The sequence below is a fragment of the Gymnodraco acuticeps genome, unplaced genomic scaffold, assembly GCF_902827175.1.
Source record: "Gymnodraco acuticeps unplaced genomic scaffold, fGymAcu1.1, whole genome shotgun sequence".
In the NCBI taxonomy this organism is placed as follows: domain Eukaryota; kingdom Metazoa; phylum Chordata; class Actinopteri; order Perciformes; family Bathydraconidae; genus Gymnodraco; species Gymnodraco acuticeps.
Genome location: NW_022992126.1, coordinates 3,780,124 through 3,924,302, shown reverse-complemented (window position 1 = coordinate 3,924,302; position 144,179 = coordinate 3,780,124). Strand labels below are relative to the sequence as shown.

Below are 144,179 nucleotides of genomic sequence, written 5' to 3'. Positions count from 1 at the left end.
TTGAATTATTTTCTACGTCACAGAAGTGGTTCTCCGCCTATATGGCCAACTCTCCACCTATCAGGGGAATGTGGGGTTGGGCCACCACTGGCCATTGCCTCTCGAAAGCGCTGGAGACGCTGTAGTACATATGCCAGGCCTGTAAGTGGCGCTGTAGTCTGCCACAAAAGCAGCGAAGAAGACTTCTCGCTAGGGGTCTAACGGTATCCGTATTCGTCCCGTACCGTCACGGTTCGGACGTCACGGTTCGGCACACGCAGTCACACGACGAATACGTCTTTTTTTTACGAGTGGGGAAAAAGTCTGTCATTCAGGGCAGTATCCACTACACCATTTATAATCCAGGGGGCGGTATTGCGCCTAAAAGCTGTTTGCCAGCCGCCCTTAAACAACAAATTTAAGAACAAGAAGAAACACAACAACAAAACGAACAATACAATAAGAAGAAAAGTTAGTATGGCGATTTCAGATAACACACAGGAGCTAGAACCCACCTGCTTCTTTTAAATCAGCTGTGTGGGAACATTTCGGGTTCCCTGTGGACTACAATAACGATGAAGTGCGCGAGTGGTGGATCGGACGAGGACGGTGTGTCGCCGTTGTTCTACAGTGGTGCGGTATGCTAATAGAAACACACGCCAAACATGCTAAATCATATCAGAAGGCATCACTCAGATTTGCGAATCACCGGAGCCTGGCAAAAGACAACAGCAGTTCAACAGCTGATCCCCGCTGTTTTTAAGAAGCCAATAGACATGAGAGCAGAGAGACCAAAATAAATAACGAAGCTTTTGGCATATGTTTTTCAACGACTTTGCGCTCTTGAAACACTTTGTTATTATTTATGATGTCATATTTTCAAGACATTCTTTTTAGCTTTACAGCTTGATGAAACCTTTTTGTTTGACATCAGCCATTATAGATAATATGGCCATCTGAGTGTACTGTATGGTTGGTTTTTAACTGTTTAATACAGTTAATTATTCAAAAAAGAGTTCTTTATTTTTAAACTGAAACTTGCACTACTGTTCAAACATAAATAACAACAAACCTGGAATAATGCATTTGGGACTTTTTTTTAGCTTTTTCTTGTTGTACCGAACCGTACCGATCCGTGACTTCTGTGAACCGTTACACCCCTACTTCTCGCGCATGGTTGCCCTTCTGTTTATTCTCCGCTGTGGCTCTTTTTCTCCCTCCCAGAGGCAAGCGTTTGCTCCTGCTGCTGTTATTCATTGCAATCCCTCCCTCGCCATAATTCTCTCCGGTTAGTCCACCAGCAGATGACAAACACCCACCTCTCCGCCTCTTCCAAGGGACGAGGGGACCGTGCGGCAGAGTTTCAGTTCGATTTTTTTTCCGCCGGTCAACATGTCCGTTAAAGTTAAAATCTTCCGGACAAAATTTGAAAAGTGCCGGTCAAAGGTCTTCTTTGTTATTTATTGAGCTTTAAAGGTCCCATGTCATGCTTTTCCGGTTATTACCCGTCCCCTTGTGTGTTATGAAGGTTTTTATGCATGTAAACGGTGTGCAGAGTCAAAACCCTCAAAGTACACCCTGTAGCGAGTAAAACTCTTAACACAGAAAATACCTCCCCAAAACGCCTCGTTGAAGATAAGTCATTGGTCATTGTCCATTGTTTACTTCCTGGGTATTGTGACGTAGGAATGGCCAGTAGCCGCGCCCAGAGCTATGACGCGATACGGTCATGCGGTACCCGGAACCAAATGGACCAATCCGTGGAGCCGTTACGTTAAGCCCCCGCTGAATGGTCCAAATTGACCAATCCACAGACTTCCTCACACACTCGGTGCAGGCAGCGCTGTTGATTTCTCCTCCCTGGCTGCAGGCTGATAACAGACAGTTGGGATCGGGGTGAAATTCTCTCTGCAGAGGCATTCTCACAGCGTTTATCAACCTTTTTCTTACTCAATATCAAGCCACACTTATTGTTTTTACTTCGGCTGTGACTTTGGCCCTTTCTCATTTCTCTAACTCCCCTCCTCGACTCCTATCCTCAAGACTTAGTCCCGCCCACAGGAGATGCGAGCCGAGGAGAGAGGAGGGGAAGCAGCAGGCGGTTAGAGAAATGAGAACTCCTCTCCTCTGAGCGGTCATTTTAAAGAGACGTCCATTAATGATGACAGGAGGCACAGCAGCCCTCTGTCTGATGGACAGATGTGTTCATGACGACTAAATATATTTACTTTGATTCATTCACAGTGCGGTATAATGAGACAATAACCGGCTACAGATGCGGACACACACACACATATATGTATATATTTATATAAATATATACAATTTTAGAATCAAACAGAGCACTCTCATAACAACGTAACACTATCAGAGACTGGATATATCCCCCCCCCACACTGGTCGCTACAATGAGGACAATAAATTACGGGCCAAAAGTTTTGAAAGTAAGCAGAGGACACCAAACCAACTGAGACCTGTCTGTCCGCTGCATCTACGCACACACTGTACCACACACACACAGCCTAACAGCCGTTGTGTATTTTATTATGTGAAGCACTAAATGGTTTTAGAAAAATATCGACTCTTTGTTTGTAGATATCTACTAAACTAAAGCAAATAAAGAGAGTAGGCCTGTTATACTGAGTGATATATATTATACACACTGCTCTGCTTTCTGCACGGACCTCACAGCTGTTCTCACTGTAAACATCACATCCGATGAGAGCAGTTCATAAAATAATATCCAGGGGATGCATGCAGAGCTGTCATTGGCTGAGATAAGTCCGGCCGTGCGTCACGACTCTTTGAAACATCTCTGTTCCCGGAAATGCATCCACGAAGGAGCCGTGAAGGACCCATCAGTGTATCCTCGGTTATAGCTCCTCCAGAGCGCCTCCTCGATGCTCGATCCTCGGTCCTCGAAGTGCATTTAGAGCAGGGGTGCCCACACTTCTTTGGCTGGTGAGCTACTTTTGAAATGACCAGCTCACCGAGGTCTACCAACCAAAAATAAAATCCGAAATTGCAAGGGTTGCTGAATAACACATTTTATTTATACATGGGATAACTACAATAGGGCTGCAACAAACGACTCATTTGATAATCGATTAATCTATTGATTAATGAAACGATTAATCGACTATTCGGACTATTACTGTATGCCTTGCACAATTTCTCAAACGCCCTTATTTAGCCATCAACTTTTAGATTTAGCTTGAGGTTGTTTTAGGCATGTGGAAACTAACAAGACAATAAAGATGAATACTTGATTCAAAAATACATATATTATTAAATTAACTTGACAAATTGTTTACAAAACTAACATTGCTTTTATTTAAATTAAATAAATAATATTTCACATCAAAAGAAACAAAAGTGTTTTAACAAAACGTATTAAATAATCTGATGACAGAACTGTAAACAGAATAGCTGAAACTTTAACAAAATAAATAACTCAGTTACCTCTAATCATTAACCCATGTTTATATAATTGAGTTAATTCCGTGTGTTGCTGCTAGCATACATAACACCTGACGTGGAAACGTTACTCGTGGATGGGGGGGCTACAGAGCTACTAGAAAGACAGTCGAACCCGGTGCATTCCTCCGTCTGAATGTGGAGCACTTTTGCTAAATGTTTAGACACATTGCTCGTGTTACCGCCCTTACATACTAAACACTTATTGCACTTTTGGTAACGAGCATTGTCCACCTCAAGACGGGTAACATTTAACCACACCTTGGAGCGCTTCTCTCCGCCATCCCCGCCGTGTGTTGCTGCATTTGCAGCTGAGTGTGTGTAAACTGCCCCGCCCCCTCGCACACAGACGGGGGAGAGATCTCGTCTCGATTGGAAAGGTCGAAAATACACCGACCATAGACGCATTTGTTTGTCTTTTTGCATGTTAGAAACGAGTTGGCGAGATAATGTTTGTGTAGCAATAATACATGACCTTTCTCAACTCGCTACTCGGAGGGAAGTCGCTGTCATATGCCTTGTGAACACTCTGATAATGCCTCTCCACGTTACCTTTCTTTGGCAAAGCGACGCTTGCTTTACAAATAAGACAAATAAACCAAAAAATATTCTTCCTCCCATTCTGGGTGGAAGTTCATTTCATTTCAAACCTTTATTTAGACAGATAAATCCCATTGAGATCATTGATCTCTTTTTCAAGGGAGACCTGCTCAAGTAGTTCCACAAGAAACATAAAAACATAAATAGAACAACAAAAGGACATACAGCATCATTTACATAATTATCCACATAAACAGGTACCAATAGCTTCCGATTGACTAGCATCCAACCGAGCTTTAAAAACATTTAGTGGCACCAGATTGTTCAGTTTCCATTTCATTTGCAGACTATTCCAAGACAGAGGAGCTGCGCATCTAAAAGCTGTCTTCCCTAAGACCGTCCTAGCAGTTGGCACATTTAATAAAACCACAGCATTCGATCTCAGGCAGTAGCCACTTACAATTTCCCGTGAGATCAGGGAGCAGATATAAGATGGAAGTTTCCCTAACATGGCTTTGTATATAAAAATGTACCAGTGACTGAGCCTCCGTACAGTTAGTGAAAGTAAACCAGCCCTTGCATACAGGGTACAGTGATGGGTTAATGCTTTACAGTTTGTCACAAATCTCAGTGCACTGTGATACGCAGCATCTAACTTGACCAGGCAATTGGCAGGTGCATTCATATACATCAAATCACCATAGTCCAGCACAGGTAAAAAGGTCACAGTGACTAGCCTTTTCCTGGCCTCAAGCGAGAAACAGGACTTGTTCCTGTAGAAGAAACCTAGCCTAACCCTCAGCTTTTTAAGCAGGTTATTGACATGAAGTTTAAAAGTGAGACAATCATCAAGCCAGATGCCAAGGTATTTGTAACAGGTAACCACTTCAAGTTTTATTCCTTGCGTAGTTACAATATCTAAAACAGGCTCTGGTGTCTTTTTAGCTTTAGAAAAGAGCATTACTTTGGTTTTCTCAACATTTAAAAGAAGCTTTAGTTCAGAGAGCTGAGTCTGAATAATGTTAAAAACAGCCTGTAATTTAACACCAGCCTCCTTAATGGAGGGACCTGCACAATACATCACGGTATCATCCGCATACAAATGTAAAGTAGCTTCATCCACATTTTCACCTAAACTGTTGATGTAGATGGAGAATAAAAGTGGACCTAAAACAGAACCTTGGGGAACACCATTAGCAATGTTCAACCACTCAGAAGACAGCCCATCAAAGTGAACACATTGGGACCTTTCAGAGAGGTAGTTCACAAACCACCCCACTGCATGGCTGGACATGCCTATACTGGCTAGCCTCTGCTTTAAAATGTGATGATCGACGGTGTCAAACGCTTTTGAAAGGTCAATAAATAGAGCTGCACAACTCTGCTTATTATCTAAAATACTCGCCACATCATTCACCACTTTCATTATGGCAGTGATGGTGCTGTGTTGTTTTCTGAAGCCTGACCGATGTTTAGACAGGATGTCAGTTGTACATAAAAACACCTTTACCTGTTCACTCACTAAGCGTTCAAGAACCTTAGCCAGAACTGACAACTTAGAGATTGGCCTATAGTTATTTAATAAGGTGGCCTCCCCTCCTTTTAGCAAAGGCAGGACATACGCTGACTTGCACAATTGTGGTATGTCTTTAGCTTTTTGCTCGGTCCCTTACTCATTTTGTTGTTTGTCTCTTTAACTTAATTTGAGTTTTCCCGGCACTTGACTGATTTTGTATCGCTTTGCATTCTGGGTTAACAGACTGGAAAGCGATAGGTCGCTTTTTCTGTCAATCAAGTAAACTCCTGAATTAAGTGGCAGGGAGGCCAAGGGAGGAGGGATCAAAACCTGTTTTGTCTATTTTAACGGAGCTGGATTTTTGTTTTTTATGAATGACTCGATCTACCAGCATTGCCACCGGTCGACCGCGGTCGACGTACTGGGCACCTCTGATTTAGAGAAATGAGATGTCCTTCAACATGGCGCGCTGAAATTCATTTCCGGGTCACTACCGGAGGAGTCGAGGAGGGGTATTTGATTAAATGAGAAAGGGCCTGTGTGTGTGCTCAGGATGAGTTTGGCTGTGTATCACTAAACAAGGAAACAACACCTCCACGGAGCTCAGCGCGATTCAAAACGTCCCGACCAATCAGAGCACTCTGTGCTCACAGGGAGGGTGGGGGCTGGAGCTATAGAGTGGCGAAGTCCCTCCCCTTCCGGTGGAGCTCCATGGGACCTTATTTCGGAAAAATGATGTATTGAAGTCAATGGAGAGAGAAAGATTATCTTTTGATCCCGTTTGAATTGTGCCACGAATTACACATATGATGTTTGTCAATTTAAAAGATAATTTTGCAAGTCAAATTTTTTTCAAATGTGTCGTAAAACTGTGAAGTAACACATGTTTGTTTGTGAAACGCTGAATGAACTACATCTCCGGTCTAGCAGAACAACACACGTCACCAAGATGGCCGTCACAACTGTCTTGTCAACAAAAGGATTGACTACCCTCACTACCACCACAATGAAACACGTCCAGAAGAATGTCATGCAGAGCTGCCTTCCTTTGATTCTCTCTGAACTGCCTGGTCTTTTCAATGTTTAATGTCAACCATTTGTGCAGATAGCGTGAAGTAGAAAAGATCGCAGATGCTAATGTAGCATTAGCATTTCTCCCCCGGGCTTAAATTGTGTATTATAGAATGATCACACCGGTGTGACAGTACACGAAATATGACTACTACTCTTACTGTTTAACATGTTGGGTTACTTCATGTTAAGGCTAATAAAAATGACAAGGCTGTAATGCTAACTAACGTGGTAGCTAACTTGATCCAGCCACTCCTGGTCCTTTCATCAGACGGGAAGCGAAAGAACGAGCAAGACCCATTGCTGGTATGATAACAACCTGGTACTAAGCACACAGGCATCTTGTTAAAGTTATCTTATCTTAGCCAGCGCCATATAGATATATTCTATCTATATGGCGCTGATCTTAGCTATCTCTTAGTGGAGGAAAACAGTTATGACATCACTTACGCGACTCTGGGATTTGTAGTCTTTCTAGTTGCGTATTTTTCATACTCTTATATTTCAACAGTTTTACGACAAACTGTGACTTTTTTTACATGGGAATGATTTTTTAGGATTGACAAACATGTGTAATTCATGGCACAATTCAAACGGGATCGAAAGATAAGTTTTCTCTCTCCATTGACTTCAATGCATAATTTTTCCGAAATAAGGTCCCATGGACCGGAAGTAAATGGGCGTGACTTCGCCACAACGAGCCGTTAAAGGCAGAGAGTGAAATTCAGTGAATACACGTAGTTTACAGAGATGCTGTATGAGAAACCAATGTGAGTTTGGAAAATGGCACAATATAAATCTATTCTAGTAGACCTCAACAATGGAATTATGATCAGTGGAAATGGCCATGACATGGGACCTTTAAAACAAATGAATAATGACTCTATATAATCATATATAACAATAAAACACGGAGGACGGAGATCTCTTTTTGTCCCCCTCTTCTCCTCGCTGCAGCCTAGCAGCTGATCTCAGAGCACGCTCCCCTCTCCTGCAGGGGGGCGTGGTCAGCTGCAGCTCACAGAATCAGCCCTCTGCAAAAACAGCGCTGGAAAGAGCAAATAGAGTGAAATGAGGCATGGCTAAAATGCAGGATCTGTTTGGTATTTTGAAAAAAAAAAATTATTTATATAGGTATGGCCCTACAATATATTGTTCAAATATAGCATGAAAGGTCACGTTTAAGTTAAAGCTTAAAGAGACACAAGAAAATCATCGTTTAAGATCAATCCACAGGTTGTTTTGATGACGGTTAGTATGAGACTTACTTGCTCCACATTAGTAAGTGATTTTGTCGGGGTGAGACATAAAGTTGCTGCCTTACCAAAAGGGTCTTCATTTATTTGGTAAGAGATGAAACTCTTCAATAGCTTTTTAATGAGATGCTTCTCCTTTAGAGGGCAATAAGTTCCCATTGGAGACACACACTGGTGCAACATAAAGGGTTTTAAGATCCATAGGTCACCATTTTATTGGGTGTTTAAATGTATCTTTAGAGACTCCATTGTTTCAGGCACTAAAGGAGATTTTTTAAAGAGCTGTAAAAGCCAGAAGTACAATCACTGACCATAAAAAGTACATCTACATTTGATTTTCTTTAAAGCTGGACTAGTTAATCAGCCAACAATATATCGTGGCTGTTGGGTCGTTGCACATATAGTGGTAGCGGTGTATATATTATTGGTAAGTGACACAGAAACTGCTCGAGAAGATTTACGGGTATTTGGAAACAGTGTCACTATTACAGATTTTGTAAACCAGAAAGCCCTGAAAATTCATTATTAAACTGTAATATGCCCTTACTCATTATGTATATCAGCCAAAGCTCTTTTAGAAAACAAATGATTTGTTTTCAGTGTCGGTCAATAGTTGTCATCTGTAGAAAGGCTTAAGATGACTTGAATGAGTTTCAATTTGATCTTTACTTAATGGTCATACCTGATTACGTTTATAATATATATTTTGTGTTGAAGTCGACAGGGTGTGGGCTCAGTGCATTGATTTTTATGTTCACATATTCTTTTCGCAGGAAGACGAGTGGTACGATAGATGTGATTGGTGGAGGAACGGCCACCATCAGCAGGGTTGAAGGCCGACGTAGACACAACCTGGAAGGCAACAATATCCAGGTACACAGAGGCACCGCAGACACTCATTAAAAACAAATGTTCTTTATAATTGTATTTTTGTGGTGAATAAACTACAGTTGAAAGGATCTGCGCTGTGAGTGAGTGTTGACATCCGGTCTGCTGTTTGCAGGTGATCTCTGAAAGTACAGACTCTGAGCCGACTCAGCCGGCTAAGATCCCCCCGTTCTTCCCCCCCGGGGGCCTTCCACCCAACATACCTCCTCCTCCATTCCTCCCTCCACCACCAAACGTCAACTCTGCACCCCCACTCATCCCCCCACCCAGTAAGTTTTTATCAGCTAGTCTTTTGGTGTTTTTATTTATTTCAAGCACACATCTCACCTTACACTATATTTGCTTTTTTATTATTTATTTGAGTGTTTATTCTCTCCTTCTTCCTCCCTCCTAGGGTTGCCCATTAATGTCCCTCCTCCTGGTTTTCCTCCTCCCCCCAGTGGGCCCCCTCCTACAATCATCCCCACTCTGGACAGGTAACACACAAGTACACACCAACACACGCACATTGGAAATAACTCGGCTCTTCTCCAAACAGAGGCTGCAGATTAAGAACATGTTTGTCCTGCTGCATGAATGTAATGATTTATTAAATGATACAGTAAAAAGGAGCTGCGGCGCAAACGGGTTGTTTAGGAATCACTCGTATGAAGGTTTTCATGAATGCAGAATGACCCAACCACAATAAACATGATTTTAAATGCAGGTTTAAACTACACACTGGTTGGACATTGTTTTATTATACATTTTTAATTATGTTTTAGGTATTATCCTGTCATCCTATAAATATTTAGTTTTATAGGATGACGGTATACAGAAATCTCCACAGTGGCAGGAAACGGGCGCTGCTCTGAGACGCATGTTGTCTGTGCAGCCTCCGAGACACATTCTCCACCAAAATACCAACGACATGCTTTTGACTTCATCCTGTGTCACAACAAAAATAGGGCTATGATCAAAGGACAAGAGCACACACACACACACACACACACACACACACACACACACACTCTGTAACATGATGGCTCTCCTCTGTCTCCACAGTCACTCTGGAGGTTATGACGGACGCTCTGTCCCTCCCTACCCGTTCCCTCAAGGTAGGAAGCTTTAGAGTGTTATCCGTCTGTGATTGCCGACTAGATTTCAGTCTCATTTCCAGGGAACGTTTGAAGTAATAACCAAGACTTCGGCTCCCCTCCTCTTTACCTTTTCAGGTGCGTACCCTCCACCCATGGCTGGAAATGTGCCTCCTCCTTGGCCCCCCATGATGGACAACTCCAAGCCCTGGGACTACTATCCCCGTCGAGAAGACAAGAGAGAGAAGGAGAGAGAGCGGCCCCGAGAGAGGACACATGAGCGGGAGAGAGAGAGGGAGCACAGCCCGTCAGCTATGGGCTACACCAGGTGAGAGGGACAGGGGAAAACAAACACAGATTTATCTCTACAGGTCTAGCTATTTGAATCAGAAATGAAAGAAATTGAGTTTATCGTGTCGCCTTAATATCTGCTTATTTGAACCTTGGACATGCTCTTTTCTTGTATGTATATTTTGTAACATCTACTATAGTGACGGATGGCCTGAATTGTGGAGAAAGTGTTAGTTTCATCACACTGTGAGATGTATAGATTTTAAAATAAGTAAAAAGAGATCACTGATATCAGAGTGGTATTCGGTAATGGCAGATATCCGGAGTTTAGGTATCAAAAAATGTATCATCGGACTATATTTTTTATAGCTTTGATTCATTTATGCTATCTGATCACAGAACAGTTAATTTGTTCATTAACTGCAACATCAAAAAGCATATTTGAGTCAGAGAATGGGAATGTTTTGTATGTATGCAAACACAACACAGTAAAGTGAAAGCTCTTGTTCTTTCTATGTCCATAGCGAAGAGGAGCGGTATCGTTACCGTGAGTACCAGGAGCGCGGTTATGCAGGAGAGCGACATCGTGAGCGCTCGAGCCGAGAGAAAGAGGAGGGGCGCCACAGAGAGAGGCGGCACCGAGAGAAAGAGGAGGGGCGCCACAAGTCCTCTCGCAGGTGCGTAAATACACAAACCGCCTCTCTTAGAAAATAAAATAGTGGTTGTCAAATCATAGTTTTGCAACTGTAACAACCATGATGTTTCTTATTTCTTTGGACATGACACCATGTGTGTAGCCACTAAGTGTCATATCTATTCCCTCCTTATATTATCCTAGATCTTTCATATGCCGGCGACTTGTACGCCTAGCCTACAACGGCAGGCTTCTCATTTGTATTCGGTCACTTTTTGACTGCTTTTGTCAACCTCCAAAATAAATAAAAAACCCATTCTTGCAAAAAAAATTCTAAAAGGAATTTGTGTTTAGCAAATGGTCAATTGTGGTTCTCTCAAGTTATATTTTCTATCTCAATCCTGGCTCCCCACAATGAAATGTACATTATCAGCTGCGTTATTGACGTTTAAAATGTGCACTCCGCTCATGGAAACCTCTGCTGCCATTGAGACATTTGTATTTCCCTTCCGGGGAGCCGTCTGACAGGAAAAAGAACTACATTCTTGAAGTATGCAAATATTTGCACACTAGTAGGAAACATGGAAATGAAAGCCGTGTTCGGTTAAAATCGATATGAAAGAGAAAACATTTTAATCTTGATCCTGTTGGCGATAACATTGCAGCCCTGGGTTAGACCTTTTGTTATTTACCTAACGCCACCTGTGTCCCTTTTTGTCCGTCTCCATTTCACTTCGCCTTTTCTTTCCTTCCCTCATTGATCTTCTTGTCTCAATGTATCCCTCGCTCATGCCTAACCTTTTATCTCTCTCTCTCCCTATTGTCTTCCCTCCCTGCCCTTTACTCTCCCTCTGATCTGTTTCCTCTACCCTCCCTCACCTCCTCTGCCCTTTTCCACCCTTCGGTCCTTCTCCTTGGATTAGCAGCAGTAGCAGGAGGAGGCACGACAGCGAGGAGGGCGACAGCCACCGGAGGCACAAACACAAGAAGAGCAAGAGGAGCAAGGAGGGCAAAGACGCCGGCGAGGAGATCACCGCAGACCAAGAGAACCAGCCGGGCATGGAGTAGTGATCCCCTCCTCCTCCCGTCTCCCTCTCTCCCTCCGTCTGTCTGTCTCCTGTCCCGTCTCTCCGGTTGCGTCTTCCCACCAAGAGGAAAAAGGAGAGGATGAGCACAGACCAACAAAACCAGGGAGTGGTGATTGATGCGTCCTGTCACTTCCCTCTCCATCAATCTCAATTCCCCCGCTTCCTGCTGTCGGTCACCTCACCATCACTTCAGGCAGAGAATGGATGGAGCGGAGAGGTGGTGAAGGAAGCATGGTCGTCCTTTTTACATCCGTCTTTCCATCACCAGCCCACCCAATACGGCATCAATGTGTCTCCATCCCCCTCGGAGCACTGCTATGACTGATAGGTCATGCTCAGAGACCTCCGTGTATCGTCAGGACGACCATCAGATTTAGCTCTTCTTTCTTTTCTCTGTTTGTTTGTTTGTTTTTGTCCCGTATGAAGACCTCTATAGAGAGCTGTCACTTTGTTAAGTTCAATTAAAAAAAACTTTTGATAAGATGCTGTTTTGTGACTTTTTTTTTAAGTTCAATAAACCCAATTCAAATTGTTCCAGTAGTGATTTATATACAACTGTAACTGTAAGGAAGACGAGCTGTAAAAGACACTTTTTTCCAAGTGTGAATATTCACAAATAAATTGGGTTGCAATTATGTAAGATTAGAAAAGAGTAGATGTCATTTACTAAATACTCAAAGCAGGCTATTTTCATATGTAATAAAAAATGTCTGCAAAAGATCTTTAACATACTATTATATATATTTTTCGAATTTAGCTTCAAATGTGTCAAATCAGAAACCAGCTGCTATAAAAGTGATTTAATTAAGGAAAGGAAAGTATGTTTTCCACACGTTAAAGATTCTTCGGTACCACTTTACAATAAGACTACCCTTATAAAGGATTCATTAAGGGTTTATAATTAGGTTGTAAACACTTTATTAATCATTAAGAACCAGTTCTAAAATAGTTTTCATACATCAACACAGGCTCACTATTTGGCAAGATGACTAAGCCTTATATTGGCTACTTAGCGAGAATCAACTTGAACAACAGATACCAAGGATGCTGGCTGATGAAGAAGATGAAGTAAGCTAAGTAGCCAATATAAGACTTAGCAGTACAGATACATGTGGGCTCATTTGGCAAGCAATCGGTCACAGTTGCCCTGTTTATCTCATGTCTTATAAAAGCTTATTAATGATTTATAAAGTGTTCACAACCTAATTAACAAAACATTTGAAACTATTCGTAAACCCTTTTATAAGGGTAGTCTTATTGTAAAGTGGTACCGATTCTTCTGTAAATGTTCACATTAAAGCAGTTTACTGTGTATTTTGTGCCATTTCAACACATTCTTAAACGCTCACAGTTCTCTGTTGGGATCAAAGCACAGCCGGGTTACCAGGCGGTGAGGACAAAGTTCAAGTAAACTACAAATTAATGTTTGATTTAAAAATATTGAAGCTAAAGCATTTACTGGGGGGATCTGGACTCACGACCCCTCTATTTCTCTTAGCTACAGCTCATAGTATTACAATGATTTGTTTTTTATGTCTTTTCAATCAAGTGTGTCGGAGAGACAGCTGCGTCTCTTCCAGCCTTCCTTTATATTAACGGTTAGTGGAGATCAGGAACCACTGAGCAGAGAGAGAACAAAAGTGAATCAAAAGTAACCAAAGCCTGTGCAGGAGCAGTGGGCGACTGAAAACTTAAACAAAAATGGCTCTTAATCTCAACACAGAATAAATATTGTTACATTAAATATAAAATGTGAGGAAATACTGCTGGTATTGCTACTTTTTGCTCTTTATCTAATATGAACCGGCTTTTTTTTTTTTTAAATGAATAACATGAACCCTGGAGGTGCGAGGAACAGCTTAAAACAAGTTTGGATTTACTCTTTGAGCCTCTGCTTGCTGTTATGTGATGGGATTTAAATTCTATAACAGGTCAAAAGTCTCCTCTCCCACTGTCCCCTGGGCTGTTTGCTTACATCAGTTCACAAGAAGTGGAGATACATCCAGGGGGGAGACTATAAAGAGAGCAGAGCTGAGAGTGTAAGACGAGGCGCAAAAGGAAAACTTTAGATCAAGAACAAACGAGCCATGTTGAGGATGAAGTGTGTTTCTGTCGCTGTCCTGCTGAGTCTTCTCTCTCTGGGAGACTCTGCTCCTCTGAGCAGCTGTGAGAGTCTGCTGAAACCCATAACTATCAGCAATGAAAATGTAAGTGCACTTCTACTTTGCTTATAGGTTTCATCAGATAATATTAGACAACGATACACATGATCCACATTCTCATAGCTTAACAACCTCTGACTTCATGTTTGAACGGTAATATGTTTTTAGTGATGGAAAACTGGAAGCATAACTTACCTGTGTTTCTTTTTCAAAAATGTCCCAAATTGGGATCAATAAAGTTCTATCTTATCTCTTATCTTGTCTTTTTATGCCATTTTGTGAGAAACAAAATCAATTTAAATTCTGTAACTACATCACAAAAAAAGATACACTAATTTGGTGTCAAAGATTGTTCACTTTAAAACTGTTCAACCACAATCTATATCCTCAATATCCTCAGTTTCCCAATACATTCATAGGAAGTGTCCTGGAAAGAATCATGCAATAGGGTACAAAGTAAAAGAAAACAGAAGTGTCCTTTGAAGAAAACTAGGATCTGTATGTTATGCTGGTCTGTTCTAAAATCTTAAATTTTTGCATTATCAGCTGACCTGCTGCTCAATGACTAAAAGTCACTTTGTAATTATGTAAACACTGTTTCTAATTTCCATGTTATTACTCTATGAATGTTCTTTTCAGAAAAGGATTTGTACATTTTTAGGAAATGTTTCCGACCCGACCTTGAATGTGGACTTGTGATACAAAGCTTTTCCAAACATAAATATTGCATCATTTTGTTCAATAGTTTCAAGAGCATTGTGGGATCTCCAAATGTTTATCTAAAGTTATATTTCACACAATATATCAAACAAAGATATCTCTCCCTTGAGCCCTTAAAAAGTCCCGTCTCTAAATGCTGACTATTCACGACATGTCTTGTGCATCTTTCGTTTTCTTTAGATTATGGGAAAGTGGCTGTACGTCGGGGGGAGTTCGGACCTCCCTGGAAGTCGCTCTCTGGGTCGTCTGTTGTCCAGTGTCTGGCTGGACATCACTGCAACCTCTCAGAGCAACATCCTCAACATCATTCAGACTCAAAGAATGTAAATCCCCACACGGCTGAAGTGTCTTTTGAGAAGTTAGTCCTCTCCAACCTATAGGCTTCCCTCAGGGGTTTATAAAGATACATTCTTGTTATTGACGTAGTTTTGCTTTTGCCACATGGTAGTATTGACAATGTTCAAGTAATAGACACTCAAACGTGCTTCATTGTCAGTTTGCAGACCTTCAGTTTTTTTTGTAACATGTCTGTTTAGCATTTTAATTATATTATGTTTGGAGAGTAACAAAGGTGTTCATGGTCTATAACACATCACAGTCAAGTTTGATTTACGGTAACTCTTGGGTTGATGTTTTTGGCTTTTTCAAAGTTTTTGGTCACTTGAGGGCAGCTGTTACACAACATGTACATATTATCAGCTTAATAAGTTGTTATACATGTCATGGATAGCCTTCATTAGGGTAGTAGAGTAACTTACTAAAGTCTCCGTCATAATATGTTGTTATGATTCAGCCTTTATTTTCCTTTTTTGCAGATATGGAAAATGTTGCAGCTTAGTATTCAATGTGACCTTTGAAAACAGCACGATGGTAATTGGTGAGTGAAGAAGAGCCATAAAGTTTCAGAGATATTATTTAAAGTAAAAACCTTCATTCAAACATGCACATTACCTTTTAATGTATGTGTCCGTTTGTGGGTGTGTGGTTTCTTTCTCTCCAGAACAACCTTTCTACCTGAATGAGGTCTACCTGCCGACTGACTGCTCCGACTGTCTGGTTGTATATGAAGAAGTTAGCTCTGGCAGAGACACTTTCACCAGTCTCATGCTTTTTAGTAAGAATCTCACTTATCATGTCCTGAAACACTAGAGTGACTCTTATTGGACACGGTAAAGCAGCTGACTTGTTTTCTAATGAAATGTTCTTTATTTGCAGGCAAGAGACAGAGTGTCTCACCTGATTTTGTGGAGATGTTTAAGGCACAAGCAGAATGTCTAGAGATGCCGTCGCCCATAATGATAGACACAGATTACGGTGAGAATTGTAACTTTTTATCTCCACACAGTGCCTGCATAATGCCATAGTTGTTTGTTTTGTGACTTGATGTTTATCTACACAGAAATCTGCCCAGACAACATTGCGCCCTCAGAGGGGATCAGCGCCCTCAACTCCTTATTAGAGGCAAAGATTGGACATCGGGTTGCAAAACTCCTGGATGCTTTTTTTGATGCGTTTGTGAACTGATTTTGAATTAGCTTTGTATGAGAAAGTATATATTTTCTTTCCTGATATAGACAAGTATTTCATAAGAATTGAATAAAGTAAGATGGAGGAACTGCCCTGCTTTCTTCTTATTTGTTTGACAGCAACACTAACAATACGACACAATAAGAAAACTATCACACTTAATATTCTACTTGAAAGTAGTCGTGAATATTTTATTCATTTTCTTTAAAGTACAGTAAGTTCTGCATGAAAAACAAATCAAATGGAATTGCATTATTTAAAAATCAGTTAATCAGAGTTAGGCCAGAGATATTGATTAAATGATTGTGTACGGTAACAATGAAACTGCGACTTCAAGTAGTTTAGATTAAAGGTCAACTTTTTTTCCAAGTGAAATATTAACATTAAGTCCCAATAGAAAGTAAAACTCAGTCATTCACGTTGTAGACATGTAGACTCCTCAAAATAAAAAACAAACATTCGGCTCTAGATAGAAAATGGCATTTTTTACTCAGTCACAGATCTGCTATGGGACTGTGCCAGTAGGGGTCACTCCAGCTCCTAATGTCAAACTGAAGCTAACTGCTGATGGATAACAACAACTCAACTCAAATTAGATGAAAGAGTTACATACTGTGACTATTTAGCTCTTTAAACATGGTGAGTGAATGCATTACCAGCAAAACAACATTAAACACTGCCAACAACACACACACACCAGTTTATATGACCCTTTGAGGAACACAAAGGAAATACACTGCTGCTATTTCTAGTTTCAGTAATTATTTGTCTTTGTTAGAGTAAGCACAGGGCATATTCCATTAACCCTAACTTATCAAATGTTTGGATGCCCAACAGACATATTTCACCTCATCCATCTCTCCACCAGATTGCAACACGTGTAAACAACTCCTGACTCCACCTGGAATGGGCGTCTAAACCATAGGCAAGGCAAGTTTATTTATATAGCACTTTTCAACACAAGGCAATTCAAAGTGCTTTACAAAAAATGAAAGACATTAAGAAAATGGCATTTAAAATCAGTCATTAAAAAGAAAAGTTAATAAAATAAACATTAAAAGACAAAATACATGGATACAAATTACAGTGCAGTCTAAGATATGAATAGTTCAATTAAAAGCAGCGGCAAAAAGAAAAGTCTTCAGCCTGGATTTAAAAGTAGTCAGAGTTGCAGCGGACCTGCAGGTTTCTGGGAGTTTGTTCCAGATATTTGGAGCATAATAACTGAACGCTGCTTTACCATGTTTAGTTCTGACTCTGGGGACAGAAAGCTGACCAGTCCCTGAAGACCTGAGAGATCTGGATGGTTCATAATTTAGCAGGAGGTCAGAAATGTATTTTGGGCCTCAACCATTCAAAGCGTTATAAACCAGCAGCAGTATTTTGAAATCTATTCTTTGACACACAGGAAGCCAGTGTAAAGACTTCAGAACAGGAGTGATGTGATCCACTTTCTTAGTGTTAGTGAGGACTCGAGCAGCGGCGTTCTGAATCAGCTGCAGCTTTCTAATAGATTTTTTAGTGAGACCTGTGAAGACACCATTGCAGTAGTCGAGTCTACTGAAGATAAAAGCATGGACAAGTTTTTCCAAATCCTGCTGTGACATTAGTCTTTTAATCCTAGATATATTTTTTAGGTGATAGTAGGCTGATTTAGTAACTGTTTTAATGTGACTGTTGAAACTCAGGTCAGAGTCCTCATGACTACACCTAGATTTCTGGCTTTATCTGTTGTTTTGAACATTGCAGACTGAAGCTCAGCGCTAACTTTTATACATTCTGCCTTGGCTCCAAAAACCATTACCTCAGTTTTATCTTTGTTTAATTGGAGAAAGTTCTGACACATCCAGTCATTGATTTGTTCAATGCACTTACTCAGTGTTTGAATTGGAGCATAGTCTCGTGGTGAAATTGTTACGTAAATGTGTGTGTCATCTGCATAGCTATGGTAACTTATTTTGTTGTTCTTCATTATCTGAGCCAGTGGTAGCATGTAGATGTTAAAGAGAAGAGGCCCCAAGATGGAGCCTTGAGGTACCCCACATGTCATATTTGTCAACTCAGATGTGTATTAGACTGTATTTATAAAGGTTTCAGCTTGAAGCAGACACAAACAGCCTCAAGCTACGACCAGGATCTTTGTTTGATAGATTTGGTTAGACATGATGAAATGTGTCCATGTTGCTGTGGCTGTGCTCAGTCTTCTGTCTGCTGGACAGTCAGCTCCCGTGAGCAGCTGTGAGACTCTCATCCATCCGATTGAAGTCAATGGAAGAGAGCAGGTAAGACAATTTCTAGACACTCTATCACTTTCTTTATGTTACAGCTTTTTTTTAATTAGTGCTTTAATGTAACTATTTCTCATCTTATGGGACAAACTGTCTGTTTTAGTTGCTGGGAAAATGGACGGCCATTGCAGAAGGCACAGACGTCCCTTCAGCCAAATTGCTGACCAATTTGTTCATGGCGAGCGTGAGGCTGGACATCACTGCTGCTAATGAGAGTGATGCCATCAATGTGATGTCAACAAATGTAACTTAAAGCCTAATTTTATTTAAGATCATTTTGGAGCCAAATAAAGAGACTAAACATTCAGTGTGTAATTTCAAATGTCTGTTTATTGAAAGACTTGGCCGCTGCTACACTTTCACAACTCAGATGATCTTGGTGAACAGCACTCTCCCTTTGGGTGAGTAGTATTAAATGTTTTGACTGAACCTGCACAAACACATTTGGACTTTGTGTCCAACATTGCCACATCACTTTGTGTATTTATTGATGTGTTTCTTATGTATCCCCAGCACAACCTTTCCCTCGTTCTGTTGTCAGTCTGAGGACTGGATACCCTGACTGTCTCATTGCCTCCTCGAAGTTCACTATTGGAGGACAAACATACAGAGCACTCCAGCTTCTGAGTATGATTCAAGACACACTGAAAAATAAATGTTTTACTTTCAAAATCATTATACAGATATTTTTAGGTAGGGACAATTGTTTAACTCACCACCATTAACTATGGAATTTAAGTACTGACCATGTAACCACTTAAAGGGCCAGAGGCATGATAAAGTTATTAAAAAGCAATGCTTAGTTAATCCAGATTACACTTGGAGTTCAACAGAATACATACTGTATATGTGCACTGCTGTGACTGGCCCGCCTGCATTGACTAATGCATGAGATACCAATACTTGTAATTCTTGAACGTTCATTATATTTCTTGAAATACTACATGAATTAATTAATGTATTTTTCGCGTGTGAATTAAGTTAAGCAAGAATTCATTACAATTAATGTGACCTTACCAAAAAGAGTTATCAAAATGTATATCTGTGTTTTAATCATAACAAATTGATGTTATTGTAAATGACATTTAGTCAACTGACCCTGAGTAGTACTGTGCGCTCCTTTACATACAGTTCTGTCTCTCAGGCAGGAGGAATACTGTGACTGCTGATGAGCTGAAAGAGTTTATGAGGCAGGCAGAGTGTTTGAACTTACCATCACCCACCATCCTGGACCAAGAGACCGGTATGAACTGTCACACATGTTATCTGGCTTTGAAGCCATTTGTCTTTATTCAACAGTGTGTACTCTGCGGTTGTGCATATGCTTTGTTTCTTAGTTTATATTGTATCTGTGATCATTACACCTGTACTTTTCAATAGTCATACGAACCGGAGCCTTTATTTGTAAAGCCGCTGCAGCAATATTTCACAAGTGGTGTAACTATGCACAAACATAACAAAGTACAGCCAGTATTCAAATACATGTTGTCAAATTAACTAAAACAAACAGGGAAACAAACAGCAGCTACAGTTACATTTATATTAGATCTCATTATTTCACACAAACTTACTATTTTAAAATGACTTAAATATGAGACAGCACAGCATGGACAGTGACACACACAAGTCAATCAATTTTTTGTCTCCTTTTATCCATGGTTAATAAACCATGACATTATCTCTTCCCTGGAATACATGTAATACATTCTAAATTGTCTTCCTCACAGGTTTTTGCCCAGATGACTCTCCCTCCATAGAAGCAGCGACCACACATCTAATCAATTCCATGAATGACATGGGCTCTGAAGTTTCCAAAACATTGGAAAGTATTATGAACAGTGATGCAGATCTTCAGAATATTCTCAACACAAAAAGAAGCAGCGTAGCTGGATTAAAAGAAAACTAACATCCTCAGAAATGTCATGCCATGCATACACGATGAAGAGGCCATCTAAAGAGATGTCAATAAAATGATGATGAAAGAATATGAAGTATGATAGTAGTTTTCTTCTGTCTTTTATACATTTCAGTCATTTATTTATTAAGATTGTTACTTTTTTGAGTAAGTACTTCACAATATTAAGATTTGATTTAGGATCTACAAATTGTTACCAATATTTGAGCTAAGTCAAGACAATCAATCAGGTTAACATTGTAAACATGTTAGACCCACAATTCAGGTGACTTTCAAAAACAACCTGCTCAAAACAGGCGAGTCAGCTAATTTAACATTATTGCACAAACAGATCATAACAAAATAATGACAACTTAATTCACAACTTTACATATAATTAGTAAAGAGAAAAGAAAAATATAAAAGAAAATACAAAAAGATAATTAAAAGGCCAAGCATTTCATGTGCTGTTGCAAAGACTGTTTAATAATCAAACTGTGGTATCATAGTGGAATACAACTTTGGTGAAGCCTCTCAGCACACACACTTAATATCATAAGCCAGAGTCTATATTTCAATCTCAAAACGTTTTGTCATGTGGGCAGCAATAACGTGGAGTAGGAAAAGTGGTAAAGACCATCAGTCAAACCCAGATTTTTAAGGCACACAGAAATCTGAATGTTGGAAATGATGAACTTGATTAATACCAGTTTACTGTGGGGCACGTGGATTTTTTGGTCAATCCAAAGTCGACTTCTATACCTTTAAACTCTTACCCCCTTTTTTGGAGCCATAGCAAACATTTAAACAGGTCAGTTAGGTAACATATTAATGAAACATGCTGTGCAAATTTGACGGACAATACAACTTTGTGCCTAGAAATGCAACACCACTTTGTGTGTGTGTGTGCTCCTCAGGGCCTGTCTTCAATGAATCTACATTATCACTGAAACTAAAACAAACATAGCTGTCCTGACTCTTCTAACATGCAACCATGTATATTTAAGTAGCATTATTCAAAACTAATGTGACAAAGTGGTTTACATATACGAAAACAATGATACAGGAATATAATAGCAAATGCATTGACTTGATATGTTTATACTCCGGGATATGGGATTAGTTTTGTTTCATAAAGATAAAGCAACACTTTCTCAGAATCAAGCAAAACTAAGAGTTTAAGAGAAAATAAACTGAGTCAAGCAAAATCAATTACATTTCAAAAATAAAACTATAAGTTGCAAATAAACTATAAGTATTTTTTCTTTGTTTTAACATATATTTTTGTTTGCAGTTCTCTTTGCTTCTTTCTCAATTATAAGACTTTTGCTCTCGCTGTAGCTCTTCTCGTTTGCGCTCCCTCATTTTTTGTTTTCGATTTTGACACAAACGTCCCAGGTGGGCGGGACTTTCAGGGGTGCGTCCCCATTGGCTACTCAGTTTTTGAGTGACAGCCCAGTCCTCCAGCGATTGTACAGTGCAGCTTTGCTGCAGTAGCTGAACGTGGATAGAACACCCCCAGAATAACCAGCATTTCAATTATTATAATACAAGTGAAAATATGTGTAAGTATTGATCATTTGTGTTGTGTGTGCTGTACTATACGGACTGTTTCTTTATTGTGTTAAGTGAGAAGTAAAGAAAAGCTGTGCTATGAAAGTTAGCTTTTGCTACCTTTAGATCCATAACAATGCAAGCTAAGTAGCCTACAGTTAGCTACATAGCTAGCAGTGAGTGAGCGTTTAGACAACGGCGCACACACTCAAACGGACTCGTGTGCCTGACTCTACCAACATGCTTTCATGATTCTGTTTAGATATGCAAGTATAAGCCATGATAGCTTATTTTATTAACACTCTAATTTGATATGAAAATCAATGGAGGCTGAGTTAACTTTGTAGGACTACCGTTCATGACTGCTCCTGAGCTGTGTTTTATTTGTTAACTTTGTATTTTTCATTTCCTAAAACATTTATTTTCCTCTCATATTAACAGTGTGGATCATTGAGACTGCGTGGCGTCCAGAGTCTTATCCCGTTTCCCACTTCCTCTGAGGGGACAGCACGGAGGGGGGCATGAAGAAAGACCTGCACCAGCTTCATCCACGCTGGGCGTTGCTGTTACTTATCACTGGCTCAGTGTCATTTCATTTGACCAAATGTCTTTGCATATACATTTAATAGATTGTATTATTATCCACCTTTTTGTTTTATGTCCTTTTATTTAAAACATTAATTGAGACTTCATCTTCTGGTTAAAATTTCAATAAATGTAATTTGTATAAATGGGCGGCAGGAGCGGGGCTGTCAGCATCAGCTTGTAGATGGTATTTTAAACTCGATGCGGTCTGAAACTACGGGGCGGCCAAGGAAAACATTTGTTTTTGTTATCGGTCTTGAGAAGCAGGAAGTTATCGGTATCGGTATCGGTTTCAAAAAACCAATATCGTGCATCCCTAATAATCACTCTTTTGTCTTTATTCTACATGAAAATGTTAGAGATTCCATTCAAATCTGTTGATTATTCATATCTTCCTCAGGCTAGTGTTACTGGCCTCAGGCCTAGGGGTACCTGGGCCAGCAACAGACTCTACCTCTGTATATGAAAAACACACGAGGCAGAAATGTTAGCTTGTTTGTAGCTCAACTGCAGGATTGAATCTGCTCATTTGGAAACAATCCACAACAAAAGCATTTATCCATGCTCATTTCCATGAGGCAACAACACCAGAGATCAATAAGGCAACAACATCCACATAACAACGATGACATCATGGTAAAAATACAACAGAAATGTACAATAAAATCCTCACACTCAGAACTCACTGTTATCCTCACACTCAAATTCCAATACAATACACACACTTCAAAGAAACATATACAACCTATATGCATAAACACAATCTACCTCTCATAGTCATTTACATCATACACCAAGCAACACGTGTCTACATAGTACTGTTTAGTTTAACCTTAGCGTTAGCTCCGCTAGCCGCTAGCGCAGTGTTTCTCAAACTTTTTCATACCAAGGACCAATAAAAAAACACTCGTGGACCACCTAACTCCACAAATATCCAAAAACACATCGTTTTTTACAAATCGCCTGAAAATGGTACAAACAAGTGGCAACATGTGTGATGAAGGTGTTTATCTGGGCTATATCATGCAATTGAAAGTGAAACTTAAGCTCGCTCCATTGCGGAGATATTCCCGCGAGAGTGCGGAAAATTTAAATAAATACATTTATTTCAAATGTGAAATTTTACCAATATACTCACGGACCACTAGGGGGCGCTCACGGACCACCTGGTCCGCGGACCACACTTTGAGAAACACTGCGCTAGCGTCACATTGCTATACATAACTGCCTAAAACAACGATTAGACATATAACACTTATAATAATATAACACTTATACCCCTTATACTGGGACACTATGGGATCTGGTTGGGCTCGCCTCTACGCACAGCGTCGGCTCTGGAACCTTACTTCTGGATAGGGGTTGGACTCTATTCTTCTCCGGAGTTGCTCAAGGTGTGAGGCGCCGGGCGGGTGTGGGGAAACTCACAAGTCCCCGGTTAGGTGCTTCGTTGTTGGAGTTTACCCCAGTGGACGAGAGGGTCGCCTCCCTACGCCTGCGGGTTATGGGGGGGAAAACTCTGACTGTTGTGTGTGCTTATGCACCCAACAGCAGTTCAGAGTATACGTCCTTCTTGGAGACCCTGGAAAGAGTCCTGTATGGGGCTCCTGAAGGGGACTCTTTAATCTTGCTGGGAGACTTCAACGCACATGTGGGCAATGATGGAGACACTTGGAGGGGCGTGATTGGGAGGAACGGCCCCCTGATCTGAACCGGAGTGGTGGTTTGTTACTGGACTTCTGTGCTAGTCATGGATTGGCCATAACAAACACCATGTTCGAACATAAGGATGCTCATACCAGGGTTTCCGTTAGCCGGTAATTACCGGTTTTTAGCTGGTAAAATTTATTAAAAACCGGTAAATTCAAAACCTGCCGGTCAAAATGTCTGGTAATAATAAGGGACGCTTCGATAGATCGGCGGCCGGTCATTATCGGCCGATATTCACTCTTAATAGTTTTGATCGGTGCTCTCTATAAAGGCCGATCAGAGCTGGATCTGATCGATATGGACATAAACGCGAGTGAAGTATAACCGGACGCGAGAGAGATCAGATCAGCTGCTGAGTCAGACCGAGACACGCAGCTCTGCATAATCACCTGAAGCCCCGCCTCTGTTTAGCGAGCTGCAGGAGCTGCATGAGAAACTGACGGGCTGTCAGGAGAGAGAGAGGGAGAGGGGAAAAGAGAGGATCCGTTTCTCCCGTGTTATTATTCAAAGTTAATGTAAACTTTTGAATAATGTACTTCATCTACTACAAGTAGTTTGTTTGAATGTAATAATTATGTTGTTTGTTGTTTGTGGAATAATTTATTGAAAAATGAATCTGAATTTTTCGATCTGTTACGATTATAAACTGAAGCAATATAAAAATGAGCCCCGTGAACTGAGTTTTAAACATCAGCATATCTGCTCATAGTCCGGTAATTACCTGCTAACGGAAACTCTGCTACACAACTCTTATTATTATTATTGAAATATGACCGGTATGAAGTTAAAACTTCTTTGCAGCAATGTTGAGCCAATCATGAAATGAGTGAAACTGGATTCGCCTGTCAATACACTGATATTTATTGAGAGCCTGAGCGGCCGGAGAGTTCACAGCATATCACAGTTCCCTGCAAGATACCAGCAAACTCTGAAGCCTAAAAGCGCCAAGAACCCATCTATACAGACAAGAAGAGGAGGGCCCTAAAACACGCGGGTTTTCCTTTAATGCATGCCAGATGTCGAGACAAAGACTCGTTGCATTGTAAACCCACATGAGCCAAGCTTCTCCCCCACAAGACATCAGATGACCTCTTGACCTGTGTCTTCCTGAGAAGCTATGGATCACATTACAGGCAGGAATACACTTCAACCATATTAAACAGATTCCCGAGGACAGTTCACTAAACTCTATATACTTTAACAAGACCAAAATATTCCTTTACAGATCCACCCTTTTATCAATTTATGATAATCAATTAACATTAGTCTAAAGAATATTTCAGTCAATACTTAAGTCAATAAGCGTCTTCAGAGTTGTGTGGGCTCGCTCACATTAATTACATCAAAAGTAGAACAAGATTGAAAACACTTCAATCACCATGACAAGATACAATCAATCATAATAAAATCATCTCTCTTCAGTGTTTGGCATCATTTGTCAAAAAGCACAATAATAAACACGTGAAATACAACAATATTATAGCAAAATATATGTTTCAAGAATAAGATATTTTATCATTTATCACTCAGTTAATCTCCTTCATCAAACACAAATTCTAAATCAGCTTACATCTCAAAGATTTACTTCAAGGCAATTACTTATTAAAACACAATTAGAATTTAGGATTTATAATAAATCCAATTGAGGTATAAATCAGACTTCAACTATCAATCATTATGTCATCTCAAAATCTGAAGGGAAAACTAAACAATTCTCAAAATGTTTAACAATCTGAAGAATCAAACATTTTATTGTATAACGACCTGAAAAGGAAAAAATCAAAACATCTGTTCTTTATTCAGAGCATCAACTGTAATCAATATCAAAACATCTGTTCTTTATTCAGAGCATCAACTGTAATCAATATCAAAACATCTGTTCTTACCTGGTAATGATTAAGGATAGTAACATTGTCTGTTATAATATTAGAAATATCTTATTGTTCAATACCTTATAAATCTGAAAATATCAATTAATTAATTAGTTTAGTGTGAAAGTGTAATCTGATAAAATATATTTATCACCACTATTTAACACATATCTGTTCATTGGGAATACAAAAACAATCATTAATTGTACATCTGTAATCATCTGGTCATTCAATTCAAATGTTATCTTTGTACGAGAGCTAGAAGAATATGTTTTCCTCCTCTCTTTATGACACAGAATGTCTGGTGTGTAAAGGCATCCTGATACTGTAGATTAGCACTGAGGTGCTGATTGGCTCAAAACTCTTCTTCATCAGAGCGCCATAACTCAATTATCTGTAGATTAGCACTGAGGTGCTGATTGGCTCAAAACTCTTCTTCATCAGAGCGCCATATCTCAATCCCCCCCAATTGCTCTGCTTTTGTGGCTCAATTCAGTGAGCACTTTATGATCTCCCAGTGAAACAGAGGCTCATCTGCCTGTATTCCTTCTGCTATCTGCTTGAGAGCAGTGCACCTGCCTATTCCAAGTGGCACATCCAGATGCCCCCCCCGTGATGGGAGAGGTTATGAAAACATCTGCTCCTCCAAGAAACATAGAAACCTTGTATGAAGCCATCGCTCGTCCTGCGAGCGAAAATGAAGAAGCATCCCATCTCATCAGAAAGTTGAAGATTAGAATCCTCTCATCTCGAACGACCTCCTTGCCCGTGGATAAGTTGCTCTCTGCAGCCGCAGAGTGTGATCCTCTCTCTCTGACCCTTGGCCTTCAGAGCTCTCCTAGTTATTGGGTTAACACTTGATAGGGATGTTTTCCTGAGTGCAGACAACTCAAGGTAATGGATTAGCACATTATCATTCAATTACAAAATTAGGATAGGCCCCCTCAGAATGATTTGGGAGCCTTCCTGACACATTATAAATGTAAGGTTTGTGTTAGTCATTTAACATGCAAGAATCATATACTCATCAGTCCAAAGCAGATAAATGTTATTTTAAGTTAAATGTGAGCTAGTCCCTGTGGAATAACCCTTTCTCAATGATTATAAATGTTATATTAATTCCCCATTTACCGTTTGATCAAGGATTAGTTTATCAGAAGTACATTTCCTCTTCCATAAAACATAGGTTTGAGAAATGAATGTTCCAATATGAAATCAATTGCTCAATTTCTCAATATAATTTGACTCTTCCCTCCCTTTTCTTACATATTGTCACATATGAAATAATAACTTAGGAGTCTATTTAAGCATGGTATTGTCTATATAAGCTATTAATCGAGAAAACTCAGAGTCAGTATGCAACTCGCAAATATCTCTCCTCCTTCCTATCCCTCTTTACTCACTTTCCCATCTCTTTCTCTCTTATTTCTGTTAGATATGAAGGAAAAAACATACAAGTCCATGTAAGCATCTGAGTTACCACCGTTACCAAACCGTGTGCCGCGGCACACTAAGACGATAGCGGCTGTGACGTCACAAGATGGGCCCTGTTGTGAGGCAAGTCCGGGTGTGCCGTGGGATTTTGTGACAACCATACATTATTTTTTCAATATACAACTACACAAAAATAGTCATTTATTTTTTAATTTACTATATCAGTACTTTGTAGGTTTATGTACGTAATCTGCGCGACTTGCGCGTCCACATCTCCACGTGCAGTGCTGCATAAACATGGCTGAGTCAGCGATAACTATCGAGGGGTGGAGGTATGCCCATTATTTTATATCACGCAGTCTATTCTTCTTCTCTGTCTTCCGGTTGTTGCCTGTATTAATGACAAATACACACTACCGCCATGGATTTGATATGAACGAGGCGGCAGTTAGCAGCTAGCGGCTAGCTAGTAATGATCTAGTGATATCGGTAATATTAACTCCATTTAATACAACATTTACGGTACAAGATTCAATCATACAGCCCATGTAGTATGACAATGAATTACAGCAAACATGTGCAATATATCCATTATTACAGCTCCGTGGGATGGCAGTAAGACGATATGGATCCGTTCCCATTGTGCATCCATGGTCACATTGGTTCCTCATACAGCATCTCTGTAAACTACGTGTATTCACTGAATGTCACTCTCTGCCTTTAACGCTCGTTGTAGCTCCAAAAACTCCATCCAGAGCCTGGCTCCAGCACCCTCCCTGTGAGCACAGTGTGCTCTGATTGGTCGGGACACGTAACATGAACGTGCCGGGCTGCGCGGTCCCGTGGATTAGATGCGCGTTCATAATGCAGAGGGAAATAACTCTCAGAATAACGTTATTAGCAAATGTTTTACAACTTGAGGAACGAATGTTTTTTAATAAGGGCTATACAAGTGTTCATACTGGGTAGTTTATTTAGTTAAAAAAAATATCCAACGAGTTACAGACCACTCTTTCCCCATGTAAATCAATGGGAAAAGTGTTTCCGGGCCTGGCAACCAAACCGGAAGTGTAGTACCGCCGTTTGGCCAGCACGAATATTTTCATCTGAGTCCGGCGCACTACCTGGGGGCTTGACTACCGCCGCCTGCTGGTAAGGAAAGTTATTGCCACTCACGCATGCGCAGTTTGTACGTGCTCGGCGAGGAAAGTAACGAGTAAAGTACCGAGTTACTTTAGGTAGATAGTAACGAAGTAGTGTAATATATTACATTTTTTTAAAGTAATACATTTATAATTTGTAGTTCCGGACCATGGACAATGCAGCTTCCTTGCATTGACAGTTGTCTGTGCTGAATTTCTGCTGAGTTTCCTTTGCCTCATTTTCTATTTTGTGACCTGTCTGGTGTAAATGAGTGTGTTGCTGCTTTGATGAAGCCTAATTTGATAAAGTTTCAAATGAATTTCGGAAATATTTCGTAATATAGTTGTCTTTGTCACATTTTATTTGGCATTAGTAAATAATTATGCACATTTACAGATACTTTACATAATATGAGTGATAACACGTGTTATAAGGGCTATCTTTTCACAATAGGTGTGCCTTGAGATTTTTTTACTTGTCCTTTGGTGTGCCTTGGGCACAACAAAGTTTGGGAACCACTGGCATAAATGATAGTGGGTGTCTGAGGGTGTCATTACTGAGAAATGTCAAAGAAATTCAAAACCTTACATTTTAAAACAGGTTTGCATTCCTCCACTTAAGGTGACGTTATCATTGGAAACAATAAAAACGAACTATTTTGATGTAGAATCGTTAGAGCAGAACAAAATGGTTGTATTGTAGCCTGAGTTCCGTGCAGCCCTAGTTTCAACAGGTGTAAACATGGTCCATATAATGTGAATACATGCAGAAGTAGACAGTAAGAGGCCCCTGACATCAGGCGTATTTGTTAAAATAGTAGGGGCTCTTCACTCTGCATAGCAGTATGAATAGCCTTAAAAAAACAAACAACCCACTCCGTGGTAACGAGAGTCATATTTCTGACCCATATGCCCTAAGTGAAGCCGTTAGTCTCATCTAACTGACCCAAGGGTTGGTGCTGGTGTGACAGTTCCAAGTGTTCAGAGCAGACTTCTAGCTTCCAGTTCATGGCTCGGTGGGGGGGAGCAGACCCACGTGAGACAGTGTCAATGGCTGTATTGTTCAGTGTGAGGAGCGTCATTCTCTCTGGGAGCAGGAAATGGTGTCCATTCTCGGACCAAACCATTAATGTCATGTAGAGCAGCCATAGCATCTCTGTGACTGCACTCAGCCGGACTGTAGCAGGGTAGAACTGGGTGACTCTTAGTGAAGCTGTCCAACGCCATTAGACAAAATGGAACCACGTGCTAACAAAAGGACACAGGGTCATCAATGTCTCTCTTTACCATTGGCCTAATCATAAACAAATTAGTGGGAAAAATGTGGAACACTAATCCATCATGTGGAATGTTGAGTTAATTTAAATAATTACTTATGGGTTGAAATCAAATTAACATTAACATTAGAACCAAAGTCAGTTAACAAATTGGACTTGCACAGATCAGTAATCAATACACCATTTTTCCAGCTCCGTGATGAAAACGATAACAGGCAGGGATGCAAACTTGTCATCTTTTGGGGAAATTTGCCGTTTTGAATCCAAAATAGGTCGTTTGTGTGATTCATGTTGATCTGCAATAAAATATTATTGGGGTATGGGCAGGGTTGCTAACTTTGGGTACCTGGCTGGAGTGAGATTTTGATATCATGGGTTTAATTACACACATGCGCACGAAGCGACTGCTATCGTGTCCGTAGCGGGACCTTAGCATATATTTAGGATATATATATATATAATATATATATACAAATACACAATATTGGACACAGACTATAAAGGGCACACAGTTTCATTCACTAATGAAAGTCAAACACATGTTTGTTTCCACTGTTTTATTGTGTGCCTGTCGCGATAAGCAACTAATTGACTTATCGGCTCCCGAGTATTTGTGTTAGATAATCTATGGTAGGGCTAACCCATACAGTGGTGGGGCTCAAATCAGTATTTGAAATGTAATTACATACACGCTATATCGCCCCCTTGTCAGTGAAACGCCACACGTGAGGTTTAGATTATTTCCCTGTCTCAATCCAAATTGAACTGTATGAAATTAAAATAAAATAAAAACATTTGTCTTGTAGTAAATAAAAAGGGCGACCTGGAGCCAATCCTACCATTTCCTCACAAGTGAAAGTGTTGACATGCTGAAAACCCAACCGCCGCTTGGGGTCTGGGGGGATTCTCCCCCAGGAGATTTTTTTGAAATACTAACATAAAATACACATTCTCTCTTGAGAGGAAAAAAATAAATCCATCTATTACTGCACGACATATTTAAATGAAGCTGAACCTGCTGCTCCTCACAGAGGGACGAGTCTGTTTGAATTACTTTACATTTTGGATACGGGTGGATCGCCCCCCTTGTTCTGTGTGTCAAAATGGAAGATAGCCCACACACCCGTCAATCATCAAACCGTGGGGTCTTATTTCATTATGTGATGATTTCTATCAACACGTAATGTTGTATCGATGTATATAGAGATGTACTACCGCAAAAGTATTCCCCGTCGGGACTTCCTGCAACAACACCACGCCGTTATAATACAGTGCTGAGAATGAACGCACTCTTGAACGCCGTCATGTACAGCGCTGAGAATGAACGCGTTCTCAATTACGTTCATCTAGCGGAAATACAGTACGTTCAGTTCACGTTCGCCCAAAATATGAACGCGTTCATGTACATTACTGCCTACGGATGTGTTCGTTAATATTAGCTGTGTGGTCCGGAGTGACTGTGGCACAGACTGGACCGCTGGAGAACAGCTGTTAGAACGGGGTGTTCAGAGCAGAGCTCCCTGTCGGAGCGGCAGAGCTTGAAGCGAACTGAAAATGTTTCTGGCTAACGTTAGCTTAGGTACTCAGATCTTGTTCTTGAGTAAACGTAGAAGTACCAGAGTGTAGGAATACGATGTTACAGTAAAAGTACTGCATTCAAAATGTTACTCAAGTAAAAGTATAAAAGTATTGTCATCAAAATATAGTGAAAATAGCGACAGTAAAAGTAGTCACTGTGCAGATTGGTTTATTTCAGAATAATATATATGATATGTTTTATAATGATTGATCATTAAAGTGTTCTCAAAGCTGGTAAAGGTGCAGCTGGTTTGAATGACTTTGTATACTGCAGGGTAGCTGGTGGATTTACTCCAGGTGGAACTAAAATCTGATTCAACACTTGATTAGATTTCACATCATTCATCCACATCTGTGAAGTAACTAAAGGTATTAAATACATGTAGTGGAGTAAAAGTACACCATGTACCACTGAACTGTAGTGGAGTAGAAAAATAAAGCAGCAAAACATTTTAGATACTCAAATAAAGTACCAGTATCTCAAAATTGTGCCCAAGTATAGTACTTGTGGAGTTTATGAATTTAGTTACTTTACACCAGTGGCTATACAGATAGAAAGACTAAGCCTTGCACAGAGGCATGAAAATACATTTTCAAAATGCTCAAAAGTTCTGCCAATAAAAAAACTGACTGCTGAAATTAGATCTTCCTTTGTGCTCAAGCTCATAAAAACCCCCAACGCACAGCGCTGTGGTCTGCTTCAAATGATCTTCTCCCTCCAGAGGTCACGCCTGTCTCTGACCCCGTGTCTTGCGTTTTATTTTATTTTCTTCTTCTGCAGCACCAAGCAGAGTAGAGAAAAGGAGGGGATTTTGACTAGAAATAATTTGAAACAGTTTAATAAAGAAATGTTGAACTATATCCAAAACAGTAATTGAACTTCAACTTATATCCATTTATCTGATTCCAGTGGCCAGTTGGAAACAGATAATGACAAAGTTTTCATTTTGCATCAATCGTGCAAAAAGGTTCAATCACCATTGTGTCTACGTCTTGTCTTATCTGCTTTGTTTCGGAATGTGTTCAATACATTAGGTTATTTTATTTTCATTATTACCATACAATACATAGATTAAGAATAAATGAAACAAATAATACAACATTGACCTATTTGAGCAGACAGATGACCCGCAGTTATGCCTCTGAGGTTCCCGGGTGTAAAACAGAGGCTTTTTGCTATTTATTTTTCCTTTTGCGGAAATTTAGATTCATTTTACCTTGGCTGTGGACTGATTCATTTATTAGTTGTTACAAAACATGCACAAGACGGCAGGTATACAAACAAACACGAAACAATTATACAAACAAACATGAACCCGCAACAAATATCAGGTGACAGCTAAACTCATCCAGTTTAATTTTAATCCGAATTAGGGAAACTTCAGCGGGGGTAGGGAAATATCAGTACTTATTTTTACTTATTTTATTTTATTTTATTATTTATTTTTTTTAAACAACATCCAATTCAATAATCCGTAAGTTTATTAAACACAGTGTGAATGTAATATTCTGCCACCACCCTTCCCATTTAATAGCTCAATTTAGTTCTTGAGCTTATGGTGTGATTAACAGAAAATACAAGTCTGTGTTGTTAAACATTCCTCGTGTGCCGTTCACCACAGGGGGAGGGGAATTCTGTTGATGAGCAATAAACTACCTTATTCTCAATCAAAACCACTATGCAAATGTAGTGGTAAAACTGCTCAACCGACCGAGAGCAGCGATATTAATTAATTTAATTAATTCTAAGAACGGAATCTGCTGAAGAGTAATAACCACATTATTCTCAATCAACAACCACTATGCTAATTTAGTGGTGCTCTGCCCTCCCCGATCCGGAGAGCAGAGACTTTTAATGAATTCAGTACCCTTTATTTTAACAACAGCCAAATTCAACAACCCCTCAGTTTATGAAACACAGCGTGACGTAATATTTCGTATCACGTTTCCCGTTAATAATAGTTCTGTTTAGTTCCAAAACTCATAATGGTGCGATTTAAGAAGATACGACACTGTGCTTTGTTTATCCTCGTGTGCTGCTCTCCACAGGGGGGGGGGGGGGATTACCCACACCCTCTTCCTGCAGCAGCAACAGGGTGATTTCGAGGCGAGTTGATTTAACTGGTTAAACCGTTGAAATCTCCAGAAATCGGCGATTCGTTTCAGTACAAATCTTTACATTGCTTTTAAACCGAAGTTCCACATTACTGATGCCTTCTTTAAGGTCTCTCCGAATATTTGCCGTGCACACACACAGAGGAAACCAAAAATATTGCATCTATCTGTTCCACAGGTAATTTTATACCGTCAATCACAGAGTCTGGCGAGGCAATGTCAAAATATAGATTTGAAATTACACTCACCAGCTCGACGATTTGTTGGTAACTGTTCGCGACGCCAATTGTGAAGTTAAAACTTCTTTGCAGCAATGTTGAGCCAATCATGAAATGAGTGAAACTGGATTCGCCTGTCAATACACTGATATTTATTGAGAGCCTGAGCGGCCGGAGAGTTCACAGCATATCACAGTTCCCTGCAAGATACCAGCAAACTCTGAAGCCTAAAAGCGCCAAGAACCCATCTATACAGACAAGAAGAGGAGGGCCCTAAAACACGCGGGTTTTCCTTTAATGCATGCCAGATGTCGAGACAAAGACTCGTTGCATTGTAAACCCACATGAGCCAAGCTTCTCCCCCACAAGACATCAGATGACCTCTTGACCTGTGTCTTCCTGAGAAGCTATGGATCACATTACAGGCAGGAATACACTTCAACCATATTAAACAGATTCCCGAGGACAGTTCACTAAACTCTATATACTTTAACAAGACCAAAATATTCCTTTACAACCGGTAAGTTTCAAATGTGTCCGGTAAAATAAATTCTGCCCGGACATTTGACCGGCGAGAAAAAATCCTAGCGGAAACCCTGGCTCATACGTGTACGTGGTACCAGAGCACCCTAGGCAGAAGGTCCATGATCGATTTCGTTATCGTATCATCGGACCTGAGGCCGTATGTTTTGGACACTCGGGTAAAGAGAGGGGCGGAGTTGTCAACTGATCACCATCTGGTGGTGAGTTGGGTCGAGTGGCGGGGGAAGCCTCTGGATAGACCTGGTAAGCCCAAACGTGTAGTTCGGGTGAACTGGGAACGTCTGGAGGAGGCCCAAGTTCAGGAGGCCTTCAACTCACACCTCCGGCGGAGCTTTTCGGGCATTCCTGTGGAGGTTGGGGACATTGAACCAGAGTGGTCGGTGTTCAAAGCCTCTATTGCCGAAGACCCGGCGGGGAACTGTGGTCTCAAGGTCCTAGGTGCCTCAAGGGGCGGTAACCCTCGAACCTCCTGGTGGACACCGGTGGTCAGGGAAGCCGTCCGACTGAAGAAGGAGGCCTTCAGGGATTTGTTATCCCGGGGGACTCTCGAGGCAGTTGCAAGGTACCGACAGGCCCGAAGGGCAGCAGCCTCATCCGTGGCCGAGGCAAAGCAGCGGGTGTGGGAGAAGTTCGGAGAAGACAGGGAGAAGGACTTTCGGGCGGCATCAAAGTTGTTCTGGAAAACTGTCCGACACCTCAGGAGGGGGAAGCAGGGAACCATCCAAGCTGTGTACAGTAAGGATGGGACGTTGTTGACCTCAACTGATGGAGTGTTAGGGCGTTGGAAGGAACACTTTGAGGAACTCCTGAACCCGACAACTCCGCCCTCTATGTTAGAGGCAGAGCTGGAGTATGACGGGGATCAACACCAATCTCCCGGGGGGAGGTCACTGAGGTCGTCAAACAACTCCACAGTGGCAAAGCCCCGGGGTGCATGAGATCCGCCCGGAAATCCTGAAGGCTCTGGGTGTTGAGGGACTGTCATGGTTGACACGTCTCATCAACGTTGCGTGGAAGTCAGAAACAGTACCGAAGGAGTGGCAGACCGGGGTGGTGGTTCCCCTTTTTAAAAAGGGGGATCAGAGGGTGTGTGCCAATTACAGAGGCATCACACTACTCAGCCTCCCCGGGAAAGTTTACTCTAAGGTACTCGAAAGGAGGGTCAGGCCGATTGTCGAACCTCAGATTGAGGAGGAACAATGCGGATTCCGTCCTGGTCGTGGAACGACGGATCAGCTTTTTACTCTCGCAAGGATCCTGGAGGGGGCCTGGGAGTACGCTTATCCGGTCTACATGTGTTTTGTAGACTTGGAGAAGGCGTATGACCGAGTTCCCAGGGAGTTACTGTGGGAGGTGCTGCGGGAGTATGGGGTGAGAGGGTCTCTACTCAGGGCCATCCAATCTCTGTACTCCCAAAGCGAGAGCTGTGTCCGGGTCCTCGGCAGTAAGTCGGACCCATTTCCGGTGAGGGTTGGCCTCCGCCAGGGCTGTGCTTTGTCACCAATCCTGTTTGTAATATACATGGATCGGATTCGGATCTCGAAAGAACGAGATCGCGGATACAAGCGGCCGAGATGGGTTTTCTCCACAGGGTGGCTGGTGTCTCCCTTAGGGATAAGGTGAGAAGTTCGGTCATCAGGGAGGGACTCGGAGTTGAGCCGCTCCTCCTTCGCGTCGAAAGGAGCCAGTTGAGGTGGTTCGGGCACCTAGTTAGGATGCCACCTGGGCGCCTCCCTAGGGAGGTGTTCCAGGCACGTCCAGCTGGGAAGAGACCAAGGGGTAGACCTAGGACCAGGTGGAGGGATTATATCTCTTCGCTGGCCTGGGAGCGCCTTGGGATCCCCCAGTCAGAGCTGGTTGATGTCGCCAGGGAAAAGAAAGTTTGGGGCTCTCTGCTGGAACTGCTACCCCCGCGACCCGACCACGGATAAGCGGGAGAAGATGGATGGATGGATGGACTTCTAAAGAGACATCAACAATACAAAATATGGGTGTGACACTTTAACTTAACTTATTTTTTTTAACAATGAACTGGGACACTAGGAATAGTATGTCGAATTTGTAATGCAAAATGTATATCATTTTCTCACAGGATATAGAACGAGACAACACAGTTTGTATCCATTGTGTATGAATGCTTCAGCTCTTCAGACCAACATAGTAAGATGTGAGCATGTTACTAATTGTGTTGGTATGCAACCTAGGTCTGGTCTGTTTAATAAAGCAAATCTGACACTTTTATATATTGTAGAATTTGTTCAATTAAAGCAGTCTTTAATTGGTTGTCCTAAACATAGCAATATATGCTTTTGAAATGTCTTTGGAAAAATAACAGTATACAGTTTATAGTGTGTATCACCTTTAGCTTGAAAATACATATGTGTTTTTTTTATCTATAAAATAAATAAATAGACAAAGACACTTTATCAATCCCAAAATTAAATTATTTAACAGCAGCAGTGTGTTCAGGTATTAACATATTTAAAGTTGGAATAAAGTATAAACTACACAACACAAGTATAATGCACAGCAATCCATAAGATTGTTACGGTGTGTGCAGGAAGCAGGACCCAAATGCAGATTAAAGTGTCAAAAATATCTCCTTTATTTCAAGGCTATACTATAAACAAAGACAGAACAGAACACTCACCGAAGACCAGGTCATAACACAAGACGAACCGACAAAGACAGACAGAAAAACCAGAACTTAAATACACACAAGACCAATTATACAAACAAGACACAGGTGAGGAGGGAGGAGAAAACACAGGGACACCAGGTGCACACAATCGGGTAATAAGACACACCAGGGAAACTAACGACAGGGAACCAGAGACAGATCTAAAGACAAAACACAACGCAGACAGAAAACCAAAGACAGATCTAGACAAGACACAACGCAGACAGAAAACCAAAAACAGATCTAGACAAGACAAAATACAACACAGACAGATCTTGACAGTACCCCCCCCTCAAGGGACGGATCCCAGACGTCCCAAAAAAAATCCAGCAGGGTGGGTGGAGGGGGACCGGAGGAGGGACACAAAACTAAGGCCAACAGGGTGGGTGGAGGGGGTCTGGAGGACGGGCTTGGGCTGACAGCGGAGGACCCGGAAGGGGTCTTGGGCGGACGGCCCGGGGGCAAGGCAGAGATCTAGGATGGGGTCTCGGGCGGACGGCCCGGGGGCAAGGCAGAGTTCAAAAAGGGGAACTCGGGCGGACGGCCCGGGGGCAAGGCAGAGTTCAAGGAAGGGGTCTCGGGCGGACGGCCCGGGGACAAGGCAGAGTTCAGGGTGGGGCGAAGGCCAAACAGCTCCGGAGGCCGAGCAGGACCCGGTGTCGGCCGAACAGGAACCGGAGCCGGTGGGACAGGCTTCGGCAGTATCCCCCACGGAAGAGGACCAGGAGTTGGCAGCACCCCCGGCGAGACAGATGATGGCGGGGCCTCCAACGGAACTGGACAAGGGGTTGGCAGTACCCCCGGCAGGACAGGTGATGCGGGGCCTCCAACTGGACTGGACATAGAGCTGGCAGGATCCCCAGCGGAACCTCCAAAGGCACGGGACATAGAGTTGGCAGGACCCCCGATAGAAGAGTAGTCGGCGGGACCTCCAACGGAACAGGACAAGGGATTGGCAGGCCCCCGGCAGAAGAGTAGTCGGCGGGGCCTCCAACGGGACAGGACACAGGGTTGGCAGGACCCCCGGCAGGAGAGTAGACGGCGGGGCCTCCAACGGGACAGGACACAGGGTTGGCAGCACCCCCGGCAGGAGAGTAGTCGGCGGGGCCTCCAACGGCACAGGACTTAGGGTTGGCAGGACCCCTGGCAGAAGAGTAGTCGGTGGGGCCTCCAACGGCACTGGACATAGGGTTGGCAGGACCCCCGGCAGAAGAGTAGTCGGCGGGACCCCCAACGGGACAGGACACAGGGTTGGCAGGACCCCCGGCAGGAGAGTAGTCGGCGGGGCCTCCAACGGGACAAGACACAGGGTTGGCAGGACCCCCGGCAGGAGAGTAGTCGGCGGGGCCTCCAACAGCACAGGACTTAGGGTTGGCAGGACCCCCGGCAGGAGAGTAGTCGGCGGGGCCCCCAACGGGACAGGACATAGGGTTGGCAGGACCCCTGGCAGGAGAGTAGTTGGCGGGACCCCCAACGGGACAGGACAAAGGGTTGGCAGGACCCCCAGCGGAACCTCCAACGGTACAGGACATAGGGTTGGCAGGACCCCCGGCAGAAGAGCAGTCTGCGGAACCTCCAACGGCACAGGGCATGGGGTTGACAGGACCCCCAGCAGAAGAGCAGTCTGCGGTACCTCCAACGGCTCAGGACATTGGGTTGGCAGGACCCCCGGCAGAAGAGTAGTCTGCGGGACCTCCAACGGCACATGAGTAGGGACTTGAGAGGGGACCCGATAGGGAACTCGAGAGGGGACTCGAGAGAGGGCTTGAGAGGGGACTCGAGAGAGGGCTTGAGAGGGGACTCGAGAGGGGACTAGAGAGGGAACTCGAGAGGTGACTTGAGAGGGAACCCGAGAGGTAACTTGAGAGGGAACTCGAGAGGTGACTTGAGAGGGAACTCGAGAGGTGACTTGAGAGGGAACTCGAGAGGTAACTAGAGAGGGAACTCGAGAGGGAACTCGAGAGGAGACTCGAGAGGGAACTCGAGAGGAGACTCGAGAGGTGACTCGAGAGGGAACTCGAGAGGAGACTCGAGAGGGAACTCGAGAGGAGACTCGAGAGGGGACTCGAGAGGGAACTCGAGAGGAGACTCGAGAGGTGACTCGAGAGGGAACTCAATAGGAGACTCGAGAGGAAACTCGAGAGGAGACTCGAGAGGAAACTCGAGAGGAGACTCGAGAGGAGACTCGAGAGGGAACTTGAGAGGGGCCTCGAGAGGGGACTCGAGAGGAAACTTGAGAGGGGACTCGGGTAGGAACTTGAGAGGGGACTTGAGAGGGAACTTGTGTCGGTCGGTACGCCGACAGGACACAGGGAGCTGGCGTCGGCTGGAGAGCCAGCAGGAGACGAGGTGCTGGAGTCGGCCGGTATGCCGACAGGACTCTGGGATCTGGCGTCGGCCGATGAGTCAACAGGTGACGAGGAGCCGGAGTCGGGACCATGACTGCTGGGGCCGGTACTTGAGCCGGAACCATGGCTGTAAGGTCCGGAGCTGAAGCCTGGATCATGGCTGTGTGGGCCGGCTTTGGAGCCGGAATTGAAGCCGGAACCATGGCTGCCGAGGCCGGAACTGGGGCCGGAACCATAGCTGCTGGGGCCAGAACTGGGGCTGGAACCATGGCTGCTGGGGCCAGAACTGGGGCCGGAACCATAGCTGCTGGGGCCAGAACTGGGGCTGGAACCATGGCTGCTGGGGCTGGAATCATGGCTACAGGGGCCGGAACCATGGCTGCTGGGGCCAGCACTGGGGCCGGAACCATGGCTGCTGGGGCCAGAACTGGGGCCGAAACCATGGCTGCTGGGGCCAGAACTGGGTCTGGAACCATGGCTGCTGGGGCCAGAACAGGGGCCGGAACCATGGCTGCTGGAGCCAGAACTGGGGCTGGAACCATGGCTACTGGGGCCGGAACCATAACTGCTGGGGCTGGAACCATGGCTGCTGGGGCTGGAACTATGGCACTTTGGGCTCGTGCTGCTAACCTGGCCTTGCGACTCCTTCTTTTAGTAGCCGTTTGGAGGCTCCGTGGACCTCCAAAAGCCAGACGAGTACCAGCGAATGGCTCCTGGACTGTAGCAAACACTGGGTGAGAAGCAGGGGCTGACGCCAGACGGACCACACCGATGCGTGTGGTATCAAAAAGGGAATTGGGAGACCTGGGTGACTGGGTCTATCAGGATTGGGAAAACAAACCGTGAGGTAATCCAAAAGCCAGGCAGGTAAGAATTTAACCAAATCTTGATTCTTCATTGTAAGGTTGAATGCTTCTGCCAGAGCAGCATCTCACTGTTGAACTCCTATCCATCGATGAGCGCAGTCAGACAAAGAAAAGGTATAATCCAATAGTTCCTGCTCAAACGGATCTGCTGGGCCCATATCTCAGGTCGGTTCGTAATGTTACGGTGTGTGCAGGAAGCAGGACCCAAATGCAGATTAAAGTGTCAAAAATGTCTCCTTTATTTCAAGGCTATACTATAAACAAAGACAGAACAGAACACTCACCGAAGACCAGGTCATAACACAAGACGAACCGACAAAGACAGACAGAAAAACCAGAACTTAAATACACACAAGACTAATTATACAAACAAGACACAGGTGAGGAGGGAGGAGAAAACACAGGGACACCAGGTGCACACAATCGGGTAATAAGACACACCAGGGAAACTAACGACAGGGAACCAGAGACAGATCTAAAGACAAAACACAACGCAGACAGAAAACCAAAGACAGATCTAGACAAGACACAACGCAGACAGAAAACCAAAAACAGATCTAGACAAGACAAAACACAACACAGACAGAAACAGGCAAGACAGGAGGTGAAGACCTTTCAAAATAAAACATGAAACAAAAGACAGAAAAAGACAAGACAAAATACAACACAGACAGATCTTGACAAAGATAAGTCCGATATTTTCATGAAAACTCCCCAGGAGACAAGAGAGGTTTCTCAATACTCAAATTTCCCCTCCTCTCTCCTCGGTTCCCCTCCTCAGTCCTCCGCTCGCATCTCCTGTGGGCGGCACCAAGTCTCGAGGATAGGAGTCGAGGATAGGAGTCGAGGAGGTGAAATTTGAGTATTGAGAAACCTCTACTGATACTGACGTGGCCAAGTGGACTCCGGAGTTTGCTGGATGAGTTGCACTGTATGATCTGTGGTGTCACTCAAACTGAGTAGCCAACGCAACACTGAAAGTCCCGCCCACCTGGGACGTTTGTGCCAGAATCAAAAACAAAAAATGAGGGAGCGCAAACGAGAGAGCTGCAGCGAGAGCAAAAGTCTGATCATTGACAAAGAAGCAATGAGAACTGCAAACAAAACTGTATGTTAAAATAAAGAAAAAATACTTATAGTTTACATGATTACACAAATTATTTGTTTGCAACTTATAGTTTTATTTTTTAAATTAAATGTATTTTGCTTGACTCCGTTTTTTCTCTCTCTTAAACTCTTAGTTTGCTTGATTCTGGGACAGTGTTGCTTTATCTTTATGAAACAAAACTAATCCCATACCGGGGCACATATAATGCTAAATTAAAAGGGAAACTCCAGTCCCATGTGATTTAGGCCCCGGCCCCACAGGGAGCATGTAAACTGTAACGGAAACTACTGTATGCATACAGTAGTTTCCGTTACAGTTTTGTGTCATATAGACCGTTCGGCCACACTATGACGACAGAATATGGCAGTAAACGACCCCGCAAACGACAACGGGTCCCAAGGTGGATAGATCTGCAAACGGAGCGCTCTGGGGGGTCAAACGGCCCCGTCTCCCTCTCCCCACGTCTCCTGCTGCTGCTGGGCTGTCAGAACTGAAGAGGGGGAGGAAAAGAGAGGCAGCCACCGTTTATTATTCTTATATTATTATACAGAGAACAGAGTCGTTATCAATTTGTTTGAGCTCAATTATAACAAAGAAGACCTTTGACCGGCACTTTTCTAATTTTGTACGGAAGATTTAAACTTGAACGGACATGTTGACCGGCAGAAAAAAATCTAACTGAAACTCTGCCGCACGGTCCCCTCGTCCGTTGGAAGACGGGTGTTTTTCATCTGCTGGTGGACTACCGGAGATATTTACAGCAGGAGCAAACGCTTGCCTCGGGGAGGGAGAAAAAGAGCCAGAACGTCCACAGCGGAGAATAAACAGACGGGCAACCATGGAAACCATGCGTGGCAGGAGTACAGCGCCACTTACAGGCCCGGCATATGTACTACAGCGTCTCCAGCGCTTTCGAGCGGTCCTGTGTGAACGGACACGTTTCTGGTGCCTATTGCGTGTGGACGGAAGATTTTTTTGATATCGATTTTGGTCCGTTTGCGTTATCGTCCTCGTGTGGCTCCAGCCTTGTCACCTATTATGCAAAATCCACTTTTTCATGTCTTTTTTACATACATATGTGTTGGCCCCTCTATGTGTGAGATTCTGAAAGTTTCAGGTGAAAATATTTTCTCTCGATTTGTCCTGATCTATTTATATCAAAACCTGTCTGAAAATGAGCTGGGCAGATGTTGGCCACTTTGTGATGTCACAATGTTTTTTTTGGGTTGTGAAACCATTAGCCAATAGAGTGGTGCAGGGATGACGACTTACCCGGAAATAAGCTGTGCATGGGTTCACTCGACAAAAAAGCAATGGGATTTTTCCATAGGATTTTGGAAATTAGCTTGATATAAGGTCTGTGGAAAACGAACCGGATAATATCCACATGTCCACCCTACTTTTATAATTTTATAATCATAAATCTAATCAGAAGCAAATTGCTAACGTTATGCTATAAACGAACTACAGCAGGGTCGCTGCTTCAATGTCACGCCAACTTAAGATCGATTGTACAAGTTGAAGATTTTGTTTTAACCTTATCACCTGAATCTCCTCCTAGAGCAACATTGTGTTTTTTCAAACCAATCACACTCTGCAGGGGGAGTGGCAGTTCATTAGCATTTAAAGCAGAAACAGAATCACCACTTTTGGAACAGAGCTGAAACAGAGGGGTTATTGCATGCATGATCTGTTTGGTATTTCGAGCCAAACACTTCAGAGGCATGTTTTGTATAAATGTGAGACCTATAATATATTGTTGAAAAAGAGTATAATAGGGGACCTTTAATGTCAACAAGCAGGGGGGAAAAATCACGCAGACTTGGATGCCCATAGCCTTGTTTATTGGTAGTTTATTACTGTACATCTGCATACCTGCTCATGAGTCATATGTACATATATCTTTCTCTCCCTCGTACACACACACACACACACAGACCACTCAGGGTTATATAAAAAAGGACTCATTTTCTGTGCAGAATTCAATCACAGTCTGAGATCTACGAAGAACATTTTAATCTGCATACACACATACGCACTCACACCACAAATATCTGCATATGGCCTTATGCCTTGATTCATATAGAACAGACCACAATCAGAAATATAGGAAAGTGACTGATGATATAATTTCATTACCCAGAGGCAATAGTGTATGTTTGTGTATTTAAACATATAAACGAACACAATGTCTGCACTCTTTGTGGATCCATGGAGTATGTGCTTCCTTTACTATGAAATAGGAAGACCACAGAAAGGTTAGTTTTCTTTATCTAAGGGGCATTTTTCAATTTTCACAGTCAAATGTATTAGTTATTGATTATTCAATAATGTGTTATCTGAGTATTGTACAGGAGCCCCTGATGTAACTCTGGAACAATCCTGACCGTAGGATTTTCCAATAATACATGTTGTTATAAGTATAATCCCCTGAGAGTGACTCATACAATCACTGGAGCTGTGTGACCTAAATCAAAGTGGCCTTTCTCAATCTTAGTCTGTGGATGTTTTAATAAATCATGAGGTGTGCCGAGTGGGAAACGCTAAATATATGCCATCGTTTATGAATAAATGGTTGTATGTTTCATCAAACTAAATTGTGCTTTATGATACATATTGAAAGGTTTAAAATGTGTATTACAGCTTTTTCACAAAGCATGATTGTAAGATAAATGAGATGCTAGATAAAGGACGAACCAAAAAAGCCACATGAGCATTCATTTGGAGTCGTGTTTGCAGCCAAATGATGAACCAAAGTTTAAGATGTGCACTCTTTTATCTCTGTATTGGTCTCTTACTCCTGAGGGAAAACATCGGCCTGCTGCTGGAAAATTCTGCCATTTTCATTTATAGAATATTTCAGAATATGAAAAAACTGATTAGTGCTGCAGCTTGAAGTCCACTAACTGACTTTGGAGTAGTCTGGTGACACTCAGCGCAATTATCAAGCTAATTTAAGTTATCCTGCTTCATGATACAGAACCCTGGTATTATCTAACACCTCATAAAGAGGACCTAACACCTATGGTAACCCCAGACCTCTGTATTAGTCAGATAATATCTTAACAGATGATCTTTCTCAGAAGAGCCACATCCTTAACTTGAGCATTCATTAAAGGTAATCCAAGGAAGCAGATAAGGAAGAGAGGCCATGTGGCGGTGTTAAGGACTCATTGTGTGCTTTAGTGTTGACATGTGACCATAAAGAAAACGATGGCAAATCTTATCAAAAAACAAAAAGGCCCATTTCACAAATGCACAGACTATATGCCCACTCGCGCATTTATAAAGTACAACAAAAGCAACAAAGATGTTTTATGGCAAACAATAGCATCAAAGAAAGAACCCTGCTTTACAGAGTATAGTCTCTCTTAATGTCTGATGTGTCTCTTTTTTGCTTGTTTCTCTCTCTCTCTCAAAGACACACACATAACACAGTGAAAAGTTTTGCAAGCATTGACTCACTCATTTTCACTATTTAAGTAAACAAAACTTGAGATGTAAGTGTCTGCTTCACAAGTGGCTTTCTACCAGCTTACTTGTTCCACTGCGCATTAAAAGCAGTTGCTAGGCAGCCAGCCCATCACCTGGACAAACATAATGTTGAAGACAAATTGTTCCAGGTAAACTGTTCAGCATTAAGACCCATTCATACCACAGATAATACAGTCAGACTGTGTGATTGTCACTGGGTTAGGGGTGATGCAGAGACATAAAGGAGACAGGAGGATGTCTGCTAGTGGAGAAGAGGAGTGACATTTGAGAGCCCAGCATGCTCCTGTAAGACTAGGCAGTCCGCTACAGAGTTGATTTGGATGAAGGTTCCTTTAAGGTTGTGCGTTATGTTGCATCCGCAGCCTTAAATAATGATCTAAAGAACCAAAACAACTTTTACAAAAGCACTGGGGTGTTTTTTTGCAGGTGAATTTGGTGGTGAGACAGTAGGTAACGTGAAGGTTTTTTCTCATGGTCTGACTGTGCCATGTGCTTAGTTTTGGGAACATACCAGGGACACAATTCCAGTCATAGCTCAGAGAACTCAATTTAGGAGTCCAGTCTCCAGCTCCAAAATCCATAACGCTGCCCATAGCTGGTTCTCCCCTGACATCCCCAGGTTGGTGCTGGCTAGCGTGGCTTAACAGTGTGCCTTGCTCGCTAAGTCGTGATTTAATGGTGAATGCAATCCATTAACAAGTGTTGGGATGCTGGATTTGTAAACAAGGGTAAAGAGAAGTTATGTGCGAGAGAACGGGTAAAAGAGAAGAGGGAAAATCGATGCTACCCTGTAAACATAAATATTAGGGAATTTCTTCAGGAGCTTGGCAGCCATTGTAGTTCTATGACAGATCTGGGCAGCCGTGGAGGTTGAAGATCCGCCACACTTGGGCTAGTCCGGTCTGAAGATGGGGATCTTAGGTAGGAACTCTATTAGGATTACCTGCAGGAGATAAGAGGGAAAGCTGTTACTATGAGAGGGTGGAGAAGTGGTAGGAAATGGCGTTTCAATTTAGGTAGCTATCAATTTAACATCTCAGGTTTTACGTTGTGCATCAATGATATCAGGTACATTAATGTGCCGGGTATTTATTTAGTGGATTATTCATTATCATTTTTCATTATTTATAGAAAGTCTAAAATGAAAACAATTCAGTAAAAGAAACATCCTTGAAAAAAGAGTGACAGGAAGGAAAAATCGAAAGATTGTCTTTGAGGAACACATGAGGAATTTGATATATAACCCATAAATTGTGATTAATTACCACTTATCATAGGTTGTATGTGCAAGGCAAAGTTCAAACCAATATTAGCAATGTAGGTTTCAGAAAATATGCATGGTTTTCCAGCAAAAATGTAAAGCCAAGCTTAACTTCGGCTGGTCACTTCATGAAACAATGAAATACATTCAAGCATACATTCTCTAGCAGATTACGTTATGACATGGATATGGTCATTCCCAGTTTACCTTGCATTGGTGTGACGAGAATACACTTATTGCCGCCATGATATATACTGTATTTCAAGTTGTAAAATATGTCATCTTTGTACCAGACCTTGTGTTTTATATGTTATTATTGTCTCTCAAACAGATACTTACATATTCCATCATGTTGTTGGTTTCACACTTCCTTTTGCTTAGTATCCAATGCAAACACAACTGCAAACAGAGAGCAATATTGATCAGACATTTTCATAACATTTCATATTAAGTTCACAAAAAACATTGTTTGTAGCCTTTATTTAACCAGGTAAAATCCCATTGAGATCAACGATCTCTTTTTCAAGGAGAACAGAAACAACAGAAAACAAAAAGGACATACAACATAATTACAGGGGTACAAATGAAATGTACACCTTCAATGCTCACCTTGTGGTAAAGTCTGGTGTTCTCCCACTCAAGGAGTTTCTCTAAAGATCTTCTTGTCTGGAAGGCAACGAGAAAATTACTTGATATTATTATCCCTTTTTCCAGAATTAGATTCACGATGATGTTGATGGATATGCAAAACGGATGGGTTTCTCACCCTCTTGCTGAGGCAGATGACCGGCCACAAACTGAAGCCCAATGTGCAACAGCAGCAGAGGCAGCCACACAGGAGCCACCGCACATTCACCGGCAGTGTCTTCCTCAGGCAGCCGTTCACACGGTTGATACTGGCTTTGAATTCCTCTGGTGCCACCTGAGGAAGTGCACATACAGTTAGTAACATTGAGTGTTTTCAGATGGAGGGTTGCAATGCTTTGAGTAGTGTTCTAAATCAATTTAATCTAGACCACATAAATGTAATCTGCATTTCTATGTGGTTTACTATCAACACTGTTTGTGCCAACAGAGAACAACATGCATCATATATTATGTATGATGTGTTGGCTGGTAGAATATAAGGTAAATATTTTAGATGTGAAAATGTGATTTTTCCATGAATCATATGCATGCTTTATTACAACAAGACACTCACCTTTCCTGTAAGTGCTGAAGGAAATTCTGACTCAAATTTGTTGCTAAGCCCAAACCTGTGGGAGAGAGGCAAACCCTTACTCAGTTATACATAGGCAAATATGTGCAGTTAAAATAAACATTTACAAAAGGGGCATTAAGTCTACCACTATTTTAAATTGCCGTTTACGCCTGCAGCTATCAGGGGTTATTTACATTACACAGCCATATGTGCCAACAAGAGCAACAAAAGGAGTGGTGGCATACAATGTAGTATCAACACTGGAGTGCGAGAGAGCAGTGAACAACGACAAAACTAACCTGTCTCACGACGGTCTAAACCCAGCTCACGTTCCCTATTAGTGGGTGAACAATCCAACGCTTGGTGAATTCTGCTTCACAATGATAGGAACACTTTTAATTTCAAGTGAATCATCAACACGTTGTGTGCTCCTTCAGTTAATACTGTTACAACAACTTTGTGTTTTTTTAACACAGTAGCTAGCTACACAGAAATGTTATTGAGGGTACCAGTAAAGTTACATTTTTAGGGACTTATACCTCACTACCATTCAGAGGTTGATTCAGATGTTTAATGAACTTTTACTCTACTGCATTCATTTATACCTTTAGTTACTTTGCAGATTTGGATTAATGATGTGAATCCTAATCAACACTTAAATAAGACTTTAGTCAAACCTGGAGTAAATTCACAAGCTTGCACTATACAACAATTAGCTCCACATTTACCAGCTGTGATAAACACTTTAATGCATCAATAATTATGATCAAAACATGTATAACTCTGAGGTGTGCCAATGCATAATGGAAACTTTTACTTTTAGTACCTCAGTATATTTTGATGCCAATACTTTTGTACTTGTAGGCTACTTGTAACAAAGTATCCCTGCTCTTTGGTAGTTATACTTTTACTTTAGATAACACGAAAATAGCAAATACAACAACATACGTTAATAAAAGTATGTCATTATTTAATATGTCATGTAGCTACTTTAGCTAAAACGAAAGCTCAATCTAATCAACCACTTATAGCCAGTTAGCTGGGTGCTAATTTAGTAGCTAGCTGTCTGCGCTATGTCACCATGCTAACTCAGTTAACAGCCAGTGATCCACGGAGACCGCGGCTGCTGACCTCTTAACGGTACCGGTAAACTCCTCTCTGGGCGCCCCTAAGTGTCGCCGGGTGCTTACACAGTGACGTGGCCGGACCCTCGCACCACCACCGGGTCCGGAGCGTACTTGAGGAGCTGCTCCTCCGCGGCCCTGTCCTCGTCCTCCTCTTCCTCCTCCTCCTCTTCGTAGATCTCATCAAAGTCCTCCATCATCGCACAACTCGGCCTCGCGCTTCCCGGGACCGACACCGGGACAGACACGATTCCGACGAACAGCAAAACGGTACCGTTAAAAGAGTACACAGAGAACCGTGAAGACAACCGCACAGAAATATCCACCCGTCCCGGAGACGAAAGAGTTCACATCGTTTTGCTCCGAAACAAAACATCAACATCCGCCGCAGTAACCGGAAGACACCGGAAGGGGGACAGACCATAGGCTGTATATATAAAGGGACAGACCTTATTATACATCCATGGGACAGACGTGCTTACGTCTGATTATTTCCCCTTTTTTAACAAAATTAATGAAGGGTGCTTTATGGCATGCAACATTTGTCCTGTTTTTTACTTTACGTTTAATTATTTACTATGACTTCAGTAGGTATTATAAATATAGAAAATAATTCTTACAACAAAATCCATATCTCTATCATTGTCTCTATATCTATGTACTTTAACAGTGTGTACAACCAACCTGACAATACTGGGGGTACATAACAAAGTAGAAGAAAGAAGGACATATTCATATATGATCTGATCAAAGTAAGTATGAGTGGCCTACTTTAACACATTTCTATAAACTCATGTCTATGAAATGCTGAGTATTTTAACCTGAATCATGCATTATGTCAAGAATATCTTGTGTTCTGCATTCAACATTTTTACAAATCAAGTACATGTTTTGAAGTATAAGCATTACATTTACTCAATAGGAAATAATCAAGTAAAATATACAGTACCTTACGTAGAATTATGTTTAGTTATTTTTCACAGCTGCTGCTATAATTTATTAATTTATAATTAAACTAAACTTTTTTGTCCCAATTTTAACGCTGAAAATATTAATACAACTGGTTATATGTAAATATTGTGATGATTATAATATTTATGACAGCTTACCGGAAGTTGTTCTAACAATCCTTCAAAATACGGCATGAACGTTGGAGAGATGTGACATTACATTTATTCTGAATCGGAACCCAACAGGCTATTGATTTAAATTACGACTCAGATACAGCTTAAATGCCTTGATTTCATACGCAGTTAAATACAATTTTCACACAAAATGTGCCGGTCTTTGTCAATACATTTTATTTTGAAACGTTTGACCAGAAGTCTACATTTAACACTCAAGCATAGCACTGAAGCAGCGCGAGTCTACTTCCTTCTGGAAACAGCTTGCCATCGAACAGCGTTTGTTTAATTTAAGTGTTGCCATTTAAAAAAATTGTTTTCGCACATTTAAGTTATCCATCAGGGCATATATCAGCCCGAACATTTTAAATATTTTATAAACATCGGCCCTAATGCAATCTGGATATACCGGTTCCGCCACTTCCTGTTTAGTAAGTGTGAAGACAAACGAATCGCAGGTAAACTTTTTCTTCCGCTCATCAGCCGTGGATATCTGAAGTGGTTTTTCCAAGATGATGCTAAATGAACATTTTAAATGGATCTTTCAAGTGTTCAAAGGTTTGGTTCCTGACCTCACGAGCGGGATTGTAATAGTGGTACTTTTATCGTGTGCTTTGTTCGGCATACAAACATATTTCAACTTCACGCAGGGAGTGCTCAGTGTTGGTGCTACTGTGTTTCAACATGGGCACCTCCAAAGGCTCTTGGCGTACCCTTTTTACCACAAAACCTCTGCTCAGCTCCTCGTGAACATCACAGCTCTGGTGTTTCTCAGCGGCAGCCTAGAGAAAGGTGTTGGCACTGTTCGCTTCCTGTTCTTGTTCCTGCTGCTGTCGACCACCACAGGCTTTTTCTACAGCTTCCTGGATCTAATGCAAGAAGACAGCAGCCGGAGTCACGCAGAGGGGCTGCTTCCTGCGGCCCTGGCATGTGTGGCTCTCACTACCATGCACACAAAAATGACTAAAGGATTCCTGTGTGGGGTCAGTTTCCCCACCATGGCTCTGCCTTGGGTGCTCCTCATAATCACCACTGCCGTCGTTCCTCACAGTGTGCTCCCCTGTAACATTATTGCCATCCTGGTTGGTTGGATGTATGGGAAGGGATGGTTCTCTCTTCTGAATATATCTGCAGAAAAGGCTGGCACTCTGGAGAAGATGATGCCTTTCCGGTTGTTGAGGAGCATCAGGGGTATCAAGTTTGTCCCTGCTTCCACAGAGGAGAGGAGGAAAACACTCCTTCCACAAATCAATCCAACCCCTGGTTCCTACCCGGTCCAGGCTTATGCTCCATTGTCCAGCATGAACCCAGCCAATATGACGGCCAATATTTATGAAGGCTGGTCCAACTCGACTGCCGCTCTTTCCGGTCTCACACCACCTGTTATTCCCCAAGGCTCTGCACATAGCTCTGGGCCAAATCATGGACATGGTTCACAGCAGAGTGTTGGCCAAAGCTGCAACCACAGCCATAGTGACGGCCACGGTCATAGTCATGCTCATTTATAAGCATGATGATTTATTTAATTGCTTTACAGTGTTCCAACCATATAGAGGAGCCTTGCTGCCAGGCACCTGCAGCGTCTCTCGTTTTTGGCTTGATTTTACAGTAGGGTATTACAGTATTTGTCGACCGTCTGAAGCTTGTATTTTAATGACATTTGTTTGAAGTTTGTGTAACTTTTGTACATACATTTAAAAAAAAAAAACATTTTGTACTATTTCTACAAATAAATGTACTATTTATGTACAAATACTTAACGTCTTGGAAGAAAAAAAAACATATGTAACACACATCACACATCCAGTATATTTAAAGAGGGCAGGATTTTTGTTTTCTGTTTTCATCCTCTCTTTTTTCAGGCAAAACTATGGACAAGGTATACTTGTATAGTGTGACAAAACTAATTATGATCTGCTGATGTTGTGGTCAAGCTATAAACTTTTTAAATCGATACGTCCCTTGAGATAGGTTACAAAAATAACAGTTGTAACCCAACCAACGCTGTCTTTGTCGATCCAAATTGTGCTCTAATAGCTTGAATATGATCTTTTTGTGTCTAAGAATAGAGGACAGTTTTTTTCTTCTTGTATTTTGTTTTATTTGACTGTTTTGCAAAGATATATATCAAACTCTACAACTTCAGGACACATGTCAGACTGGAACACAATTACCACTGGGCTGCCATCTATACTGCAGTATATGTGATGCCAGTGTACAGATTACATCTTACATTTCACATAAGGACTCATTCCTCCCAAGAATCTCCATAGATGTTCTTCTTCACTGTAACATAAGAGACACAAGAAGAAGGGGTTTAGTGTTTTACTGAATCATTTAAAAACAACAGCTGCACTCATTTCAACTCCTAGTCTTATCCCAACCCAGCAAGTGTTTTAAACATCTCTGCAGTAGAAGCTTACTGTCTTTCCTGGGTCTCCCTGGCTCCCTATCAGGTGATGGTTTATGCAGAGCCTTATGAGTGAGCGTGACTTCGAAGTTCTCTCTGTTCTTGCCCCTCAGATCCTCATAGAGGATGGGCTTCTTCCTGGGCTCTTCGTCTTCAACTGAAAGTGGTGGGGACAGTAGACAGGGACAAAAAGCGTAATCTAGGACATAGTAAAACTTAGAAGTAGGAAACACAATTTTCATAGTTGGAATTAAGTAGAATGAGGAAAATAATGTCTGGCGCCATCAATAAGCCTAAGTAATGTATCTTTAAGAAATACTCTTCAGTTATTTAATCTGTGAAAAAGCACACTTGGCTCATATTGTCTTTGCAAGTTTGCATCAATTATAAATGTGAAACCTCATCATCATGATGCTCTTTAATATTGATTATTTCAACAACTATCTTCAAAAGACAGTAATTATTACACTGTATCTGAAAAACATACTGTAGCTCCCTGGAGCGCTGAAGTCATCTGCTTTGTCCATTAGCACAGGTGACTCTGAATTGTAGTCATAACCTTGGGCGACAGGTGCGTGACTGGGGGCTTCTGTAGCCTGGAACATGGTGTCAAATGACTGGGTGTCTGGGTCACTCATCTCTGACTGAGGGCCTTTGGATCTGGGGAAGAGAACAGAAACATATTTAAGTAGTAGATGGAGGATGAAAGCATATAGTCACAAACAAGTAAGTGTGTGTGTGTGTGGTACTCACACTTGTGGACGCAGTCCTTTTCTGAGGGCCTCTCCCAGAGGGGAGTTCTCCAGGCTCTTGAACTTCTCTTGGCATGTACTCATGTACGACATTTTCCCAGCAAAGTAGGCACAAACACCAGCGACTGGATAGGCAAACGTTTTTTTAATTAAATATTTTATTCTTTAAGACCTCACTCTTGATCAGACATTATTTTGGCCATTACTATTTGCTCTTTCATATAATATTCAGGCACATTTAATAGGGGCAGGGGATATCATCACTGAGAAGAGTTTTGTTAGTGAATATGATACAGTTGCTAGTAACATTATTTGACAGTCCTCACATATTGACTAGCAAAACAAGTAAAAACATTTCGTAATTCAGTCAGAGGGGATGTCCGGTTTCATAATAATAACAACTCAACTGCCGGTTTATTTGGCGAACACGGTCAATTCCTACCTTAAAGATTTTACAACGTTCAGTTTTTCAGTAAAATTGTTTTGGAGAGATGATGATCCAGATTTAAGATTTTTCACAAAACAAATGTCCCACTGGGATAATAATCGGATTGATTCTGATAATAGATTTATTAGTAACACCAGACCAAGTTTTTTAGGGGCTGTAGTTTGTGTTGTTGGTTCATGCTTTTATTTATTTGTTACAGTTAGAGGTGTTCTTAATATTTTGTCCACTCATTAACATGATGCAAAAATGTTTAATCTCCCAGCTTTAACAACCATGAACTTACAGACGACTTTGGGTATACTTCCAAACTTTGGATGCGGAGTCAGAGCACCTGTAAATAAACAGAAAAGGGTCCATTGAAAATGTAACGTATGTTTAAAATAATTTTACAGGCTGATTCCTCTCCATTATGCATGGCATTACCTTTGAAAACTAGGGCTTGAGTGAAACCCATGCTGAGCACCGAGAAGGGCACAGCTGTAAAGGAAGCATGTTGAAGTCAGACTTAAGAAGACAGATTTCCTTTTAGCTGTGTTTTTTAAAACAACATAACACATTTAATATGTCTTGTATGTGAAAGAGAGAGACTTACACCTGTACCAAAAGCTTTCCTGGGCGCACTCTTTAAACACCCTCTTCTCCTCTGTTGTGGGGATGTACGAAATGCCCATAGGCTCCTGAAGATAAACACACACACAGAGTTAGCTTTAATTCTGTTAGTTAGTTCATTCGCACTAGGCTTATTGGCAAGCGAAATAGGCAGCCCCACCTCACAAACTAATAAGCTTTCAACAGCAGACAACCCTATCCGCAGTTCATCCAAAGTTAAAGCTAGCCAGCTAACACGTTAGCATCCCAACGCGTGTTTATGGTTGTGTTTACCTGTGCTACCTTTTGCGTACCCTCCTGTGTATAACCTGCGGTGGTGGACGACATGTTGACGACAATATCCGGGCCTATTTAATGTTTCAAAGCATGTGAAATAACAAACTGTAAGCCACTTGGCGGTCTGGCTTCTCTGTTTGGTACAATGTCATTGCTCCAGATAGCAGCACTGACATAACCCGGAAGTTAAACAATATAATTTGAAGGTGAAGCGTGTAATTGTTGTTGTCATAAAAATATTCAGAGCTCATGCTTTTTTACAAATGATCATACATACTATACATGCACATAATCCTAAACAATTGCATAAATTAGACAAATGGGCTTTTAAATGGGTATTTTATTTTGAAAATGATAGTCTCATTGAAAAGGTATTCGACCTAGGCCATCTAGTGGTTGTAGCCTAAATAACAGTGGAATATCTTTTTGGTATAATAATGGCAATATAAAGTAGTAGTGTAATAGTTATAGTAATAGTAAGTCGTAGTAAAAGTTATATGATTATGAATAGGCTATTGTATTTATTGTTAACAACTAAGCCTTTGCATTGTAGGCTAATTGCTGCACAAGTTATACAACTGGACGAATAACATAACATTACATACATTACTTTACACTATTCTCTTACATTTTTATATTTATATTTTTATATTTCACACATTCACTTTCTTTAGTTACATAAATAAGTAAAACATTTCATTAAGTATCAATTGCATAACTATTTTTGCTTACACTGTGCTGCAGTAACATGTTTGATTCATTTTGCATCTACAAATGACGACAACAATTAAAATTAAAACAATAGTATTCCAGTTATTTACATCTAAACAATGTCAAGACGTTGCCAATAGGGAATAGGAAATGTTGTAATGGCATTGTATGGTGTCTAGGTGATGCTGTTGATACTGATTGAAAAGGAAGACTTTGATTGCCTCTTACATGTGATTGCATAAAGTAGTAGAGCTAATATTTTATGCTAGTGCTGATAGTATCTAAAAAAAAGTATCTGTTTAGACAAAGCAGGCACGAAGAGACAGAGGGGTGATTATGAGTGACTACACAATCAATAGGCTTACATTTATTGATAAAACTAAAAATAGAGGTGTATATTTTCCTTTGTTGTCCCAGTTATCCTCCATTCAATATTACTGGCAAAATGACATGAGAAGAAGTGCTAGAACAAAATTAATTTGTGTTTGATCTGTGGTTGTGTGTGTGACAGAGGAGGGCTATGATTAATTTTTGTTCACACACTAGAGCGGTTTAGGGGCCGATCAAATGTAAAATTGGCTGCATTTTCACTGTAGAGGGGGACCTGTGATTAATTATTGGGCTAAGAGTCAATTATGTCTTAAATGCCTCACATGAGAAATGTAAATCTTTTAACAAGTCTTAAAAGAGGCAAGTTTAAAATGTAAACCCATCAAACACTTGTATGCCTTCAGCTTTGTAGTGGTAGAGTTGTAGTCATGTGAAGCATAGTTCCTTTATAGCCTAATATAGAGCTTAATATACAGTAGCTCTAACCTTCTAAAAGTCGTGTTTATACTTCAGAAATTATACATTTGGTGTTCATATGTGAAGATTATGTAAAATATATAAGATTCAATGGAAAAACCCCATTGGCTTTTTGTCCCAGGGAACCAGGGTGGTTCTAACCTTTGGGTTGGCCTACATCACAAAACATCATCCCTCCAGGACTCTGCATATATTGATCGGTGTTTCCCAATGCCAACAATGACATCCTCAAATGTTTTTCTTTGTCCAGAACTCAAAGACATTCAAGTTTACTGTCATAAAGGAGTTATGACCTGACAATCAACATCGGCACCTCTGTTGTTTCCCCGACTCAGACTGCAAGGAATCTGGGTGTGATCCTAGATAACAACCTGTCCTTCACTGCAAACATCGCTGCTACAAACCGTTGCTGCAGATACACGCTTTAAAACATCAGGAAGATACGTCCCCAGCTGACACAGAAAGCGACGCAGGTTCTGGTCCAGGCTCTCGTCATCTCACGCCTAGACTACTGCAACTCCCTCCTGGCTGGTCTACCTGCATGTGCCATCTGACCTCTGCAGCTCATCCAGAATGCAGCGGCTCGTCTGGTCTTCAACCTTCCTACATTTTCCCACACCACTCCGCTCCTCCGCTCCCTTCACTGGCTTCCGGTAACTGCTAGAATCCACTTCAAGACACTGGTACTTGCTTACCATGCTGCGAATGGATCTGGCCCTTCCTACATCCAGGACATGGTTAAACTGTACACCCCAGCGCGTGCACTACGCTCTGCATCAGCCAAACGACTCGCTGCACCCTCGCTGCGAGGGGGACCCAAGTTCCCATCAGCAAAAACACGTGGGTTTGCTATCCTGGCTCCAAGATGGTGGAATGAGCTCCCCATTGACATCAGGACAGCAGAAAGCCTGCACATCTTCCGGCGCAGACTGAAAACTCATCTCTTTCGACTCCACTTCGAGCGATAGAACTATTAACAAATAACTGCTAACAGAGCACTTATATACTAATAAAGGACTGGCTTATCTATAACCAGTTGAGTAGCACTTGAAATGTTTGGCTCTATGAAACCTGATGTACTTATATGATTCTGTTTTCTTCAAGGTTGTGTCTTCCTGGTCGAATGTACTTATTGTAAGTCGCTTTGGATAAAAGCGTCAGCTAAATGCAATGTAATGTAATGTAAGAAACCAAGATATATTTACATTTAAAAGGCTGAAATCAAAGAGCTTTTCTAAACGATCTCTCAAAATGATTAATGGATTATCAAAATAGTTGACCATTCCGTTAATAGTTAACAAATAATGGATTCATCTTTAAAACTCCATTGTGCATTGAGATGTTAAAGTACAGTGATAGGGACTGTATGTGTGCACACCACTCAGAGACAGAAAGATAGAAAATATTTCCCTTTTTCTTTTCTTTATTAATTTCTTTATAGTCTTTATAGTTCCTTTATAAATTCATACAAATAAAGCATAGTGAATTGTAGATTTCCTCACCAAACATTTTCCAGTCACAGCTTCCATGTGGCCGAGGCTGACTTTTGTCCCTCTCAGTTCTTTGTGCCATCATCAACAGTTTGATGGGGCTAAAAGTAAGTCGTTGATGTGTTGGAAGTATTGAACAATGGGTAGCTGTATTAAGAGAATCAATAGATGGCTCCAAAAAAAATCTCATCATGTGCCCAAAATAGAACATAGTGCACATCCGGCAACCCCCTCACTACCCCATGCGGTCTATCTGTTAGGATAAACCTTTAGGGAGTCATTCTCGATGACACTCCTCTCACATTGGACCACCAGCTGGAGCCAGCATCACTGAGGGCTGTGGAGTACTTTTGTTAAGGCCATACAGGAATTCGTTTTTTAAATGGATGGACATATTTGCAAAACGGACCAACAAACAATAGAACCTTATATAAATCTCAGGCCTAAAACCAGGCGTTTTGGTAATAACAGCAAGTGTAGGTGCAGGTGAAGGTAGACACCACCAACTCAGGACTTATCAGGGACCATGTGAGGGGGATTGCAACACAACCTGCAGAGAGATTACAGTTAACAGTTGAAGGTAAGACTAAGCAAGGTTTGAAAGGTGCGGTCATCTTATCCATGTGAGGGAACTCCCTCTGTGATGTGAACGGTGCACATCACACTCTCCTCTGCCCTCCACGCACCTCAACCTCCAATCTTTAACTCTATCTGCGTGGAGGTAGCACGTCTAAACCTGAAGCCCAGGTGAGCTCAGCACACACAGGGAGCATGGACTCGCTCGGCCAGCCACAGGTGAGGACAAGCATAGCTTCTATTGATCTGAATGATGTATAAACTGTTTCATATTAATTTACTATTTGAGATTGAATACAATACAATAAATTGTATGTATTAAGGGTAAATAAATCACAAAGTTATGCTATTGCTTTATACAGTGTATTATATACCTGAATTATACTCTTACAGATATACTTTTTTCTCTAAACTTAGCTTAAGATTTTTACGAGGCCTTTAAGTGTGCTGTTACTATTATGATGGTAACATATGTTATCATAGTAACATAATGAGATATCTTATGGACATATGCACATTCACAGAGTGTTGTGTACATTAACACCATATAATATAAGTACATTAATAAAGATTTGTATTAATAGATAACACATTAATTCAAATAGCTAACTGATCATAATGGAATTTTACTGCAGCTAGACCACGTGCCAAAAAGATCAATACCCTAGCGTGTGTGTTACATACTTTGTCTAACAGTTCATAATTAGCTGTTAAACAACTCTAAGTATGTAACACACATACATGTTTGTCAAATGTAATGATTTGATTTGACTGAAATGTCTTTTTCAGACAATATATGTTCATACAACTCAAATTAAACTTGAATACATTTCCTAGAAAGTACGTGACGTTTTTAATTTTGAAAAATAGCATTTCCCCCAATCATTCAGAAGGAAATCCTTGTATAATATCTTATTTTTCCCTTCTCTTTTTTAGCCAATGGCTACTCAAGATAATTGCGAGGAAGGCGACAATAAGAGCAATGACAACATGTGCAAAGGTATTTATTTTTGTGTGAAACGCAACAGAAGGCTTTTGATGAATTTTGATGATGTAATTGATATAGTTGTACAAAGAAGTGCTGTAAATGTGCATTGGTTTGTCTGTCTCAGAGGTCAAAGCGAGCCTTGCACACTCCACTGTGGCGTTGGTTGAGGAGGAGCCAGAGGAAATAGACCCGTGGGACATGCCGAAGCTGAAGGACACAGGGGTCCCATGGTCAGGTAAAGACTTGTAATGGAGCAATTATTACTAAGGTACAGTGTGGTCTTATCATTGTACTTTTGGAGGATAACGTGTGTCCTGATTAGATGTAGCCTACATGACCATGTAATACATTTACATGCCCGCTAAAGTATACATATCCTACTGTACATGTGACAAAGTGTACATAACATAACGCACATAACATTGTTACCAGAGATGGGGTCGTTACTAACAAAAAGTAATATATTACATTAAAAAAAAGTAATATATTACACTACTTCGTTACTCTCTACATAAAGTAACCCGTTACTTTACTCGTTACTTTACTCGCAGGGCCGGCCCGCCCCTCTCTACAGGCAGATCACACAGACTGCGGAGCACCTACAGTGAAGCGCGCCACAGTTTTGCCTCTGCGAGACTCCACTTGCACCCCCAATTACTATTGCATTAAGGAAGACATAACACAAGTCTTTCTTTTTATATGCTCTAAAATAGGCTACCAGCCTACCACAACAAGCTAACAGTCTGTGAAACGTCAAGACACTAAGTAATGAAACCAGTTCAAGACGCATTATTCTTATCATTCTTTATGAGCGCAGTAACGGTAAGGTATCTAATTACTTATTTATTTAGTATTCCATAACTTAGTAACAGAGATGGTCAAACTAAAGTGGTAGAGACATGGCAGAATTCCTACAAGGAAGCGGGACATTGAACTGTTCACCCGTGAGAGGGCGATCAACAAAAGAGAGCGAGCGGCCGCTTTGATTGATTGATTGATTGAAAAGTTTATTAACAGCTTGTATATTGGGTACAGTACAGTACAGCTCAAAACATACAATTGTTAAGGGGATGCAGACCAGAGAAAGACTTTCGTCTTGTTTACATCAGGGTCCCCCATTTCCAATTCATCATATCATTTAAGACATATAAGACATATTTGACATACAGATGGCTTATTTACAATTTACATACAGGTGGTTTTTTACATACAGATTGCTTATTTACAATTTTCATTTTAGATTTCGTTCTAATACATCCTAAACGGACATTTAAGACATACCAAGTCTACAGATATACAGTTAGTAACAGAGTCTAAAATGCGAGGGAGTTTACAGATGAAAAGACTCAGACATGTTTATGCAACACATCCTCACTCCCAGGTCGGCCTATGTTGACGTTATGTCAAGTCCCCTGTCGGCTTTTTCCAACGCAAGGGGGGGGGGGGGGCCTTAGCGTCCATTTTCAACGCAAGGGGGGGGGCCCTTAGCGTCCATTTTCAGCTTTCCGGGATGTCCATATGCTTCTATGGACGCTCATGGAAGCACGGCGTTCGTTTGTGTCGACTGCCCTTAAAGGCAATGTGAGCGTCCATTCTCATTGGATAACGGAGAATTGTACACCCGGAAGTAAGTATTCCCCTTACTGTCGATTGATTTTACAGTGATATCTGCACTACTCATCGACTAAAAAACACCAGATTATCCTTGTTAATTACACAACATTGATTGGTTTAAATTGTGTGCAATGCTTTTGTATTTTTCCCCTTCGATTCGGAGAAACAAATGTTTTTTCGGAGTAAAGGATGGCAGAAGACACTACACTACCCAGAATCCCCAGCTATCGTTTGGACTACACCATGTGCTCTGTTTGACAAACCCCGTGATAGTCCTCAAGCTCTGTGATTGGAGAGTCTGCTCCGAGGGTTACGCCGAGCCTCGAACAGCACTTGAAATGGGATGGAATCACGGCAGACTGTCCAAAACTGGATTTGAACGGGTCCACCGCGTCCCCCCTCCCCCACCCCGTCCCCAGAACTACAAATGCTGGCTATTCTGTTTCGCAACATGTTCTGTATCTATGGCACGTCTCTACTGGGAGTTGTAGTTTTAAAAGACGTTTTCGTATTTCCCATAATAAGAAGTTGCCAGTATTAAACTGTGTACATCCCTGGAGGTTTAGGGGATAGGAAACACTCACATTTAAAACATATAATTAATAAATGGGTGAAAATTGCTTGTGCCCATAATGGGCAGCATTAATATATATATACACACATGCCAGCTAAGGTCAGAAGAGCTTTATTTAACAGCTGGTCTCATAGCCGCGGGAAGTCATTTTGCTCAGGGGGTGCTGCCAAAAGTGAGGAGGGAGCTGCTTAAAAAAAAAAAAGAAGGCGGTGCCGGGCCGGGCCCAGCTGTCAGCGATACGAGCCGCATACATTGTTTGTTAAAGGCGAGACACTGCAGGCAAAAACATCGTTTTTCATGCACTGGTCAATTTTGAGATGTTGTACTATTTTGATTCCATAACATGTTTTCTTTAAGGCTTTTGGAAGTAAAACGTACAAAATACACATTTAAGTGTTCATTTTACTATAGTTGGTCTATTTGCGTCTGTATATTTCTCCTAAATTCACCAAAAGTTAGCATTCTAACCAGTGCTGGAATTGGGCCGGTACTCACCGGTACGCAGTACCGGCACTTCTGGTTCTGACCCATGGAGTACCGGCACTTCTTGCTCAGTACCGGCATGCTGGCGGTACTCCGGTACTCATGCACCGTGCCAGTACTCAACACTCTCCCGCCGTTCTTATTATACATCCATATATATATATACAGCCGCCCGGTACTCAGTAGATGCGTCATGAGGTGCCGAACGGACATTCTCATCGCTCTAACCGCTGGAGTTTCACAGCGGCTGTCAGCTGTTTACTCCTGTCATTCAAACAGAACGTGCTGGAGAGGGGGGCGGGGGCTTATCTTCTCCATGTAAATACTGTGGTGGAAACGACTATGTCAAAATTAACCTATTTGACCGTGATTTAATAGTAATACACGTTTCAAAATAATAATAATAATAATGCCGAAGTAACAACATACTGAAAACTGTTAGTAAAACCATGTTTTAATGCTTTACAATGTACATACCTAGATGCACGTGTGTTGTGTTTATGCAGTGCAACTCCCACCCAGTGGGTGGCTATGTAGAGTGATAGAACAGAGCAGGCACGCCCCCGAGAGAAGGAAAGCAAGTCACGTCACAAATTAGCATTTCTAAAATGTTAGCGTGGATTAATAAAAGTGCAAAAAGACAGCGGTTGTCGCCGGAAGAAACTTCAAATACAGAGAATGCTGTGCCTGTGTTGGAAATTGTGTCTGATGGGGAGCTTTCTTTGGTTGATCCTCCTGCTCCAAGTTCTAGTGCATTAGCATTAGCACTAGCTCCGCCGCCTCCTCCAGAGCCTCTAACGTTAGCTGCTGCTGGCTCAACTGCCACCACCAACACCGGGCAAAGCGATGCACCTGACTGCTGGACAACGGACCAGGTGCAATATTTTTGCAAGACCAATGCATGGCTCCTTCTTAAAGATAAGAAGCTAGGATGTCGGATATGCAGAGATGTCAAATCTTTGGGAATACACACTGGACAAGGACTGAAACTGTCAACTGAATGGGGTGAGTGTGCAGTGTCTCATTTCGGTGTTGACAAGGGCACACAACAAGCTAGCCTGAGAACAAAAATCAAAGAACATAAAGAATCACAAGCCCATGTAAAAGCTGCTGACATCCTTACATCTGCTTCACGTGAAACTATTCAACATCAAGTGCAGTCTATGCATAAATCTGAATTAGACACCACTATCAGAGTTTTTCGAACGGCATATAAAATTGGCAAACATAGCCGGCCATTCACAGACATGCCAATTGATTTGAATGTACAGAAACTGAATGGGCTGAACGTGGGCAGGGTTTTGCACTCCAATAAAACCTGTGGCGAAATCATCGACCACATAGCTCATGAGCTGAAGAAAAAAATGGCAAAAGACATTACAGAAAACCAAAGAAAACTCTGTGTTTTGGTCGATGCATCTACCACTATTAGTGGTAAAACGGTGCTTGTTGTGTGTCTACGTTCAGCATTAGCTGATGCTGAGCCCGAAACGTTTTTTTGGGAGCTGATCGAGTTGGATGGAACAACGGCTGATGACATCACAAAGGCGTTAATGGAGTGTCTTGGAAGAGATTTTAACGAGGACTTTTTAGGTCAGTGTTTCGTTTCTTTTGCATGTGATGGGGCTTCAGTCATGCTAGGGAAGAGAACAGGCGTTGCTACCCAGTTGTGTAGTAAATTCCCAAGCCTGTTTGTGTGGCACTGCTCCAATCATCGTCTAGAGCTGGCAGTTGGGGATGTGGTCAAGGAGGTCTCAGGGCTCAATCATTTCCAGATCTTTTTTGACAAACTCTATTCCTTGTTCCATGCCTCCCCCAAAAATCAGAGGCAGTTAGCGCAGTGTGCGCAAGCAGTCGGACAGCGTCTCCTGGTGATAGGGCGTGTTTTGTCCATCCGCTGGGTGGCTTCAAGTGAAAGGAGCGTCAGAGCAGTCTGGGAAAACTACCGAGTGCTTCATGATCACTTCACAAATGCTGCAAACGACACGAGCAGGGATTCCAGAGACAGAGCAAAGTACAAGGGCCTGGATGATGTGCTCACATCTGCAACGTTTGTCAGCAATCTGGGACTGATGTACGATGCGCTCACAGAGCTCAGCGACCTCTCTCGGCAACTCCAAAAAAGAGAGATGACACTGCCTACAGCAGATAGGCTCTTAACTCGAGAAATACGAGTTTTTGAATCCATGGTCACCATGCCTGGCCCACACATGACTACAGTTCATACAGCTCTTACTGAGAAGTCCTTCAAGGGTGTTGCCCTGCGTGAGAATGGCAGGCTTGTACAGATTCATGCAGGTCAGTTTTTCCGCAGTATGGTAGAGAATCTGAGACACAGAATGACTTCCACAACCTCCTCTCATGTCAGCACAAGAGAAATCCCATTACATGGCCGGGAGGCCCGGGACAATCAGCTAATCCAGGACATGAAAGTTATCCATCCTGGAAGTTGGCCTGAAGAGGAGTTAGACGTACAGTATGGGGACGTAGAGGTGCTACGTTTGTGCGAAGTGCTGAAAGTGGACAGAAGAGAGACTGTTCAGGGCTTTCGCGAATACAAGGAAACCAGGGCATCCCGTACACCTGCTGCCATGGAGCCTCTACTGAAAGCAGTCCGAACCATCGCTGTCTCCACTAGTGAGTGTGAGCGGGCATTCAGCTGCATGAACGATATCCTTACTGCAAAAAGGAATGCTCTCTCTGTCAGCCGACTGTCCAGCCTGGTTTTCATTAAATGTAATGGACCATCACTAGGACAGTTCAATCCGGAACAGTATGTGAGGTCCTGGCTGGCAAAGGGAAGGAGAAGTGCTGATGAAAGAGCCTGTCCAGCTCCAGCCCCTGATACTGATGTCCCCAAGGCCTTCTGGAGCCTTTTCTAACAATGTGAAGTATATTGCAAAGCAGCTCACCCAGTGAGAAGACTTTTGGCATAATGTGCCGATTTGTACAGATCCTGGAGATAGAAGGACTTCAGACCAACCAGGGAGTTATCTGATCAGCTTGGTGTTCAATGTAACCCTTTACCATGGCTCAGACTTTGTTACTTGCAGTTACAGTTTCTCATTTTAGATTGTGCAAATTTTGCATTTGTTTTTACATGTTCTTTGTTCATGCTCTTTATCATTTTTCTGAGTTGGAAAGTTAGATTGCATCATAGTTTACTTTATACATATTTGTATTCTTCAGTGGTGAAGTATATTGCAAAGCAGCTCAGCCATGTGAGAAGACTTTTGGCACTTTTTCGTTTTTCGTTTTCTGAGTTGGAAAGTTAGATTGCATTCAAAATGTACAGAAATACTTAATTTTGTTAAAGCTTTTTATAAAAAATGCTTCTGACCAGAGCTTTGTTTCCTTGTCATTAATGTTGAACACCACCAGAGGGGCTCTCACCTGAAAGGTCTCTGCTTCATGTGTCTTCAGCAGAAGATCTAGACTTTGATTGCTATATTTTCAGTTAATATTGACCTTACTGAGCTTTAGCCATATCCGCTGCCTATCATAAAAAATGTTAAGTACAGTGAACCTTTCTAAAATATACAGTAGTAAAGAGACAAACCCACCAGCATTATAGTAGCCACATTCTTGTTTGTGGGCTGTATATATAAAATTGACTTGAAAAAGTTGCTGATTTTAGAGTACTGGCACCTTTTTCATTCCAATTCAAGCACTGATTCTAACGTAACATAAAGTACCGCGACCGCTGTTTGCACCATGTCATCATCGCTGGAAAGCTGAGTCTCTCCTGCACAATCTCATCGGATCCAAATATGGTCATTTCCTTTGTATCAGCAACCAATCGTGAAAGTACAAAGGGGTCTTAAACCAAGAAACGAAATCTCATTGGCTCGTGTCAACTTCTGACAACGTGATTCGTTCAGATGCGTCACGTGATGTGCTAAAACACTTCCTGGTTAGCTTTCCGCTAGAAATTAAAATCTCAAAATGGCAAAGGAACGTTCACAGAGAAGACAACAACAATTGTCACTTGCACGAAGCAAGGTTATACAAAACACAAATGACCCCGAACATGAAATACCTTCACGGAGTGCGTCGATGCGCAAGCTGTCATCCAAAGAACAGGAGGGTTTAGCTAGCGCTCTTTAAAGGTCCTTTTCTCAAAATGAGTTTTTTCTCCTACTCTGAGTTCGAAATGTCCACTTCAGTTGCACGTACATACACCAAATCTTCCAGTTATATTCCTATCAATATTATGAAGGCTTTTACAGAAGGGTTTGTTCATAGATCATTCATAGCCTGAATTATATAAGATGTTATACCTAGAAACATGGCGAAAATTGATATTTTAGGGCTGTTGACAGTATTTTCTGATTTATGGAGTGATAAAAAGAGATATCCAAAATCCCTTCTGTAAAAGCCTTAGATGCTAATATGACTACAAAATGAAACGAGCATTTTGAACCTGGCTTTATCCAAAATTCAGATTTCGGTTCCTGAAATGTGTTAAAATATGCGCAAATGTAATGAGATAATGGCTCATTTGCATATTCAGAAAACTTGTAATATAAGAAACAATTGCCTTATTGTAGGTAATTAACTGGAGAAATTACCCTATTCACCTGGGGTGTCTCGCCATTGTCCAAAATGTTACTATGGACATGCATTAAAGTCAGATGTGTCAGTCTCTTCTGTGTCATATTACTCTAGTTGTAGAGGTGGTGGGCTGAGGAGTAGCTGGTGGTCCACTCTTTTTATTGGGTTGTTTGTTGGAGAAAAAAATCCAAAATCCTTTTTTGCGCCATTCTATAAAGTTGTCACTCTGCAGTGTGTGTGTCGCGTCAATTACGTCACTCTCCCACGACCTATGACCTAGATGACTCGGATTTTATTTATTTGGAAAATAAATTCAAGCCACCTGATGTATACAAATATATACTATGACTATTATATGCTACTGTATACAGCTAATTTTATTTTAAGTAAAATCATAACTATTTTATGTAGTTTAATCATTTTTATTTAGGTGGTCACTCAGTTTTTCAAATGTACACCACTCGCCAACAGGGGGTGCTGCAGCACCCCCAGCACCCCTACTTCCCGCGGCTATGGCTGGTCTTATGTTTGTGACCCCTGTTGTTAATTGATAACATTACATTACATTACATTAATTGATAAGCCTGAAACATGCACTTGTTAAGGTTCAGAGGCACATTTTGCAAATATGGCAGTAGCCATCGATCAGCTTAAGATAAGATATACTTTATTGATCTCAAGTTGGAACATTTGCATTACATCAGCATGTGTAACAGTTAAATATGCAGTGGTGTTTATTTGTAAATCATTTAGTATAATCACACAAATTCTGTGTTTTATATTCAACAATTCTGTGTTCTTTATTTATTGATTGTTCAATACCTGACAAGGTCGGAGATGAAATATCTACATACATCTTATAAGAGTATAATACATTATGTATAATATCAGTTAAAATAAGTGCTTCAACATAGTTAACATTGCTGGAGGTACGCACAAATATTGATAGATGTCTTGTAATGCACTATTGAGGAACCTGCGACCCAAGTTTTTCATTCAATGCATAACTACACCATAGTTGTGTAGGCCTATATGATATATCAATAAACCTTAGAAAATCTTGAAATCTTGAAAGGGATGTGCAAAATAGTCATTATATACAGTCTTTAATTAACTATTAGTAGAGAATAACGAGTAATTAATATACTTTATAGGGATCCTATTAATATCTAATAATAAAAATAATGAAATTCAATAACATGCTTTAACCACTAGGTGTCCCTTTATATCAGCTGTGCACCTTTATGGTGTAAATACAGCCTATCTACCAATTGGATCAAATATAAAAGTCAGCCGAATTAGTGTTGATACTGCAAGGAGACGTATTGTGTGAAAAGAAATGTAAGATGTTGTTTAATGGCTGATATATTTATGATCCACGTCACGTTTTCAGTTCCTCATGTTTGTCTAGAAGTCTTCTCATCAGGGCTATATAAATACAGAACTACGGCAGATATGTAATATTTAATGCAGCCGAACCGTGTATTACAATGCCGTTATGTGATGACTTCCAAAGAGAAAAGCAAGCACACTCGGAATAAAGTATTATTGTATTTTTTTTTAAATGTTTTCGGTCTGTTTCCGTTATTTGTTAATGACCATGTGCTGTGAGATGTGAGACTGGAATTGCACAGGGGGAAATAACGTAGGCTATCTTTAGATGCGGATTTTGTTAAACTAATATGTTTGCGCTGTGGACCAACACTATTCTTTCACACACAGTGACGTCACAGCTACCCACAATGCAACGCGCGCCATATATTTTTTTATAAAGACGCCATTTTTCTGGAGGTGCAAAAATCCTGCCGATGCTAATATAAACAGCTAGCTAATGTTGCCAGGCAGAGCGCACTAGGTTTTTTTTTCTGAATTAACGACCGAAGAAATCGCTGCATGTCTTCGGATTACATCTCTGGACTTGAGGGGTGTGCTCTAGGTCGTTACCAGCGTAAACTAGAGCTGCGTGGGTTGTTGGATGTACAATGTATGGAGTTACGACCCTCAAAAGTGGCCTTCGGTCGATTTTGGCAGCATCTACGTCTATCTTCTGGAAACACCAGGTGAATACCCCACTTGTCACAATAATATTATCATGCCATTGCATATATGTGGTATTTTAGAGTTGACTATATTGATTAAGGAATAGACTATGATATTCTGTATGCACCTCGTGTGAAATTGTTGATACCGGAAGTACGGTGTCGCCCTCGGCCCAAAACCCGTATGTGTGTGTGAAAGAATACATTGACGGGGAAGGGGGTAGCAATAAAGATAACACCATTAAACAGTTACACAACATAACAGAAATAATATCGATAGCAGCGTCCCTAGCAACCACCTTGGTAACAATGAAAACGTTATGGACGCAATTTCCTGAAGTAATCTTCGTAATAACTAGCAAACTAAAGATCATGTACATCCACTGCACACATAATCTGAAATAACAACTCATATTTCTCGCATCAAATGACATCAAAACGCATTTTAATGGCCAAACTAACTTTAAAATAGGCATTTTCCATCGAGAATAAAACGAAGTTCGGCCATGTTTTTTTTTTCTGCAGGGAGAAATTTGAAGATCACTTGACGTCAAACAGAGCACATGGTGTAGTCCAAACGATAGCTGGGGATTCTGGGTAGTGTAGTGTCTTCTGCCATCCTTTACTCCGAAAACATATTTGTTTCTCCGAATCGAAGGGGAAAAATACAAAAGCATTGCACACAATTTAAACCAATCAATGTTGTGTAATTAACAAGGATAATCTGGTGTTTTTTAGTCGATGAGTAGTGCAGATATTACTGTAAAATCAATCGACAGTAAGGGGAATACTTACTTCCGGGTGTACAATTCTCCGTTATCCAATGAGAATGGACGCTCACATTGCCTTTAAGGGCAGCCGACACAAACGAATGCCGTGCTTCCATGAGCGTCCATAGAAGCATATGGACATCCCGGAAAGCTGAAAATGGACGCTAAGGCCCCCCCCTTGCGTTGAAAATGGACGCTAAGGCCCCCCCCCTTGCGTTGGAAAAAGCCGACAGGGGACTTGACATAACGTCAACATAGGCCGACCTGGGAGTGAGGATGTGTTGGTTTATGCAGCACTGCACGTGGAGATGTGGTCTCGCAAGTCGCGCAGATTACATAGGCCTACATGTATATAAACCATAGACTGTAAACCTGCGGCGGAAACCCCTCTTGTCTGTCAGTGAGTGTGATTATTTTTATAAAAGTAACGAAGTAACGCGTGTCGGGGCAATGTTAGTAACGGCAGTGCGATTATCGAATTATAAAAGTAACGCGTTACACTACTTCGTTACCGACAAAGTACTATTATTACAGTAACGCGTTGCTTTGTAACGCGTTACACCCAACTCTGTTTGTTACACAAGCACATAGAAGCTGAACATTATATAAATACATTCAAATAAACAGTATAACTGGAGTACGGTGGCCCTGAAGTGCAAGACACCACAGCATTTCACAAAACGCCACAGCATTTAAGAAAACACAACAGCATTTCAGAAAACACCACAGCATTTCAGAAAACGCCACAGCATTTCACAAAACACCACAGCATTTCACAAAATACAACAGCATTTCACAAACACAACAGCATTTCACAAAACACCACAGCATTTAAGAAAACACAACAGCATTTCAGAAAACACCACAGCATTTCAGAAAACGCCACAGCATTTCACAAAACACTACAGCATTTCACAAAACGCCACAGCATTTCACAAAACACAACAGCATTTCAGAAAACACCACAGCATTTCACATTGGACGGAAAGGGTATTCCTTAGGGAGAACACTTCTTGTTTGTGATTGGACAGAGCCAGCCATAGAAGCACTGCTGTGATTGGTTGTTTTTGCTGCCAGTCAAGAAATGACGCTGCGTGATTGGCCCAACACATCAGCCGTTAGCACACACTCAGAGCTCACAGCTCCTCATATCTGTTCAGAAACTGGACAAAAGTTAAACATATACAAAACACAGACTGTCTATGTCATTTTGAATACAGTCACTACTTTATTTATGTCTGTATGTATGATGTTGTTGTGAGTGTGGACGGAGCAGCTACAGGTTAGTTTAGCCTGATCGATCCGATTCCGATAGGATTTACATGGAGATACGGCCCGCCCCCTCTCCAGCGTCTTGTTTGAATAACAGGAGTAAACACAGAATGAATGCTTTATTAATTCATGGTTTTTAAGGGGCTTATCTCCATGTAAATACTATGGTAGACCACCCAATATTCGCATCGCTCTAATCGCTCCAGTTTCACCGCGGCTGTCAGCTGTGTTTGCTCCTGTCATTCAAACAAGACGCGCTGGAGAGGGGACGGGAAGTATCTCCATGTAAATCCTATGGGAGATACCAACTACAACAAAATGAACATATTTGACCGTGATTTAATTGTAATACACGTTTCAAAGTGATGCCGATCGTAACTACATACTGATAACGGTTAGTAAAAACCATGAATTAACGCTTTGACAAGTCTGCAGATAAGACGGTAGGCGAAAAGCTTTCATACAGACATAAATAAAGCAGCAACTGTATTCGCCATGACATAGACAGTCTGTGGTTTGTACATGTTTAACTTGTGTCCAGTTTCTGAACAGATATGAGGAGCTGTGAGCTCTGAGTGTGTGCTAACGGCTGATGTGTTGGGACATATTTCGCTGTCGGATGTTGACCAATCACGAAGCGTCATTTCTTGACTGGCAGCAAAAACAACCAATCACAGCAGTGCTTCTCTGGCTGGCTCTGTCCAATCACAAACAAAGTGTTTCTCCCTAAAGGAATACCCTTTCCGTCCAATGTGAAATGCTGTGGTGTTTCTGAAATGCTGTGGTGTTTGCTGAAATGCTGTGGTGTTTTCTGAAATGCTGTTGTGTTTTCTGAAATGCTGTAGTGTTTTGTGAAATGCTGTGGTGTTTTCTGAAATACTGCGGCGTTTTCTGAAATGCTGTAATGTTTTGTGAAATGCTGTGGTGTTTTGTGAAATACTGTGTCGTTTTCTGAAATGCTGTAGTGTTTTGTGAAATGCTGTGGTGTCTTGCACTTCAGGGCCACCGTACTGGAGTAACTGATTCTGCCAAGACTTAATTGCCCTATTAGTCAACAATTTATCAAATTAGTGTTATTTATCGGACTACTTAGAAAGATAAAATGGAAGTCATAGATAATAATGTATATGATGACGACAGTAGCCAGTGAGACAGACAGCTCAGCATGTGCCAACAAACTGTAGTGTTTCCTATGAGTCATGAGGGCTGTGCAATGGACTTTTATCACTTCAGATATTTTAACAAGCACAGCTGTTATCACTAATACTAACGACGGCTGCACTTTGTTTATCTTTACCACCTTCATGGCCCTACTACTTTGTAACAGAGCCATTGATTATGTTAAGAATCACTCCTGGTTTCCATGTGCAGACAAATCAAAATGTTTGCCTTCGAAAAGACCCCAAAAAAGTTTGATGCAACCTGTTCCCATGTTTATTATTTATTTAATATTTGTCATGTCTCTGATCTCACTCTAGCTTTGGATACCAAAGGGAAGGTGTGGAGAGTGTTGGTGTCGGTGGGGAAGTTCATTCTGCTGCTGGGTTTCCTCTACATCTTCATCTGCTCTCTTGACGTCCTCAGCTCAGCTTTCCAGCTTGTTGGAGGTAAACACAGTAACACCTATCTTAAGCCACTTTTATATTTAGTTTAACTTAATTTAACCAGGTTTGTCCTATTGAGATTCAAGATCTCTTGTTACAATGGAGAGCTTAGAACAGCAGCAACTTCAACACAAAGTTTTAACGACACTCAAAATCACATAGATTTGAGTAACATCAAACACTTATAATGCATTTTCATTATATTCCATATAATTGTTTTATCATTGTTGTATTGATGTATTTTGCAAGGTTACTTACCTTTTTATTGTAACCTTGTCCAGAAAGAAGTCAATGATACTATTACTGTTTGAAGGAGGTAATATACACATACTCCTATGTTCTCCTTGCCCAGGTAAAGCAGCGGGGGACATCTTTCAGGACAACTCGGTGCTGTCCAATCCTCTGGCTGGTCTGGTCATCGGTGTCCTGGTCACCCTGCTGGTCCAGAGTTCATCCACTTCCTCCTCCATAGTGGTCAGCATGGTCTCTTCTGGACGTGAGTATGGACACACACACACACACACATACACACACACACACACACACACACACACACACACACACACACACACACACACACACACACACACACACACACACACACACACACACACACACACACACACACACACACACACACACACACACACACACTCTTAAGATTACCTTTGTTGCTTCGGCAGTGTTATCCGTCCGGCTGGCCGTTCCTATCATCATGGGCACCAACATCGGCACTTCTGTCACCAACACACTCGTCGCTATGACGCAGGCTGGTGACCGCAGCACCTTTCGCAGGTAATTGTTTTGTATTTGATGGATTGGTTCCTTTTACTGCCTTTCTCTGCAGTCAAAAAGCCCTCAACATGTTCAAGAACATTGTGTTCTTTATCTAATATCCTGTATTTAGCCTATAATTTATGATCATCAAATGTATCTGAAAAGTCACAAAATGTGGAGATTTCTATTATAAATAGTTTTACTTTCATGCTTTCTTACTAGATGACTTATTCCTGTACAGCAATAATATGTAATCCCATTAGAAAGATCAAAGGTCATCTCACTTTGCATTTATCTACCTCCTTTCACAATGTACCCAGGGCCTTTGCAGGGGCCACAGTTCACGACTTCTTCAACTGGCTCTCCGTGCTGGTGCTGCTGCCTCTTGAGATCGCCAGCGGATATTTGTACGAGGTCACGAAGCTCATCATCGACTCCTTCCAAATTGAGAGTGGAGAGGCCCCGGAGCTGTTAAATGTGATCACTGATATCGTCACTGAGTCAATTATACAGGTAAAATGTTTCGCATAATTTCTGATTATTGACATTCTGGACAAAATGTTATTAGGTAATTTAAGCTATCCTGTGGGATTAAAGAAACAATACATATTTTAATATAATAATTGTAAACTCCATTATCATTTTGAAATTGATATCCAGTTTGAATTTGAATAAGCAGCCGTTTTCATTTCATTTCAAACCTTTATTTATCCAGGTGAGTCCCTTGAGATCATTGATCTCTTTTTCAAGGGAGACCTGCTCAAGTAGGTTCCACATGAAACATAAAAACATAAAACAACAGAACAACAAAAAGGACATCATACAGCATCATTACAGGGATTACAATTTATCCACATGAACAGGTACCAACAGCATCCGATTGTGTAGCATCCAACCGAGCTTTAAAAACATTTAGTGGCACTAGATTGCTCAGTTTCCATTTCATTTGCAGACTGTTCCAAGACAGAGGAGCTGCGCATCTAAATGCTATCTTCCCTAAGCAGTAATGCTTTTGTTATGAGCTGTTGGAAGTGTCTGGAAATATCGTACAATCATTTTCATAATGTATACATTTGCAGAAAGTAGTGAAACACTCCTTCTAATTTCTCAAAGTCCAAGTTAATGTCTGTTAATGTGTTTTTTCAAGTCCAAGACTGAAATATATCTACTTTGTTATGGTATAAAATAAAGAAAAGAAGATAATTTCCATATTGGAGAGGCTGAAAACAGCCATTTTTACCAACAATTTATCAATTATAAAAAAAGCTTTGTGGACAATCTGTAACAGTATCATAGTTGGGCAGATACAGAAGTTATCTACTGTACGTGGTCCACTGAACCTCTCATAAACCAATCACATTATGTCAGTGTTGGGGAGGCAACTACTTAACACTTTAGGGATGTAACTACGCCATAGGGAGAAAACAAGTTTGGTTAACAAAGACTAAACAGTTCCTTACATTTCTTATTTGTCATGGTTTTGATCTACTTCTTTATTTTTCCCTTCAACCTAGTTGGACCAGTCCGTCATCAATGGGATTGCCACCGGAGACCCAGCAGCCAGGAATAAGAGTCTCATCAAGATATGGTGCCATACCTTCACCAATACAGTAAGACCAAAACATTTCAGCTCCATATCAAATATTCAAAAACATTTAGAAGATCAAAATCTTTATTGTCAAACTGCCAATTTGTTTCAGTCCTTAATGAACGTCACGGTTCCTGGTCCAGATAACTGCACGTCTCCGTCCCTGTGCTGGGTCGATGGCAACTACACCATCACACTGAAGAACGTTTCTGAAACGTGCAATCTCCAGAAATGTAAGAGCAGTTTTGACAGTATACACTCTATTTTCTGTAATCTCTCGATTAAATTAATGTATATTATTCTCACTGTGAAAAATTGGCTTAATTCTACATGACGTCGCAAACATGTTTAAACAAAGCACAGACACTACTGTTACTGTAAGATCATACATCTTTTAGTGAAACTTTTAAAATGTACTTACAATTGTATTGACCCCATTTCCACCAGCAGAAACAGATAAGGCATATCCTTAGAACACATAATTGTTGACAATGTTTTCTTGTTGTTGCAGTAGGCCATCAAAAAGACATACATGCAGCTTTAAAACATGAAGGATACCAGCCATCGCTGATGCATGTGTTTTTGTTTTTCCTCAGGTAAGCATATCTTTGTGAATGTGAATCTGCCGGACCTGGCGGTGGGTCTGATCCTGCTCGCTCTCTCTCTGCTGGTGCTCTGCTCCTGCCTGATACTCATCGTCAAGCTGCTCAACTCCATGCTGAAGGGACAGGTGGCCTCAGTCATCAAGAAGATCCTCAACACCGGTGAGTGGCAGCACCGCACACTCAAGTGCAGAGAAATGAATGGGAATGTGTTGGTTAGTAACACATGCATGTTGTGTGTCTGTTTGTGTGTGCAGATTTCCCATTTCCTTTCGGCTGGGTCACAGGTTACATTGCCATTTTTGTCGGAGCTGGAATGACATTCATTGTGCAGAGCAGCTCTGTTTTCACTTCTGCTATCACTCCACTTGTCGGTGAGGTCATTCATCCATTTCATTCATCTCTATTTGTGTTTTTCATTTTTTTTAAATGCTGTTTTTACTTACAATTCCTGTCAATCTTTTCTTCTTAGTGAAACAATCTACCTTGACTAACTGCTTTCCTGGTTATGCAGGGATGATGGTAGTTGAAGAGAGGGAGTGTAATTATGTGTTTTAATTCCTGTTTATTTGAATAGGTATTGGTGTCATCAGCATAGAGAGAGCATACCCATTGTCTCTGGGTTCAAATATTGGTACAACCACCACAGCCATCCTGGCAGCTATGGCTAGTCCTGGAGAGACACTGGCAAATTCTCTACATGTCAGTCACTTGCACAAGAAAACATGCACACATACACCACAAGTACATTTAAATATGTGTTGAATTTATTTTGCATTTTGGGAGATACAAGAACTATTAGGTAGAGGGAGCCTGTTTTCACAGAGTTTATGTTATTTCCAGATTGCCCTCGTACACTTCCTGTTCAACATCTCTGGCATCCTTCTGTGGTATCCAATCCCCTTCACCCGAATCCCTATCCGGCTGGCAAAAAGCCTGGGAAACATCACCGCCACCTACCGCTGGTTTGCTGCCGTCTACATCATCAGCTTCTTCTTCATTTTACCGCTCTTCATCTTCAGCCTGTCTCTGGCCGGCTGGAAGGTGATGGTGGGTGTGGGTGTTCCTCTGGTCGCCATGCTGATCCTCATCGTAGTGATTAACGTGCTGCAGAAAAGGAAACCCCGGTGCCTGCCTGCAGCCCTGCGATCCTGGGACTACCTCCCTCTGTGGGCCCACTCCCTGGAACCCTGGGACAAATTGGTTGGTGCTTTTATTGCAAAATGCTGTTGCTGCTGCAAATGCTGCCAGCTTGCTGTTGAAGGGGAAGAACACAAAGAGAAAGAGTGTGTGGAAAATAACAACAAATCACACATAGCAGTGTATGATAATCCTGCAATGAGTGCAGAGAAGGAGGTGGAAAATGAGTTCAATTTAGAGCTAAACATTCTGAAAAACACCCGGCTTTGAGATTTTAAATATATATTTGTGACTATGTGTATATAATGCAAATAAGTACATTAGGCATGGCACAAGGACCAAACACATCCTGGCAAAACTATTTTAAATGTATGTTATTAATTTAGTATAAAATGGTTTAATAAGGAATATCAGACAATAAAAGAAAAAGTGTTTTTCAGCTGCGAGAAGTAAGAATCAATTTCATGATTAAGATTTGTGAACAATAAGGAAAATATAATTTTCTATTGGCTTATTCTACATTATTTGGTTTTCTAACATTTTTGAAATACTTCTTTCATTTGATCAAATCATGACATTACTAAAATAATTCTATATAAATAAGGTATAGCGTATGTTATTTAATGTTAAGTTAAGTCAATAACGGGCTCATAACGAACTGTTATTTAAAAAAGCAAAGCAATGTAAAGGTTGTTTTTTATTCTATATTATTAAAATGTGAACACTCTGAGGATGCCATGGCCTTCCATACAGGAAATATAGTCGGTCAGAATAACATCTGCACAGAACCACAGGTTTTTACTGTGTATAAGACACACTGAGATCCTTATCACATCGTTTTAAGGTGTATAATAATTCAATTTAATTGAGACAGATAATCGTATTCAAGGAATATGTAGTTTGAAATTAAATGACTGTGCATCTGACTTAATGTTTGTAACTCTTTGTACTTAATATTGAGTTTATTGTTGTGTTGCAATAGTATCTATATGAACATGTAAAAATAAAATGTTAAAAAACTATACCTAATTGAATGTTTTTTCCCCTCAGCTGGCCGAAACCACTAGACTTATCATTTTAAATGTTCCCTCATTAGCTTGTGACGGCCAAACATTGATTTAAGGTGTTTCTTCTAAACTGTAGTGGCAGGGGAAAAGGTTTAAGGCATGTTGTTATTAAGCATATTTGTATAAGAACAAAGTCATATTTCAGTTCATGTGTATAATGACATCATCGCCTGAGTGTGAAAGAAACGTGGTTGTCACTGTCACTACCCGATCTGCAGCTCTGCCCGATCTGCTGTGCGCATGTGCGAGATGGTCCGCCATATTGGACAACGCCGGACGGCATCCCAAGTAGGACAAAATTGACATCTCGACCGTCTGAACCATTCGCAAGTTTTTACATGTGACAAAATATGCATTGCGCATTCGCGAGTTTTTACATGTGACAAACGGTGATTTGCAGAGTTTTTACATGTGACAAACGGTGATTTGCATTGCATCTGACATAATGAAGACTTTAGTGTTTTACAACAATTTGAGAGAATACATGTCTGAAGGTGAATTTCACACAGACCTCTCTAAAAATGAGCGAGATCAAATGCGCCGTGCGTCATCGAACTTTACAGTAAAAGGTAATTAATTCTCATTCTCCTGTTATTTTGTGTTGTGACTAACTGATCAGTTACTTAGCTCTGTCCCAAGTTTTGTATTGTATTTTTATTCTATTGTATTTGTATTGCCTTTCTAAATGAAATAATACTATACAAAAAAATATTTAATTCAATATTATAATATAATTTATTATTTTATTATTATTTATAATATAATAATTGTATTCCTGAATGACCCCTTTTTTATGTTTGTGTTTCTGTTTTTTTAATTAATCAAGCAAAATTAAAGGATAACAAACTCCAGTTATATAAATCCATACTGAATACATATTTACTGTGAATGTGTGCAAAAATGTATGGCATATAACTGTCTAACAGAAGTTAAATCAATTTCTCACTTATTCTGACAATGTACTTAACCCCAAATAAAAGAACCCAATAAAAATAATTGTTAAATAATAGTGAAGTCACGTTGTAATAACAATAACTCATCTCTCTCGAGTTTTATTTTTGAGCTTTGCCAACAGCCACTCTGTCAATATTGTCCTACTTGGGTTGCCGTCCAGAGTTGTCCAATATGGCGGACCATCTCGCACATGCGCACTGCAGATCGGGCAGAGCTGCAGATCGGGTAGTGACAGTGGTGATGCTAATGAGCATGCACAGAATGCATTGTGGGAGCGTTGCTTCGCTTTGCTCGCTTCAAAAGTTGAGCAATGTTCAACTTTTGAAGCTTTGGCGGAAGCGTCAGCCAATCAAATCATATGCCAGTACAAGCTCTAGCCCAGGGGTGGGGAACCTCCGGCCCCCGGGCCGTATACGGGCCGCGAGACCATTTGGTACGGCTCTCGAGATAATTTATAAACACACGCAAAAAAGAAAAAAATTAAAGAAATCTAGACTGCAAATAAATTAAACAAGAGAGTGCCTGTTTTTCCTGGCCAAGGTCAGGGTCCTTGAACACAACACGAGCCTAACGTGTCATCACGTGGTATATGTCTCGTCTGACAGGGGTGCAGTTCTGACAGAGAGTATGGAGTCAGATTTGGGTCAATATTCTAGCGCGCAAAACAAGCTACTCACGTGTGGAAAATGTGCTTTTACACGCGCATGAAATGACCCCCGCGCACAGATTAAACCCCCGCGAGTGGCTATGCGCTCGCTCAGAGACAGCCCTCTTGCTCGGGTGTCGTTTTTCTCATACTGATATTCTGAACAATCTGTGCTGTTGTATTTGCTGTAAAGTGTCTCTACTGTAGGCTATTTTTATTATATGTACAGCACTTTAGCTCGACCAAAAATCGTTTATAAATGTGCTATATAAATAAAACTTGATTTGATTTGATGTAGTGTTTGTAAAAGTATTACTATAGTGTTTTTGTTGGTGTTTCCGTATTAAGACTATATTATTTTAAATAGTACTACTATAGTAGCCTATAATATAGTGTTTCTGTAGTTGTTTTTTGAACACACTATAGAACACTCCTATAGTAATAGTATGATATTGTCATAATAAATGCATATTATTACTATAGTGTTTGTAAAAGTATTGCACTCCTAGAATTAATGTGTCATTTTTTTATATCAAATTAATTGATATATATAATAGCTGTACACTTTACGAATATAATAGTTTTTTATGGACAACTTTACGATTCAGTCTCGTCCAACTGATCTTGCAGCTGTCACTCCTCGGCTCATGGTAGTTCAGGCATTTATCAAACCTGGCAACTCCGGGCTTCCTTGCAGCTGTCAATCAAAGTCCAGTGGCTCCGCCCCAAAGTGTCAGAAACTTTTCACGCGCGCGTAGACAGACTCTGCGAGCAAGTGAGGCTCACACTCCCGCGACCGAGCAAGAGGGCTGTCTCTCTCGCGGGGGTTTAATCTGCGCGCGGGCGTCATTTCATGCGCGTGTAAAACTGAGGTTACCTACTGTAACCCCAGTTTCTATGAGTAAATGGCGCAGCCCTCTAAGGCTATCGCTATTGGGTTATCCCTCTGCGCCCCCGCGCAGCATTGAAACACTTGTAGTCCACGCCCACCCGCCAGGTGGGCCCCACCCTCGGGCCTCCTTCCGGTATAAATAGGAAGGGGGCCCGGCAATCTGCTCCCATACAAAATAACTTTTCTTCAGCTATTCGTAGAGCCAGTGGGGCCCCGCACTTAGAGGGCTGCGCCATTTACTAGAATCTGGGGTTACAGATAGGTAACCTCAGTTCTATTTCGTATATGGCTTCGCCCTCTAAGGCTATCGCTATTGGGTTAAGGACGAAGCATGATGTAGTCTGTGCCTCACTGGGTCCGCCCGGCACAATAACACCCCCTGCCTGTTGTGCCATGCGTAATGGCGCATCACCGTCCCTGGAACATAGCAAAACATGCCTATATCTTCCCGACGGGGTGAAGGCTGGGAACAATACATACCGGCCGCTGTGAGAAAGTAGAGACGAAGGTCCCACCTTGCCCAGCGATCATAGAGGGGGAACAGCAGCTCTCTGCGTGTCAGACAGGTAGGAGAGCGCACAGCTGGATCCCTGACGTCACTCACTCTGACCAGACACTCCGTACAAAGTGTGTCAGAGGAAAAAGGAACATCCTTCCTATAAGAGGGAAAAGGGCCGCTCTCCGCGTGCCGAGAGGCAGGAGAGAGGCGCACAGCTGGATCCCTGACGTCACTCACTCCGACAGGACACCCAGTACAGGGTGTGTCAGAGAGGAAAGGGAGACATCCCTCAAATAAAAATGAATACATGAACAGGGGGAAGACCAAGATGCAGCAGTGCAAATATCTTCCACTGACATTCCTCCGTGCAAAGCCGTGGAGGAGGAAATTCCTCTGGTGGAGTGCGCATTAATGTTCTCCGGGGGCTCCACCCCAGAGGAGACATATGCCTGCGACACAGCCTCACACAGCCAGTGTGACAGCCGTTGTGCAGACAGAGGTTGCCCGATCGAGCGCTCTAGTGCACAAACAGGCGCTGAGAACGGCGCCAGGCCGCCGTGCGCGCCACATAGCAAGACAACGCGCGCACAGGACAGAGGAGATGAGACGTGGCTTCTCCCTCTGACCTGTGAGGAGGGGGAAAGAAGCCAGCCAGGGTGATCACTCTTGACCTAAAAGAGTTGTGATGACCTTAGGCATGAAGCCGGGTTAGGGCGTAAAACAGCTGAACTGCCATCTCCTTGGATCCGGAGACATGACGGAGCCACAGAGAGAGCAGACAAATCACTCACCCTTTTCTCTGATAGAGCCAAAAGCAGTACTACTTTGGCTGAATACAGTTTAAGGGGAACCTGATCAGGTTCAAATGGGGCTTTGCTTCAGTGCGCATAACACCAACGCCAAATCCCACTGAGGCGCCAGTGTGCGTGACACAGGTCTGAGTCTCCATACTCCTCGCATACAACGGCTGCTGCGTTCTGCGAGCCCCTCTGTTAAATTCGCCGGGAATATACATTGCTCTGATGGAGAGTATGGAACGCCCTTTGCGCCACAATTTGCGCGTTTATTCGCGCGGATTAACGGGGAGGTCCGTTTATTCGCGCGAAACTACGCGCGAATAAATGGGGAGGTCCGTTTTATAAACGGGGAGGTCCGTTTAAGTTCAAAGTCTCAGTAACCAATCAGTGAAGAGCAAAACCAGACCAAAGCAATCTGTAGATGAAAAGTTTCTGACATTGTGAGGCTGTAAATTGTACGTTATTCCAGATTCAGGGGACTATGTATTAATTTGGCTTTCAATATAATAAATATATCAATCAATATAACCTGCCTTCATTGTCTTTTAAAATAAAATCGCCTTACCTTATCTTACTGAAGGGTATTTATGTCTCCTTAAATCACCTTTTAAATGTACTTCTTATAACATGGCATGGTGTAACATATCAAAATGTTCAGTCTCTGGTCTTGCTAGAAATGCAATGTCACTCACCTTAGAGTACTGTGAGATACTTAGCTTAGAAATCAGATTTTTGGAATAAAATCGCCTTACCTTATCTTACTGAAGTGAAGGGTATTTATGTGTCCTTAAATCACCTTTTAAATGTACTTCTTATAACATGGCATGGTGTAAGATATCAAAAATGTTCAGTCTCTGGTCTTGCTAGAAATGCAATGTCACTCACCTTAGACTTAGAGTACTGTCTTATGTGATACTTAGCTTAGAAATCAGATTTTTGGAAAACTTAAAAATTCTTGTGAAAACACAGATGTACTCATGTCATCCATTTTTTTTGGTGTTTCAGATGTGGTTTACCAACGTTTTTGGTTCACAAAAGTAGTGAAATATATGAATTACACTATATGCCTATATAAATGTGTTGTTCATGTCTAAAATGAAAATGTGTAAATTAGAATTTGGAGTAAAATAGTTATAGCACTCTACAGGACAGTTTGAACTGATACACTGGGTCAAAGTTATGGGCCTTGGAAAATATTCCACAACAGTTTCTTCCTTTTTATCAATTTTGATAATCTAAAGTTTCTTTCTTTTTATCAATTTTGATAATCTAAAACCCTTAGTCTAATAATATTTAGTTCAATACTTAAATCAATGGGAATCTTCAGATTTGAGTGTGGACTTACACAACATCAATTACATCAATAACAATCACATTAAGATTGAAACATTCAATCACAATGATTGATACAGCCAATCATAATAGGAAAAATCATCTCTCATCAGTGTTTGATCATCTTTTGTCAAAAGCATAATAATGAACACACATAAAACACAGGTGCACAATGGCTAAATATTTGTTTTTAAACTAATATATTTTATCATTTACCATTAGTTAATTTCATTCATCAAACTATAAAATCAAAACCAGCTTGCCGCTTTAAAGATTTACTTCAAGGCAATCACTAGTCAAAAGCATTTTAAAACTCAGGATCGTAAGAGATCCAGCTACAAATTCACAGTTAGAGTATAGAATTCACAATGGTGATTTGATCAATCTGTAATCTGCAAAAGTGCAGTGTCCTCAATTTTAGGATTACTTTTACGTTTACTTAAATACGCTTTAGTCAAGAGTAAGGCACTTAGTGAAATCAATACATTCATTTTAGTCAAGTACATTGTTCAAAATCTGAAAAGGAAAAGTTAGGCAAATATTCAAAGACGTTTGTAAAAACCTGGAAAGGAAGGATTAAACATTTTTAAACCTTGAATTATTACATTTGTAAATGCTACCACTGATCTGTACCAAATTAAGTCTATCAATTATTCCTATTAGCCATACTTACCTGAGCATCTACTTATGGTACTTGGAAAGGATTCTTCTGTGTTTATCTAATGTTGAATGTATAATATCAATTTCTTTAAATTATACTTCTCTAATTTGAGGATCAAATATGCTACATAATTGTTATATGAAATATTATAAATATTTGTTTTGGGCCAAAACTGAAATTAATCCAGTACTTGAAACATCATTGTAGGTCTTTCTATGCATGGATAATACATTAAAGAGTAGTGTTGTTAAGCCTGATTGCTGGATTCAAATCCACTAGAGTGCATGTACCTATCCAGAGGGGAGCCAGAACTTGATAGAGCTTGTCGCCGCACAACCAAACGTAATCTTGTGGCGAGCTAAACCCCACATCACTGGGCCAGGCCAGTTGTATTGCTCACGGTTGCGTTGTCGTTTTCCCAGGCGAGCCGTCATCACGAGGTGGGAATGCTCCATGGGGTGTGTGTGTGTATTCCTTCGGTCGATTTTGTGACACGGACAGTCAGACTCCGCACACCGGTAACACAAACGAGGAACCAAAGGGCATATGGAACCGCTCAGCTGGCACTCGCTCGTGATACCTTGTGTGTAGTGTGTTTTGGTGTATGTAGTGCAAGTGTGGTGCAAGTTGGTGATTAGGACACATCACTTGTTGTCATCTACTTTTGTTGGTGATTAGGACACATCACTTGTTGTCATCTACTTTTGTTGGTGACTAGGACCTTGCAGTGGCTGGCGTGGACCCACGTAGCTCTCTCTCTGACCCTTGGCCTTCAGAGCTGTCCTACTGTAGTTATTGGGTTAACACTTGATAGGGATGTTTTCCTGAGTACAGACAACTCAAGGTAATGGATTAGCACATTATCATTTAAATACAAAAATAGGATAGGCCCCTCAGAATTATTTGGGAGCCTTCCTGAGACATGCACATGCATAAATGTAAGGTTTGTGTTAGTCATTTAACATGCAATAATCATAAACTCATCAGTCCAAAGTAGAGAAATGTTATTGTAATTTAAAGGTGAGCTAGTCCCTGCGGATATCACCCCTTCTCAATGATTCTAAATGTTATATTAATTCACCATTTACCGTTTGATAACATATTAGTTTATCAGCAATATTTTCCTCTTCCATAAAACAGGTTTGAGAAATAAATGTTCCAATATAAAATCAATTACTCAATATAATTGACTCTTCCCTCCCTTTTCTTACATATGTCTCATATGAAATAATAACTTAGGAGTCTATTTAAGCATGGTGTAATCTATTACTCGAGAAGACTCAGTATCACCTGTGTGCAGCTTACAAAAAAACAAACAATTGTGAGAAACATATATTATGCAGGAAATGCATACCTTTGTTAAAAAAACAAAGCATATCTGATTTGGGAGGAAAAGCTTCATCCCCCTTAACATCTGAGTCACTACTGAAGGCATAGCATAAATTATAGTGGGTGTCTGAGGGTGTTATTACTGAGAAATGTCAAACACATTCAAAACCTTACATTTGAAAACAGGTTTGCATTCCTTCACTTAAAATGACGTTATCATTGGAAACAATAAAAGCTAATTGTTTTGATGTAGAATCTATCAATTGAATCGTTAGAGCAGAACAGAATGGTCGTATTGTAGCCTGAGTACCGTGCAGCCTTCAGTTTCACCAGGTGGAAACATTGTCCATATAATGTGAATACATGTAGAACTAGACATTAAGAGGCCCCTGACATTTAGGCCTATTTAAAAAATAGTAGGGGCTTTTAACAGCTTGCCAACCTACAGGCATCCTCTGCATAGCAGTATGAATAGCCTTAAAAAAACAACCCACTCTGCGGTAACGAGAGTCATATTTCTGAACCAAATGCCCTAAGTTAAGCCGTTAGTCCCATCTGACTGACCCAAGGGTTGGTGCTGGTGTGACCGGGAGGCTTCCAGGTGTTCAAAGCAGATGTCAAGCTTTCAGTTCATGGCTTGGTGGGGGGAGTGGCCCACGTGAGACAGTATTGTTCAGTCTGAGGAGCGGCATTGTCTCTGGAAGCAGGTAATGGTGTCCATTCTCAGACCAGACCATTAATGTCATTTCATGTAGAGCAGCCATAGCATCTCTGTGACTGCACTCAGAACTGTGTCAGAACTGGGTGATTCTTAGTGAAGCCGTCCAAGGCCATAGACAGAATGGAACCACGTACCAACAAAAGGGACACAAGGTCATCAATGTCTCTCTTTACCATTGGCCTAATTGCACAACAAATTAGTGGGAAAAATGTGGAGCACTAATCCATCATCATGTGAAATGTTGAGTTAATCTAAATAATTACTTATGGGTTGAAATCAAATTAACATTAGAACTATAGTCAGTCATAATTGGACTTTGCACGGATCCGAATCTAAGCAATACACCATTTCCCCAGCTCTGTAATGAAAAGGATAAGAAGATTAGGTACATTACAGGAGTGTTCCACACCCAAACATGCACACTTATCTTATTCTAGTAGAGATTAGAGGACAAGGTCTAATGTTGTGAACAAAATGATCAAGTCAAAGTTATTTTGTTTATTGTTATGTACCTAATTTAATTTAATAATTAATCTTGAATTACTAATAACTTTAAAGAAGGCAACAATTTACAATTTGGATGAAGTGATTACTCATCCAAAGTGTGTGTGTGTGTGTGTGCTTATCTGCCCAAGGTTTAAAACATTTGGGGCAGTACAGCAGTGAGAATGTTATGAGAACCAATCTGTTGTTTATACTAAACTCGAAGGAAGCTAGACTGGAACATTTTAAATAAATCAAAACACTTGCACATTAATTAAATACATTTCACATTTAGCTCGAGCTGGGTTCAATACTTTTCTTTATGGTATTTAAAATTGGGCTCGAGTAGAACCCCTGGATTTGGCTTGCAACACAAAGTGATACTGATCTCTGTAGGACTTGGAAGTGTTATGATTCAAAGTGTGGGCCTGTGGAAAAGAGACCCTTGGAAAACAACACCTATTTTTTAACTGTGATTACTTATTTTAAAGAAATTGCAACATTATACTTTTAAAGAATTGCTCAATTAATTTAACACATTTATTATGCACACAATAAAAACTTCAACAAATATATTGATCCTGGCTTAACCAGCAACCTTTACTCTGTTGTTCATAAGCTCGGTTTCAGAAAACTTGTCAGTAGTTTAACAACTATTTTAATTTGAGTAATGTCTATAGACCAATTGGTTGATACGAGAAATAATTTGAAGCAATTTAATAAAGAATGTTAAACTATTTTTAAAACTGTAATTGAACTTCAACTTATATTAATTATCTGATTCCAGTGGCCAGTTGGAACAGAATAATTAACACAGTTTCCATTTTGCTGCAACAGCGCAAAAGGTTTCAACAACAATTAGTATTATGTCTGAGTCTAGTTCTGCTTATCTGCTTTGTTTCGGAATGTGTTCAATACATTACGTTTTTATTCATTATTACTATACAATACATAGATTAAGAATAAATGAAACAAATAATACAACATTGACCTAAAACCAGATTTTGCAACCCTGATCTCCTCAGGCAAGTCTCTGAGGGTCTCGGGGCGCAGGACGGGCATAGGGTTTATACAAGGTCACAAAGATATCTTAACATACCAGCAATACCATCTAAGAATGGATTCTTAAAGCAATATAATCTTATTTTCTTCTTACACCTAGCGCTCACCCTGAACAGTGTGCTTCTTGTTTACATTTTCCCCTGCACTCAGAGGCAGGACATAAAAACACTTTTTATTTTTCTCAGGTCATTTACTTTTGGTGAGATAATTAAAGTTTAGTTCATTTTACCCTGTCTATGGACTGATTCATTAGTTGTTACAAAACATACACAAGACGGCGGGACAAACCAATATAGACCCCCATACAAACAATCAGACAAACAAAACATGAACTCGTAATAAACACCAGCGCGACAGCAAAGCTCATCCAGCTCAATTTAGTCCGGATTTTAGAGATCTTAGAGGGGGTGGGGAATTAGTGGGGCGTCTGCTCACGCCTCACCCTTGTATACAAGTTATTGATCGGTGCCTGAAAGCCGTCCAAGAGCGATAACTAAGCTTACCCTCTTGCGACAACCACTAGGCTATCTGTTTCTAGTGGCGCTGTGCCCCCCCGATCAGAGCCCACAGACTTTTCCCTGCCCTTTCTATCCAAACAACAGCTCAGTTGACTGTAGTCCGTACGACCAGCCTATATCTACTCGCCATCGAGTTCACCTCAAGGTGAAACACAGTTTGCCTATGCTTGCTTGCCACTACACACCTCTGATCAATTAGCCTACAATTGTATGTATGCACTCCTGACCGCCACCTGCTCCAGGGAACCGTAGCGCATCGGGTGATGCACGCACTTCGCGCTGGCCCGTCTAACCATGAGAAAAGCGGTCCTAAACAACGAGTGCTTTTAGACCGTCCCGTTTGAAGGACGGCGGTGCCGTGAGTTAAAGCCTATAGGCAATAAGCTGTGACTTTCTCCCTCTCAGCCTGCACTGCTCCAGCCCCACACACACGCAGGGAGGTTTTACACACACACACAAGGCTGCAGCTGGAGCCGTGTTTTTACAGAGAGGTGATAGCAGTAAATATCTCTGGCTGCTTATTTTCAACTGCTATGTTTGGCCGCTAAGACCCTCAAAATCCGGCGATTTGTCCAATACAAATCTTTTACATTGCTTTCAATTCACACAGAAGCTCCACTTCACTGATGCCCTTTCTTTAAGGTATCTCTAAACATGAGCTGTGTATGCTTGTATGGCACTTCCGTCCCGAGCAGCACACACAGAGGAAATAAGCCAGGACTGAGTCCCCAGACACTGATTCCCTGGGTTTATCATCCCCAAATGTTCATTAACCAAAAGGAAACGCAGCCGATCAGTTTCACAGGTAATTTTAGGATACCGTCAATCACAGATTCTGATAAGGCAATGTCCAAAGTAGATTTGAAAATCACACTTACCAGAATCTGAAGATCTGTTGGCATCCTGCAGACAACGCCAATTTGTAGAGGAAACTTCTGTGTAGCTATGCAGTGGGAGTCACCGACTCAGGAAGGAGACACGGTAGGAGCAGTAGCTTTGATGTCAAACACATGATGGTTTATTTGGAGTTAACGGCCGGAGGATTCACATCACAAGTCCAAGAGTCAGAGGTTCTGACTTCACGGTAGAGTTGCCACGTCAATTCTGAAGAACTCTACCCCAGACCCATGTATTTAGCTAGTTCAGAGAGCATCATCAACATGCTGCATAACAAGATAGAATGATAACACCTCTATCAGCTGACGCCAACAGGCAGGAACAGGGAGACAAAACACTGAGAGCACAGCAGCCAAGGTTACAGGTGCCTGTGCTCAGTCAGGACAGTTTGAACTGATACACTGGGTCAAAGTTATGGGCCTTGGAAAATATTCCACAACACTTGGAATACTGCCATTGCCCTCGCCGCCACTGCCCTTGAGGTGAAAGGGCTGCGAGGAAGCCTCCACACGCTGCGTTTCACTCCGGCTGTCATCATGAGGCGTGTACACGCTCAGGGGATGAGTGGAGGTGTGTGCAGTGCTGTCCACATGAGGCGTGAAAACGGCGCTCATGGGCTTATTGTGACCGTGTGTAGGTGGCGTATCTCGGACAGAGGAATGCCGCGAGGTCTGTGGTTTAATAACCGAAAAGTCATAACCACCAGGCCTCTGCAGCGAACCCTGCTGCCTACTAATCAACAGATTGGAGGCAGCTGGCGTAGTTACCGCGCTCTGCAGTTTATTAATCGATAGAGAGTGGGGGATATGTGAAACACATTTGAAACTGATGACTCAGACAACATGTTGGGAAATAAGCTTCTTTTATTTCCCTCACACTCCCCCCCAAACCGTCAAGGCCGGCTCTGTTTCCTCGGGGGAGAGGGGGGAGGGGACTCCTGCCCCGCACTCGCCTCCAGAGACAGGCTGTCGTCCCTGTTCTGGATGGGCCAATCGTCCTCCTCAGCTGCAGCAGCCAGAGCGTCCGCTCTTCGCTTCCTGTCGGCCGACGGGAGACGAGCACAATGCGAACAAGCGACCTGCTGGCTGAGAGCCGCGTCCGCGTGCTCTGGCCCCAGGCAGGATTCGCATATCGCGTGCAAATCATAGCTCATGATGTACCCCGTTTTGCATGAGGGACACTCACGGACACAGTTGCTCATGATTTGATTTTTCCTGTGCTTCAGTACTGTGCTGGTTGCTGAAGAAAAGAGGGAGCAGATTGCCGGGCCCCCTTCCTATTTATACCGGAAGGAGGCCCGAGGGTGGGGCCCATAGCGGGTGGGGCCCACATAGCGGGTGGGCGTGGACTACAAGTGTTTCAGTGCTGCGCGGGGGCGCAGATGGATAACCCAATAGCGATAGCCTTAGAGGGCGAAGCCATATACGAAATAGAAGCACATTTTCCACTCGTGAGTAGCTTGTTTTGCGCGCTAGAATATTGACCCAAATCTGACTCCATAGAGAGCACCAGATCGTACCCATAAGGAGCAGTACACATGCCGCAGTTTTTGCGTGGCTGCGTCTTTAGTTGTAAGCCCAGTGGCGATCTGTTCATCTGTCATACTGATCATACAGTCAATAACTTTGTTGTTATTAGCATCTGGTTAGCTAGCAAAATAATAAATGAGTGCCTGAAGGAAGGACTGATTCAGTCCAGCTAGACACTCCCTTCTCTAAACTGAGGAAGCTGTTCAACAGTAAATAATTCAGCCAATGCTACACTTATATACACCTCTACTACCACCAAAGACAATCATCAACACCACACAACAAACAAATACTCACTCCTTGTCTCAAAGAATGGACGAGCCCCCATTTGTTACGTTCCCTCCAAATCTAGGGGTACGAAGGGAAGTAACAACACGAAACAATAACCGGCCGAGAGAAAAAGTAGAGGAAACTGATCTCTGAAGCCATAAGCAGGTCTTTTAATTAACAAAAAGAAAAAGGGCTCAATATTTCACACAACCGCTTTAAAACACTCCTTACACATGTTATGTTATAGTTTGGCCCAATTTGTTATGGTTTTGTACTATCTACATACCTGATAAAAGGGAACAATTTTGACAAGAGTCAAAGTTAGGTTTCATTCTCCGGTACTTTACTTGAGTGAGGAAAGTACCGCGAAACCCTCCAGATATGTGGGCGGAGACAAGAGCAATCAATCTCCGTCTCCCAGATCAAGGCCATCTAGTCGATCACAGTTTAACAGATCACACGTCTCCAAAACAAACACAAACAAGCGCAGAGAGAATACCTTCTCATCCTTTCCAAACATCCTACAATTAAACTACATTAACAAAGGTCAAAGGTAACAGTTAAAATACTGTCAATGTTACAAAAACAATCTATTAGACAGGCAGCTTTGCATGACATTCTTCTGGACTTGTTTCATTGTGGTGATAGTGAGGGTAGTCAATCATTTTGTTGACAAGACAGTAGTGACGGCCATCTTGGTGACGTGTGTTGTTCTGCAAGACCATGATGTAGTTCATTGAGCGTTTCACACAAAGAAATGTGTTACTTCACAGTTTTACGACTTTTTTTTTTTTGACTTGCAAAATTATCTTTTAAATTGACAAACATCATATGTGTAATTCGTGGCACAATTCAAACGGGATCGAAAGATAATCTTTCTCTCTCCATTGACTTCAATACATAATTTTTTCGAAATAAGGTCCTATGGAGGTCCACCGGAAGGGGAGGGACTTCGCCACTCTAAAATTATGTATTGAAGTCAATGGAGAGAGAAAGATTATCTTTCGATTACCATCTCGCCACTCTATGGGTGTTGAGATGGTGTTGAGCGATGTAACCATAGATCTCTTAGTTTTGCTCTCAAAGTAGTGGTTTGATTGGCTAGAGCTTGTACTGGCATATGATTCGATTGGCTGACGCTTCCGTCGAAGCTTCAAAAGTAGAACATTGCTCTACGCTTTGCTCCCACAATGCAGTTCGGTGAAGCGTGACGTCACCCCATTCAAAGTGAATGGGCAGAAGCGTTGAAGCTTCAACGCACGCCGCCGTGTGTAAACTCCCCAGGATTTACTGAGGTTGGCCATTTCATGGCCAGTGAACTGCGCTCCGCGATCAGAAACCAACTCACGTGCGACACCGAAAAGGGTGAAGATCTCATCTTTCAAGATGGCGACAATCTTGTAAGTCGGAAAATCTACTCTTTCCATTTATCAGTTCTATTTTGCCTTTATAATATCATTTCATATCAAGAACCCCTTGTGGGTTTATTTAACACAGCTATCTTTGATAGCTGATCGTTACAAGCTAAACCCATAAAACCGCACTCTGGGTGTTGCTTTTCTGAGTAAAGCAGGATGGAAGTGAACGATTATGATAAAGGGGAGGGAATCAACAAGCATGCTCCTTATCTCAAAGTACCATAAACTTTATCAGTATCATTAGTATCACTATTAATATTTCACAACCTCTCTAATAGCTGTCTTTCAGCAGTGGCGAGCCGTGACTTTTATACCTAGGCCCTCTGACCCCCCCTTCCCTCGAAAAAAAAGAAGAGATATTACGTCTCAACGTAGACTTCAGCGGAATATCAAAACAGTGGTCCGGGGTGCAAAACGCATCAATGACAGCGACCCTCTACCACACAAAACAACACCATTTATATAAACACCTATCATGACAGGCACCCACAGCCAAGTAGCGATTACAAATTAATTAAGTCGGCACCGCGGCCCGCATTGAAAATGACTTATTAGGCCTACCTTTGATGATCAAATCACTGAAACACAAAGTCCATCCTCCTGTCCTTTTGGATGAAGCACTTGATGGCGGGTCATTCAGCTGATCCTTTGCCACTCCAGTTTATCATTGTAACTCAATCTTGAAAATGACTCGGTTAATAATTTCGCAACGATGTCATCACTATCACTGAAGTGAGCCATCATGAACGAATTTATGCTAATCATAAATCTATCGATCATAAATCCAGTGCTTGAATTGGAATGAAAAAGGTGCCAGTACTCTAAAATCAGCAACTTTTTCAAGTCAATTTTATATATACAGCCCACAAACAAGAATTTGGCTACTATAATGCTGGTGGGTTTGTCTCTTTACTACTGTATATTTTAGAAAGGTTCACTGTACTTAACATTTTTTATGATAGGCAGCGGATATGGCTAAAGCTCAGTAAGGTCAATATTAACTGAAAATATAGCAATCAAAGTCTAGATCTTCTGCTGAAGACACATGAAGCAGAGACCTTTCAGGTGAGAGCCCCTCTGGTGGTGTTCAACATTAATGACAAGGAAACAAAGCTCTGGTCAGAAGCATTTTTTATAAAAAGCTTTAACAAAATTAAGTATTTCTGTACATTTTGAATGCAATCTAACTTTCCAACTCAGAAAACGAAAAACGAAAAAGTGCCAAAGTCTTCTCACATGGCTGAGCTGCTTTGCAATATACTTCACCACTGAAGAATACAAATATGTATAAAGTAAACTATGATGCAATCTAACTTTCCAACTCAGAAAAATGATAAAGAGCATGAACAAAGAACATGTAAAAACAAATGCAAAATTTGCACAATCTAAAATGAGAAACTGTAACTGCAAGTAACAAAGTCTGAGCCATGGTAAAGAGTTACATTGAACACCAAGCTGATCAGATAACTCCCTGGTTGGTCTGAAGTCCTTCTATCTCCAGGATCTGTACAAATCGGCACATTATGCCAAAAGTCTTCTCACTGGGTGAGCTGCTTTGCAATATACTTCACATTGTTAGAAAAGGCTCCAGAAGGCCTTGGGGACATCAGTATCAGGGGCTGGAGCTGGACAGGCTCTTTCATCAGCACTTCTCCTTCCCTTTGCCAGCCAGGACCTCACATACTGTTCCGGATTGAACTGTCCTAGTGATGGTCCATTACATTTAATGAAAACCAGGCTGGACAGTCGGCTGACAGAGAGAGCATTCCTTTTTGCAGTAAGGATATCGTTCATGCAGCTGAATGCCCGCTCACACTCACTAGTGGAGACAGCGATGGTTCGGACTGCTTTCAGTAGAGGCTCCATGGCAGCAGGTGTACGGGATGCCCTGGTTTCCTTGTATTTGCGAAAGCCCTGAACAGTCTCTCTTCTGTCCACTTTCAGCACTTCGCACAAACGTAGCACCTCTACGTCCCCATACTGTACGTCTAACTCCTCTTCAGGCCAACTTCCAGGATGGATAATGTTATGGAAATAATTGTCATAGACGCCAAGATGTGACATACAGGACAAACCTTGATGTCTGTTTACCTCCTTTAAGGACACAGGCTGCTTAGCCAATAATGTTATTGTTCCCATTCTGTGACCGGTCAATACTGGGTCACAGATGGTCTGTGTTGTGGGTACACTGGGACACTTCCTTCTCTGTATTTGTGGACTCCAAGGTGAAATCTTCGAGGTCATAAGTGTCCGACGCAAGTAACTCAGTGTTCCCACACTGTTTAGGCTATCTTCTCAAATATGTTGTTTACTCTCTGCGAAACCAGTTAGATGGGCTGGCAAGAGAGAGGCTCTCCAGAATTGACGTGGCAACTCTACCGTGAAGTCAGAACCTCTGACTCTTGGACTTGTGATGTGAATCCTCCGGCCGTAACTCCAAATAAACCACCAGTGTTTGACATCAAAGCTACTGCTCCTACCGTGTCTCCTTCCTGAGTCGGTGACTCCCACTGCATAGCTACACAGAAGTTTCCTCCACAGATAACTTTCATGTCCTGGATTAGCTGATTGTCCCGGGCCTCCCGGCCATGTAATGGGATTTCTCTTGTGCTGACATGAGAGGAGGTTGTGGAAGTCATTCTGTGTCTCAGATTCTCTACCATACTGCGGAAAAACTGACCTGAATGAATCTGTACAAGCCTGCCATTCTCACGCAGGGCAACACCCTTGAAGGACTTCTCAGCTAGAGCTGTATGAACTGTAGTCATGTGTGGGCCAGGCCCAATGTGACACATATGTCACATTTCAGATATTTGACACTAGGGGGGGTTACTTGTCAGAAATGTGTTCTCGGTGGTCTATTTAGTCTAAATGACGTTCCCCTTAATTTCCCCAAAAGTATAAATGGGTCCGGGTTCTTATGGGTTAAACGTATAGGCTTAAGGCATAATAGAACTACTGTATTTTATGTATTCAACTTGTGCCCCGCAGGACTTACGTTTCTGTGGTTGACCGTTACTGTGACATCAGTATAGCCACGGAAGATAGTTTGTGTGATTCATTCCCATGCATCAAGGTTATTTTCATGTATGTAATTGTTTTTCCTGCACAGTGTAGAGTCTTGTTGTGTTGTACTACGTACCGGTGAGTACCGGCCCAATTCCAGCACTGCATAAATCTATCGATTAGATTTATGATTCAAAAATAGTAAAAGTAGGATAGACATGTGGATATTATCCGGCTGAACACAACGTGCATTTATCTAACAGGTTCGTTTTCCACAGACCTTATTTCGAGCTATTTTCCAAAATCCTCTGGAGAAATCTCACTGCTTTCTGTCGAGGGAATCCGAGCGCAGTTTACTTCCGGGGTTTAGGACGCGTCACTGCACCACTTGCATAGACCTCACAGCGGGCGGAACTTGTCATAAAGTCCGTGAAAATAAAGCCCGCCCATTTAGAGGGAAGATATGATTGGTCAATTGTACTGTCATTTGACATTACTCTCTCGTTGAGTTACTATAGCTGGCCCTCTGTGAATGTAGAGAGGGACCAACAAGCTCTCCCGTCTTCACATAACTCGCAGAGACGGCATTTAACCCTTCACATTCCAACAGAAACTGAACAGGCAGTTTCGAAGGATTTATTTCTTTGGAAATATTATTTTAAATACAATTAAATCAAGTTATTTTGGTAAAACTAATGAAACATGTAACAACAACAACATTTAAAAAAAAATATTTTAAAAAAAATGTTTTTTTTTAATGTTTTCAAATATTATTTTTTAGAATATCTTAGGCCCTCACAGAGGGCCTAGAGGGCCCTGACGGCTCGCCACTGTCTTTCAGAGAATCCAGTTTTTAGCTGGTTCTTTTTTATGACCGTTTGTCCAGGAAACTGTAGTGCTGAGTTTCACTGTCACATGTCAGTTAACCAATTACAAACAATATGACATGGATAATCAATATGCCAATATTGAGGGTGCACAACTGTGCCAAAGGCACATACAACCACGAGACACTACATGGTAAACTGACTGAAGTTAATATACACTCAATATAATCCTCAAGTTTTTTACCAAAGCACATTTTACTTTACAATATATACCACCTTTTCGACAATATTGTCAATTACATTTGAGCTACAACGCTTTTTAATGAATGCTGCTGACAGCCACTTGTATTCCATAACTGCAGCTATTGTAACTTTCCAACCTGGTACATGATGGTGGATCTTGTGACGCTGTGAAACTATCAAATGTACATAAGCACATCAAATTTGTTATATTTTACTTTACTTGAATAATTCAACAAATGTTTTGGTGTGGCAGAACTTTATCAATTTTATCCCTCAACTAACCCCTCAAATGTACATTGTGACCACTAGATCAGGAACCACTAAACCAAAGAATCTTACTTTATAAAGAATGTAATCTACCTACAAAAACGTAATGCTGCTAAGGAACTGATGCATTAGGATAAAAAATAGTAACATACTGCATATTAATGACCTATCTGTCCTGGGAGAGGTTTATTCAGACTCATGTTTTACCAACCTTTGTTCATAAAATGTTTTAGACTAGAGTACAAGGTCTATGATTTTTTAAATGATAATTTAGGTTAAAAATGGGGCAATTCATAACATTATAAGTAAATATATGATATTTTCTTACACTTCATTTAATTTGGGAGTGCAATGTGATAAAGTTATATTATATTCTGTCAGAAAGTTGTTATGTATTTCAACAAATACAGCACCAAGTCCTGACTTTGGACTAAAAGCTGATTGCTCAAATCTTTTTGACTGACCAACACTGTCATCTAGTGGCAAATATGAGAAGAAGTAGGGATGCTGATTAAATTTGCGCATGTTTATTTATGAACACCAATTCAGTACAAAATACATTTTAGCCACAATTAAAGCAGCTATAATTAATATTTTTATATTAACAATGGATAACTTGACTACTTGTATCTGAAATGTGTTATTTGTAGAGAGGAACCCAGGAGTTATCATCCAGTTCTGCATGTTTAAACATATAATGTGATTTATTTTACCAGCTCATAACATTTTGGTCATTGAGGACAGAACAACAATTCGACAAAACAAAATAATGTATTATTTTGAAACCCAGAGGCAATTTTTGGTTACAGTCATTACAAACAACTGATGTGCATTTTACACACACTGTACACTACCACTATCAATACACTACTACTTAAACTACACTACTTCAATACTCCATCTACTACTTACAAAACTACTGCTTCTAGTTGAAATAAGACTAAAGCAGGAAAAAACAACGTCAATACATTTACATACAATACATCGGCATTGGAAGCACCATTTGTTGCATTATACAACATATATTAATTATAATATCTTGTGAGGGTTACTCCACAGGCTCAGAATCCATGTGCCTCTCTGAAGCCTGGAAGAGGCCTCATCACTGGACCATAAAAGCTGGTCACATTTGCAAGGATTTATGCCTTAAAAAAAAATCTCAGTTGACCATCATTACATGGGCCAAACATTTTTTTTCTTTGATTGTCTAGTCCTGGTTCAGGGAAGTTGCATGATTATATTGCAAAACGACAGAGAAAAACAGTTATTATGTTGATAAAGAGGAATCTTAATCTTAGAAGGTGACGGGTCCGTAGTAGGCGACGTATGCGGCGACGATGCCTGCTGTTTCAGCCATCTCGTCGCAGCCGTCGTGCAGCTCACACACCTCCCACAGACTGTACGGCAGAGGGGAGAAAAACATTAAAAGTGCTGTAAAATGTACTTATGTCTATTATAAGTACTTAGATTCCTTATTTTAAATCAGAGCTTTTTTTATACTAGATAAAAACTAAAATAATTATTTAACTTTTGTTAGGAGTGTCCACAAATGATTTAGGTTGACTACCAGACAATGTAATTAAAGTACATTTCCAAGTTCAAGGCTTTTATTAGTCATACGTACATAGCTACAGTGTAGTTATGACGATGAACATTTTAGGTCACAGGCTCCACCATAAGTTTAACACAATAAAACAGAAAAAAAAAGCGAAATAATCCCTGTACAGAGTATATTGTTGCGTAGTAAGTCAGTCATTTCCACATAGAGTAAATAACTGTACCTCTCAAGCTGCAGAGGGGAGAGGTCTCCTGCTGGGGCGGCTCTTCTTCTCCTCAGGAGAACAGCAGCCAGGTCTCTTGTCATGACCACCTCGGGCGCTGTAGGGACAAACATTACAAGCTCAAACCTTGAATTTCCTTGTAATACAGACACACTTTAAGTCATTTTAAACCATGCAAAGATTGTTTCCAAAAACTTTGCCTACCCTCAGTATTGGCTGACTCTGAGGAAGATGAGGAGGAGGAGGAAGAAGAAGAAGAAGAAGAATCGGAGGCAGAAGAGTCGGATGCTGAGGAGCCAGACTCAGAGGACTCAGAGGATGATTCAGAAGATTCAGAGGAGGAGGAGGACGAGTTAGAATTGGATTCAGATGCAGAGAAAGACTCGGAGGAGGAGGAAGAGTCTGGAGTAGCCGCAGCCGTGGGGTCAACAGCTTCGTCAGCAGGTGCAGCTTCAGCAGCTGTGTCGTCTACAGGGTCCACGACAACCTCAGGTTCAACAGCTGTGGAGCACAGAAATAACACTTGATGCACACTCTGTAAAGGCTTACATTATTTCATAAAACTAAAACAACAGGAATCACAGCAATGATGAGAGGAGTCTGCCTTACCTCCCATGGACCAGCACACTGACAGAAGAGCACAGATGGAGAGGAGAGTCAGAGTCTTCATGATGCCTTGAAGTTAGTTTCACGCTGTAGACACGCTGATTTATTGGTTGCCTGCTTTTCTCAACCTTCCTTCGATGGCTTGCTCTGTTTCTTTCGCCCAATTCCAGGTCAATATATACTGTAGTCCACCTCCTTTTGTCAAACCAGGGATGACCTTCTGATTGGCTGGGGAGTCAAGTGTCAACATTTCCGCTTCCACTTCTCATACAGTAAAAGCTCCCGTAATCCCTGGCACTTGGTTAAAAAACTCCTTCACCCGCACACAGACTTATACAGCCACAAACATTTCTGGCATTCATCTGTACGTACGGAGCATATGCAGTGTGTTAACCTATATCTACTGTGCAGGTTTCCTTTACATGAAATTAGAGATAAATCAAGGGGAAACAAGGGAAAACATGAGAAAAGACCTGTGGCAAAAAAATAATCTGTAGGGGACTCCCTTTCCCGATGATTCACATTGAAATACACACTCTATATTTAATAAATATTTACCTTTAATTCCAATTCACTCTTTTGAACCCAAAGCTACTTATATTACTGAATTTACACAGTTTCTCTCTCTGGCTCTTGGGTTATCCAAAAATTACTTTGCCATTGTTTCCCTATCAAACCATCTCTTTTTCATATATATGTTAACAAAACTTTTATATCTTCTTTCAATCTTCACCCCTCACCACTGGAGTGCAAATAGTACAACAAAAATATGAAACTCCAAACCAGTGGTGTTACTGATTTCTAAAAAATACCCTTCAAATGTAAATGGGATTTTAATCAGGGAGAGACTGTTGGAGGTTTGACTGTTAACATGAACTTTGCCAGTTCTGCCAGTGCTGTTATGTTGCTACACTCTTTGCCCCAGATGTGAACGGCCACCCCCACAAACCCCAAACTATAGCCCGAGCTGACCACAAGCTACTAATCGAGTGACATGGAACAGCAGTGAGCCTCATTATGCGACAGAGCTTGATTACAGTGTTGCAGAGATCCACCAGAACCGCAGTCAGTCGCTATATACAGAACCATCTCGGAGCAACTCCTGGCCAGATTCAGGCACGGCCATGGCTTACCAACGCGTGGCCCAATACAAAGCCCCACTTGATGTATTTCAGCGGATATAAATATAAGCAGCCCCCATGTGTTGGATGCAGCTCTATGCATGTGGCTTTGGATGCAGCTTTCTGTTGTGCCATACCGTTTAAGTGTGCCTTCTGCTGCAGTTCATGTTGGCATTTGGAGTTTGCAGCTTGGTCCTATAAACCCTATTGAAACTTAAATACTGTCTAGATAACCCAAAGTGTGTGCACACATATCACTTCATGTGTATATATATATCTCAGAGGGCCCCCAAACAGCTCCATTTGTCATTCAGTCACTTCAGTGCTACTGCAGGGTGACCCTGGTGTCCTTCGTGTGTCAGTGTTATTCCTGGTGTCTTGGATTTATCTTGGACCTTGTGCTGTGTAATTTCAATGTCTGGTCCATTGTCCATTTTTGTGGGAAAGAGGCCGTCGGAGAAAACAATTGCCAAAGCATCCCTGAATAGACAGGAAATACTGTTGATCTGGTGCATTTCTGCATTTGTGTTGTTCCCTTGGCTTTGAAATTATTTGATATGGACAATAAAAGATGGCAGCTTTATCTTATTCTTGTTCTGTGTTTACACCATGGTTTACACATGTCCTGTTTGTCCAGGGGAAACTGGAAAACTGAGGTGAACATGATGGACATTTGAAATGCAAAATGCACTTTTAGATGTCTTTTATACATAAATATGTGTCCCCGGTGTGCCAGGGAACTCACAAAGTGTCAGAAAACAAAACCCTCTCTCTTTTCCTCCGTATCCAAATCTCTAAAAACGGGGGTACAACGGAGCTGATCCAGATTTGCGTCCGATATGACGTAATATCGGAAATATGGGCTGGCTTTACACCCACGGCCCTATCAGAAACGTTGCTATCAGAAAGAAATGGCCGACTGTTTTGGACGTATTATGGTCTTTGGGTGTTTCTCAATGTTGATGACGCTTCCTTGGTCATGTTTCTCCGAGTCAGGTCCTTCAGAAGCGAGGCAAAAATCCTTCCTAGCCTCGGAAAACGAAGAATGGTGGAACAGGCTAACACTAGTGCAGGTGTGCGTCTTATGCGAGGCCTCGCCTTAAATGGAGCGCGATTTCCGACAAAGATTTGGGAAATTGGTCCGTGCGCAAAGCATTGTGGGGATTTTAAGACCGCAACGAAGGACGCCGGCCTCCGTAGAATTCCAAGCATCCTGGACATTGGAACAGTCCTTCGGCGGGACTCGATGACGTAGCATCCTTGAAACACCCTCAGTTTACATTAGCAAGCATCGCTAACACTCAGAGCTAACCTGTACTGGAGAGAGCATGTGTAAAAAAGCAGGAAATAAAAAAAGGAACTCACCTTGTGGTAAACCCGCAAGAGAAAAAGCATTTGGGCTCCATACCGTTTCAGAAATAATCCTTGATGTGGTTTGGAACATGCTATGGAATTGAATCACGGCAGCATTTTTGCTGTATCTGCCGGTAGAAGGACCCAGGTCAGCCATTCTCTAATAGGGCTGAAATAGAGGGATATGAAGGATGTCTAAAATGCATGATCTGTTTGGTATTCTGAGCAATACATATCATAGACATGTTTTTATATATTTTTATATATCTGAGACCCATAATATATGCCTAAAAATAGCATGATTTGTCTTTAAGACCTTTGAAGACCACTCATATCAGTAATACCACCGGTCTGATACTGGCGAAATTCACTGGATCAGATATCGGGGAAAAAGAGATGCATTTGCCTAAACTATCTCTCAAAAAATGTAAAAGATTGCATTGAGTTTTGCTATCGTACGTAGATTTGAACTTTTGCAGATATTCACACTCAAAATGTCATTCGATTTTTGTACTAGTGCTGAGCAAAACAAATCTTGCTTACATTTCTGTGTAAAACATTTTAAATAAATACAAGTATGGTAATTGTTTTTAAACCACTTAATTTGTTCAATAGTGCAGAAAAAAACATTTCATTTGGCATGTTTTGATATTATGCCCATAATAAGATAATTGTAAGAAATTGTTGTACATTTCTGTCAGATCTATCATATTTCTCTTCCCATTTTTGATGTAGTAAGGTGTTTGTGTGCCCCAAGCAAGGTAGGATTTAAGAGAAATATGCAGGAATATAAGACGATAAAGAGAGTTAGAAGTTGTAAACTTATGGAAAGAAGTAAATATCTGCAGCATTCTTAGTTATTTGTGATATGTTAGACAGAGTTGATGAGGGACATTGGACCTTCAATTATTTATTTTTGCCTAGAACGAAGATTTATTAGGTTTATTTGGGACTGCTTAGTTTACAAACAGGGCCCAGACATCTTCAGAATTAAATCTGTTTTGCAGACGTTTGTGTTTAGTTTAAATTAAGGGAGAATCAGTTGAAAAAGAGATTAAAAAAATAAGAAAAATGTTAAACTAATCTTAACTTTGACAATAATTGCTCACATTGTGTGTTCTTGAAACACAAAATCCCCAAATGCTTCCACTGATTTTACTACATTTGATTGTATATGTAAACACAAAACAATGCCAACTTAACTCTCGTTCGTCACTTCTTAAAACTAAATGTCATGTTAAGTTCTCACACAAACATTAAAAATGTATATCAAAAATCTCTGGTTTATGATCAACTCTGATCATCATGCAACAATTAAGTTTACATATGTAAATGTGACATTTAAATACCTAACATTAAAAATATATTGTAATATTATTTCAAGTCAGTTGTTATGGGGCTGACTATTTTATACATATGCATCTCACAGTTTGCTTGTTGGTGGTATAAAGCCATCTCACTGACCCTATCACATTTTATTATGTAGCATGTCTCATCTGTGGAGTGTCTCGATTGCAGCTGTAAACAAACCCGGATGGCAGGCAACACACGCTATATTTCCTCTTTCCAGGCTTTCCAAAATCCGCTGGAAGCATTGGCTTGGCAATACAACACCACTAATTACACGATCCCAGACTGGGCCTTGAAATTCCCTTGTTGCTTGGGAGAATATTTCCGGGTCAAACCCAGACATTTTCACCCTTGATGTAGCCCATCTGCTGTTCTTTTATAGAGCCTTTATTGCTAAAAACTCTCTTTATCTATATTTAGAAACCGATATTCATCTGAGTTAAATCTTAATTGTGAGTTTGATGCCTTGATCTGTGATTTTTTTTTTTTACTGGGTTTCTTATGTAAGTTAGTCATGCAGATATTATGTTTTTCACTTTATTTACACACTGTCCAGGATCAATTATATGAGCAACTTTACTGCATTGCTCCATATCTTCCCAGTCTGCTCGTCAGTCTCTCTGAGGTTGTTTTGTTGTGGGGTTGACAATAACTTTTGTGGACAGACTAACTCACTCCGCCAGATCTCTGCGACTTGTGGCCAGTGACCTGTGGTCCACTTACCCTACCGCAGACGGGCTCACTCACATAAACATAACACGAGGTAAATAAGGAAGGACACACATTCACACTTGCAAATGCTCATTTTGCATAGTTTATTTTGTGTTGGAGGGAAAAATTGCAGGGCTTGACCGTCTGACACAGCCACACTGTTTTCATAAAAGAAAGAATTCACATCAGATGCTTTTTCCATTTAGATTTCTTTTTTAATACATTTCGCATTTGTCCTATAGCTCTGTTTTGGGTTCTACTCCTGCCTGCGGCACCTCCTGAAAAAGAAAATGTCGTAAGTTAAATACAGCTGAGAGGATAAATATGTTCAACATACGTGTACTATAGCGTTTCATAGACATGAGTGAATTTGTCTGGAAGAAGGCTCACAGAAATGCTTTCCTTAGGGAATTAGCTTCTTATATGCCAACCATATTGTTGCTTTTTAATTTAATTTTGGCTCTGCTTGACTTTTATCTGTCAGGAATTGTCAGTAGAATATAACATTCAATGCTTTAACAAGAAAGAGTAATGGGAAAACACAAAAGTCTAAAGAAGGCTTTGTAAGCTGACAGTTTTCTTTTGATACAGCCAAGGAGCAGATCTGAGACTTTATAAACTAGCAGTAAATACTTTGATACTGACCATATACCTGATGATCACACATGGCATCACTAGACAGACACACAAATGCCCACAACACAACAAAATGTGACAAATAAAACACACATACTAAAGAAACAGATGTGCATGCAGATCCTGTTGAAAAAGATGTCCGTGCTAAGGTCAATCAGACTGAACAGAGACTTTTAGAACAGAAAGATAAAGATGGAGTACGACTTTAGAGAGAGATAAATGTGGAACTAGTGACACACACATGGACCAATAGATGGTCAGTCAGTGGCACTTTTAGTTCTTAACTGACATTTCCTCCGTCTAGTTATATGTTACTTGACCAGCACATTGATTTTAATGTTCCAGCCACAAGGCACTTATTTTAGTAAAGATGATGACAAAAATGCCACCTTTTCACAGATTTCGGGACTATGAAGCATTTGCCCTTACTATAATATATAATGTATAATAACTGTGGAACATATTTGTAGACTGTTTTGTCCCACTGTTCAACTTCCTGTATCCAAGAAGAGAGCGCAGCACTTCTTCTGCAGGCTCTTTAAGCCATGTTGCTGTTGTTTTCATTGATTGTCTTGTAGCATGTAGTAAACATAATACATACGTTTACATTAACAGCAGGTCATTTCAATTGTATGTTTTATAATATTGTTTCTCTTCTTTAAAACCATAGTGCAAGTCCGCAAATACTGAGATATGATATGGTATAATAATTGACTCCAAAACAATGATTCAATAATTTGCCATACTTTTACCCTACAAAAAGTTAGTAATAATAAATGAATTATGACTGTGTCTAAAAGGTATGAGAGTGGAAATGTGATCAATGTCAACATGTGTTTTTTGTCAAGAGGATGTTTTCAAGGCCTTTACTTCAGGAAATACCAGAAAGCTAAGATTGTCAAAGGCCTGTTACAGCTTCAGACTGACACCCAGCTTCAGCTCAGTGTGGTGCAGCAGTGAGGTTTCCTGTCTGTGGTGTGGTGTCTATACCTTACAGCACCACTACCACTTACCTTTCAGCCACTTCTTCGAACATGACAAGTGGAACAAGCGCTCCTGTTCTGTCTCATCTTGCTAGCTTAAATCACTCAACTCTGTTGCTCCTTTCTGCATTCAATTGTTAAAAGATCACTCTAGAAAAAATAAGTCATCCCAGCACATTGAGCTACATTTAAATCCTGAACGTCTTGTAATATATGTTACCAGCAGCAATGACTCATTTTAGGTAAGCCATGTTGACTGCTCACCTTCAGTTCCCCTCGTAGGAAGGACTGGCAGAACTCCTGCACTCGCACCGTAGAGATTTTCCCCTCAGGCAGGAGCCACTTCATGTCAGAGTCACCGTCATACAACCCAACTCGAGGGAGGTCCTTAGACTTGAGGCCGAAGTAGCCCAATGACCGGGAGTTGGACTTCACTGCTCCATTTATCAGAACAAACAATAGCTGGAACACAAATGTAATAATTTAATAAAGCTCATTATAGATGATATTAAAGTTATATTCTCCCGGTTAGGATTACTTAAAGGTCACCTACTATCCACTTTTTCATGTCTTTTATACATAACCATGTGTCCCCTCTGTGTAAAGAGATTCTGAAAGTTTCAGGAAAAAAGATTCACTCACTTTTTGTCCTGATCCTTTTATATAAAAACCTGTCTGAAAATGAGCTGATTAGATTTTGGCCACTTTATGATGTCATAACGATGTTTTGGCTTGTGTAACCATTAGCCAATAACCAATCAAGGTAACCCCCCCATCTTATCACCTGAATCTCCTCCTAGAGCACCATTGTGTTCTTTTTAACCAAATATCTCTGAGGGGCGTGGGAGTGGCTCCTTATTTTTCATCTAAAGTAAAAGACAGAGAATCAGCACTTTTGAAACAGGACTGAAACAGAGGGGTTTTGATATATCATGGTTTGATATTTCGAGCCAAACACTACAGAGACATGTTTTTGTATATAAGTGAGACCTATAATATATTGATGAAAAATAGTTCAATAGGAGACCTTTAAGTAACCGCAAAAATCTTACTTCTACTTTAAGTCAGTTTGTTATTTTTAAAATCATTACTTTTCAGGTGACAATAATATCCTCACCTTGGATGTGAACTGAGGGGCGAGAGCTGCCAGTTGCTCCTTCAGCTTAGTGTATTCTTTACTCTCCCTGTTGGCAAAGAGCAGGAGGTGCACCTTCACCCCCGAGTTAAACAGACCCACCGCGGTCTGAGGAGAGACAGCAGCGTTATATTCTGACCAACCCATATCTGTTGTTTCATAGCCCTGTTACCTCATAGGCCTTTGTTATGTTGTCTGCCAAGTACAAATTATAAAGTAATTTAGTTTTGTTATTTATTCATATGTTTTAATCATTTATTTTAGTTGTACATTGTAATATTAATATAGCCTATTCATTTATCTGACACATTTAAACCTAGGACTTGACTTGAACATTGCTGAGTAATAACCACCCAACCTTTTTTAAACAAGTAAAAATAATGTTTGCAAGATAACAATAAAGTGTTGGTTAAACATTGACACATCATTGACACATCAAGAATAGTGATAAAGCAGAGGTCAGTGAGATACGATGAAATAACACTTTCTGCTGCTCATGGTGTAATTTAACTTTTGAAACTTTAAAAACATTTTGTTGCTAATACTTCTGTAGTTTTAATAGACGCAGGAATGTTACTTCCTGTATTTCTGAAGTATGGTATTGCTACTTTTACTTATTTAAAATATCTTTGGTTGATTAGTAGGAAGTTGCTTTTTGTCTTTTATAAATTTTTGCATTTGTCTTAAATTAAAATATAATTCATGACGAAAGAATTAAAGCTTTAGAGGTCAGATGGCAGGAAATAAATAATAGTTTTTGAGACAGAGGCAGACTGCAACAGAAAGAAAAGTTGGACTATACCACTTGGTTGTATTCTGTGATGTATCGGACCTCGTTGATGGTGATGAAGTTTACAAGGCCATCAGTTTCTACCTTCTTGGCATCGTCAAGGCTGAGGTTCTCCTGGTGGTTATCTGCCTGGATCACATAACACATCAACATTGTTAAACTGACATAATTTATTGTTGAAAAGATGCCTCAAGTAATAAAATAAAAATAAATACCTTTCTGAAAAGTGTGATGGTGCCTGAGGAGAGGCTGTAGTCCGCCCACACCTCTTTCTCAGTGACGATGGCGAATGACACAGACTCGACTCGCTTTGCAGCTGCAACAAGTTCCTGATAGCCGTGACTCTCTTCTCCCTGAGACACAAGAGAACCGAGTCAGTGTTACATCTCGTCTTTTCATTACCTTAATCTATGTTTATTTCTGTGTTTCTTTCATTATTGCCTGCTATGTAGTAACTTTGATACAATTTCTTGTCTTTTTTTAACATTTGTAGGACATTAAAAAGATGCTTTAACATTCAACATTGTTGTCCATTGGTATATATTTATAGTTTATTAACACATGTTGGCCAATGCAATTTACATGTATTATTACTTTTTATTTGTTATGACCATCTTTACTTTTTTTCAATTTTTAACATACCGCTTTTGATTCCTACAATGAGATAATTATTATTATACATATGGTATCCCTACCATTTCAGAGTTGTGATGCATTGTTTCTCCTTAAAATTACTATACTTTCATTAATGACCACCAGTAGGTATACAAAAAAATTCTCCTGTTACCATCCTGTTCCTCGAATACAATTTGAAAAAAGTGAAGCGAGCTTAGAGAAAGTCAGAGATGAAACGACAAACAGAACTTGCAGGAGGAGAGAGATGGAGCTGACTCAAAGAGAGGTGAATCATGTCTATTTTTGAGACAGCATTGCATGAGCTCTGGCTATCCTTTTTATTATTTTGCAGCCTGTAATATGTGTTCTTTCCTAATGAGTTACAGCACCAATATTTTGGTTTCTTTTGACCTTCAGCCTCATGGTTCAACTATGCTTTATCCTCATGTGCTCTGTCTTATATTCTCCTCTGTTGGACTTTCTCTCTGTGTTTGTTGACAAGAGGGTCAATGGAGCCAATCCCACAAGCCTTCAGATCTTCAGATATGTGTGGCTTTCCTGTCAAGTGGCCGGCGATCTTCCCCCGCACACAGTCTGGCCGAAGGGCTGGCCTCAGCTATGCCAAAGGTGTGGCCACATGAAGAGTAGGCTACTCGTCATCCAAATCTATTTGTGACAGCAGCATCTGCAAACAAGAGCTGTATTTTTGGAGCTCTCGCAGTTTCACTCTCTGCTAATTTGTCTCATCATGATCGGTTTTCCGCATGCATAATAAACAAAGCCATAAAACAGACTCTCTGGGCTTCAAAGATGTCTGAAAGCTGATTTATGCAGACTGTTTTATTCTTCTGTATATGCAATTATCATGTCTGACCTCCAGGAACCCGATGACCACCACTTCCGCAGAGTCGATGAACGCCTCGACAGCTTTGGTGTCACTCAGTCTGGGCAGGGCACTTTCTGAGAAAGAAAGACAGGAGACACACTATTCAACGTATTTGAAATGTACGGTCCTAGTAATTGTTTCAACAATATAACAAGAGTACAGCCACACTACGTAGGCTGAATGCTAACAGCAGCATGCTAACATCCTCACACATTACCGTTGATTTCCTACATGCTGATGTTAAGCGGACATTTTGTAAACAAATATTTCACATTTTATTTGATCATGTTAGTAAGCTAACATTTGCTAACACGAACTATAGACAAAGTACTGTTTGAAATCAGTTTACAGATGAGCAAACTTTATCCAATAATCTGAAATGTCAGAAATGTGAACTTTCTGAAGGGGGTGAAGGGCAGAGTTGGGAAGTAGTGGGGTACTAAACTTTGTTACTGTACTTAAGTACATTTTTCTGGTATCAGTACTAGCGTGTTGTTTCTGAGGAAGAGATAGTCACCCTAGAATCTACAATGTAGGCGTTTATTTCCCCACTTTGTTTGTCTTTGCTTGTGTTCTAAATGGTTGTTGTTCAGTGTTGAAACATTCATTAGCTAACAATGACATCATTACAGTTTAAAATAGAAGATCTTTAATGTTCTATTAATATAAAGTGAGGTCCAGTTACTCTATGAAACAGCTGGTAGTTATGGGTACTTTTTACTTAAGTACATTTCGAAGCCCATACTTTTTTACTTTTACTTGAGTAAAGAAGTTTAGTCAGCACTTTTACCAGAGGATTTTTAAACTTGAGTATCTGTACTTCTACTTGAGTAAAGGATGTGTGTACTTTTGCCATCTCTGCTGAAGGGATAGTCCGGGGAACCTAGAAGGATTTATCGTCTGAGAATATGGGCATTAGAAAATATCTTGTGTCAAAACAAACGTTTTAAGATACTTATCTAGATATATTTTATGGTGGTACTACGGGACATGTTAGGATTCATACTCTGGGGACCATGCTTGTCTGCAATTTATTTCAATCTATGTTGTTCCTGATATTTTACAAAAATGGGGTAGAGACAGGGTCACTAAAATGATTTTGATTCTTCCTCCGGGAACTATTAGGTCCAAATCTAAACAATTGTACAACATTTATTAACACGTTTAAGTGGTGAAAGACTGCCCCAACATCTAAAAATGTACGGAGTTTCAACATGTTGAGGAACAAATAATGTAAGCAGTGAGAAAAACTCTGGAATAAAACCAAGAAGAAACTGATTACTTAAATGAGTTTACCTTTCTCTGTGCCAACGACAGACGACACCAGGAGGGAGAGAAACAGAATGATCAGCATGTTTCTAAAGATCTGACTGACGGGAAGGCAGAAATAAAAGTCCAAAAGACTTTGTAGCTGTTTGACTTTGTACTAGGAGTCGTGTCACCTCTGCTGTGTCTCTCACGCTCGCCACTTGTCAGCCGGCAGTGGCTGGTGCAACTTATCTGGGATGTGATTGGAGGCTCAATGGGAACCAGCCAGGTGCTGTTGATATAAGCAGGGGTGGTGGGGTGTTTTCCTACGTGTCACCGTGGGACAGGGGACAGGTGTAAGTGTGTGTCTGCACTCTGGTGTGGCAGTCACTGAGTGTTGAGAGGTTCAACATTGAACCCATTTGACCTCCGCTTTTGTGAAACATACAATTCCTTTTTTCTTGTATCTTGTTTTGCTTAACAACTTTGCTGCTGTGCATTACATAAATCTATAGGCTGGATAACATGCAGGCTGCAGATATACAGTGAGGAGGCCAGGGAAGGACCAGCCAATGGGATGCATGTTGCTACATTCATCACAGGAGGGACACAACTCCTAGACATCCTGTTATTTTCAATGCAAACAGGGAAGTTTGTTTACCTAAATGTGTGATGAGTTAAGAATATAGCATTTGGAGAGACAATGACAACTTTTTTCTTCTTGTTACTATCGTGAACAATTATTTTACCTTCTTCTAAACGCATCTTTAAGTACATGTCCATGGGTAATATAAAACGGATGTATTACTATTTTCATTTTCTTTATATATAGAATAGATTTATACAGGCCCGCCCCTGGGCAACTTAGGGCCCCAAGCGACATTGTGAGATGAGGCCCCCACCCCCCCCCCCCCCCCCCAACCGACAGGAGTGAAAAAAAAATATTTGGAAACAAAGTAGGCTACTTTGCAAATATAATTCCTGTTTATTATTATTATCAACACAGTTACTTTTGTATACAGTGAGGTAAATGGTAAATGTGCATGTATGTCGTTCAGTATGTGTTTACAGGTGAATACGTCTGCATTTCCTGCCAAATACTAGCCTCAAAAAGATTAAAATATAATTAATGCAAATAAACTACTTCTACTAATAATAATAATAATAATAATAATCATAATCAATTCAATAATATAAATACTATATTTTATTATAATATAGCTGTAATATAGTCAAGACAAAACATGCTTATGACATGCTCAAAAACGGATATTTCTAAAATCTGTATTCAAATGTAGTTCCCTCTGTCAGCAATGTATCAACAACGACACACACATGCTATCAGTATTTCTCTGTGTTGTGGTTGACATGATGATGGCTGTTAGGAGTTAAGGGGAGAGGCTGAGCATCACCATGAAATGTGCAAATTGACATAAAAATGAATAAAAGGGGAAAAAATGCTCCATGTTTTTTAAGCTGTAAACTTGAACTGTTATGTAAGCCAACTAGACAGACAGTGTATCTCTCTTCCTCCTGTACATTAGCAGATCAAAGGCATAACATACTTGAATGAATGGTAAATAAAGAATGCTGGAAATAACTGCATCTCCATTAGTCTGTATGCTCTGCAGAGACTGCCTTCTTCATGTCCTGAATTGCAGCTGATGTTTTAATATGGCAATTGGCAATTTGACTTATACAACATTCGCAAGTTGATGCAAGTGATGCTCTAGTTTCTTCATGTTTTGTTTTTTTTCCCCCTCTTGCTTGTGCCGGACTGAAACTGTCTTTTCACCAACATCTCTTCACCTGCACTAGTGGCCGTATCAAAGTCGTGATTGGTCAGATGTCGATTCATTGCAACGGTGTCGGGTTACAAACGTGCTCCCCTTAGCCGCTTTCACACCGCAGGACTTGCCGTACTTTAGTGCCGGTGTCAGTACCAGATATGTTCGGCCTACCAGATATGTTCTGGTGTATTTCCGTCGCATCCGTCATCCGTCATATCCGTCATATACTCACCTCCCTCTGCTCCCAGCGCTATGCTGCCACACACCGGCCGTCTGCGGAACTGCAGCCGGAGGAACTCGGTACAGCTTGTTATGTGTGAACGATCTAGATCCCTCCGCTTCCCCATAATTACCGCGACCATTTTAACTTTCATGACAGAAATGGAGAGCTTTTATGCTGAGATAAAGCAGTACGTGCTCAATGGTGGTTACCACAATCTCACCATCGCCGCTGAAAAGCATGATAAAAGGAAGGCGTTAATTCGGAGGGCATCCAAACAATACCTGATCAAAGGTAAGTAACAGAATAAGACCATGGTTAAGTCACGAACATACGTTTTTATTATGAGGTATAAACCCCCTGTACATGTGACATCATCACATCCCTTTACTTATAGGGATCAATAAAGTATATATCTATCTATCTATTTATCTAATGGTGTTTTTTGGTGCAAAAGTGATCATACCTCTAATGGTTTATCATATTGCAATTCCAACATTTTTCAGTAAATCGCAAGGACTCCACAGCTTGTTTCTCCTTTTTCTTTTTATACACACTTTACATTACTGTAGTTGTTACGTCTAAACCACATTTGCCACTGGATTTCTTGAACAGCTTTTAGTCATAATGTCATCTCTACACATGTCTAAATGATTGTTTTGTTGTTCCTGTTGTGCCAGCTGGAGATTTGTACTACACATACAAGGACAATGAGAGGATGGTTGTGTGCACCAAGGACCAAATTATCAATGTCCTGAAGGAGTGCCATGATAACCTGGGTTCCGGAGGTCATGCAGGGAGAAGGCGCACCACCGAGAAGGTTTTGGCAACGTACCACTGGTCCACTATGCGGGAGGACGTGAAGAAATGGGTGGGAGTTTTTGACTGACTGACTGATTATTGATCTACAGAAATGTGTTGTATGTGTACATTGAAACAGAGTGAGACAGTGTGGATCTCATTGGCCCACTTCCCTCCACTGCTAAGGGCAAAAGGTACTATCATGATGGGCTGAAGCATGTGTAACCTCCTTTAAAGGTTCTAAACGTGAAGAATCTGGTTTAAAAAGAAAGGAAATCATTTACAGTGATTCTGTATGTATTTACAACATTCTGCATTTTATATTGCAGATACATTCTAACAGCGACTGATCTGTTCACGAAGTGGGTGGTAGCAAAAACGCTCTACCACAAAACAGCTGTTGAGGTCTCAAAAAAGATTGTAAATATTCTTCTCGATTTCGGTCTTGTCGAGAAGATCATTACCGACCAAGGACGGGAATTTGTCAATGAGGTACAATAATCTATCTAATACAGTGTATGTGTTATGTGTAACAATGTAATACGATTTTTCAGGTAATTTGGTAATTGGTGTACACTAAACCATCTGCAGGTCAACCGTGGTGTTTTTGATGCACTGGGTGTAAAACACTGCATCACTTCAGCGTACCATCCCCAGTGCAATGGCCAAGATGAGCGTACAAACCAAAACATAAAAAAAGCACTTGCAAAGTACTGTGGAGAGGACCAGAATGACTGGGATTTACATCTGAGGGGCATTGTGGCGAGCATTAACACCTCAAAGCAGGTACAATGTTGTAACAAATGCAGATGGAAACAATACTCAACAGAGATACTAAAAGGAATTTTTATGCTTTCAGAGGTCAACCAAGTGCACGCCCTATTTTGCCCAGTTTGGGAGGCACCCTCGCGTCCCGGGTGTTATAAATTCTACAGTCAATGACAGGGATGATACCTCTGTTTTGGTGCCTGCTGATGAGGCAGAACAGCAGCTTGAGGCAAAGGCTGCAACCATTGCAGATTTGCACTCGAAGGTGAGAATAAAATGGCAATATTTAAAACATAATAACTCCTAAAAAATGCAAGCGTATGTTAAGGACTGTAAATGATAACTGTTACATATCTTTCTCAGATTTACCAGAACATCCAAATAGCACAACAGAGACAGAAAATCTCTTTTGAAAAACGCAAGGGAAAGAATGTGAAATCTTTCCTGATTAACGTTGGAGATGAGGTCCTAAGAGCGAATAAGAGGAAGGAGGGCCGAAAAGGTGGAAAACTGGAGTGCAACTGGTTTGGCCCTTATGTGGTTTCCTCAATCACCAACAAGGGTGTGGCAACCCTGTTGAGCTCAACAGGAGCTCAGCTGAGACAGAGTGTGAATGTGTCTCAGCTGAAGCCCTTTATCAGGCCTATGTTGAGAGGTATTTTGATTATCAATACAAGGACACATTTTAGGTATACTTCATGTGTGGTACTTCAATAATACTGTTTATTTTGTGTCTATCTAATAACAGCTGAACCGAAGTTGGATTCGGAGGGGTCAGTTGCTGACCACCAGTATGCCCTCTCTGGTGCGAAATACGCAAAGGATCTACATCCGATTCAAGACAAGCTGGTAGATATATGTTTACTTCATGCACAGTGATGGAGGTGCATTGTTTTGATTTTAATTTTTCTATGTTTTCTATTGGCTTGAAGTATGTTTTGCAATCTGTTATTTGCAGCTCAGCTATGTGCTAGACCACAATAGGCCTGGAGCAGAGGTCATTGTGAAGGAGGGTGATGTGTGCCTGACCAGAGAGGACTTTTGGAGCCTGGGTCTTCCTCAGTGCATGGAGTCAAATGTAGGTATACTTGAGCTTTCCTCCCAACTTCATCTTGTCTCAAATAAATGGCACAGGTAACTTACTGTTGTTACTGTTTCAGATTGGAAACACGTGCCTGAAGATGGTACAAGAAGCCACCCAAAGACATGTACGGTTTTCAACAGACATCATTGGCCTGCTTTTTTCTTTTGAATAACACATATTTTCTAAATAGCTGTTTAGTGGTGAAACTCCAATCTCGTGAAGTGTGGTTGTCTCTTGTTGTTGAACATACTTCTATGAAGATTTCATTTTTTTTGAAAAACTATCAATATAGGGCAAAGATATATACATCGTGGATATGTATGTGGTTCCTACCTGGAAGTCCAAAACAGCTGACGTGTTGGCCAGTTTTCCAGTAAGTTCCTGTTGCTTGAGACCTATGTTTCTTGAAATTGATATACAGCAACTTAAAATCCCTTGTTTAAAATACTAGGCTGACCAATTGGCCACCAAGGACATGGTTTTCATCCCTGCCTGGAGTCGGCAGCAAGGAAAGGCAGATCACTATTTGCTTTGCGTGAGTCTGTTCCAAATGATCTCACCAGCATGTACAAAATGAACATAAGTTGTGCTGTGTGGTTTTCTTCTGGTGTTTGATTATGTCTAATTTCAGCTATTTTGTCAATGGTTGACAGGTGATCAAGCCAGCAAAGAGAGAGTTATATTTGCTCGACCCTCTTAAGCCAGATGGCTTTGGGGACAATTCCTACAAGGACATATTTAGGTTTTTGTAACATGATTACCCCCTCACCGTTCTGTGGCTTGTATGGGAGTTCTAAATAGTTTATAGTATTCTAATACTGCAGTAACCATCTTGTAGACCAGGGGTCTGAATCTGATCAAATTCATTTATAATTAGGGCCGGGACTTTAACGCGTTAATTAAGATTAATTAATTACACACAAATTAACACGTTAAAAAAATTAACGCATTTTAATCGCACTTATTTTTGCACCGCGGAACGTTTCTCACTGGATGAGTTTCAGGCGTACCGATTATACTGGAGCACCAACTAACGTTCATGACTTCAGACAACAACAAACCACAGTGAACAACAGTGGGAAATGTTGTTTTAAAAAACGGACGGATGGAAGCGTCGATAAGAGCACGGTTGTGTGCAAATTATGCAAAAAGGAATTCGCATATCACCGCAGCACATCAAGCCTCAAGTATCACCTCAATGCAAAACATATATCAGCTAGCGTGGACGTTAGCCTCTTTTATCGCGTTCACACCAAAAAGAGCTGGTACTAAAATTAGTTCATGAGAACCTTTTTACCCCCACGAAAGTCCCTGCTAGAGAGCAGAGAGCTGCTAGAGAGCAGGGACTTTCGTACGGCTCTCTTGTGAGAAAAGAGCTATATTTCTGATTGGCTGGGCGGATTGCAAACCACGCCCCGTAAAACTCCCAAAAAGTTTTGTGAAGCCACCATTTTATTATCCTCGCATTAGCATTATTAGCATTAGCCCAGCGCAGAAACGCAGAGAGACTAACTTATGGCAACACAAAATAAAACATGGGAGTGGTGGAGATGAGGAGGTGTCGGCGTTCTGGCGATTTACTCGGAAGGCTTCAGTAGAAGCTGCTGGGACTCCCAGCAGCGTCTACTGAAGCCAGTCCCCAACTCCGGGGACTTCCGGCCGGGGACTTTGGGCGGCAGTATACGCCGTGAAGTGGTTTGCGGCCTGCCAGTAAACCCAGCGCAGAAGAAGAAGAAGTGACGTCAGCGGCTTCATTTGCCTAATCCTCCCCCAGGTTCAAAGAGTTCTCATGAACTAAATTCTCATGAACCTTTGTGGGAAAAGTACTGCGGTGTGAATGCGCCTAATGGTATACTAAAATCCATGTGAAAAAAATTGCTTCTCACTGTTCTTAGGTCAAATATTTATATGTGATTAAAAATGCGATTAATTTCGATTAATTAATTACAAAGCCTCTAATTAATTAGATTAATTTTTTTAATCGAGTCCCGGCCCTATTTATAATATATCTCCATTTCCACAAAGTCTGGAGTGTCCTTAGTGGAACCAAAAGAAAAAGAGTCTGCAACAGGATGCTATGAATTATAATATTCATTTTGTTATAAGCCTTGTTCAAAGGTTGTTTTCAAGTTCAGCTTTGTTCAGCGGCTGGTAAACGTATTTTTGTTTGTTTTATTTTAGCCCCGTTCAGTGGCTTTCATAACTTTCCTCTTTTAAGGCATGCAATAGTTCAATGTAAGGAAATCCAAAAACATGAATTATATTGAGTATAGCGTTCCTTCACCAAATCAATTCCCATGTCTTATCATTTCTTTTGACAGTGACCTAGCGCACCGCATTGCTCCAGGTCAGTGGACAGTAAAGTTCGGCAGAGACGTCAAGGTACATTTCTCCACCATCTCATACACCTGCTTTCACATGTCTTTATTTTCCATTTGACCATGAACATCACTGTTATATTCCAAATTCTTACAGGGTTAGCCTCACCAAACCACGGGCAATGACTGTGGTGTCTTCATACTGATGGTAAATTCCTCCCTTGACACTTTTTTTTAAGGGGTTTTGTTAGTTTTTGAAACTCATAACTTAACAGATCTTTATCCTTTCACAGTATGCACTCAACTTCAGCACAGATGCTCCACTTTGGTTTACCGAGGTCAGTATTTATCCTCTGAGTTAGTATTTCAGGGGGAAGAGGGGGCTAACATTGAGTAGACAAATGATGAGGTTCCATTCATTTTCAACTTTATTATTGTTACATTTTCTTTTAGCGGGACATAGCACAGATCCGGAAATGGTGGTGCATTATGCTCATGGAACGATACCAGATTGAAGGGTAAATCATACATTTTAAATGTTACTTTATAGACAACAGTTTCTTTGACACTGATTTACATTTTCATCCTGATATTATGTGATTTTTATAGCCACGGACAGAGGTTTTCTTACTGGACCAATGAGGCCGAAGAGCTGCTCAAAGGGGCACTGGAGCCAGTGTACAGGGTCTCAAAGAAGCAAAAGACAGAACATGAGGTCAATAGGCACACTCCTGTTTGTGATAAAGAAATGTAACAATCCAGATTATTTAACACATGCATACATATCAATATTGATAATTGTATACACATGTAATTAAACAATCACATGACCCACACCTTATATTTTCCTTCAAAGGTCCAGTTTCAAAAGTCCGACATGTGCTTCATATTGGAGGTAATATCTTTTCAGTGAAGCAGTAACTGTTTTTTGTTTAAAAAACGACCTATGATCACGGCAGAATTTCCAACTATTATGTCTCACTGCTTTTTTTAACTTTATTGATAGCTGTTTTTTACCTCAAGGAGAAGAATAACAAAACATAAGAAAAATGTGTGTGATATATTCAACATTAATATTAAAAATGTGTCTTTTGCTACCTGAAGCCCAAAGAATCTTGGTATTTCGATTGTGCTGGCAACAGTCTAGTCAATGTGTTGTTAAATATGTTTGATCTAGTCTGACCAATACTTCACAGCTGCCAAACTGTCTTCTCTCGGACCTTCTGATGGAAGTGGTTCTCCAGGAAGGTGACAAAGCGTACTCATCACTCACTCTAGTGTGTACCACCTTCAGAGACACAATGTCCACTGTGTCTTTCAGAAGAGGGGCCCACTTTCGCTGGCTTGAGAGTAAGTGATTCAGTGAAGGTGCAGCAGTATACGACAGCTGTGGTGTCTATGCATATTTTTAATGGCTCTATTGAAATGCTTGTTTTACACAGGTGTTGCTACATGGAGTTTGTTCTCTGCTTCATACAAGCAGGATTTCAACGTCATGTACACCATTGACACCTGCCGTGGATGCTTGGAGCCTTACAAAAACTGCAAACCAGGTAGACTTCTTATTCTGGATAATAATGTTTATGTGTCATTACATATTTAGTGTGTTGTGGTCCTAGTGTGATTCAATTACAATATTTTCTTTTTCTATTCATAGGATATGTTGGGAAAGGTAAAAGAGGAGAATTGCAGGGCATCTACTCTGATGACCAACATCCAGGCTATTGCAGTCCCTTCTGCAACCAGATATCATAGGTAAAGATTAACTCACACAAACAAATGTCAGAATAGACTAAATTGTCACTGCAATTAATGAAGATCATCATTTGATATCTTACCTTCAAGTTTGGTTTTCCCGGACGCTGCCCGTCGTGGACTTCGGGTCGTGGACTTCGGGTCGTGGCTGAACCTGTCTCTGCAGTCCTGCCTTGGGTCATGCTGCTTCCCTGATGGCTTCCTCATATATTCTGAACAATCTGTGCTGTTTTCCTATCCACATGTAAAAGGAACTAGAAGGATTTCTTGATACTAAGGGCTGTAGAGAAAAGTTTGGAGCTTTTTCCATTAACGTTGAAGTTCAAATTCTCAATAAACACTTGAATGCTGTGCTGTCTTTCTATTTACTTGAATGTGTGAATTCATTCAGTTGGGTAGGTAAGCTTGGGATGGATATATTAAATATATACATACAAAAAATTAGAGACTCTTTCCAATGAAAGTAGCTAGCCGCAATAGCTCCAAGATTGCTATATCTAGTTTGTAGGTCGCCAAGTTGGCATCATTGACAGTTCGTCTCTTAAAGCCTCTAAAGCTCTGCAACAAAAAAGGATCATTATGAATGTAAATACTATACATGGTAATGCAGCAGGGCATAGTGCGATGAGGCAGGCAGGCAGAACCAGATTTATTTCTAAATATTTGTCGATCAATATTAGGCTACACTAATATAAGGCTACTAGTATTATGATATTACTGCAATAATATTCCAGTGGTGGCTGCTTAAGGTTGTTTCTGGCTCGTTTGATCCAAACATTGTCCAAAGCTCAAAATGTATTGTAATAGATGTAAGAATTCTCAAAATGTACAATATGTTTTGATCCAACACAATATTCTGATTCAATCCATATATGTTAGGGGTTTTTTTTTCACCAAAATAAATAGACTGCCTTCTCTCCAGCTCACCGCACACAAAGGGGGGGGGGGGGGGGGCATCTGTATTAACGGGTCAGTCTATAAGCACTCTAATAGCACCATAAATTACATTTAAATAACCACAAAAAGACAATTATTGTTTCCGATATTGATTTAACGAGATGCTGTTATAACATGGAAACGGCTTAATTTAAAAAAATAAGCTTCAAAAATGTTTTATGAAGCACACTGGGTACAGCCCTGTAATACATGTGTTCCGTGTGTATATAGTCTTACGCAAGAAACACATAGCATGAACAGACTGCAACAAAACCAGTCTTACAAAACAGACTTCTGCTAAACTGGTGCAGAAGCAAAGCATCTGCCTTAGATGAAGTTCACACAGAACTGTGGAAAAGGGAGAACATCTGTACTTGCTTTCAACGACATGATCAGGCTTATATATTATAAAAGTGTTGGCTAAAGTAACGCAGAATATATATATTTTTTAATTGTAAATAATTAAGTACACACACATAACAAGCTGTACCGAGTTCCTCCGGCTGCAGTTCCGCAGACGGCCGGTGTGTGGCAGCATAGCGCTGGGAGCAGAGGGAGGTGAGTATATGACGGATATGACGGATGACGGATGCGACGGAAATACACCCGAACATATCTGGTAGGCCGAACATATCTGGTACTGACACCGGCACTAAAGTACCACGGCACTGAATCCGCCAGGGGGCTAGTGCCAATCGCATTCACACCGTAGTACTTTCCCTGAGGCAAGATTACGCTGACGTCACTTCGTCTTCTTCTTCTCTGGGTTTACTGGCAGGCCGCAAAACCACTTCACGGCGAGTACAAAAAAAAACGAGAGAAGAAGAACTACACGGGGGAGGGGGTATAAAGCCCACCCGCTGACTGTATGAGGCGTTTGTTTACTTTCCGACCTCAGACATGATGGAGTTCATAAGGGTAATAAGGGTAATTTACAAATAAAATACCCCATTATAACAATGGACTTTATCTGTAGGCCCTATGTATTTATTATATATTACCCCCTCAGGCTGATTTTGGAAAAGGACATTAACCCTTGTTTGGTGTTTTTCCCTTATTTATCTCAAACAAATGACATGATAAATTACTTGTGTTTATGTGTGTAAGACTTGTGTTTCTGCCCCTGCCATTGCTGCACAAGGTTGCAACATTGTAGATAAATTCAACCACCGACACCTGTCTGCTCTCACATTCTTCTATTCTGCAAATTTGGGGTGGGACACAATAAATAAAGCTGCGCCCGTTTGTTTGTTTTATTGCACAGTCAAGACATAACAATAACGGCATCACGCTGTTCCAGGTGTGTCGTATGCATGTAAATTGAAGTTAAATAAAAGTGTGAAATGTAAAATAGTACAAAAGTACTTTCAAAACAATGTAACAGTGGCAATATATATAGCAGCAGACACACCTTAGTGCAAGTTAGGTGTCAGTATTAAAAAACAGTGGCAATATATATATATAATAACAATAGAAAATCGTTACCACTCTTATTATTGTGGTCTTTAATTTTGTTATAGTCCTGCCTGAGTTTCTTTATTTTTACCCGGCATCCGTGTACGATTCCCAGCTCAAGTAGCTTTTGCAAACATCGCTCAAAACATTTGGAGTTGGGAACTGCTTTCTATAGAAGCTGCTGCATCCCGTCCTCAGAGTAAATTGCCAGAAGCGCCGACACTTCCTCATCATTCCACCGCTCTGGTGTTGTAGTAGCCTACGTGTGGTCATAACTGCTTTAAAGTACAAAAAAAGTACTCGCTCAGGTGTGGATGTGGTTTTGTAGCGAGGAATAAAATGGCTGCCTAACAAAAAAAATTCAGAGTCTAACGGGGCGTGGTTTGCAATTCGCCCAGCCAATAGAAATAGAATAGAAATTGGCACTCTTTTATCACCAGGTTCGTACCACCTCTCTAGCAGGGACTGAAAATGGCCAAAAGAGTTCCCGGCACTGAGTAGTCCCGGCGGTGTGAACTCGACATTATTGGTACTAATGGAACTAAAGAACCAAAGTACCAAAGTACCAGGGAAAGTCCTGCGGTGTGAATGCGGCTCTTGTCTCACCTCTCACTCTCACTCTCGCGGGGGGTGCGCGGAGAACTGAGCAGAGAACTGTGCACAGCAGCTGAGGCCCTCTGGGCGGGGCCCCCTGCGCAAGGCGGGGCCCCATGCAGCCTGCGTGATTGGCCTGTAGGGAGGGGCGGCCCTGGTTTTATAATCAAAAGTGTTCAGTAAGTGTAAAGCAAGACAACTGAGCAATGTCTATGTTTTCCTTATGCCATATGAATAAGACATTTAATATAATTGTAAAGTGTTGTGTCACAATGATGTTCAATAAATTAAATTGGCTATAAATACCATACATTGTTGCAAGGAACAGATTTGATCATCAATAACATTTCATATACTCTCAATCATAATCATAAAAATGAAAGCAACTAAAGTGACATTATATTAACAATTTGTTTTTAATCACATTGTTAATTAGTAGAGTCCACGCTCCCTCTGCAAGCAATTATCTCACAAATTCATAAAAATAAAATAAAGCTCTAGTATTGGTCATATTGACCCATGCTGTTGTAACCATGGAGCCATAAACAATAATAGAAGAACAACCATTGAATGTTAAACTGTGGGCCAAGAAAATAAATATACAACATTCTTTCTCACATAACTTAGCAAGAAAAAAATCCCACAAACTTAGAGCAGCTCCCACACACCACCACAGACATGTTGTTTTATGTGGAGATGTTAAAAAACAAAAAGGCTCTCAAATATAGATACATTTATGTGTAACAATCCCCTAAAAAGTATTAAAGTATTACAATAATTGCTATGAAGTTTGATGTTTTACTGTATTGAAAATACGTGTTTGGGCAAATTGCATTTTGGTCGACCACAGAGCAGAAAAAACTGCTGGATGCTTAAAAAGAAATACCTTGAACTCGTGAGGACAGGATGGTATGAACTCTGTAAACTTTCTCTAGTGCTCTCAATAAAATAAAATCCACATTTAATAATAAAAAAAAAGATATTTGGATTGAGAAATAGATAATAAAAAGCCCCCCAAATGCTGCTCTACATGTAAAATATCACAATGTGTTTGTTGCAAGGGGATAAGAGCAATAATGAAAACTTGTATTTCATCGCAATATTAGCAAATGTTCCCTCAGACAAAAACATGTTTGTTCGGGCTAAAAGGCAACACTAATACATCATTGACTTATTGATGTTAATATTCTTATTGTCGATGAAACTGAAATGTAAAACCTTTTTAGTGTTTATTACGGTCACTACTTCACAATTATTTCTTTGGAACCCTATATTTATAACCTTTTTTACATATACAGTTGTGGGCGGTAAGGTAAATCATTACTGAATGAGGTAATGAAAGAATATTCTGTAACACTGGAGATATAATGTAAAAGGAATGACAAAATCGTTTAGTATTTTTTAGCGGGGAAGATTTTTGTCCAACTGGCCAAGAGAGGATTCGGTTTAAGTAAAACTGACAGGCCAATGACAGGTTGCTCATATGGTTGGAGTTGCAAATAAGCAAAGCAAAAGTGCTGATTACAAAACAAGCAATGGCAGAAAAATAAATGTGGTCAATCAATCAATCAATCAATCAATGTTTATTTATATAGCCCAATATCACAAATGTTACATTTGTCTCAGTGGACTTCACAGTTTGTACAGAATATCAGTATGACAATACGACACCCTCTGTCCTTAGACACTCACATCGTACAAGGAAAAACTTCCGGAGAAAACCCACAGTTTAAAGGGAAAAATGGGAGAAACCTCAGGGAGAGCAACAGAGGAGGGATCCCTCTCCCAGGACGGACAGAAGTGCAATAGATGCCGTGCGTAAATTGAAAAGATAATACATTTGCAACATAGGTAGTCCAAATGTTTGGAAATGCATGTGTGTATAATAGGAAGATGAATCCATGAGGATATCCATCCAGGACCTATGATCCAGGACCACAGCCACGACTCAAGATCCAGGGCTCGCGATCCAGGACACAGGACCGCAGGATCATCCATGACTCCGGATCCCAGCGTATATAGACACCAAAAAGAGAGAAATTTGGGGAAGCTGGGTTAATCGGAACATGAGAGTACACAGGTATTGACAGAGAGAAGAAAGAAGTAAGATGTCCCCCGACAAACTAAGCCTATATCAGCAAAACTAGGGGCTGAATCTAATCTGCCATAACTATAAGGTTTATCAAAAAGGAAGGTCTTAAGCGCACTCTTAAAAACGGATAGGGTGTCTGCCGCCCGAACACAAACTGGAAGCTGATTCCACAAATGTGGAGCTTGATAAGAAAAGGCTCTGGCTCCCATTGTACTTTTAGAGACTCCAGGAACAACCAACAACCCTGCATTCTTGGAACGCAATGCCCTAGTAGGACATATAATGAGTTATTTATGGTAAGATGGCGCTTGCCCATTAAAGCCCCTGTCACACTGTCCCAAAATTGACACCCGATGGACACACGATAAAGGAAATGTTCAAATTCGGCTGTGATCGTAGCAACATCGGGCCATTCGTGAGGGCATCTAAGCCATCGTATGACCGCCGGTGGAGTTTCTCAGGCTCCGGCAGCAACTTCGTGAGCGGCAACTTCGTAAGGCACTCGTGAGGGCATCTTGTCAAATCGTGTCATCTTCGTGTTATCATCGGTGCATTCACCCTCACTCTGATCGGGGCGAATGCCCGATGGCACCGATGATAACAAGATGCCCTCACGATGGCCTTACGAAGGGCAAAATTGACACACGAATTCAACACGAAAATGAACCTTCGCAAGGTCCTTCGGCAATTTGTTGGCATGCCAAAGATTTTGCCATCGAATTTTGGATTACTGGAACTACAAAAATGAATAGGCGTTGAACATTAAATATACATGACAACCCCTCTGTATTAGTTATAGCAATATTTAAAATCTTTAAGACTTTAAATTATCTTTATATTTTATTATTCAAAGTAATATCAGAGCAATACCTGTGTTTCTACTCATGAAATTGTGACAGATGCTTAGATGTTTGATGGTGACATCAGTGATGTAATGTAGGTAAACATGAGGCTTGGGGATTACTGGCTTCAGAGTGTTGCCAGGTTAAAGCTGTCACGTCTCCATCAACCATTACACAACCATTAACCCTGTTAGGCTTTGACTCAACCTCTTAGTGTAAAGGACTTCAATGACAGTAATTAATGCATGATCTTATTTCAACACTTTTTGCCCTCTTATTTTAAATGAAAATGATAGCCTGGTTGGCAACTGGCCTGTATGAGTGCATGTTTCTGTTGTTTTTAGCAATCAACTTTAGATCAAGATCAAAATAGCAGGATAGTGATGAAACTCACATGCAGCACTATACAGTAGATGCTATGTGTGTCTGCATTGACCCTTATGGACAAGTCCCAATCCTATTACAGCCTGTAAGCTGGCAGCCTGTCAGGCCTCAGAGTGAAGAGTCGAACCTTCGTGTCAGAGCAAACAGCTAAGTGGACAGAAACCATGACAGTGCCTGACAGGCTTCACCTGAGGTATGAGGCAATCAGCCTCTCGAGTTCTTTTTTGTTTTTCTTGTGTCTGTGTCTGTGACCTGCTGCTGGGATTTAAGGAGGAATAAAATGTTAGTCTACATGTTGTAATCACAAGCACATGGGCTTTGCCGATCAACTCTCTCCTTCTAGGAACTGTATTTTAATACACACATGCCATAGTTTGTGGGCGATTTATGGACCCATAGGCTGCCATTTAGGGAAAGATTTGGTTTATGGTCAGCAGTATAATGAAACTACACTGCAGCACACATACACTTTAAAACATGTGAAATGTTTAGCATAATTATTTCTTTAAAGGAGACCTATCATGCTATATTTAAATGATATATTATGACTATATAAGGTATATTTATACATTTTATTTTTCAAAATACCAAACAGATCATTTTTTAGCCATGCCTCGTTTCGCTCATTTTCGCTCTATTCCAAGCCTGTCTTTGAAAATTCTGAGCAGCAGCTGACCACGCCCCCCTGCAGAAGAGCCGGGCATGAGCCGGCGACAGTCACGTTACCATGCTTGCTGTGATTACGAGTGTGGAATAAACATGTCATCTCAGAGCAATGCATGTGTTCAAGCATATTATCAATTTGATCCAGAGACTGACCCTGAAGCAGCGGAGGTTTTGGTGGAGGTGCAAACATCTCGGTTGCAGCAGGACGTTTCTGAATGGTTAGTTGACAAGCTGTTGTCCCTATTTATTTTACTCCGTTACGATGCTTGCTACTTATTCCGTTCATATTTTGGCTAATTAGCAATAATGCAATGTGTACAGTTTATAACTTAGAGCTTGTAACGCAAAAACAGCGATACATATATATATATTTATAAAGGGAGACATTCATATTTTCAGCATATATACAATGGCCTCATTGCGTTTATTAATAGTTTACAGTCCTTTTCTTCCAACATCGTGCAACAACCGTTGGAAAGTTCAATAACTTAGGGTGATAAAAAGTATAACTCCAACAACACCTCAGTTGTCAGCAATGTGTGCAGTTTCATGTGTTTTTAAAAGCTCAGTTATTGACTTCTTTCTACAGGTGTACATGTGCAAATTGCGCCACGATGCCTTCTGAACGGAGAATGTGTGCTGCATGGAGATACCACAGGTAACATTTTTGATAGCTTCACTAAGTTGTCTGTTTAGAGAATACATTTTTCACATGTCATTCAATATATATTTATCACACTAGGTGTCAAGACGGATGCAGGAACTTGAGGACTCTGTAACCTGTATGGTGGACCATCCTGGATTGGAGCCTGTGTGCCTAAATGTGTTCTCCCTGCAGAATGCATTGAATATTTACAGAGCTGAACATGGTGGACTACAGTTGAGGCAAATAGAGCAGTGAGTGGTTTGTTTGTTTTGACTGAAATTGTAAAACGAATGCTAATATTGTTCATGGAAATAAATACTGGTGTATATGGCTTTATGCAATCTTTCATTGTACATGTACTATTATATTATATACTACACAGCAATGGCATAACACACCCATGTGTACGACAACAAAAGTCCACACACAACCTTATGCTTTTGAAATCAGAATATTCTTTACCCATCCAAACATGAATAATCACGACACATTTGATATCAACTCGGAACTTTCTTGTTAAAATCAACTGTTCTTTGAACCCATAAAAAAAAACTAAATGTACTTGTATTTTTTTTTTATTATTTCAGTCGTCACAGGTATCTAGCCTACAGAAGCTTTGTGAGCTGGTGCTGGGGCTTCCGTGGACGCAGGATCAGAGTGGTGATTCCGGCCTGCGTTGTCCTCAGGATTCACGGGGAGTTTCCTGATCCGCGAAATGTCTATGTTGGGTTCAGACAGCAGCCAAATTGAACCGTGTAGCATACCCGGCGATGACCTCCTCCCTGTCAGGTCGCTCATAATGGTGCAGGGTCCACAAAGACTTGGTCGAAGATGAGGTCCATCAAGTTGGCCACGTAGCCTGTGCAATGTTAAAAAAAGCACAACAAAAAATGTGGTTTAGATTAGTATATGCATGTAAAAAACTGAAAGTTCTTTCTAATTTTTTTATTTTATATTTGTAAATAGTTGTATAATAAATATTTTAAACACTTACGGAATGTGGGGTCAGTCTTTACTGGTTTTGCTCTGCATTCTCCCTTCCTGGCCTTTGGGAACTGCAGTTTATACAGAGGGTTTCCAGTGGATGTAGTGGCTTGTGCACGCTCAGCGTTTTCATTGTAGTGCAGGGCTGCCAGGTACAGTCTATCATTTCCGCCATGATAAAAACAAATGTAAATAATAGCAAAGGATGTACAAATTGTCACTAATTAGTAAGTATGTGAGGTGCTGGCCTGTAAAGAAGAAAACATAGTTAGAACAAAATCATCTCAATTTAGTATTCAGGATGAGAAAATACTATTTGGATAAATATAGTCTGAAATCCCAAAAGATGGGGCTTAAAACTCTCTATTTAGCAAAGCTCTTTGTTTAGCCTTTTCCAATCTGAGTTAGTTTTGAACCGTAACGTGCATGCTGTGTTTCTGACTCAATACAGATGATATGTTGGAGGGGCTGAGCTCAGTAGACTGACTGTAATGAGTGCTAGCCACTAATTAGCCTGTTGCTAGAGGTAAGGCCTCGTCAACAACAACAGACCAACGGGGCTTTAGCTCCGTTTTACTCGTGGTGTGTGTGTCCCCTCGCATACATACACAGTGTTGTATCCTAACCAAGCGGCAAACTGTGGGGTAGAGCCGGGAAGCCAATACGGAAGTGCCACACACTGCAGTTCATATATTGGCCGATAGGCGATGGCTGCAGAAAGGAGCAATTTCCATAGACCCCCATGTTAAAATGCCCGATTTTACAGCAGAAAAAAACATGTTTCTACCCCTGGCTCCATACATTTTATTATCGATATAGTTAGATTCCACCTTCATGATTATGGATCTGTGAGTGAATTGTTTTCTAACGCGACCCTTTATATTTATATTAGGTCTTAAAGTTTGTGCATACATTAGGGCGTGGTCACTTTGATTGACAGATACGTGCCTCACTGTCAGCTAACAGCAACTTGTCCAATCTGCTAGGCTACAACCATAGAGGCTACAACGTTAGTTAGTTGTAGTTACTGTACTTGATCCTTTAGCTGTGTTCGTGGTGATCGTGCCTGTTAGGGAATATTGTTACAAATACCAGATAATTAAAATGTCGTGCTGTGCGCTTGAATGTACTAACAGATCTTCCAAGAAGTCTACTTTCAGCTTTTTTCGGTGAGTAAAATGATAATATTATACATGTTAACCCCGTTAGCAGGTGTTTGTGTGCTTGTTAGCTTAGCCTGTTATGTAGCTTATTAGCCAGCTAAGGACGTAACCCTTTATACATATATACAGTTTAGTTTATGATTCAGCCTTGGGTAAGACTTTTATACTATATGGCTATGACGCCCATAATGCTAAACGGGAGCAAATGTTAAAAGGGGTGGGCCGCCGGAGTCCACGCCGCCGAAGCTAACGGGGCTGCAAGGCAAGGCAAGGCAAGTTTATTTATATAGCACTTTTCAACACAAGGCAATTCAAAGTGCTTTACAAAAAATGAAAGAGATTAAGAAAATGGCATTTAAAATCAGTCATTAAAAAGAAAAGCTAATAAAAGAAATATTAAAAGAAAAAATACATGGATAAAAGTTACAGTGCTGTCAATTAAACATTAAAGAAAAAAGTACATGGATAAAAGTTACAGTGCAGTCTAAGATATGAATAGTTCAATTAAAAGCAGCGACAAAAAGAAAAGTCTTCAGCCTGGATTTAAAAGTAGTCAGAGTTGCAGCGGACCTGCAGGTTTCTGGGAGTTTGTTCCAGATATTTGGAGCATAATAACTGAACGCTGCTTTACCATGTTTAGTTCTGACTCTGGGGACAGAAAGCTGACCAGTCCCTGAAGACCTGAGAGATCTGGATGGTTCATAATTTAGCAGGAGGTCAGAAATGTATTTTGGGCCTAAACCATTCAGTGCTTTATAAACCAGCAGCAGTATTTTGAAATCTATTCTTTGACACACAGGAAGCCAGTGTAAAGACTTCAGAACTGGAGTGATGTGATCCACTTTCTTAGTGTTAGTGAGGACTCGAGCAGCAGCGTTCTGAATCAGCTGCAGCTTCCTAATAGATTTTTTAGTGAGACCTGTGAAGACACCATTGCAGTAGTCGAGTCTACTGAAGATAAAAGCATGGACAAGTTTTTCCAAATCCTGCTGTGACATTAGTCTTTTAATCCTAGATATATTCTTTAGGTGATAGTAGGCTGATTTAGTAACAGTTTTAATGTGACTGTTGAAACTCAGGTCAGAGTCCATGACTACACCTAGATTTCTGGCTTTATCTGTTGTTTTGAACATTGCACACTGAAGCTCAGCGCTAACTTTTATACGTTCTGCCTTGGCTCCAAAAACCATTACCTCAGTTTTATCTTTGTTTAATTGGAGAAAGTTCTGACACATCCAGTCATTGATTTGTTCAATGCACTTACTCAGTGTTTGAATTGGAGCATAGTCTCCTGGTGAAATTGTTACGTAAATTTGTGTGTCATCTGCATAGCTATGGTAACTTATTTTGTTGTTCTTCATTATCTGAGCCAGTGGTAGCATGTAGATGTTAAAGAGAAGAGGCCCCAAGATGGAGCCTTGAGGAACCCCACATGTCATATTTGTCAACTCAGATGTGTATTTACCTATAGAAACAAAGTTGTTTCTGTCCTTTAAGTAGGATTCAAACCAATTCAGAACTGTTTCCGAAAGTCCCACCCAGTTCTCCAGTCGGTCTAGTAATATGCTGTGGTCAACAGTGTCAAACGCAGCACTGAGATCTAATAATACTAACACTGAAGTTCTGCCACTGTCTGTGTTTAAGTGGATGTCATTAAAGACCTTTACAAGAGCAGTATCAGTGCTGTGGTTTGGACGAAAGCCTGACTGGAACACATCAAAACAGTTATTTAAATGCAAGAAATTACTCAACTGTTGAAAAACAACTTTTTCAATGATTTTACCTAGAAATGGGAGGTTTGATATGGGCCTGTAATTGTTCATTACTGAAGCATCTAGATTATTCTTTTTTAAGAGCGGTTTAATGACTGCTGTTTTCAGGGCCTGTGGAAAAATACCTGAGTGAAGAGATTTGTTTACTATATGAAGTAGATCTGAGGCCATGCAAGGCAAAACATCTTTGAAAAATCCTGTTGGAATAATATCAAGGCAGCAAGAGGAGGATTTCAGAAGTTGAATAATGTCCTCTAGGTTTTTATCATTAATCTGATGGAATTGTGTCATGATGTCTGAATTGATGTTAAGTGGAGATAGGGACAACACATTTGCTGTTCCTGATGCAGAGGCACTGACTGCTTGTCTGATTTTCTGAATTTTGTCAGTGAAAAAGGAGGCAAAATCATTGCACGCCCTGGAGGATAGAAATTCAGAGGCTACTGACACTGGGGGGTTAGTTAGTCTGTCGACGGTAGCAAACAAGGCACGTGCGTTGTTTTTGTTTTTGGTAATGATGTCAGAGAAGAACGATTGTCGTGCGTTTTTCAATTCCAAATTATAAAGGCCAAGTCTCTCTTTATAGATTTCAAAGTGAACCTGGAGATTTGTTTTTCGCCACCTGCGTTCAGCTTTTCGACATTCTCTTTTTTCTGTTTTCACAGTCATGGCCTTTCTCCATGGAGATATTTTCTTGCCAGACACTTCCTTTACCTTAGTTGGAGCAATGGCATCTATAACATTTTTAATTTTTGAATTAAAATGATCTACTAGCTCATTTACTGAGATGTTGGCAGGGGCAAGTGTGGAAGAGAAATTCTGAGTAAACATTTCCCTAGTATTTTCAGTTAAATATCGCTTTGTGGTTACCTCTTTTTGAACATTTTTGTGAACAGAAATAGAGCTCTCAAAGAAAACACAGGAATGGTCAGAGAGTGCAACATCAGTCACCACAACCTTAGAGATATTCAGACCCTTTGAGATAATTAAGTCCAGAGTGTGCCCCTTATTGTGTGTGGGCTCCGTCACATGCTGAGTCAGTCCATAGCTATCAAGAACACAAAACAGTTCTTTAGCCCCTCTGTCCTGGGGGTTGTCAACATGGATGTTAAAATCACCAACAATGACTAGACGGTCAAAGTCAATACACACTATAGACAGCAGTTCAGTAAAGTCATCAAAAAAGCTTGCACAGTATTTGGGTGGTCTATAGATATTTATGAACAGAGCTCGAGAGGAGCATTTCAGCCGAAGGGCCACATATTCAAAAGAATCAAAGTTTCCATACGATGTCTTCCTGCATTGAAGGGAATCATTGAACAGAATAGCAACTCCACCCCCTTTCTTATGCATTCTTTCCTGACTCATAAAACTAAAGTTGGGAGGGGTTGATTCGATAAGAACAGCTGCACTGTTATTTTGTTCAATCCAAGTTTCTGTTAAAAACATAAAATCGAGATTGTGCTCAGTGATTAAATCATTGATTAAAAATGTTTTTCCTGCCAAAGACCTGACATTTAATAAAGCTAGTTTAAGTTTGTTAAACACACTATCAGTCATGTTTTTTGTAACAAGCTGTGGCTGACATGGAATCACTGCTAAATTAGATACACTCACACAAACGTTTGAGCGCTTCCTGTTTCTATGATTCACCGCTCTTAATCTATTACCTATCAACACAGATATCAGCAAAGCTACTGGCAGGCAGGGCCCCGACATGTCCTGGAAAGAGTTGAGAGTGCCATACGCCCTTGAGCCTGGACCCATCACATATCAGTAAGAGTTTGTTGTGTTTTGTACACACACATCCTTATCAGGCTTCTGAGACTGCAGAAGCCCCCTCGAAGGGAGGGGAGGTGGTCGACGTAGGCACGGTGATGGAGACGGGCTAGATGGTGCGGGGGTAGAGGACATGCTGCCAGGGGGGGGAGGTGGTTGACGTAGGCGCGGTGATGAGGACGGGGGAGATGGTGCGCGTCTCCGCGGTGATTTTGGTGGGCGTCGTTGAGGAGCGGGGGTAAAGGACATGGTGCCAGCCCTGCGTATCGCCTTCGTTTGGTCTTTGAACTCCAGGAAGGAATCGGTGCCAACCCTCTGTATCTCCTTTGTGTGTTCATCGATCTCCAGGAGGGTGGGCGAGGGTGAAAGGGTGAACGGAGTATCCTCAAAGGCGTTGACAGGGGGGGGGGGCAGTGGAGACTCCTCCATGTGTCTCATATGTCTCCCATAATCAGAACATTCCTCAGGCGGGTGCAGTGATAATTCTTCAGGGTTTTCTGCGTGATGTGTTGTGTCTTTCTCGTGTTTTGATTCCTCTTGCCGCTTGTCCTTGGCAGAGGGAACAGATTGATGACGCAGGCAGTTGAATATGTTAGAGATAAACAATTTCACTCCTGACTTGTTCAGGCAAACTCCATTTGCCTTGAAAAGATGTCTGCGATCCCAGAAAAAGTTAAAATTGTCAATAAAATGAACAGAATGGTCAGTACAGGCCGTTTGAAAGCCAGGTGTTCAGTGCAAACAATCTGCTGAATCTCTCCACTCCTCTTCTGACTGGCGGTAGAGGGCCACTGATGAACACCTCTGCATTTAGAGAGCTGGCAGTTTCCAACAAACATTTAAAGTCTTCTTTCAGCACTTCTGACTGTTGTTTCACAACATCATTTGTTCCAATGTGCAGTACCACATTCTTCACAATCGGATGTTCAGCCCCAATATGCAGGATCTTCTCAGCCAAGTCAGAGACCACATCCTTGGGAAAACAGAGTACTTTGGTGTTGTTCTTATTACACAGACCTTTTACATCTCTTACAGCAGAGTCACCCACAATCAGAGTTTCAGGCCCAGTCGTTAGCTTTCCCTCTAGCCTTTAACTTTTAGAGTAGCTATTGGTCCTTACCCTGCTGCGTGAAGAGGACAGGTTATCCAGGTCATCAGATCTCCGGTTCTCGGTCAGCGGAGCGTATCTGTTCTGGATTGGCACACTTGGTGGTTTAGGAGGATTGTTTGTAATTCTCCCTTTAGCAGCTGTCCACTACTGTTTCCTAGTATGAATAGGGGTTGAAGAGGCGCTCTTCCTGGGTGATAACAATGCAGGCCAGCCGGTCGCATCACAGATTTCGGAGCTCTGGGCTCTGCCTGTTATCCGTCCTCCCAAATCCCATGGAAGTGATTTACTCTTAGGCTTTGCACCCAGAGAGTTCCAGGGAGGACTACCACTTGTAGATTTATTACCCGGTACACAGCCCTCCTGTTCCTTGGAATCCTTGTAGCTGCTAACTAGCTGTGAGTTAGCATACCCTTCTCCATTACTTTGCAACACTGGTAAAGTCGTGTCATTCCCACGACATAGTCCATTCACTTCCACGTTAACTTCCAACCGTTGCATTTTCATTTCCAACACAGCCATCTTCTGTATAAGTTTCTGGAAGTCATCTGTAGAGAACGGAGGCATTTTGCTACCAACTAGCTTAAGCTAAATAGCAGTAGCCTACCAGGCTTTAGCTGTTGCTAGGCCACGCTATTGTAAGACTGACGTCGTCGTAAAAATGTTGAAATATGGCTGAAACCCTCCGTCTATTTACGAAGATGAACTGTCCCAGTGATAAGTTAATGTCCAGGAGCCGCTGCTCGAAGTTTTCAGAGAATAAGAATAGGAAAATCAGCATAAAAAGTAAGCAGAGGCAAGAGCAAGCAGAAAAGCGTCTGCACTGTAAGAAAGATAAGGACAAATTTGCAGGGTGCTAGCTCGCTAGCGCGTCCCGGCGGCTGTAGCTAGCACCCTGGGGCTCCGTTAGCTTCGGCCAGCGGCGGAGTCCGGCGTTATAACTGGAGATCAAGGAATGCATCGTAACGCGGACTTGGTTCGCCTGCAGCCCGCTGTAGTATTAGCTAAATAAATGATGTTGAGCAAGGCTTATTAAGCTGAACACCGCCACAATTATTCTGCTATGTATCGGTACTTATTTTATTTTATTAACGTGTGAATGACAAGCATTAAGAATAATACCAAATAGCTAATTATCTTGCAGATTGTCTCGTTTGATTATGAATGTAACGTTTATATAGTGGAACTACACTGTTTTATCAAAACCAAAGTGCCACGCAGTGACTTGGTATGCATGTATTTCAGCAGGAAATGTGCAACCTAGATGACATTTACCAACACAGACTATATAGAAATATTTGTAAAAGTTGTTCATGCGTTACTAAGTGAATATGGCATTAACCCTCCTGTTGTCTTCGGGTCAAATCTGACCGATTTACTACTTTCATCAATCATGTTTTACATTCGATTGATACTGAGAGCATGTTAGCTTAGCTTCTTAGCCTGAGCTAGGACTCGAACGTCACGCTCGTTGGCAGCAGGTCCCGCCCTGTCCCGCCTCGGCTCCGCCTCTTTGCCCTTATTTGGAGAAGGCGGGAGTTAGACTGACGACACCGTCGAGCCGTTAGTGGCCGACTCCGCCTACTAAGGGCTTCACGGCAACTCTGCAGAATCCTATGGGTGACGTCACGGACCCTACGTCCATTTATATATACAGTCTATGATCCTAACACACCATTTATATTCATGTGCGCAAACAAGTAAACACACAAAAGCTTTTATATATAACGCTGCAAAAAACGGCATGTCTCATTAGCGTAGCGTAGCTTACAGATCGATGATATCTGATCGTTCTTACAGACTACAATCACAAAAGCTTTTACATATAACGCTGGAAAAAACGGCACACCTACAGAAGATTAAGTTTGTTATTATAACTTACTCAATATGATTTTAGAGGATACAAAATACTAATAAATAGGAGAATAAATACTTGTGTTATCGGCTAGGGCGTGGCTTTACAGCCTTCACACAGATCACGACGCTGAAGTTGGCTTCCGATTCAGAGCATCCGATTCGGCAGTTAAGGGGAAAGTTAAGGGACATTTAATTTACAGCGCTGAGCGAACAATCCTCCGTGTTTGAACCTCTTAAATCGCTGCATAGCCGATTTATTTGGACTGGATTATCCCAGAAAGTCTAAAGATTCTTTATAACCCAGTTTGAGATTTGTGAAACCTTTATTCTATTTGTGACAATTAAAAAAAGGGAGATTTCAGTGCTTTTTTCACATCCTGACCACATTAGACCAGGTCCTGATCTAAAACCACTAGACCTACACTCATCAAATCCTGACTGGATTATCCCAGAGGGTCTAAAGATTCTTTATAACACAGTTTCAGATTTGTGAAACCTTAATTCTATTTGTGAAAATACAAAAAGTGAGATTTCAGTGCTTTTTTTTTTTTACATGTAGACCACATTAGACCAGGTCCTGATCTAAAACCACAAGACCTACACTCATCAAATCTGGACTGGATTATCCCAGAGGGTCTAAAGATTCTTTATAACCCAGTTTGAGATTTGTGAAACCTTTATTCTATTTGTGAAAATACAAACAAGGGAGATTTCAGTGCTTTTTTTAAAATCTAGACCACATTAGACCAGGTCCTGATCTAAAACCACTTTACCTAGACTCATCAAATCTGGACTAGATTATTCCAGAGGGTCTAAAGATTCTTTATAACAGTTTCAGATTTGTAAAATCTTTATTCTATTTGTGAAAATACAAACACAGGTGGAAGGCTGAGGTTGTTGCAGCAGGCCAGGATCAGGATCAGAAAGTGAACCTCCCAGCTGGGCAAGCCTTTATGCCTTCTTGAGGCTCCGCCTCTAGATGGGCGGGCACAAACAGGACGACACTCCCAGTACCTGCCAGAGGACAGCAAGGCAGGGAGCACAGACAGGCAGAAGGGATCGTCACAACATGTTCTTTTGTTTTATTGTTCTGTCTTTTTATTTATTTAAGTATTCCAGTAATGTATGTTGCATGTTTTAATTTGATTGTATTTACTTGTTTAAATGAAATTTGTTTTAGGTTCACTTATAAAATCTGTCCAGGGACAACAGATGAAAAATAGCCTCTTGGCTAACTCTGGCACATTTACAGGAATGTTAATTGATGTGCACTGTCCCTGTTAAACAAATGAATAAATAAATAAAAATAAGTGTATGCTCCTCATTTAGGTGATAATTCTTTATCTACAAAGTTTTCGTATCTTAAATACTGTTTCATAGCAAACAAAAAAATGAAAATTGTTAAAGGAATTCAGGTTCATGAGATAAAGAAAAAGGCTAACCTTCAGTCTTTCATCCACTTTGAACAGCTTCTGCTGCTTTGTCCTAAAGCAAAATATGAATAGCAATTATTTTTACCAAAGTGTTATTTTCTAATCTTGTAATGTTTTTCACATTCCAAGCAATCCTAGTACTCAAGATGACATACTGTAATTAGGCAAACAAAGCTTGTTGCTTAAAGTAAACTTGAACAATGCTAGTTATAGACTATATTTAATTTCCTGTTGAAATGTTTTGCCTGCAACTGTAAATAAATTAAGTTTATATAAGTATACCTACTTATCTGTTGAATTTTTATTTGCAACACAAAATTATAATACATTTGAGAAGTAAAGACTTTATTCTTCCTTAATTGGCTGTCCATACTTACCCGATTTGATGAGTGTAGGTCTAGTGGTTTTAGATCAGGACCTGGTCTAATGTGGTCTACATGTAAAAAAAAAAGCACTGAAATCTCCCTTGTTTGTATTTTCACAAATAGAATAAAGGTTTCACAAATCTCAAACTGTGTTATAAAGAATCTTTAGACCCTCTGGGATAATCCAGTCCAGATTTGATGAGTGTAGGTCTAGTGGTTTTAGATCAGGACCTGGTCTAATGTGGTCACAGGGTCGGCTCTAGAACAAATCAAATGGGGGGGAAATCATTTACCAAGGGGGGGCACATACTGCCGTCAACAACCAACACACAAACACCAACGTAACTTCAATTAAAAAAAACATGCTGTAAAGTTTATTGTCTTTCACACACATTGCAGGGGTGTAGTGCTATTTTATAGCGCACCTATGACTTGTGCATACATGCACGGTTGTGGCACGACCACCAAAACAGAAACATATGGACATAGGCCACCATATGAAAAGTGTGCAAATGTATTTAGTATCCTATCCATGTGAACATGTTTTAGGTGGGTGTGGACCTAACCTCCTCTAGGAGGGTCCGGGGGCATGCTCCCCCGGGAAGATTATTTTTAAAATATTGAAGTTAAAAGCATCAATCTGGTGCACTTTGAGAGCAAAATGAAGAGATCTATGGATACATCTCTCAACATCCATATGAAACAGAACTGTACACAGATTTACTTTTTCTTTATGGATATTTTACTAATCACTCCCCTTTTAAATGGTATTCTTGTGTTATTGTCCTATAGTAGGTCATACCCGTTTTTCTTTTATTCTCTTATTCTTTAATGACTATAATGATCATATAAAGGTAGCCTATTCCTCGCAAATACTTGTTTACATAAATGGTCACCAAACCGTTTGAGACCCACTGAGATAACTTACACTAAAGTGAACTATCTAAACACTGAGAGTCCTTTACCTCACTGAGCTGACGTTATAAGATCCTCTCAGTCTGACAGGAGAGGACTCTCCTCCACCTTGGTGTAGAAACAGCTCTTTATACCCGTTAGCATAGCTAGCTAACCAGATGCTAACAACAATATTCCACGTTACCGCTCGCGCACTGACAAAATGCGCTCGTGCCACACACAGAGAGCCGAGCTTGAATGAAACACAGAGACCCAGAAGTAGGCTATTTGTACTGTACTGTATATCATATTATTTTCGATGGCTTTACTGTATAATCAGTATAACAGATGGACAGATCGCCACTGGGCTTTCATCTAAACACACAGCCACGTAATGATAACAAAACAAAAGTCGGGGTCATTGGTCAAGCAACACACCAATCAGAGAGCAGCAGTGAGCACACCTCAGGCTGTGTTTCATATAAAGAATAAATAAAGAATACAAATGTGTATTTTTTATTTCTGATGTATTTCACACAAAAAAACTTTTGGTGGAAACGTTTTAACTTATATGATTAAAAAAAAAAAAAACGGCAAAGTGGCAATAAGGCTTGCCCACCCTGCGTTGGGGGGGCACAGTGACTCATTTGGGGGGGCATGGCCCGCGAATGACCCCCCATGACGCCGACCCTGTGTGGTCAGGATGCGAAACAAGCACTGAAATCTCCCTTGTTTGTATTTTCACAAATAGAATAAAGGTTTCACAAATCTGAAACTGTGTTATAAAGAATCTTTAGACTCTGTGGGATAATCCAGTCCAGATTTGATGAGTGTAGGTCTAGTGGTTTTAGATCAGGACCTGGTCTAATGTGGTCTACATGTGAAAAAAGCACTGAAATCTCCCTTTTTTTAATTTTCACAAATAGAATAAAGGTTTCACAAATCTCAAACTGGGTTATTTAGACTCTCTGGGATAATCCAGTCCAAATAAATCGGCTATGCAGCTATTTAAGAGGTTCAAACACGGAGAATTGTCAGTAGGGCCTGGCTCATTTCGTGGCATCTGCAGGCAGTGGCAAGTCCTTCCGGCATATGCCACAGAGGCCACTACTCTGTGGTAGCTGTGGCAAGTACTTCCGGCATATGCCACAGAGGCCGCTACTCTGTGGTAGCTCAGCTGTGGCAAGTACTTCCGGCATATGCCACAGAGGCCGCTACTCTGTGGTAGCTGTGGCAAGTACTTCCGGCATATGCCACAGATGCCACAACTTGCCGAGGCATCTGCCGCTGCTCAACGGGAGTTGCCACAAGATGCCAGAGTAAGAGAACGTTTACGGTAGCTGACACTCGCCTTCCGTGGCAAATGCTGCTATTTAAACCCGTATTTATCGTGTAAAATGTCGCTGTTTTGGCATGACTTTATCGAACTGATCTGTACACAGGACTGATGATCTGTGCACAGGGTTGGGTTGTAACTGAATACATGTAACGGCGTTACGTAATCAGAATACAAAAACCAAGTAGCCTAACTGTATTCAGCTCGCGTTACATTTGAAAAACAACTAATCCGAATACAGTTACTTTCGTAAACCTGAAGTGAATACATTTTGGAATACTTATTGGAATTATTGGTGGAAAAGTTTCCTCACAAAATGTATCCTAATGGAGAGGCGAAGTCACGCCCATCTACTTCCGGACCATGGGACCCCGGAAGCGAAAAATTTACATTGAATTCAATGGAGAGAGAACACATATCTTTTGATCCCGTTTGAATTGTGCCACGAACTACACATATGATGTTTGTCAATCTTAAACAATCATTTCCATGTCAAAAAAGTCACATTTTGTCGTAAAACTGCTGAAATATAAGACTATGAAAAATACGCTACTACAAAGACTACAAATCCCAAATCCCATTCTGGGTCGCGTAAGTGATGTCACAGGCATGCTCGGTGATTTATAATAAGACTCGTAATTAAAGCGAAGAAGATCTCATAACTGATTTATTCCCTCCAATAAATTATAGATCGCTAAAAATAAATTCACTTTTACAAGATGCCTGTGTGCTTTGTACCAGGTTGTAGTCATAAAAGTGATCATACCACTTGCTCCTTCTATCGATTCCCGTCTGATGAAAGGACCAGGAGTCGCTGGATCAGACATATCAGGTAATATCATAGGTAATATACATGTTGTGCATGTTCATGTGCATAGTCAAGTTAGCTACCTAGCTAGTAGCGACGAGTAGCGAGCACGTTAGTTAGCATTACATTACTTAGCCTTGTCATTTTTAGTAGCCTTACCATTAAGTTATTATTTTATTACATGAAGTAAACCAAAATGTTAAACAGTAACCAAACATGATGGTAAGTATTTCGTGAAACATTTGAAGAGTAGCCTTCTGCGCCCTCCACCGGGTGCTAAGGAAGCAGTTCAGGGAGAGTCGAAGGCAGGCAGGGAGCTTTGCATGACATTCTTCTGGACGTGTTTCATTGTGATGACAATCTGTTTGTTGGAAAGACAGTCGTTGTGTGCTTATTGAGAGAAAATTGTTAGAAGAGATAATTATTCAAAGTGTTGTTACTGACCTTTTTCTCTTTTATTTTCTTTACCTCACCTGTAACTGCTGAGACGTTGAGGAACATGCACACTGACCTGCTCTGGCAACCTGATTTCCACTGTACGTAATAGTATTTGGTTATGGTATATTATTTACATACATCAAAGGCACAATGCACCCCCCAGAGACACACATGTATTGAGTGTGATATTTTGCATAGGTCATGTGAAATCATCTTTACATACTAGAAAACTGTAGGAGCGGCAACTTGTTTTGAAATTGAATTTTTAATATCCGATAATAAAGTTGATCTGTTTTCTTTATTCTTCTCTCTTCCCAGCTCCATCCATCACCGTTCTCTGTTCCTGCAGGTCCTGCTTGCTAATCAATGCTCATATTTTTTTACACAATTACAAATAAAGTCATTGTATTGTATGACATGAAGTTGTGCTTCATTCGGAGTCAATAATAAATTCATTCTGCCTTCAACTGCGCAATGATTGTGGACTGCACCGACATCCATGTAGCTGCCCCCCAGTAAGATGAACCAAGCAAAGAGGGTCACCATCATGCCCAAGGACATCCAGCTGGCCCGCCGCATCCGCGGAGAGAGGGCTTAGACTGACCTGAGATCAGCACACCCAAACACAACGGCTCTTTTAAGAGCCACCTACATTTTCAAAGAGTTGCAATCCTACGTTATTATAATGATTAAACTGGTTCATGTATCACTTAGTTTACTGAACCGTGATGAATGAAAGTGAAATGAGTGAGGTAGTGGTTTACTGAAGTTACAAAGACATTCATATATGAGTAACAGGTCAGTGTAAACACAAGCTTCTGTCAATTATGGATCATTCAAACTATTTATATACAAATATGTAATAAAGTTCTAAAACAAGTATTCGGTATATTCCTTGATAGCTTTTGGAGAAGGTTGTTTTTAAGTTTACTAAAATCTATCGTTTCAACTGTTTCACTTTATAAAAAAGGAACAGGTGAGTAGAGCATCATTGAGTTTCTTATTCTGTCAGTAAATTATCCAAATGAATGTTTTTCATTATTTTAGTCAACCATAAACAAATTGATTGTACCTTTTAATGATGACCTTACATGGTCGGCAAAGTTAAATTAACTTCAGAAAATCAAATCTGTTCTGAGAAAAAACTAATAAATGTTTAAAGATAGGAACTTGCCATCCCACTGAAAAACAGTCCGTAGAGATTTAAAGGCATAGTTGTAGTTCAATCCAACGTTTCATTTGACAACAGTCAACTATTTTCATAAAGAATATATATATATTTTTCAAAGTCAACTTTATTGTCAATCTTACTCAGTTTGAGAGATCAAAAAGACGTTTAAATAAAATTATACAATTTACAGATATGTATACAAATATATATATCCTATATACACCATCATGTATAATGATGGTGTATGATGTAGAAGGAAGTGTGTTAGATAACAAGTAAATATAGAGTTACATGTTACAGCAAAAGATGGAATAACTCAGAAGCACGCAGTATAATAATAATTACATGCAACAATTAAATAACTGCTCAGCATCTCCACCACAATCCCAATCTGCTGTGTCCTGTTTTCCTCCCCTCTGCATAACACCCTATCACACATACGAAACACAACGCAGAGTCCGAGGGTGTTAAGAGTATGTTTATTGAAATGTCCTCCTCTCTACTGGCCAACACAGGGAGCATATGCTGGGTGTAGAATTGTTCCAGGAGGAGGAGATTTCCATGCCATGCAGGGTCTTTGGGGATGGGGATGATGATCGCCTCCTTCGTGGTCCACACAACAAAGTAGCAGAGACTCCGGTCTGTGATATGCAGCTGCCCTTGGACCTGGTGCCAGTATGGGTGATTCTCCTTGAGAATATATGACCCACCCTCCGCACGGAGACAGAAGGATGGTAACTGGACTGCCTCCGCGATGGTCATGTTCCTCTGGCTGTGTGGACACTTCACCTCCAGCAGGGCAGATGGCTGCACAAGTCCATCGGGTGATGCTCCCAAAACACCCGACTCACTCACAAAGAGACCAGACTCGATTCGAACACTGTCACTTGATAGGCCTCCACAAAAGCCTCCACAAAAGCCTCCACAAAAGCCTTCACCCCTTCGGCTTCGTTTACAACCCCCCAGTTGACAGTTGGCAATGTCTCTGGCCAGTGGGTTGTATGTCTCCTCTCGCTGTTGGTAAAGTTGAGACACCGGCTGGACTACTTTTTAAGTGCCAGGCTTCCTCCACTGGCACTCAACATCTGTGGAGCTGATCTGCCACATGGCAAATATTGCCAATGCTGCAGCGTGGCTGCATTTGTACATCCCCTGTGCACAATCACAGACAGCGCTCTGCATCGCGCCATCGTCTCCCATGCAGATCTGTAAAAATAAAATAAGTACCATTTGTTAGCATGCTATAATAGATTGAATGAGCAATAATACAAGGATGGTCCGGATCTGGGGGTGGGAGGGTTTATTTTTCCATAGTTTTGTCCTCTTATCTGTTGTTATTGTTTGTTTTTTCTGTATTTTTTGTAATTTGTGTTGTATTGGTTGTGATTGTACATTGTATTTTTCTAAATGTGTATGAATACATTTTTGAAAAACATTTGATCAACAATAAAAAAGGATTTGGTCAGGATCTAGACTCAGTGTGTAGTTTATTAATTAATCAATGCTCTCTACATTAGGAAAACACATACCGGTGTACCAGAGGGAGTCACACACAGCTGTGCCTAGATAACCAAAATCCTTGAATCTACACACAGCAAATAAACTCAAATGACACAACGAGAAAAAGGAGATCACACATACAGTATAGTCGATATAAAACTGGCCGCTTCAATCTGAAGAGCAACTCAAACAAAACACGGGAGTGTACCTTGTTCTTGTGAACACTAATGTTATCCACAGCATACACAGAGACCACGAAGTTCTTAAGGAGAAAACTAGTTGCTAAAACAAAACACGTTAGTGTACCTTGTTAGCTAATGTTAGCTAGCTGACATTAACGTTAAACATTGCACTCATATTACTCACCGAAACCTTGTAAAGCCGGTCCCGCATGCTGGCTCTCAACGTGCCCAGACTTGTAGTGATTTTCACCTCGTAAAATAATGTTATTCTCATTCTGAAAGAATGTGGTGAAATGTGCTAACGTGACGGCCATCTTTATGTTGGTGACGCGTATTGTGCGAGACCAGAGACCTGTAGTTCACTGAGCGGTTTCACACAAAAAAATGTGAAACTTCACAGTTTTACGACACATTTTTATTTTTTTGACTTGCAAAATGTTCTTTTAAATTGACAAACATCGTATGTGTCATTCGTGGCACAATTCAAACGGGATCAAAAGATAACTTTTCTCTCTCCATTGACTTCAATGTATAATTTTCCGCTTCCGGGGTCCCATGGAGGCTTTCGGAAGGGGAGGGACTTCGCCTCTCCATATTCATTACCGGCAGAACTGTGTGCACAGCGCAGCAGCATGTCTGTGAGGCCCCGCCCCCGCACGCAGATGAGAGAGAGATCTCTTTTTAAATATATTGAAAGTTAGAAACGGAGATGGTTCGATAAAACGTGCAAGATAACGTTTATGTAGCATTTCTTTATTGTCGAAATGATTACATTTCATAACTGGATCAAATCAAAGGGAATGGCCTGCTGCTGCTGAAGGCATGGGGCAAATATAAGTCCTTTGCCTAATTTATAAAGTAAACCTTAGCATCTCACTAGCAGTGGCAACTGCAATCAGTTATAGCTGCCCTAAGTCTGTAGCCAAGTCTAATAACACCAGTGTACACGTTGCTGTGTTAATACAGATATGTATTTGTTAATTATTTGTCTTTACTAGTCATACACCTGGTTTATCGACTGCGGTCAAGCCAGCCGTCTTTCACTTTTGCGTGGTCAAACCAGCCGCCCCTGTATTTCGAGTGCGCGATTAGTTACAGGTTTACGGTAATGCAATAAAACAACCCTGGGAAGCTGGACGTTTCGTATGTGCAGGAACACTTCCGGTGAGGATTTCAAAGTAAAGGATGGCATGTGGGTCATTTATATTATCTGCGATTGAGGAACAGGGTAATTTATGAGAATAATGTTAGGACTTATTGCTTCATACACTTGTTGCACAAATACTATGAACTACTTTTACTGTGTACTTCTTGAGAATGGCAAAAGTCCCTCCAGAGAACAAGGAGCATTTTCGTCAACTTTAATGTGGTCTAAAAAACATTTCTTCCATAAGTAGTTTATGAAACTGCCATGTTTGTACTTAGTACTTCTTAGACTACTTGCACAAATAATATGAACTACTTTTACTGTGTGCTTTTTGAGTAATTTGAGTTTCAAAGTCCCCTCCGGAGAACAAGAATGAGCATTTGTGTCAACTTTAATGTGGTCTAAAAAACATTTCTTCCATAAGTAGTTTATGAAACTGCCATGTTTGTACTTAATGGTACTACTTGCAAAAATAATATGAACTACTTTTACTGTGTACTTTTTGAGTAATTTGAGTTTCCAAGTCCTCTCCAGAGAACAAAAATGAGCATTTTCGTCAAATTTAATGTGGTCTAAAAAACATTTCTTCCATAAGTAGTTTATGAAACTGCCATGTTTGTACTTAATACTTCTACGAGTACTTGCACAAATAATATGAACTACTTTTACTGTGTACTTTTTTAGTAATTTGAGTTTCAAAGTCCTCTCCAGAGAACAAGAATGAGCATTTGTGTCAACTTTAATGTGGTCTAAAAACATTTCTTCCATAGACATATGACACTGCCATGTTCTTCTGCCCTAGTTGCAGAGAAAGCAATTCCAATTGCTTGCCCTGGCTTCTTGGAGTTGGTCCTGATTAATCCCCAGGCATTGCTCATGGCACCATCTTTCACAGGTGTCACACTGTGACACCATCAAATCTGATACATCTTGTCATCGGAAATGATGAAGTATTGAAGTGCAATAGAGAATAATTTTGACAAAATTAGATTCATATCAACTTTATTACATGTATCTATAGTCTGTAGCATACTCACCTCAAACACCAGTTTAATATCTGAAAATAACTATTATGTCTACATTTTCAGTTTTTCAAATACAAATGTTTTTTAGGTAGTTATAGGTAGAAGATTTATAGTTCTGGGAAAACCCCATGTTGCATCACTATAATGTAGTTACCTTTTGGTATTCTTAATTGGTCAGTTACTGTATGTATTGCATACGAGCTGCTTCTCCCTGCTTCCCATATTTTGATAGTGACTTACAGGATGTTGGTGTGTGAAAGAGGACAACAGCAGATAACACACACAAACCTCTTTCCAAGTGGTCCGTTTTACATTAGGAGTGTTGCCTCAAGGTATAACTTGGTTTCCAGGCCTGATCTGGTGGACATGTACCGTCAGTCTCCCAGCGGTGTAGAGTGAGGTGGAGGAACCGCGGGGTGCGCTAATTCAGTGCCCCATATTGCTATTTTCCAAGCTAATGTAGCTTTGTCATATTTGTCAACGCTGCATTGAGGCTATTGTCATCATG

The 144,179-nt window shown here is 41.0% G+C and overlaps 8 protein-coding genes and 1 long non-coding RNA gene across 10 annotated transcripts in view; 5 read left to right on the top strand and 4 right to left on the bottom strand.

Annotated features, from left to right (window-relative positions):
- Window positions 1-12,297, top strand: part of fip1l1b (FIP1 like 1b (S. cerevisiae)) — a 16,431-nt gene extending 4,134 nt beyond the window's left edge. For both annotated transcript variants that reach the window (XM_034203509.1, XM_034203508.1), the window contains exons 10-16: window positions 8,613-8,712; window positions 8,843-8,996; window positions 9,122-9,203; window positions 9,772-9,824; window positions 9,942-10,131; window positions 10,619-10,771; window positions 11,655-12,297. In XM_034203509.1, coding sequence (XP_034059400.1) covers window positions 8,613-8,712; window positions 8,843-8,996; window positions 9,122-9,203; window positions 9,772-9,824; window positions 9,942-10,131; window positions 10,619-10,771; window positions 11,655-11,796 — 874 coding nt within the window. In that variant the 3' untranslated portion in view covers window positions 11,797-12,297. The remainder of the gene's footprint in view (window positions 1-8,612; window positions 8,713-8,842; window positions 8,997-9,121; window positions 9,204-9,771; window positions 9,825-9,941; window positions 10,132-10,618; window positions 10,772-11,654) is intronic.
- A 978-nt stretch (window positions 12,298-13,275) lies between these two features.
- Window positions 13,276-16,317, top strand: LOC117538010. Its single transcript, XM_034203491.1, has 6 exons — window positions 13,276-14,023; window positions 14,879-15,021; window positions 15,514-15,575; window positions 15,699-15,812; window positions 15,914-16,012; window positions 16,098-16,317. Exons 1-6 carry the CDS (start codon window positions 13,904-13,906, stop codon window positions 16,220-16,222), a joined length of 663 nt encoding a protein of 220 aa, XP_034059382.1. The 5' UTR covers window positions 13,276-13,903; the 3' UTR covers window positions 16,223-16,317.
- Window positions 16,318-43,258: 26,941 nt separating this feature from the next.
- Window positions 43,259-48,910, bottom strand: chic2 (cysteine-rich hydrophobic domain 2). Its single transcript, XM_034203374.1, has 6 exons — window positions 48,584-48,910; window positions 47,394-47,448; window positions 46,959-47,114; window positions 46,802-46,858; window positions 46,532-46,591; window positions 43,259-45,874 (listed from the first exon to the last, which is right to left on the bottom strand). Exons 1-6 carry the CDS (start codon window positions 48,715-48,717, stop codon window positions 45,824-45,826), a joined length of 513 nt encoding a protein of 170 aa, XP_034059265.1. The 5' UTR covers window positions 48,718-48,910; the 3' UTR covers window positions 43,259-45,823.
- Window positions 48,911-49,865: 955 nt separating this feature from the next.
- On the top strand, window positions 49,866-51,639 carry rhbdd2 (rhomboid domain containing 2). The gene has a single exon (XM_034203372.1). It carries the CDS (start codon window positions 50,154-50,156, stop codon window positions 51,147-51,149), a length of 996 nt encoding a protein of 331 aa, XP_034059263.1. The 5' UTR covers window positions 49,866-50,153; the 3' UTR covers window positions 51,150-51,639.
- Window positions 51,640-51,717: 78 nt separating this feature from the next.
- LOC117537946 (OCIA domain-containing protein 1-like) lies at window positions 51,718-54,309 on the bottom strand. The gene is made up of 8 exons (XM_034203373.1): window positions 54,134-54,309; window positions 53,844-53,928; window positions 53,675-53,728; window positions 53,535-53,582; window positions 52,805-52,928; window positions 52,539-52,711; window positions 52,065-52,208; window positions 51,718-51,927 (listed from the first exon to the last, which is right to left on the bottom strand). Exons 1-8 carry the CDS (start codon window positions 54,185-54,187, stop codon window positions 51,890-51,892), a joined length of 720 nt encoding a protein of 239 aa, XP_034059264.1. The 5' UTR covers window positions 54,188-54,309; the 3' UTR covers window positions 51,718-51,889.
- A 4,282-nt stretch (window positions 54,310-58,591) lies between these two features.
- On the top strand, window positions 58,592-76,640 carry slc34a2a (solute carrier family 34 member 2a). Its single transcript, XM_034203473.1, has 12 exons — window positions 58,592-58,720; window positions 58,833-58,943; window positions 71,493-71,621; window positions 71,971-72,114; window positions 72,302-72,413; window positions 72,716-72,908; window positions 73,910-74,005; window positions 74,096-74,216; window positions 74,580-74,747; window positions 74,843-74,959; window positions 75,163-75,287; window positions 75,429-76,640. Exons 1-12 carry the CDS (start codon window positions 58,660-58,662, stop codon window positions 75,993-75,995), a joined length of 1,944 nt encoding a protein of 647 aa, XP_034059364.1. The 5' UTR covers window positions 58,592-58,659; the 3' UTR covers window positions 75,996-76,640.
- A 19,014-nt stretch (window positions 76,641-95,654) lies between these two features.
- Window positions 95,655-97,672, bottom strand: bglapl (bone gamma-carboxyglutamate (gla) protein, like). The gene is made up of 4 exons (XM_034203537.1): window positions 97,534-97,672; window positions 97,129-97,425; window positions 96,925-97,021; window positions 95,655-96,540 (listed from the first exon to the last, which is right to left on the bottom strand). The coding sequence occupies exons 1-4, from the start codon at window positions 97,592-97,594 to the stop codon at window positions 96,438-96,440; spliced, it is 558 nt and encodes a 185-aa protein (XP_034059428.1). The 5' UTR covers window positions 97,595-97,672; the 3' UTR covers window positions 95,655-96,437.
- A 4,466-nt stretch (window positions 97,673-102,138) lies between these two features.
- LOC117537861 (endoplasmic reticulum resident protein 27) lies at window positions 102,139-108,545 on the bottom strand. The gene is made up of 7 exons (XM_034203240.1): window positions 108,407-108,545; window positions 107,099-107,184; window positions 105,825-105,962; window positions 105,622-105,738; window positions 104,802-104,927; window positions 103,949-104,146; window positions 102,139-102,343 (listed from the first exon to the last, which is right to left on the bottom strand). The coding sequence occupies exons 1-7, from the start codon at window positions 108,462-108,464 to the stop codon at window positions 102,302-102,304; spliced, it is 765 nt and encodes a 254-aa protein (XP_034059131.1). The 5' UTR covers window positions 108,465-108,545; the 3' UTR covers window positions 102,139-102,301.
- A 2,633-nt stretch (window positions 108,546-111,178) lies between these two features.
- Window positions 111,179-111,824, top strand: LOC117537894. Its single transcript, XR_004567788.1, has 3 exons — window positions 111,179-111,239; window positions 111,499-111,661; window positions 111,761-111,824. It is a non-coding gene; the product is annotated as an uncharacterized LOC117537894 (long non-coding RNA).
- Window positions 111,825-144,179: the final 32,355 nt, after the last annotated feature.

Coding starts and splice junctions, on each gene's coding strand:
- LOC117537946 (XM_034203373.1), bottom strand. CDS start 54,187: ATGTCGTCCACCACCGCAGGTTATACACAGGAGGGTACGCAAAAGGTA. Junction 53,929..54,133: donor GTACGCAAAAGGTAGCACAG/GTAAACACAACC, acceptor GTTTATCTTCAG/GAGCCTATGGGCATTTCGTA. Junction 52,929..53,534: donor AAGTATACCCAAAGTCGTCT/GTAAGTTCATGG, acceptor TTGCCTATCCAG/TCGCTGGTGTTTGTGCCTAC.
- slc34a2a (XM_034203473.1), top strand. CDS start 58,660: ATGGCTACTCAAGATAATTGCGAGGAAGGCGACAATAAGAGCAATGAC. Junction 72,115..72,301: donor CAGCATGGTCTCTTCTGGAC/GTGAGTATGGAC, acceptor TTGCTTCGGCAG/TGTTATCCGTCCGGCTGGCC. Junction 72,414..72,715: donor GACCGCAGCACCTTTCGCAG/GTAATTGTTTTG, acceptor CAATGTACCCAG/GGCCTTTGCAGGGGCCACAG.
- LOC117537861 (XM_034203240.1), bottom strand. CDS start 108,464: ATGCTGATCATTCTGTTTCTCTCCCTCCTGGTGTCGTCTGTCGTTGGC. Junction 107,185..108,406: donor TGTCGTTGGCACAGAGAAAG/GTAAACTCATTT, acceptor TTTCTTTCTCAG/AAAGTGCCCTGCCCAGACTG. Junction 105,739..105,824: donor CCATCACACTTTTCAGAAAG/GTATTTATTTTT, acceptor TATGTGATCCAG/GCAGATAACCACCAGGAGAA.
- rhbdd2 (XM_034203372.1), top strand. CDS start 50,154: ATGATGCTAAATGAACATTTTAAATGGATCTTTCAAGTGTTCAAAGGT.
- bglapl (XM_034203537.1), bottom strand. CDS start 97,594: ATGAAGACTCTGACTCTCCTCTCCATCTGTGCTCTTCTGTCAGTGTGC. Junction 97,426..97,533: donor AGTGTGCTGGTCCATGGGAG/GTAAGGCAGACT, acceptor TGTGCTCCACAG/CTGTTGAACCTGAGGTTGTC. Junction 96,541..96,924: donor TCCCCTCTGCAGCTTGAGAG/GTACAGTTATTT, acceptor TCTGCCGTACAG/TCTGTGGGAGGTGTGTGAGC.
- chic2 (XM_034203374.1), bottom strand. CDS start 48,717: ATGATGGAGGACTTTGATGAGATCTACGAAGAGGAGGAGGAGGAAGAG. Junction 47,115..47,393: donor CTTCAGCACTTACAGGAAAG/GTGAGTGTCTTG, acceptor GCACTTCCTCAG/GTGGCACCAGAGGAATTCAA. Junction 46,592..46,801: donor ACACCAGACTTTACCACAAG/GTGAGCATTGAA, acceptor CTCTGTTTGCAG/TTGTGTTTGCATTGGATACT.
- LOC117538010 (XM_034203491.1), top strand. CDS start 13,904: ATGTTGAGGATGAAGTGTGTTTCTGTCGCTGTCCTGCTGAGTCTTCTC. Junction 15,022..15,513: donor ATCATTCAGACTCAAAGAAT/GTAAATCCCCAC, acceptor CCTTTTTTGCAG/ATATGGAAAATGTTGCAGCT. Junction 16,013..16,097: donor AATGATAGACACAGATTACG/GTGAGAATTGTA, acceptor TTATCTACACAG/AAATCTGCCCAGACAACATT.